We start from the raw sequence: 144,179 nt of genomic DNA, 5'->3' as shown, positions 1-144,179 counted from the left end.
GGATCGTGTCCATCTGATCCAGCCAGGAGAGGAAGCCTACAAAGCAAGGGGCCAGTCAGCGGCTGCTGTTGTCCTGCCTTGGGGGTTTGCCTAGTCTGCAGAACCTTCCAACTGCCTCCTAGCAGACTCAGGCTCCCAGCACAGAACCATCTCACACACACCCAGCTGCAACAACTTTTTGGGACTGGGAGCTTAAGAGGCAGGCTCTTTGGGTGTGTGTGTATTTTAAACTTTTTTTTTTTTTACATTTCTTTTCCTATGTTTTAAAATGTATGTTTTAAACTTTGTAATACCGCCTTGAGGCCCAGTATTGGGCAAAAGGCGGAATAATAATAATAATAATAATAATAATAATAATAATAATAATGATGATGATGATGATGATGTTTACCCTGGAGAAGAGAAGATTGAGGGGAGACATGATAGCATTCTTCAAATACTTAAAAGGTTGTCACACAGAGGAGGGCCAGGATCTCTTCTTGATCCTCCCAGAGTGCAGGACATGGAATAACGGGCTCAAGTTACAGGAAGCCAGATTTCAGCTGGACATCAGGAAAAACTTCCTGACTGTTAGAGCAGTATGACAGTGGAACCAGTGACCTAGGGAGGTTGTGGGCTCTCCCACACTAGAGGCCTTCAAGAGGCAGCTGGACAGCCATCTGTCGGGGATGCTTTAGGGTGGATTCCTGCATCGAGAAGGGGGTTGGACTCGATGGCCTTGTAGGCCCCTTCCAACTCTGCTATTCTATGATTCTATGATGCAATAGAATACCAGATGGTATTCATTCTCATTTTAGGGATAAAGGGCCAATCTACACTAGTTTTTTAATTGGCACTGCAACTTCTGGCTCAGTCGCACCCCACAAAGCCCACCCCACAACCTAATGGCCTGATGCTACTTCTCCCTCAATATTTCAAGTTCCTGAGGCAGATTTATCACCTAATTCCGAATATTTCCATATTGTTCATCTGTATTAAATTGAAAGCTTATATTATAGGATGCTTGTTCTTTTTTCCTATTTTTGCAACCACAATTGTAGATCTAATTGTAGAACAAGTTTCAGTTATGTGTGCGAGGGCAAAAAGGATTCTGGAGAAAGCAAAGACCAGGGAATGAAATAAGAACAAGTTGCTTTTATAGAAAAATTACACGTCGTGGTGTTCGGTTGTTATTTTCTTATTAACTCAGAAAACTGGGATGCCCCTTGGTGCCCATGCTAGGGGAAAAGGGCAAAGGAGATCAGGGGCTGAGTCATGGAGTGGATTGAGCACGAGGCCATGGGGGCTTTCTGGAGCCAGCCTGGGAGAAGGGGAATACAAGAGCTAAGGCCTGAAATGTTTCCCTGTTTAGGACACTATAGAACTACCTGTGAGTATGAAGACAGGAGTTTGAACAACAAGGGGGTGTGAATTGGAGAGCTGCATATAAGACTCCAAAGGAATAATAGAATCATAGAATCATAGAATAGTAGAGTTGGAAGGGGCCTACAAGGCCATCGAGTCCAACCCCCTGGGGGCTTAATGCAAGAATCCACCCTAAAGCATCCCTGACAGATGCTTGTCCAGCTTCCTCTTGAATGCCTCTAGTGTGGGAGAGCCCACAACCTCCCTTGGTAACTGATTCCATTGTCGCTCTAACAGTGAGGAAGTTTTTCCTGATGTCCAGCTGGAATCTGGCTTCCTGTAACTTGAGCCCGTTATTCCGTGTCCTGCACTCTGGGAGGATCGTGAAGAGATCCTGGCCCTCCTCTGTGTGACAACCTTTTAAGTATTTGAAGAGTGCTATCATGTCTCCCCTCAAACTTCTCTTCTCCAGGCTAAACATGCCCAGTTCTTTCAGTCTCTCTTCACAGGGCTTTGTTTCCAGACCCCTGATCATCCTGGTTGCTCTCCTCTGAACACGTTCCAGCTTGTCTGCATCCTTCTTGAAGTGTGGTTCCCAGAACTGGACACGATAGGAGGAAGGTTCACCTGTGCTTCTCTTGGAACCACCACAGGAGGCCTGGTAGAAAGTCAGAGAGGTGGGGTGGTCTGTTTTGGATGCAGGTTCAAATCCCCACTTGGCATAAAACTCACTCAGCCTAAGCTACTTCACAGTGTATAGGACTATAATATCTATTTGGTATATATGACCTGTTTCTCAACTCTGCCTTTAACAATCAAAATTAAAACTAATTTTTGTAAACAGCCCAGAGAGCTTCAGCCATGGGGCAGTATATAAATGAAATAAATAAATAAATAAATAAATAAATAAATAAATCTATGCAAGTATATACCCCAGATTCTACTTTGAGGGTAATAGGTCCGGCTCACTTTGAGCCACTAATACAGTACATGACTGGATAGGTTCAAAGTGCTGAGAGTATGCAAAAAACCAAGTAATTAGTAAATTGGCTTAACTCATATAAAATATTGAATAATCACATTAATTATTTTGCAAATATTTTTGCAATATCACTGAACAATAGTCAACAGCATGTCCAGTAAACCTGATTTAAAGAGTTACGAGGGCATTTGATAGTGATCCCTTAACCATATATGGTATATGATTTATTATGATTTGAGTCGTGGAATCCATTTAGGAATTGCTTTAGGCTTTTAATAGGAGCAGAGAGAGATTAAATTAAAAACAAAGCTGCAAAGATCCAGAGCAATTCTTTTAGCCTGGGTAATTTGATGCATCTGAATTGCAGCAAGGCTCTCTAATCATAGCTGTATTTGTAAATTTGTTCATTTACATCATGGCTTTTGATGTGATTATATTTATTGGCTTTCTGGTAAATTGATATTTTAGCAAGCCTGAAAAGAGATGCTAGATGATTACTTTAGGGTGGGTGTGGGGGGTGTGGGGCTTTCATGTATTAGCTGAATACTGGTCAGATTGTTTTAAAATGTATTCCTTCCACAGTACTGTGTGCAGCAACATATGCCCAGAAAGGAAAAGGCAGACAATTACAGAAAGGGTAATGTCAAATAAATCAAAGAGGGTTTCTATTCTTTGCTGAAGCAACCTTGTACAGGTGTTCTCCTGGGACACCCCTCCACAAGGCCTGGCTCTGGAGAAGGTCCTTGTGGGCCTGGCCAGCTCTCTGGAGAGTTGTGCTGGTGGCTTTTTCCAGCAGATACAATGCTTCAGGGAGCTTGCCTGCCTGTCCTCTTGATGGTCCTAAGAGTACTGATTCTATTGGTGGCGGGAAGACAGAGGAGGAACAGGAAGGACATAGGAGGGGGTGACACATAACTTGGGCAGGCAGATGGGTGAGTGCAGGTGGGTTGGGTTGATGGGCCACACAGTGGCAGCAGCAATGGGTGGTGTGGTGGCGAGTTTGTGCTCTCCTACTGGTTGCTTCTCATTTATTATTATTATTATTATTATTATTATTATTATTATTATTATTATTATCATTTATATACCGTCCCATAGCTGAAGCTCTCTGGGTGGTTTACAAAAGTTAAAAACAGTGAACATGAAGAAGAAATATACAAAATTTAAAACCATAAAAAGCATAAAATACAAACAAAAACAGACAATATCCATTTAAAAACAACTATTCTGGGGTCAGTTGAAAAAACTCAGCATATGCTATTAAATGCTGTTAAATGCCTGGGAGAAGAAACAAGTCTTGACCTTCTCTTAAGCCTCAGGCTTAACAACCCAGCCCTTGTTTCTCTGAAGGAATGTTGGCATTTCAAGATCCATCGGTTGGGGCAAAGCCTTGAGGGACAGGTTCCTTCCTGACAGCTTTTTGTTTTCTTCTCCTAACCCCGCTTCATGCGCATCACAGAATTTTAGAGGCATGGAATAACTATGTGCAGATGAAAACTTAGGACCGAATCATCACCCTGCTACTGTAGTGGTGAAATCTAACAGCAGAGTTGCCATAGAGATGAGTTTTCCTGGCCTCTGATCCGGCACGTTAAAGCCATTTAGTTCAACAATATGCAATCCACAGTTGATGCCATGCAGCTGTCAAGTACTTTGCCTCTGTTAATGGGAAAATAACTTAAAAATTAACAGCATGCTTAACTTTAAATCAGAGATAGGGAAAGCACTTTGAAATAGTTCAAATAGCTGGTGACCTGTAGGTTTAGTGCTTTTATGGAGAGACTGCAAATTAGAACAGTGTTAAACAACCACATCTCTTCAATAACACTTTCAGTGAACTCCTTAGTTTTAATTTGTAAAGAGGCCGAAAGTGATTTTTTTAACATGTAAAGTAGGGTGACCATATTTGGGAAACCAAAAAAGAGGACACCTAGTGTGTGTGTGGGGAAGCAGCTTTCTGAGTCCTGCAGAAAGTACGTTATTCCCCCGCCACCTTAAAGAACCCGATTGGAGTGGAGGAGGGGAAAGGATTTCATTCTGCACCACCACCATCCACTCCAATTGGGGCCTTTTCTATAATGTCCATGCATGACCCACTTTCCCCTTTAAGACCTCAATTGGAGCTCGGGGTGGGGGAATGACGTGCCTCAAGAAAGCATGTCATTCCCTCCTGCCATGCTAATAGCAGCCTTAAAGGGGAAGGTGTGTCATTCCAGGACATTATTGAAAATTATAGAAAATCCCCCCTGATACCATGGAAAGAACAAAAACCAGGACAAATCCGGGGAAATCCTGACAGTTGGTCACCCTTATGTAAAGCGGCTAAATGTTGTGATGACATTTTCGGATGATATTTTCACATGTGACAAATTTGGCCGTTGAAGATCTGGTCGCCACAAGGTTGTCAGGGATCAGCTTCATTAGGTAAAGACAAAGGTGGGTGACTGATGGGTGAAATGTTATGTTCGCTTTGGTTACGCTTGAACTGGGAATGATAAGAACAGTATGATTTGATAGTATTAGTAAAAAAACATTAACTATGGTCCACTTGTCACAATGGACATCTAGTTACATATAAAGATGGGTGGACCCAGATGTGGATACAGCTCCCTCTTCACATAAAAAGATGCATCTTGCCAGCTCAATGGAGTATCGATGGACAAGCAGGGCCAGGAAGCTTAATCAAAACAAAACAGAGGTGCTATGGGTAGGGAAACCGGCAGATCTAGATGAAGGCTTGCAAACAGACTTGGGCTGGGTTGCATGATCCCTGAAGGGTCAAATTCACAACTTGCGGGTCCCCAGTGCTCACATTAACTGTGGAATCACAGGTGCTGGCGCTGGCTAGGAGTGCTTTTATCAGCTTTGGCTGATATGCCAGTTAATGCTATCTGGAAAGAGTGGACCTAACCTCAGTTACTCATTGTACTAGTGACATCCAGATTAGACAATTGTAATGTGCTCTATATGGAGATGCCTTTGAATACATTCCAGAACCTTCATCTGGTGCAGAATTTCATCATCATCATCATCATCATCATCATCATCATCAAAATAATCAGTGGCTTGCCACTGCATATTGGTGGCAAACTGCAATAGTTGTCTAAAAGGGCAAAACGGCTTTCAAATTAAATTTATTTATTATTTGTTGCATTTATCCCGCCTATTTTTCCTCCAAGGAACCCAAGGCAGTGTATATAATTCCTCCTCCTCTCCATTTTTATCCTCACAACAACAACCGTGTGAGGTAGGTTGGGCTGAGAGTCTGTGACTGGCCCAAAGTCACCCAGTGGGTTTCCGAGTGGGGACCAGAACACAGAACTCTCGACTCCCAGTCCAACACTTTAACCACTACACCACACTGGCTCTTTAGCCACTACACCACACCATGATTTAAATAAATTTGGCCTAAAATTGTTTTGTTGCTGCTGCCACCACAACAGCACATTCAGCAGTGACCAGGGTAGTGGGAAGTCAGATAGTGAGGGCCGCACATAAGATCAGGGGTGCACATTTGGCCATGGGCTGCCTGTTGCTTATTCCTCCCCTAAACACTTTTGGGCACATGTTCCCCTGAAGGACCATTGGCAGCCATATCAGCTGGCCTGCATTTTGATCTTATCTTCAGAGGGCCTTGTTCATGTGCCAGCCAGAGAGCTAAGCCCTCCTTCCAGCAATCCTGAAGCTGCTGATATAGAAACATAGAATAGCAGAGTTGGAAGGGGCCTACAAGGCCATCGAGTCCAACCCCCTGCTCAATGCAGGAATCCACCCTAAAGCAGCACTGACAGATGTTTGTCCAGCTGCCTCTTGAAGACCTCTAGTGTGGGAGAGCCCACCACCTCCCTAGGTAACTGATTCCATTGTCGTACTGCTCTAATAGTCAACAAGTTTTTTCCTGATGTCCAGCTGAAATCTGGCTTCCTTTAACTTGAGCCCGTTATTCCGTGTCATGCACTCTGGGAGGATCGAGAAGAGATCCTGGCCCTCCTCTGTGTGACAAACTTTCAAGTATTTGAAGAGTGCTGTCACGTCTCCCCTCAATCTTCTCTTCTCCAGGCTAAACATGCCCAGTTGTTTCAGTCTCTCTTCATAGGGCTTTGCTTCAAGACCCCTGAAAACAAAGAAAGCAGCACTTCCGATTGGGGATGCTGGGCCCCAGTGACCTCAAAGCAGCCTATCCCCTGTGTGTACATGTGCCCTCAGGAATGAAAATGGATATGGCCCTAAGGACTAATAGATATGCATTCTTTGGGAGACCCAGATAATTCCTTAGGTGATAAATCTATATATTCCATTCTGGTCAGGTGCTCAAAAGGGAGCCTTTGAGGGCAAGATGGGGGAAAATACATTTAATTGATTTAAAATGACAATTCCTAGAGCTTTTGCACTTTAGCATATATTGTCTTTGATAAGCTGCTTTATAATTTCACAGTGACAGTTAAATTAAGGCACGGTGTTACCTTAGTTACGCAGTTTACTTCAAACAATAACAGCTTAAATCTCAGCATGATTATATGACAGTAGGCGAGGAACCATAAAGTGACCTTCTGGATGTAAATGCAGATCAGATAGGTGTGTGTGAGATGTGTGCAGAAAGGAATTACCAGCATACTGAAGCACATTTATTTTCTCTGGAATTCACAGTGAACATAATATAGGCACTAACATTTAAATATGTTTCAATCCAAAGAATCATGAGCTGAAGAAAAATGGCCACTAATGCTGTTTTGCAAATGTAGAAGATCTTGGACAAGAGTTCACACAGGGCAAGAACAGGTTGGTTGAATCTAGGTTATATTGTACTTAACAGCTAGTGTAAGCTCTTCTCTAACTGAAAGAACATCTTTGGCTTTAGTTCCTTCGGATCATACAACCTTGGAGCACACAGTGACTGTAAACAGTCCTTCTGTGAACAGACAAATACCTTTGGATCCAATCCAATCTCTTTTATTTTCAGCCAGTGTTTTGGCTCTTAATTTCTTGTCTCTGACCTTGCTGCTGTTAAATTAAAAGTTGGTAAATAATAAAAGAGCTGTCAGTCATGATTTTCTCTTGGAGGAACAAGCCACACTGATGGCTGTTATCGAGGCCTGGCTGGATTGGTGAAATGGTCCAGTAATGGTCCAGTGGGTTCTTGCGAGGTGCTCAATTCAGTATCAACCTGAGTTGAGGTGAGGATGGTGGTGACACAATGGCCATCCGTTTCTCCTTATGCAGGTACTCAGTGTGGTAGCCAGGCTTTATTGAACCCTGAATATATATTGGGAACCAGGAATTCCCGGGATTCCACTGGTGTACTGGCTACCCATTTGTCCAGCAGTCTCTCTGGCTGAGCTGGCACAGCAGTCTTTGATCCGGTGCTGGAGATGCCCAGCATAAGAAATCTGGGGTATATCAACATGTCTGCAGAGGCTGCTTTAACTGGGGTGTACTGTAGCTTGGGTCACCATGGCCCCATGACAATTTGGAGAAAATATTGGGCACTGTGCATGTTAGTGGTCATACTTTGGACTTATCTCTCTGCACTGGGCAGGATTCTGGTGATCCAGTGATTGATATTAGACCATTGTTCTCATTGGAACACTACCTGATCAAGGTATGGATGGCTTCTCCTACCTACATTAGCAGAAGCAACATGACAGAACTGACTGCTCCCAACTATTGCTAGAAGCAGAGCACTCACAGCTGAGGCCTCGAGGTTATGGAACAATTTCCCTTTTGGAATGGAGGAATTGTACTCCTTTGCCTTCCTTGTCTGGCTCTTGGATGTTAATGACAGTCAAACATCTAGTTATTTTATTTTTATCACATATTTAAAAATGAGAAATAACTAGATATCTGACTGTCACTATCATTAATTTTTATTGTGGTAAGCCATTTTAAACATATGTTCAGAAAACGGCACATATTTGTGCAAATAAATAAATTAGTCACTGAGCCATTCACTTGGTTAAATGTGATGGTTGGTTCTAACAAATAACTTTCTTTTTTGAATGAGCATGCGTTGGTTTATTATTTTTCCCTGAAAAAAGGCATTCATTTTGCTTTGCTTTGTCAGAACCATGAGATCGCCAGTTCGTGACATGTTTCACATGATTGCTGCAGCCTGCCATGGCTTATTTAAGCTATGATGGCTTGTGGCATGGCCCATGGCCTATTTTAGAGTTGTGAGTGTTTGCTAACCACTCTATCTTCACCAGGTTCAGGCAACCCAGGGCCTTGCTAGACGAGGCCTTAGCATGCTGTGAGGCCCGGTTTCCCTGCTGTGCATCCAGATGATGCACAGGGGAATCCGGGGTCAGGCCACGCTGAAGCCTCCCCAAACGTGCCATAAGCGAAGTCGCTTATGGTGCATCTTTTCCGCAGCCCCGGCCTGAGGCCGGGGCTGCGGAACATCTAGCAAGGTCTGTGGCTTTTTGTGGCTACTCGCTTACTCGCGAGTAGCCGGGAAAAGCCACAGACTGGGCACAGCGCTCAAACGAGCGCTGTGCCCATCGGGCCAGGGGGGGATCTGGGGGGGGAAGGCCCGACCCGGCAGGAGAGGGGGGGAGAAGGCCGGGCACTGGGATGGCATCAGGGAGAGGGAGGACGGGCGGCACGGGCATTGGGGAGAGGGAGGACAGGCGGCACGGGCATCAGGGAGACGGAGGACGGGTGGCACGGGCATCAGGGAGAGGGAGGACGGGCAGCACGGGCATCGGGGAGAGGGAGGACGGGCAGCACGGGCATCAGGGAGAGGGATGACGGGCGGCACGGGCATCGGGGAGAGGGAGGACGGGCGGCACGGACATTGGGGAGAGGGAGGACGGGCGGCACGGACATCGGGGAGAGGGAGGACTGGTGGCACGGGCATCGGGGAGAGAGAGGACGGGCGGCATGGGCATCGGGGAGAGGGAGGACGGGTGGCACGGGTATCAGGGAGAGGGAGGATGGGCAGGGAAAGAGTGGGCAGGGAGGCATCGGGGATGGCAGGGGGGATCAGGAGCGGGGGGGGTGTTAATTTTTTTAAAAAGGCACTTACCTTGTCCGGCGGCTTCGGGGCGCACATGGCCCCTTTAAATTAAAACCAAAAATGGCCGACGCTACAGGGCTTCCGGAGTCCCTGCGCGTCGTGCGTGTAGAAGCTGAGGTGGCACGTGCTAAAGTTAGCACGCCATCACCCCGCCTCCCTGCTGGCTTATCCGGCATGGTCTAGCAAGGCCCACAATAACCCATGGTGACCACCCGCCATAGCTTGAATGTTAAAAATGGCCACCAGCATGCACCGCAACCCACTGTGATTTAAATTAATTAATTAATTAATTAATTGCATTTCTATATCGCCCAATAGCCAGAGCTCTCTGGGCGGTTCACAAAAATTAAAACCATTCAAGGTATAAAACAACAGCGGGGGAGGAGCCTGACGGTTCAATGGAGTGGTAGGCTTTTTCCCAGCTCCGGAAAAGAAAGCCTAGAAGCGCAATTATCTCCACTAATTGGCAAGATATGTGAGTTCTGTTTATAATAATAATGAATGGTGAAATATCTCTGCAAACGGAGAAGTTTGAAATATCTCTCAGAGAGCTGTAAAGTGTTAAAGCCTTTTTACTTTTGGTTTTGGGAAGCTACGCAGCTCCAAGGGAGACTTTCATGCTGCAAATTACAGCGTTATCGGAATGCAGAGATAGTAACTCATCATTACCTAGAAGAATTAACTGAGGCAAAGGAAGGATCAAAGTTGTGATTTATTGATGTGATCGACTTCCGCCCAGTAATTAGAAGCGTCGGAAGATTAAATGCCAAAAAGGAAGAATAAAGCTAAAAATCCCACCTGGGTGAGAGAAAAATCACACCCCTCAGACCACTCCGCAGCAAGATTGACTAAAATTGACACCGCTGGTGATAGCAACGGGAAAGAAAACGGTCTGGAAAATAAACAAAACAGTGAACAGCAACAAAGCAAAAAGATGGTGGCAGAAGCTGGCATTGGGCCAAAATCAGCACTTGACGAACTGCAGACCAATTTGATGGAGTTTATTAAAGGTAACAGCGAAGCAATGCTTCAAGAAATGAAATGGATCAAGGAAGAAGTTTTCAAAAAACTGGAAAATTTACATACTTCAGTTGTAAAAGTTGAGAAAGATGTAAAAGAGATTAAAACAGAAGTTAATCAAATATCAAAACAAGTGGATTTGAATGAACAACAGTTAATTCAGCATAACATTAAATTTGATCTGCATGAGAAGAGGCTGATTCAATTGGAAGTTCAAGAAAAACGGGGGAATCTTCGAATAAAAAATCTCCCTGAAATACAAGATGAAAATTTGAGAATGAGTATTTTAGGATGGTTCAAAGAGCTGGTTCCTGACATTGATATAACGCATGCAAAAGCAAGGAAAACCCCGTGGGGGAGTAAAAAGAAAAGCCAAAGGCAAAGGTACATTGATGGTGCTATATAAATAACTAATAAAAAATAATAATAAGGTAGAAACAGGCACTCTTCAAAACGGAATATTTACAAAAGTTTATTTACAGTGCCAAGGTACCGCCTATGCGTTTCGAACGCAACTGCGCTCTTCCTCAGGGCTGTTATTTAAAAAGTCCTTTGAATCATAATATTTACAATTAGAGGTGTTTATTCTATATATTACCCAAGATACATAAAAATATTTATCCACCGCCTGGGAGACCTATCGTGTCGGGGAGTAATTCAGTAATGGAACCATTATCAAAATATGTTAGATTCTTTTTGGCTCCTTTTGTAACCAAGTTAAGATCATATGTAAAGGATTCAATGGACTTCATTAATAAGTTAAATACACTCAACAATATTGATTCAAATGATATTATGGTAACTCTAGACGTCTCTTCCCTATATACGAATATCCCACAGGAGGAGGCGTTGATATGTATAGAGGAAATAATGTACACAAGAGAGAATAAGGTACCACCTACTCATTACATTATGGATATAGCTGAAATTGTTCTATCCAGAAATTATTTCAAATTTCATTCTCAGTTTTATTGGCAAACCAATGGTATTTCTATGGGTTCCCCTATGGCACCTGAGTTGGCTTGTTTATATATGGGAAAATATGAAGATGAATATGTATATTCCTTAAATAATCCATTTTATGATAAGATCAAGTTTTGGTGTCGTTATATTGATGATGTATTTCTTATATGGCAAGGGAATAGAGAAGAGTTGATCCTATTTTGGAAATGGTTAAATAACAGAATAGATAATATTAAATTTGAAATGAACAGCAATGTACAACAAGTTAATTTCCTAGATATATCTGTAGAAAAATAAGGTCAGAAATTAATTACCAAATTATATAGAAAGCCCACAGATAAAAATAAGCTCTTAAAATATGACAGCTCACACCCCAAACATATTAGGGATAATATCCCATATGGACAATTGATTAGGATTTGAAGAAACTGCACTAAGGAATCGGATTATGAAAGGGAATCTTGGACTTTACAACCGCAGTGTTTACAGAGAGGTTATTCAGAAAAGTGCATATCAAGAGCAAAAGAAAAAGTAGACAATATAGATAGAAGTACCCTCTTGAGGTCTAAACCAAAAAAGATTAGTAACAGATTGATATGCAGTTTACCATTCAACAATGTTAGTATGTCTTTAAGACGCTCTATAAATAAATACTGGTTTTTAGTGAAGGATGTCATGGGTTGTCATGAGAAACTCTATATTGCATATAAAAGAACACAAAGCATAGGAGACCGTATAATCAGAAATAACACAATTAAAGCAATTACAAACTTGACTACGCAGTCCCTCCTACCAGGTTCAGGCCCACCTGTAGGACATTTTCCGTGTGGACATTGTAAATATTGCAGTCATTCTCTCAAATTAAAGCACTTTGTTAATCCAATAGATAACAGATAACAGATAACACCACTGGAAAGAGAAATCACATCAATTAAAAGATTTATCATTCTGGGTTATAGAAATAATCAAGAATAAATCTGATAGGATCCTTTTAGAAAGAGAGTCCAGATGGATTATCAGGCTCAATACTATCAGCCCATCTGGCCTCAATGAGTCTTTGGAATTATTGGCACTGTTATAAGAAACATTTGTTTCCAATTAGTTGTCAAGGTCTCTTTTCCCTCCCTATAAATCTCACCTCCTTTAGTATGTCAGTCTAGCAGCATTCTGCAGACAACTTGACAAACTCTGTAAGTAAACTCTGATGTTTGAATCTGTAACGTAGATAATTTATTCCTGGTTGGTATATTTTTGTTTATATACTTTAATTAGCTGAATGATGATGTATTACACCTTTTGATTACAATTTGTATGTATGGATATACATAAGTTTTTAAAAGTATTTTTAAGGTACATAAACTTGTAAAACACCTCTAATTGTAAATATTATGATTCAAAGGACTTTTTAAATAACAGCCCTGAGGAAGAGCACAGTTGTGTTTGAAACACGTAGGCGGTACCTTGGCACTGTAAATAAACTTTTGTAAATATTCCGTTTTGAAGATTGCCTGGTTCTACCTTTGCCTTTGGCTTTTCTATTGATATAACGCAGCAGGTCATCGACAGAATCCAGAGTAGCTGGAAATAGATCAAGAGCTATGCCAAGAGACATTTTGGTTAAATTTGGCAATTATTATAAGAAGGAGCAATTTATGAAAAAATTGAGATCAATAGCAACTTTGAAGTTTCAAAAATGCCAGTCCAAGTCTACAATGATCTCTGTCAGCAAACCATTGTCTGAAGAAGAAGTGTAAAACTGATTTTGGCAAAGCTTAAGTGGGTGGGCATTGCTTACTCATGGAGGTACCCGGTGTTCCTGAGATTTATGCAAGACGGAAAACAGCACAGAGTAATATTGCTGGAGCAGGGAATGGAGCTGCTGAGAAGTCTGGCGATGGATAGTGATTTGTCATCTCAGCAAGAAGGAGAGGAAGAAGGTCCAGGCCCAAGTGGGAAATAAAGCTTTGATATAAGGGAGATAATAAAAATAATTTAAAAAAAGGAGTGGGAGGCTTGCCATCTCAGAACTGTGGGCTTCATTTCCCCCCCCCTTAAGGTTGTTGGCCATGACCGGGGTGTTCCACCAACAGAGTAGTAGGGGGGGGAAGGGGGAAAAGGGGAGGGGGGAGTTAAAAGTGTTTATATGTTGTTATATGTTAAAATTTATGTTTTTGTTAATAATGTGGGGGTGCACAAGGGATCTAAAAGAAATTAAACAAAAATATTATGGATAAGAAGATACGAATTTCAACACTCAATATCAAAGGTTTGGGGGCAGTTGTGAAAAGGAAGAGAATTGAGCAATTGTTAAATAAAGAGGGGTCCGACTTTATCTTTCTGCAGGAAACACATCAAGTTAAGGAAAGCATGAATGAAATACGTTTAAAATGGTCAGGCTACTATGAAAAGTCCCTGGGGACCTAAAAAAAATATGGGGTGGCTATAATAATTTCGAAGAAAAGTGGATTTAATATAGAAAAGAGTAAAAAGGATGAGAAAGGGAGATATATTATGATACAAGGGCAATTGGAAGGTAATTATTATACCTTAATTAATGTATATGCCCCAAATGAGAGACAAAAAGAATTTTTTAAATAATTATTTAGGGAAACAGAGGAATTTAAAAGAGGGTATGTTATTTTGGCCTGGAGATTTTAATATGGTTATGAACAATAGAGTAGACAGGTCTAACCCTACTAGGTTTGAAATAAGAAATAATATTACAATTTTAAATAAAACGATAAAAGAGAAGGATTATGTTGATGGATGGCAATTTACTAGGATGGGGGAGCCTGGGTACACATATTATTCTCCAGTTCATAAAACTTTCTCTAGGATAGATTATATTTTTGTCTCAAAGGATTTAGCAACAAAGGTATGTAATAGGAAATTAGGGGTAATTAAAGTAACAGACCATGCATTGGTAAGCCTTGATTTTAAAGTAAAAAGAGATTATAGGGAGGCGAATAGATGGAAGATGAATACTAAGATCTTAAAATATGATAAGGTGGTAGAAAAAATGCAGAAAGAAATGTTGGAAATATGAGAAATTAACGAGAGTGGGGGAAGTTCACCATCAGTTGTGTGGGATACAATGAAGGCAGTGACTACAGGGATCTGTATTAGAGAAATGTGTAATTTAAGGAGGCAACAAGAGGAAATACAGAAAAATTTAGAGGAAGGAATTAAGAAGCTAGTAAAAGAGTATTTGCAAAGCAGAAATAAACAAATATTGATAGAATTACAAGCAAAAAAGAAAGAATTAGGTAACAAGAATTTAGAAGAAGTACAGAAGAATTTGATTTATATGAAAAGAGTATTTTGAGAATAGCAATAAAAATTCAAAGATGCTAGTGAGGCTCACACAAAAGGAAAAGTCAAAGAACTTGATAGGGATAGTGAAAGATAAACTAGGAAAACCATGTAGTATTATGAAAGGGAAAATAAAGATATTTCAGGAATTTTATCAAGAATTATATAAAGAGAAGGATACACTAAAGATGAAGATGGAGATATATATAGATAAATATATAAAGAAGGGTCTAATAGAAGATGATAAAGATTTAACGGAGAAGGATATATCTCAAAGGGAAATAGAGGAAGCTATTGAGAGATTGAAAGGGGGTAAATCCCCCAGGTTAGATGGGTTGGGATCGGAGTATTATAAAACATTCAAAAAAATGTTGGTACCAAAATTATTGAAACTATATAATGGAATAATAAAAGGAAAGAAGATACCACCATCGTGGGAACAATAATTAATTATATTAATTCCAAAGCTAGATAAGGACTTAACAGTCCCAGATTCCTATAGACCTATTTCATTAATAAATCAGGAAGCAATTTTCCCCCCAGCTATAATGGCAAGGAGGATGAATACTTTTATAGGTAATTATATTGGAGATGATCAGTGTGGTTTTATGGCGGGTAGACAAATGCATAACTTAGTTGGAAGAGTTTTAAACACAGTACAGGAGGTAAAAAAGTTAAAGACAAAAGCAGGAATAATAGCGTTGGATATATTTAAGGCATTTGATTGTGTGAGCTGGCAAGCACTAAAGAGAATAATAGAAAAAATGGGGTTTGGAAATAGATTCAAAGGTTTAATTGAACAATTATACTCACAAAATACAGCTTCAGTGGTGATAAATGATGGAATTACAGAAAAGATACAACTGGCCCGTGGAACTAGACAAGGATGCCCACTCTCACCGGTCCTATTTGTATTGGTTATAGAACTATTGGCAAATGTGATAAGAGAAGATGATAATATAGAGGGAGTAGGATGTAATAAAATAAATAAATAAATATGTTTGCAGATGATACATTGTTGACAATAAAGAATCCATTAGAGAAAATGGAAAGAATTAAGCAACATCTGAGGGATTTTGAAGAAGTTACGGGATTGAGAATAAACTGGACAAAATCAGAGATGATGTTACTTAATTATACCAAAAAGGAAGGGAAAGATTGGGAAAGTAAAGAGAAGAATATGAAAATTAAAGAAATGATTAAATATCTGGGAATTAAAATTACAAAAAATTTAGGGGATTTAGAAAAGGAGAACTTAAACAACTTGAAAAAAGAAGTTATAGATAAATTAGAAAAATATAAAGGATTAAATTTATCGTGGTTTGGAAGAATAGCTTTAGTAAAAATGAAGATATTACCAAAGGTAAATTTTGTATTTAGAATGTTAGCAATAAGAATATCTGAAAAAGAGATAAAAAGTTGGCAAAATATTTTTAAAAATTTTTGTAATGGGGATAGGAAAGCGAGATTAAATAAAAAAGGTGGTATTTAACACACAAAAAAGGAGGATTAGGACTCCCAAATATAAAATTATATTACGTAGCTAATAGACTAAGACATATAGTAGAAAGTATGTTAGGAGTAGGAGACTTAAGTTGGTTGGAGGATAGAAAAGGAATGGACAAAGATTGGAAATTGGAAAATATATTTTTTAGAGAATATAATAAAAAATGGGGGGGGGAAGAAATAGAGAACCCCCTTCTAAAAAATCACTGGGAAATATGCCGTGTATATAAAAAGGATTTACTTCCAAGTATTTCCTCAATAACACCAATGATAATGTTAGGAAACTTTTCAGGGAACCTAAAAGATAAATTGGGGAAAATTTTAATAGAGAGGGATATAATGAAGCTAACCCGGGGGATTTACCCCCTTTCAATTTCTCAATAGCTTCCTCTATTTCCCTTTGAGATATATCCTTCTCCATTAAATCTTTATCGTCTTCTATTAGACCCTTCTTTATATATTTATCTATATATATCTCCATCTTCATCTTTAGTGTATATATAATTTATATAATTCTTGATAAATTTCCTGAAATATCTTTATTTTCCCTTTCATGATACTACATGGTGTTCCTAGTTTATCTTTCACTATCCCTATCAAGTTCTTTGACTTTTCCTTTTGTGTGAGCCTCGCTAGCATCTTTGAATTTTTATTGCTATTCTCAAAATACTCTCTTTTCATATAATTCAAATTCTTCTGTACTTCTTCTAAATTCTTATTACCTAATTCTTTCTTTTTTGCTTGTAATTCTATCAATATTTGTTTATTTCTGCTTTGCAAATACTCTTTTTCTAGCTTCTTAATTCCTTCCACTAAATTTTTTCAATGAGGAGCAGTATATAAATATTCTAAATAAATAAATAATAATAAAATAAAGGAGAAGAATTTATCGTGGTTAAATTATTATCAATTAGAACAGTGGACGAAGAAATGGTTAAAGGACAACGGAGAATGTAGAGAAATGACGAAATTTGAAGAATTGATTTTAAGGAGAGAAGTTGAGAAGGGAGAAAATAAAATGATAAAAAGTTTAACGAGTGAAATATATATAATATTGGTTGGGAAGGGGGAGACAGAAAATATGGGCAAGATGGTGTGGGAAAATGATCTGAAGGTACAAATAGGGCAACAGAGTTGGGAGGGAATATGGAGACAAAGAGTGTTGAGAAACATGTCAGTGAGAATAAAAGAGAATTACTATAAGATTATATGGAGGTGGTATCTAACCCCAGTGAGATTAAATAAAATGAACAAGCTGAAGAGAGGATGTCAAAAAAAAAAAAAAAAAAAAGGAACGTATTTACATATGAGGTGGGAATGTGAATTTGTTCAAAAATTGTGGAAAATGGTGTTTAAAGAGATAAAAGACATTGTTGGAATGGAGATTGAAGAGACACCTATGGTGGCATTGCTATCATTATATGGAGAATTAAAGTGTAATAAAGAAACAAAAGAACTGATAACGAATTTGCTGACAGCAGCAAGGTTGATCATATCTAGGAACTGGAAGGTACAAGGAGATTATCATGTCGAAGATTGGTATGAAGAGATTTGGGATATTGCTATAAATGATAAATTGACATGTAATATAAAAGTAAGAAGAGGGATAACAAAAATGAATGATTTTGAGGGAATTTGGAATCAGTTCCTAGAATATGCATTATCTAAGGGGAGTGGAAAACCACCCCCAGAAGAAACAATGAGATTTTGGAAACAGGAATAGATCCCGGGGTGGGGGTGGGGTGCACTTTATGTTACGGGATGATGTCAAAATATTAAATTAGAAATGTTATAAAGTTATTCAATTCTATGTATTATGATTTTAATTTGTAATTTTTTTATTACTATATTGATGTATGTTTAAGTTTAATAAAAAATATTAAAAAAGGTATAAAACAACAGTATAAAATATAAAATATAAAATAACCCACCATTGGCCATGCTGTCTGGGGTTGATGGCAGCTGAAGTCTGAAGCATCTGGAAGGGATCAGGTTGGGGGAAGCTGTCGTAGGGACAACTAAGATCTATCTCAAGATTCTCTATATTTGGAACATCTGTCATACTAGAGAAACAAGAATATTGTACTTAAAAAAATATCAACGACATAAAATCCACAAGATATGGTCTTCCCTGAATTATGAAGGCAAACAACATTCTATGTACTCCAAGAACACCTTGGGATTCAGAGGGAGCCTCTAATGGTCTTTTTTTTTTTTTTTGCATGAAATAGGTCTCCATATGAAGATACCCAATGGCATTTTGTTTTGTCAAGGAACTTATGTTGATAGCTACAAGGAGAAGAAAACATACTTGTTAACAATGAGAATTAATCTGGTTGATTTGCATGTCAAATTCTATCATTTACAGTAAATTTATGTTACTGGCAACATATTTTTTAACTTTCAACTATAAGTGTCACCCTTTTTTTCTTGAGAGGAGAAGAAAACTGAGAATCTGGTCCACTTGATGTGCCATGCATGGGTGAAAGCCTGTAAACTGGGGAATCCTGGAAGGTACTGTAGAAATCACAGCAAAACCAGGAGGGAGATCGATTTGCCACAATTACAGTCAAAAACTGTGCTTTAAACACCCTCTGCTGTGTCTACATCAAAGCTCAGAGTAATTTGTGAACATGTATTTGTACAGCGGTGGCCAAAATTGTGGGCACTTTTTGAAATTTTCATGTTTTGCAACTTTGCATGCTTATAGAAAATGTTCTGTTTCCCGAAATTCAAATGTTTATATATCAATTGAAAGAGAATTTAATGCTGAATTCAATACAAAAAAACAGAATGCAAATATCTGCAGTACAAAAAAAGTTATGCTTACTTTAGCCTAAAAACAAACAGGTGTGATTGAGTGAAGAAGCGGATTGGAATTGCAAACCCTACTGGCCAATCACAGTCCTTGTTCTGGGGACCAATCACATGGCAGAAGCTGCAATACATCATGTTTCAAGTTGGGGAAAGTCAGTTTTGCTGTTTGTTCTGTAACTGAAGTGCAATTGGAGATTGTGTGAATATTTGAAGTATTTCTCAAATTAAAGGTGTACGTACGTCATAAATAGAGCAATGGCACCAAAGGAAAGAGTTGATTGGACACCCAGGAAAAGAAGCAGGATCGTTGTATTACGTGAATCAGGTCTTTCAATTGATATATAAACATTTGAATTTCATGAAACAGAACCTTTTCTATAAGCATGCAAAGTTGCAAAACATGAAAATTTTAAAAAGTGTCCACAATTTTGGCCACTACTGTACATTAGAAGTGTGATGTGCAACAAAACCCGAACATGCTGTTACCTCCCACTTCTTTCTCAGTGGCCCGGTCTTGGCCCAGTCCTGTGAGTACTCACTACCTGAGTTTACTATTAGGAGGAGTGATTTCCCCCATGCATAATTTCCACATCCAGCAACCTATCTGAGAAATCATTCAGGGCTAGAGAGCCTGAATATTCGCCTGATTTTGCATGTCCTGTCTTTCAGAGGACACCTCAGCTTTGCTTTCACTCAGAGGAAATGACAAACCCATAAAAGTATGAAGATGAATGCCAACAACACACAGAGGAAGCCCAATATGAGTTTGTCTTTCTTTTGTTTCTTCACACAAGTACTTTGATTTCAGCGTGTGCAACTCCAGACTTCAGTTTATTTCCCCAATTTTCCTAACATTAGTAGTAATAATTTTGAGCCTCTTCCAAGGAGAATTTTCTTCCTCCACAGATTTGTTTTGGTACTATTTATTGTGTCGGCAGATATGTTGTTCAGAGATATCCAAAGAAAATGCAATAGTTACACCACAACATGAGAAGTACAACATCCGTTCACATTCTGTTTCAAACCTCCTCCCATTTTACATTAAGCAAAAGTTTCAAGCAGTGAGGTGGTTTCTGTGAATCCTATGCTAATGCTTTTTCCAGAAAATGTTTTCTTTGCTTCCTAAATTATTGATTGGGCTATTAAAGGTTTGAAATAAAACTTTAATTAGTCAGTAGAGGCTTTGCAAAGTATGACCTGCTGGAATCATGTGAATGTAATAGTGGAGAGATACCCATCTGATTATTGTACTTACAGCCAGGAAAATGAAAAACACTCTTCCCAAGAGCAAGGAAACGAACATCTGTTGCATATTTTTATTGCTTTGGTAAAGATGTTTTTTAGTTGTCTGGGGATGATGCATTTATAAAGTGCAAGAAAAGATTATCTGCCCCATTTGCTTTGATGCATACTTGTGTTTTACATTTTGCATTTACTACTAGAGTACACTTCCCCGGTCTTACAATTCATGGCTATTATATTCAATGTATAAAAATGGGTACATTTATCATACCTTCAGACTTCCAAAGTCTGGCCTTCATATTCCTTTACTAGATTTATTTATTCATTCTCACCTTGCTTTATAGTTTTGCAAAAAATCAAAAACCTTTTTTGTTCCAGAGAAAGGACTGTAAGAAACTGAGGGCAATTTGCAAGAGAGAAAATTAGGGCAAGATCTACACTACTACTTTATAATGGTTTATAATGGTATGATAACTGTTGGGGACCATGACACATTCTATACTGTTTTCAATCCGCTTTTAAGGTGTTAAATCCTGCTTGGTGTAAATCTGGCCTAGGAGAACCAGAAAGAGAAATGGTTCCAATCTTATATCAAGCTGCGTTGTCAAAACAATAAACCGATCATGCAAGTGGTCTACATGTGTGAGGGACTGCAAACTCATGTGAAATTATCAAAGTCAGCCCAAGACATTTTGCTTCCTGAAGAAAAAGAGAAGATCCCCCCATCCCAATTCTATGCTCAGAATCCACTGAACTGGCAGTTGAATCTTTCCTCAGTGCTGGTGACAGAGCAGCTGCCATGGCTAACCCTACTGGCCCTATTTGGGGAGAAGGTGCTTCAGGTAGTCAATCAGAGTCAGATTCGGACCTAGAAGAGGCGGCGCCAGACACCAGCTGGACTGTACCAGTGGGGGAGGAAGCTCTCACGGGCGATTCCCCAGCTGGGAGTCAGCCCTCTCCAGAGCTTATCTCCTCAAGGCCAAATCCTACACACTCAGTGGGAAGTGAGCCTTCTTCCAAAGAAGAGCGCCCCGACGAGCTAGTTGATGCTAGGGTCCGCCGGAAGCTAAAATGCACAGAGTAGAAGGAAGGCATGAGAAAGTTGGTCCGACTAGGATTGCGCCAGAACCTGCCTCTGCACCAAGCTCTCTGAAGTTACGGGCGTTTGGAAAGGGGCTTCCTGTTCTCCTTGGTCGGACAATTGTCTCGCTTAGTTTGCATAATTTTGCCTAGGGGGAAGTTTCCGAGAGATTAGACTCTCTTCAGGTAGAAGAGATGTTTGCTGCTTAATAAAAGCTTTGTGGATTACCTAGCAGGCCTCGTCATTTGCCTCCCATCGAAAGCAAGAATTTTCTGAGAAACATGACAGCAGCGTCCTCCACTCGGTACACACAGCTCCAAAACCTTGTCACTGTTCTTTGTCTTTCACCTCTGAGGCAGCCACCTTACTCTGGCTCATATTTTTATTGATTCAATGAAAGTATTTTTATCCCACTCCTCAGCCAAAAAGCTTCCTGGGGCAGTGTGCGTGCAATCTATCAAACAAGAGAGTCTGCTCAGGCCTACTATCTAAAAAGATACAAGGAAAAAGGTTTTTGGCAGATGTGATGCTATGCAAGTCGTTTCCACCCAGGATTGAAGTGGGGATGGCTTTCGAAAGGTGCAGGGTCTGAAGCAAGCTTTCTTCGCACCCCCCTTGTCATTCACTGCTCCATACAAAGGATCCTTTGACTGGGTTCAGACAACACAATACCCAATGGTCAACGGATGGTTATATAAATAGTTGATGGTTGGTTATTTAACCCACCGCATGGTAAGAGTTTTTTAATCAATGTTGTTATTATTATTATTATTATTATTATTATTATTATTATTATTTATTTATTTATATAGCACCATCAATGTACATGGTGCTGTACAGAGTAAAACGGTCAATAGCAAGGCCCTGCCGCATAGGCTTACAATCTAATAAAATCATAGTAAAACAATAAGGAGGGGAAGAGAATGCCAACGGGCACAGGGTAGGGTAAGCAGGCACAGGGTAGGGTAAAACTAGCAGTATAAAGTCCGCACAACATCAAGTTTTAAAAGCTTTAGGAAAAAGAAAAGTTTTTAGTTGGTTATTTGGCTAAAATAACCACCGCAAATAACCAATGCTGTGCAGAGTTGGTTATTTGAATCACCCTTGGTTATCATGTAGTGTGGAGGGCACCATTGGTTATTTCTTCGGCTATTGTTGATTACTTGGTCAGCCACAGAGTTGCAAGACAAGAGTGGTCAAAGCGCTGGCTGCCACTCTAGTCCAGCCAGCAGAATAGATTTTTGATAGCAATGACTGATGGGATACTAGCGGGAGAACTGAAGGGGGGGGGGAGTAGTCCAGCATAGACTACTGATCAACTCAACACTGATCCTAATCCACACCACGGTTGATTATTATCATGTGTGCGAATCACCCCCTGGATAAACAGGTCCCTCTTTCCCTTTTATCGTATTTGTTTCTTCTTTATTCTCTTCCCTAACCATACCCTTTCCTTCCCAGATGGCCTTCTGCCATGCCTCCAGCTCCTGGTTGTTTCTCTAAGGTCTCAAAGTCCACCTGGTTCCCCATATTCCCTAGCAGCACCGCCATAAAGGCCAGCCTAAGACCTTTTGGTGCCTGAGGCAAAGGACAGGATGGCACCCTAGATTTCACATGCGGAAGCCAACCAGACAGGCAGTTGAATCATAGGTCAACACTAGCAATGGGGCAGTCTGCTCCCACCCCTATGGCCAGGCTAGCTTAGTGGGGTGGGGGTTGGGGGCAGGCCAGGCCACGCGGTGCACCCTGTTGTGTCTTCCAACACTTCACTAGTACCTGCTCACTGCTCTGTCTGATGCCTGCTTGAACAAATACTGCAATGCAGCGGAGACGCAAGGATACATCCAAGGCATGTGCATACGAGATGCTTGCTGGTCTATGTAGTTCAGGCTGTCTGCTCAGTAGAGCAAAGTCTTTGGTGGGGAGTTTAGGGAGAATGGAGGCAGCTGCCATGTTATGCCTGACGCTGCTGTGCTGGAGCCACAGAATGGACATGGTGTGCTTGCACATGCCGTGGCCTCCCTCTGAAGCACTGGCCACTGTTTTGATATGTCCTGATAAATTGAAACTGCCTGAGCTTTTGGCCTAGAAGAAGTAGCTGTTTCCACCCAAAAGAATACTTTTTGTGTGGATGTTTCTTCCTGGTTGCCATGGCAGCTGCTACTCCAGTTCGCCTTGACTCCCTGAAACACCTGTTAATCCTCTGACCTTTTCTACAGATCGGATCACCTGCAGTGAGGGCAGACAGTTTGCAGAAAGATGGTATCCTTCACTCTTTGGGGAACGGCAATTCCAGCTGGGCTCCTGCCCCTGTTTCTAATTATTTCTCTGGCATTACATCTTGAGGGGATTGCCAATTAATTTTCCCAGAAAGATTCTAGCTTTATAAGTCTAAGGCAAAGTGATTCAACTCCCCGCATCCTTAAGGGAAGTCTCCCCCTCCCTGGACTCTTCGACATCGTCTTCAATGCCATGTCCTTGAACAGGAAAGCATTGCTGGATAGGAATTTTTAGGACAAACCAACTGCTGAATGTGCTATGGGATTATTGAGATTTAATGAGGTATTGCTCTGAAACACTGGTTACGTTCATGTCCATATGCGGAGATCTTGTTCTGATACCTATGGCAAGATGGGTACCACGTTCTCTCTCTCTATATATATATATGGCCATAGCTAGACCTAAGGTTTATCCCTGGATCGTCCAGGGGTCAAACCTGTTCATCTAGGTGACACGCAGGGGATCCAGTGCTCAGGCAGGGGCGAACCCTGGATGATCCCAGGATAAACCTTAGGTCTAGCTGTGGCCTATATATATCTAAATCTATCTCTCCCAGATTCACTATAAAATGTTCTTTCTTCCTGTGTTAGATATTAACAATTATTTTATTTATTTATTTATTTATTAATTACACTTTTATACTGCTCCCATAGCCAGGGCTCTCTGGGTGGTTTACAGAAATTGGGCGGTTTACAGAAATTTACAGAAATTTTTATTTGTTAAATTTATATCCTGTCTTTCCACTAAAATGGTGTTCAAAGAGGCAAGCAATAATAAAATACTGATTAAAAAAAACAGAATTTTGATTAACATAAAAATGGATCAATTAAAAGCACACCAGTAAAAGAAATAAACAGCACCCAACCCGTTAAAATATTCTCCACACTATTTGTGGAATTGGAGGGACAATTTCTCTGAATTTCTCCAGGAGGAGAAGTTCTCAACAGTTTCCCAAAGGTATTGCTCACAGTGTGTGTGTGTGTGTGTGTGTGTGTGTGTGTGTGTGTGTGTGTGCAGTGCTTCCATAACTGGCAACAGCATTGACTGCATTGTCAGGCCAGCCCCATTTTGCATCCATTACAATGCAGCTGCAAAGAGGAAGAGGAGGAGCTACTGCTGCTCCAAAATCTATCCTCCAATTAACTGAAAGCCACTCTCGTGTGGCGCAGAGTGGTAAGCAGCAGTTATTGCAGCCGAAACTCTCCCCACGGCCTGAGTTTGATCCCAGCGGGAGCTGGTTCTCAGGCAGCCGGCTCAGGTCGACTCAGCCTTCCATCCTTCCGAGGTCAGTAAAACAAGTACCCAGCTAGCTGGGGGAAAGGTAACTGTGACTGGGGAAGGCAATGGCAAACCACCCCACTACAAAGTCTGCCAAGAAAACGTCAGCGAAAGCAGGCATCCCTCTAGGAGTCAGCAATGACTCAAGTGTTGGCATGAGAGGTTCCTTTCCTTTCCTTTCCTTTCCCTTTCTTCCCCCATGAAAGAGGCTTCTCATTTTATAATGTATTTTTGTGGTGCTTTGGGGCTTACCTAATCACCGTGAGGCAGCTGAGAGTGCATCTTTAGTCTGTTATGCATCCTGATCTGAAAGAACCTTCTAGGAGGCATTGCCTCATGATGTCTTCCCCTAAGCTTTATTTGAAATGTGGGAAGCAATGATGATGGAGGGATGATTGTACATTGAAAGAAAGAACACTTGCACACACTGCTCAACCACCTCACAAGTGAGGTGAGCAGAAGAACCCCAAACATTGGAATTTATCCAGAAAATTTCTTCTTTGAATTTGTTTTCAAAAGCAATTCTCTGTCTATTGAATTGAATGAGAATGGTTAAAAAAAAAGTATTAAATTCCTCTTCAGCAACAAACCACTTTATGTGCCAAAGGCCTACTTTAAATAAAATCATATTGGCTTGTTGGCACAAGGGCAGCCAAGGGAGAGCCAACCCAGCTTCCCTTGGAACGGGATTTAGGCCACAGCTCAACCTCAGGTTTATCCTGGGATCATCCAGGGTTCGGCCCTGCCTGAGCACTGGATCCCCTGTGTGTCACCTAGATGAACAGGTCTGACCCCTGGACAATCCAGGGATAAACCTTAGGTCTAGCTATGGCCTTAGATTCAGATTAGCTGAAAAAATCATGATTGGAGATAGCAGATTAGAAAGTAAAGTAAAATATTCTCTAGGGCCTTAGCTAGACCTAAGGTTTATCCCTGGATCATCCCGGGGTTGTCCCTGCCTGCTCCTGGGATCCCCTGTGTGTCATTTACATGAACAAGGATGACCCCGGGATAAACCTTAGGTCTAGCTATGGCCCCAGAGCCTGGGCATGGCCGAGAAGGCCCTCTCTGTGTCCCCACCAAATGTGCTTCTGTTTGTGGTGGGACCGAGAGAAGGTCACCCCCCAGGAAGGCTCATATGAGGGCATGCAGGCTTTCAAATAGCCCAGTCCCAAATTTATAGGTCAGAATCAGGAATCTGAATTGGGCCCAGATACAGTCCAGTGAAGCTCCCTATTTGCCCAGGGCAACAGACTGAGTCCAAAACAGGCTTAGGAATGAGGAATAACTTAAAATGTAACTTTATTTTAAGGAGTATCTAAGAATCTCTTGTACAATAACCTACAGGCCTCTGGTACGTACGAGCCATATGACTTTAAGGCAAGACTTCAAATTATCATCTCTTTAATACTAAGGGAATGTCAACAAAGTATACACCCCACCATTACAATGGCCACAGCATTCTGAACCAGCTGAAGTTTCTGAACAGTTTTTAAAGGCAGCTTCATATTCGGCATGTAACAGTAGCTGTTGTGAACCAGCCAGAGACCCTTGGCTGTTGGGCAGTATAGGAAATAAATAAATAAATAAATAAAAGTCCAAGCAGGATCTAATTGCAGCACTCATCACTGTGGCCAGACCCGACAGCTCGAGGATTGGGTGCAGTTGGTGCACATGCATTCCTGGCTCTTCAAATGTACAAATGCATTCCTGGCTATTGCCAAAACCTAGCATCAAGGTTCAGGCATGAAGAACAGCCAGACTGTGAACCTGAGTCTTCAAGGGGAGCGTAACCCCATCCGGCACAGGTGGAAACTCTATTCCGTGATCTGCCTTTCAGCAGGCTAAGAGCACCTCTGTCTTGTCTGGATTAAGCTTCAGTTTGTTCACCCTCAACCAGTCCATTACTGTCATCAAACCCTGATTTAGAACCAGTACAGCTTCCTTGGATTTAGATGGAAAAGAGAGGTAGAGTTGGATGTCATCAGCTTATCTTTTTCTCCCTCTCTGCTTATTGTATAGTGTAAATATCCATTGTTTAATGTTAACTGTTGTGATGAAGAGGGAATGTCACCAGGTGCTGCATGCATACAAATGACACCTGCTGAAATTCCCTTTTCTGTACAACTGTTAAAGATACAGGAGCCCTGTCCTCCCTTCCATATGGTCACCCTAGGTAAATTGCAGGCAGATATTAATGACTGTACTATTCCTACTAAGCAATTGTTTCCATATGTAGAATGAAGAGCTTATTGTCAGGGTGATTATGTGTTACAGTTACACGGGAGTGAGGAAAAGATGTAAGATGTCAGACTGGTGGCAGAATTCAGCCTTCTGAAAAACCTTAGTTTTCAATTTAAACAGCAATAACAACAACACACATGGTTGTGAGAAAATGCTTGAAAATGTGTGGGTAATGCCTGCTGAAATTTTGGAGGCCAGACGGATGGCTGAACAAGATTTCTAGTAGTTGAGGTGGGAATTCAGTGCCCTGTCTAGCCCCTTAGACCCCTCTAGTAGAAAAAACAGAAGAAATTATGCAAATGTGTTTAATTGTCATAATTTGTGTAGGTCACAGAGTTTAATTTTTGTGTGGAAGATTTGGATTAGTTTGTTGTAATACTTTTTCTTAATATAGAGACTATTTGTTTATTTATACCCCCCCAACGTATTGTCCCCCTCTGAAGAAGCTGCTGAAAGTGTCTGACAAAGTATAAAAACAAACCCAGAGACAACCCCCCCTCCCTGATCACACCATTAAAACTACCTCAAACTGCCAAGGGCTAAAAGCAAGATGAACAAAAAATGCCACAGAGAACCAGAGCTAACAACAAATAAATTTCACAGCAACAAAATTAATGGATTATTTAAAATGAAAACTCTCCAAACACAAATGTAGGGTAAGATGACCCAACACTTTTTGGGGTCCCAATCTAGCCATCTGGGGTTCCTTAGATGGCCATGCTCCCTCCATGTGGCCCCAGTCCCTTTTCCTTGACAACCAATCATTTGGTGGTTTCCCAGGTTTTGCACAGTATTTTCCCCATTCTAAAAGGTTGAAATCTCTCTCTTAAGACTTTTAAGGAAAAAAACCTCACCCTTACCAGGCTTTCACACCCCCTCCCTCGGATCTTTCCACATTTACTATGAGCACCCTTAGACGGCACCCAACAGTGGCCACATGATTTGTAATTGAAAACTTCCCCTCTGGGCAATGTTCCATGAAGTTAACTGAAACAGTGCCATCTAGTGGAGGAATTAATCCCACAATTATTTTAAATACTCTATTATCTCCATATTTATTTAACAGTGAAATTATAGTGGAAGGCGTGGGAGATGTCCTGGAGTTTGATGGCATCATGTAAAGGATCTGCAAACTTTCATAAGTGGCCATTCATGAGTGTGCAATAAATTGCTCACGTAGAGAAGCTGTTAGTTACTGGCATTAAAAAAGGCGCAAATATATGTTGGTATTTCGGCTCATTTTGCATTTGGCTCTTCCCACTACCTGAAAAATTCTCCCTAATTGAATTTGGTTCTTCAGTTGAAAGATCTAGAGTATTAGACCTAGAAAAAGGAAGGGGCAACTTGCTGTTTTGGCAACCAGCTCTTTTGGCTACACCTTCCATGATCCCTCAGCATCAGGTATGCTGGGTAGAGCTGATGGGAGTTGTAGGCCAAAACATCTGGGGGCCCACAAGTTGCCCACCCCTGCTTTTTATCATGCTTAGAGCAGCGTGATGTGAAGCATTTTTACACCAAAGTATGTCCCACTAAATCAAGGGGGCTTACAGCACAATTCTCTACAGGTCTACTCAGAAGCAAATCATACTGCATCCAAAGGCGCTTACGCCCAGGTAGTCACCCCTCCACAAGAGAAGTTAGGATTGCAGCTTGGCTTCTTGTGTTGTGTTGTGTGCTCTGTATTAACATTTCTGTTACGCAATTGCTCCCATCTGCCTGAAGACTTTCAGTTATCCAACATCTGCCCTTTCGTATTTCCTACCCTACTAGATAACCAGCTTATCAGCAAAATAACAGGAACAATATGTTTTCCGTGCACTTAATTAATTATGTTTTCATATTCGACATCAGATAAGTTAAACTGCAGTGAAAACAAAGAATTTTAAGTAGGATGTTTTACACAGTGTGGTGGGGAAGGAAACCCTCTAGCAGTTTATTTAATGGAGTTTCAAATTCCTAATTTTGTTAAAATCCCACAGGCAAACAGCATAAAAGGCTCTAATGTGAACCACCATGTAATTATGCCTAATAACTAGTCTCTGGTGTGGGGGAGGGGTATGTAGGCGGAGACGTGTGCATCCAGCCGCCCGCTTATACACCTGCAAGGTTCCTTTTGCTGGAAACTAACAGGGTAATGACAGCATGCTCTGAAGAGAAAACATTAATTAATTCCCTGTAACAAAACACAAGGAAGAAACACACCAATTAAGATACGCTATTGTGCACAGCCTAAATTACGTTTCATGCCATCTTACAGGCGAATGGCGCAGAGCCCTTAAACTTGCGAGCTACGGCATTGCTGTTGCAGCCACGTGGTGCGCCTTGCTGAGAGATTTACAGGGCTTTGGTGCTGCCATTTCTGATCAACCTTCTGTACGTGCATTTAGAGATATAGGTGAGGATGGCTTGATTTGATTTTAGAACAAAATCAAATCTTTATCCTGGGTTGTGGAATGTTTCTCTTCTGAGACGAGAAGAAGAATGTACTGTTGTTACTGTGAAGCCCTTTTCTGGCCCACATATGCTACAACTTTTCTATTCCTACAAGTGGGATCTGTGGCAACTCAACGAAATGTTGCATGGGAAGTCTCATCCCCTATCAGAAGTGCTCCTGTTCAGGGTAACAGCCAGCCAGCCATGCTGTCAGCCAGGGGCAGGTCTATACAGCTACTTTACCCCAACCTAAACACACATTTTCGCGCTTCCGGACACATGATGCAGCCATCCATTTGCCATAGCGCCGGCTTATAAATGTGATAATGTGCATATTCACAGCTCCAATTTAATGCAACTTTTGAGCAATGTTCGAGTGTGCACCATGTTAAACTTATGTGACGTTGAGGGGGTTAAATTGCCTTTTGACTTGTGGGTGTATCTTCTAGGGCAGGACACAGTGATTGGCCGAGTGTCCACCTTCCCACCTATCGCGTCCTCCTCTGCCTCCTTCGTCCCTTAGCATCCTTTCAGTTTGAATTATATGATTCTGCAGAGCTCCGCAGATAGAACTTATACTGAATTTGAAAACAAATGGGTAAACAGGTAGCCAGAGGCAGGAGACGTATTGTTTTCAATGCTCTTCTCCCCCCGCCCCCCCGTTCGTATCCTGCTCTGCTGCATCATTCCTTTTCCCTGCTCGTTCTTCTATTCCGTTCCCCCAGAGCTCCACAGATAAGAGTTAGAGCCTCGCTCGGCAATAATCCATCTCTGTGTGTGTGTGTGAATGTGTGCATGTGTGCAGTAATAACTGCAATATGAAAAAAAAATCAGGACATAAATCGCTATTATTCCTGAAGTGTGATGCTCTTGGACTGGGTTTGAATCAACGAAAATTCGGGATAATACTCAATGAGCTGCAATCCCGTTGTCATATAGATGAGCGCCAGGATACTGTAAGCTGCAGGGAGCTCAAAAAGACCAATTCACTCTCCCCCACCCCCACCCTGGCCCGGCCCAGCTCGGCCCGGCCTGGCCCAGCAGTTTTCTGTTTTTTTTTTTTTTTTTATGAGCTCACACTCATTAAGCTGTTATTTTTTTAATGTAGGTTTCTGTGGCCCCTTTTTTTAATTTATAAAAAAATACATTTTGTACTTTTGTATACCTGAGCATATTGATACCTCCTCATTATTTCACAGTGCCCCCCCCCCTTTAGCTGCAATTATGCTGGCACATAATGGATTGCCATTAGAGGGAATTACGATAAAGCATTTTTAAATGGAATGGCTAAAACCTTTTGTAAACGAACCTCTTCAGCTTGCATTGGAGAGAAGATTGTTCTTGGTTGCTTTCAAGTAGCTAATTGCCTGAAGCTGTTAGCACCTACCATGTGGAAGCACGAGTATACCAGTGCTTGTTGTGACAAATACATAAAGTGTGGAGGAGAGAGACAGATCCAAATATTTGGGGACATGTTTTGGAAAGCTGCAATTGAGTGCAAATGTTTGAGGGCACACTTCGGGGCACTTATTCAACAATTTAGTAATGATGACATCCTACTGAAACGATGACGTCCTATTGAAAGTAATGTAATGAGACTTGAGTTGGGTCTACATGTACAGCAGAATGAGATGGTAGAAAGGATGGTACTTCTGCGGGGGGGGGGGGGGGAAATACAACTTTGAATACTTCCCCAAGTAAAAATTCCTTGCTAGTAGAAAAACGGTGCATCATGCAGAAAGGTTTTGGGATAGCACTTTGCCTGTTCGTCTATTTCCAGAGAGCTTTTAACACAGGTGAGCATTCCAGATGGCTACAGTCCATTCTGCCAACATATTTTGGGTGCATATATAGACCAGATCTAAGTCATAACCCCCCACTGATTTTAATGCAACTAAGTAATGACTGACATATTCTGGACTCTGCTCCTATTTTTATAGTGAGAAATTATGATGTTCATCCTTTCCATGGGGCCATGTGAAGTGTGAAACTTCTAATGAACACCAATCCAGATTTTTTTTTTAATGCAAGGGGGGATCTACACTACTGCTTTTAAAGCGCTTTAAAGCACTTTGAAAACGTTTTGAAACCTGTATATGCAGTGTGTCCTGGGCCCCAACAGTTGTCAAAACTGTTATAACGCTCCTGCCTTTTATATACCGCTTTCATTGTGGAATATCCTGCTTGGTGTAGATGAACCCTCTATATCACTGCATACATTTCCTGTGGTCATTTCCTACTATAGTTCCTGTCTAGGATCAGTCTCTTTGGTTTCCCTAATTTTGCCATGTTAAACTTCAATGGTTTCCCACTGTAAAGCAGCTATTCCTTTGCCTAATTTTCAAGTTGCAGTTCTCACTCTTACCACAAGATAGCAGTGTTTTCCAGAAGCAGGGGGAGCCTGGAAAGGGGTGGGTAACACACCTTTCTCATGGATAATGTTGGTTCTGACCCCCACCCAGAAGCATGTTTTTCCCACCACTGAAAAACTAGGTTTTAGGGATGGCTGGCTCTGCTGTGTAACACTGACAGAGCAGACCTGATTTCAGAATACCGCCGAGAATAAGAGCAATCCTCCCATGCTTGTCAAGATGAGGTCACAGCTCCCATCATCCACAACCAGCATGGCCAATGTTCAAGGATTATGGGAGCTGTAGTCCAAAACATCTGGAGGGCGCCACACTAAATCCAGGAAGTGTGCTCCTAAATATACATACACAGGATTGAAGCCTATGCACTTAAATCCTATTACACTCTAATCCTGATTGATGTTTAAACTTTTGCCGCTTAACTATATTTTGCCACTGTGCTTATTTTACCCAATTTGTATTGCTAATTGTTATTGTTATCAATTGCTTTGAGTTTCAGAAAAGTGGCATAGCTATTTTAAAGCTCATTTATTGGTAATATCCAGTGGTGTTCCAGCGCTAGCACTAATGATGTTCTGTTAGTGAAAACCAACACTTGCACAGTGTAACTAGTGCAATGGGAAAAGGTGTTGATTTGCTGCCAAAATGCAGTACTTTATTATTCTAATAATTAAATTTGCCCATTCTCATTGACACAATTGCATTTCTGTCTTCCTTCCTTAGTTCTATGTGAAGTTTTGATTTAGCCATAACTGTATGTCTGTGTAATTAATTTTTCTTATTTCACAATTGTGGAAATTTCTCTTTTCAGTTCAGATCCTCTTCACTGGGGGGGACGGACCTCTTTGTACCCAGCACATAGAGTGACAGTGAGTAGGTACAATAGGATGGTTACACTCTATACAGTGGTGTGGTCCAGCTTGAATACCCAGAATATGGTGGGCTATTTCAGTAAATAACTCCTGGATCAAGTGGAATAGGACAAATAATATAATTAGGTTATCTTTAGTATCCCAGGATAAGGGGCAAAAAGGGAAAACTCTCTCTCACCTCAAAGCAAGTTCATTGAAAAAGGACCCCTTTTGGAGGGTCTGCTGGGAATAGAGTAAGGGCGGCCATTTCAGGATACATTCCATATTTACCATGATTGTGAAAGCTGCATGGATCCCTACTTAAACCTGCCTTAAATAGGGATCCATACCTTCAGTTAGGATCTGTGGGATAAGGGGGGGGATGAGGACTCTACGGTTCCCACTGAGCGGTTGGGTTTAGTAGGACACCTCCAAAGAAGGAGGGGCAGAACCCTCTCCATCTCCCAGTTGTAAAGTGGAATAGGTGATATGAGCCTGGACCACCTAAAGCTGCATCCGACGAGCACTTTATTGCGTGCTCGTGCAATAAATTTATCTATTCTTGTTATACTTTATGGTTTTTCATTATGCACTGCCCAGAGAGCTTCGGCTGATGGGCAGTATAAAAATGTAATAAATAAATAAATAACATGGGGGACAGAATGGTACCTTGTAGAAACCCATTGCCAAGGAGCTGAGGAATAACCGCCCAGAGTTACTCTCTGAAATCAGCCCCATCGGTAGGCCTGGAACCACCGTTGCACAGTGGCTCCAACACCCATCCCACAAAGTTGATCCATGAGGATACCATGGTCAACGGTATCAAAAGCCAATGAGAGATAGAGCAGAATTAGCAGAGTGTCACCCTCCCTGCCCTATCTTGATAAAGCTCATCCATTAGGGGGACCAAGGATGATTCTGTCCCATAACAAGTATGAAACCCAGAATGGGTCGAGATAATCAATATTCTTCAAGTGTGCCTGCAGTTGGTCTGCCACAACCCTCTCAAACACCTTCCCTAGAAAATGGGTGTTAATATCTATCAGCATTGGGTCTAGAGTGGGCTTCTTCCTGGGAGTACCATAACAAAGAGTTGTTAAAATTTTTGGTACCTGGATATTCCAAGTACATCACCAGTTTTCAAACCAGTTTTAAAAAACATGTTGTGTTTGTTTCACAATCCTTTGGAAAACACTGCTATCTTGTGGTAAGAGTGAGAACTGCAACTTGAAAATTAGGCAAAGGAATAGCTGCTTTACGGTGGGAAACCATTGAAGTTTAACATGGCAAAATTAGGGAAACCAAAGAGACTGATCCTAGACAGGAACTATAGTAGGAAATGACCACAGGAAATGTATGCAGTGACCAGTAGACTAGTATTTGTATTTTGGATCTTTGAGAGCATTTTAAAGATGATATTAGATTTTAGATAGCTCTGCGTGTCTGTAAACCAAGTCGTTTGCTAGACCTGATGGAAAATCCGGGGGAGAGGAGGGGAGACCTTGCGTTATGAATAATGCAAGATCTCGCCCTTATTCACATGGGAGCAGCGACGAGCGATGGAGGAGAGCCGTTGCGGCCGCCATTTTTGTTTTATTTTTAAAGTGGCAGCAGCAGCGCAGGAGCCAGGAAAGGTAAGTAGGGTTTTGTGTTTTTTTTAAAAAAATTCTCCTACCCCCCCCATCCACGATTTCCCCCCCGCCCGATGGGCACAGCGCTCCTATGGAACTGTGCCCAGTGCACGGCTTTTCCCGGCTACTCATGAGTAAGCCGCGTAGCCAGGGAAAGCCACGGAACCGGCTAGACTTTCCGCAGCCAGTTCCGTGGCTTTCCCTGGCTACGCGGCTTACTCACGAGTAGCTGGGCACAGTGCTCCATAGGAAAATGTCAGGCCACAAACGGTGCCGGTTATCCTGGGCCAAGGGAGGGTTTAGCCCGGGCTGACCCCGGGAACCCCTGTGCATCATCTGGACGCACATGGGTGAGCCCTTGTATTAGCCCGGACTAAACCCTCGTCTAGCAACGGCCCAAATGTAGTCAAGGGTTGTTATACCACCTTCTCAACCTCTAGTTCAGAGCCTCTCTAAATTAGAGCCTGGCTACACCTACTCTAGAGGGAGAAAAAAGATTCAGTTGCTAGATATGGATTTAAGGTGATGCCTATTTTGGCCCTCAGCCAGAATGGGGAAAGGGTGTGTGTAAACCTCCAATCTACAGCACTTTAGCACTCACGTTTGGTCCAGACCCAAATTCACAATTCTGCACCTTCCTCCTGCTGTCAGACAGAGCCAGCTCCTAGACCTCACACCTCTATAGCAGTGATGCAAGACCAGAGCGGCAGCACTCAGATGGTTGCCCGATCCCTGAAAACAGAAACATGACAAAATGAAATTGGTGGCCAGTTTGGATCCACCATGGCATCTGCACACTATTGCAGTATTCCTAGGCATGAAATGTTTTAAACTGGGGTAGTATGTAGCAGACAGAGGCCATCGCTAGATGGGGCTTTATCCCGGGGATCATCCCTGTGCGCCCACATGACGCAGAGGGGATCAGGGAGGGATGATCCCCTCCCTTGCCTTGGGATCTTGCCCTCCCCTTTGGCCCTAGTTTTTCTGCGGTCCCAGGCTGAGCCTGAGACTGTGGAACGTGTGGCTGGGCGCCGCGGGTTGACACGGCTCTGCGTGATTCCTTGCGAGGAGTCGGGAGCTGCGCATGGGGCGCAGCGCTCCTCAGAAGCGCTGCGCCCATCGAGGATAGGGTGGGGGGGAGCAGAGAAAGTACTTTAAATGTTTAAAAAACACTTACTGTTAGCGCACAAATGTTCATGCGCTGCTGCCCCTTTAATTTTTTTTTTTTAAATGGCGGGCGCGATGCTTCTCCTTCTGAGGTTGTTGCGCATCGCATGTAAACAGAGGAGGGATCTCACGATAAACACATCCCGGGATCTTCCCACCTGTGTTGCAGGCTAAACGGTCGGTCTAGCTGAGGCCATAGTCCGTTTGCTTTTTAAATCTTCTCCCAAATCATGATTAGTTGTAGCCTCCTTTTCTATCTCATTCTCAGTAAATACATGCTGCCATTTTGTTTTTCAGAGTGAAAGGGAAGAAATATAGCCTGGCATGCAGCAGATTTGGACGCGGCGTATCGAAAACGTATGTAAAAAATGTTTTTTTTTTTTTTTTTCTGGCGGCAGCGCTTTGGGGCTGAGAGGCCTCGGTGCCCGTGCTTGCGTTCCTTCCTGGCATCTGCATGGGACGGAGTGCAAGTGCAAACTTTCTGCCATGGCGCTGAGCACCGGGAGGGATTGGGGAGGAACAAAAGAGGATGAGGAGAGGAACGCAGGGCGCCCTAACCACCTCTCTTCCCTCTGACCCCCCTCCGGCTGCCTGTTCCTCCCCCCATTTTTTATTTTTATTATCTGTATCTGCGCAGCTTTGCAGATACAGATAATAAAAATAAAAAAGTTCCTGTCACCTGTTTTTATTCATTTTTTATGTTTTACAGAGGTGCAGGGCCTGTTCCTCTCCTCCCCCTTTTTTATTTACCACAGGGTAGGGGGCTCTCCTGAGCTCCTGGAGGTCTGCCCCCTTTCCTGTCACAGCCGATGGCGACCAATCAGGGCTTGCCATCGGCTGTGACACACCTCTGCAGCCAAAAATGTCGGGGTAAATGCCCGACTTTTTTTCAGCAGAGTTTCTGGGGTTTGCCCCTGAATGGCTTTGCAATGGCGGCTGCATCATGTACATGACCTGCCGCTACTGTGAATCCACCTGCGGCAAATCCTCTGATAAGACAAGCCCCTATTAAAAAATGCATCTAGAAGTCACCATTTCCAACCTGTCTATGAAACGTAGCACCAATTTCGGTTCAGAAATAAAAGTGCCTCAGCTGTCAGATGCTTGGGGAACCATGCCTTACAGCGCAACCCTCAGCATGTCTATCCTGAAGTCAGTCTGGTTCCATGAGATTTAGGGAATCTAACGCCTTGCTAGACCAGGCGTTAGCCCAGTGCGAGGACTGTGCTCGTCCCTGTGTGTACAAACGACGCACAGGGGATCCCGGCCTCAGGCAGGGGTCATGTCGCCCTGGCACTGTGCTAATGGGAACCGCTTGTAGCGTGGTTCTTCCCGTGGTCTCGGCCTCAGGTCGGGCTGAAGCTGGGACCGTAGGCGTGTAGCCAGGTCCGCCGCTTTTCCCGGCTACCAGATTTACTCCTGAGTAGCCGGGAAAAGCGGCGGATGGGCCACAGCACTCCACAGGAGTGCTGCGGCCATCAGGGCTATGGTGGGGACATCGGGGGGGATCGGACTTTGCGGGTGGGGGGGGTGGACGGGGAAAGAGAACCTGGCCTGGGGGGTGGACGAGGGATCGGACTTTGCGGGTGGGGGGGCGGACGGGGACGGAGAACGGGGCCTGGGGTGGGTGGGCAGGGATCGGACTTCGGGGGGGGCAGACAGGGACGGAGAATTAAAAACAAAAACCCCTCCTTACCTTTTGTGGCTCCTGCTGCTTTAAAAATAAATAAATGGCGGCCGCGACGGCTCTCCTCCAGAGCTCGTCGCAGCTCCCATCTGAATAAGGGCAAGATCTTGCATTATTCCTAACGCGAGAACTCCCCTCCTCTCCTCCGGATTATCACACAGGTCTAGCAAGGCCCTTACTTCTCAATAAGTGAGTTTAGCATTGCAGCCTTAAAGAATGGCAGGCCTGAATACGGGTGGACTCCTGTGAATGGGTAAGCACTTGCATGTGGTACAGTTAGGAATACCCTTTAATAAGCCATCTAAGCTACTGGCATTTGATGCGTTCCTTAACTTCATAGGTTTACTACAAGGAAGTGCTGAGTAACACATATCCATTTTTCAGATGATTCTTCTCACTGGACTGAATCCTGGCTGAGAGCCAGCAGCAAGTTTGATCTGTTTCTCTCATTTCCTCTGATCTCTTAATGTGTTTGTAATTTCATTTGACCATATGGTGTATGCTGATCCAATAGCTTTCTCCTGCTCTCACTTATTTCATCTAGCCCAGGGTGGGTGATGGTGGTGGAGAAGCAATCTCAGTTTTCATCTGGATTGTCTTTATGGTCTCGTTTCCCCCCAATTAAAGCAGTTCCGCTTCCAAAATGAAAGTAGGCGGCCCATGTTTACGAGGAGGGTGTACTGTGTGAGCATTTAGTGCAGTTTGGAAAGATCTCTGAGCAACAGTTACAGTATGAAGATCATTTTCACAGTTGGTGCATTTCTTGTAACTTCAGCATGAGTTATGCATAAACCAGATGGCAAGCGATTTGATGCTTCGGTTTGATTTCCAGCAAATTAGGATAGACAATCTCATGTCCAAGTATGCAAATCCTTAACCAGGAAGCAGAGCCCAGTTGGGCTACTGAATTATTTCATTTCAGCTGAAGTGGATTGATGCATAGCTCTGCTGAAAATCTATTGGGAGCAGAGAAGCTATGCCGACCTAATCAGCAATGTATGTTGCCAGAGATCAATGTGGGGGGGATTTATGCTACCCTTCTGAAATGGTCATCTTGGGATGTATTGAATACAGTTGCACAATGATGTTATGAAAAGTGGTAAAATCAATGTGTGGAAGAGAGATAGGTATTGTGCCTGCTGTCTTCATCCACGGTCTCCATGCATTGATCAGGTCTGTATACAGAGAGCCTATATATGCCCAGAGAACCTTCTCTTCTGCTGCTCCCAGACTGTGGAATGGCCAGCCGGAGAAGACTCATCAACTTAACAGTCTTTTAGCATTTAAGAAAGCTATAAAGACTGATCTATTCCAGCAGGCCTATCCAGTGGAATTTTAGGATGTTTTTAGGAAGTTTTTAGGATGTTTTAATAGTGTATACTATGTTTTTAATTCAGTTTTATGTATTTTATACTTATTGTTGTTCCCTGCCTCGATCCAAACTGAGAGGCAGGTAAGAAATAATAATAATAATAATAATAATAATAATAATAATAATAATAATAATGTGTGTGTGTGTAAAATGGATGTGCGCATAGGCTCTGTGAATGCTTTCTGGGAACCCGCATTTTGCTCTATGTTACTTGTATGTTTATGGGACAAACTCTCTCTCTCTCTCTCTCTCTCTCTCTCTCTCTCTCTCTCTCTCTCTCTCTCTCTCTCTCTCTCTCTGTGTTTGTGTGTGACTGGTTGAAACTGTACTGGAGGTGGGGGCAGTTGCTTCCCCAAGCTCCCCCCACTTTTTTAATGTGGGAGATCCTATTATGGATGCAGTCTCTTCCGATGGTGTAGTGGTAAATTCTGAAGTGCAGGTGCTCATTATGATAACCCTTGTAGCCATGCCATCAAGGAGAGGCCTGTGTCTTCACCCCCACCAGGAGCAGGTCTTCTGAAACCAATTCCCTAGGGAGGTCGTGGGCTCTCCCACACTAGACAGGTGTGTTTTAAGGTGGATTCCTGCACTGAGCAGGGGGTTGGACTCGAGGGCCTTATAGGCCCCTTCCAACTCTGCTATTCTATGATTCTGTAAAGCTAATGGGTCTTAAATTCCCATTAAAGACTAAGTAACCTCAAAACGCTTACATTGCAACAGAGTTAGCTGACAATAATGTATTTCTGCTGGGGAAATCTGCTTCCCCCTCGGCTCCTGTGAGGATTGCAGCTAAGCTCAGAGGGAACAGGGAAGTGGCGGATGATGTCATCACCCCTGCTAATCAGGAAGTCCTGGTGCTTCAACCCTACGGGACCTGGCCCCATTATGCCACTGGTCCCATATTGACAGACTGGGGGCCTTGCTAGACCTACCTTTGAATCTGGCCTTCAGGCGCAGCGAGCCCGTTCTACAATTAGCATGGGCCGTCACGCCTATCCAATGTCAGACACGACGGGGAAAGGAAAGCCCCGTCGCATCGCCCATTTAAAAAAAATCTTAAAGGGGCCACCAACGATAAGGTAAGTGGGTTTTTTAAAAAAAATAAAGGGTTCCCCGCTCCCCCTGTCTGATTTCCCTCCCCACAATGTTTGACACCCCCGCTTGCCAGTCCACCCCCCACTCACCAGTCCGCCCCCTGCTCACCCCCCCACTCTCCTCGCCCGCTTACTCGCCTGCTCGCCAGGTCCGATGCCCCCTCTGCCCCCCCAGCTGCGATCTCCCCACCCTGGCTCCACTCTTCCCCCCATCTCTCCTGCCAGGTCCGCTCTTTCCCCCCTGGCCCCCATCACTCCCCCCCCCGCGATTCCATTGTGCGCGGCTTCTCCTGGCTACTCACGAGTAAGCAAGCAGTCAGGAAAAGACGCGGAACCTGCTAGACTTTCCGCAGCCCTGTTCTCAGCCCAGGGCTGCGGAAAAACCAGCCCCAAAATGGATCCGGTTATCCTGGGCCAAGGGAGGGTTTAGCCCAGCCTGACCCCGGGATCCCCTGTGTGTCATCTGCACGCACAGCAGGGAGCCCGGGCCTTGCACCGGGCTAAACCCTAATTTAGGCAGGCCCTGGGTCTGGTGACATGTTTTAAAAGCAAAGAAGGCATTTCTTTTTAAAAGTGAAATATCGACTAGAAGAAAAATAGGATTGTCACATGTTATATTGTGAATATGAGTCCAGGAGCTCCATCACACGTAATTTCCCCCCCTGCTTTCCCTCCGCTTTTTCTTTTTAACCTCCAATGCATAAGCGCTTCAAGCTTATGGTTCCTTTCACCTGAATACGCTGCTCTTTCGATTGCTTGCTCCTCCACTCCACTCCACCCCACCCCTTTCTCCCTCCATTTCGTTGGTTGCTCCTCACCTCTTAACAAGACACACACAAACAGGTCCTGTCAGATGAGTACTTCCACCAGACCGCCTTTCTGCCCAGCAAAAATGGAACGACCCATTTGGGGGTATTGATGGAGTACCATCCTGTCTCTGCAGAAATTTGGGCATTGTACGATTTTTAAAAATGCTTTCGAGCCTTGGGTTTTCTATTGAGGCTTGGAGACAGCTTCTGGGAGAGATCGCTTTTCCCTGCCAGGACCTGATGCAATCCATTCAAGCCAACAGCAAGGCTCCCGTCACAGCACACACACCCTAACAAAGGAAAACGTGAGTGCAGCACTACACAGTGTCTTAAGGGCGCATTAAATGCACTTAGGGAAATAATCCAGACTTTAGGCATTCTAGAAAAGGCTGGGGAAGAGGTGGGGTGTCAGCAGGACAGGCACGGTGTCATGTGAGTACCGTGCTGCAAATCCGCACACCAGGCATGGCGAGAGGGCACTAAATTGCTGGTGTGATGGAGCTCCCACACTAGATGGCACATCAGTGTTCATGCAGTTGCACTTAGAATGCTATGTGCATTCATTCTCACCATTGAGAGATTTAGCATTTAGAAACTTAGGGGGCAAGTTTGGACTTTGAAGAATGACAGCAATACTGCATTTACTCATATGGTACGAAACCTTTCTTTCGTTCTTTTTCTTTTAAAAACAGCTCACCCCCAAATCATACCAAAAATGAGAGAAAGAGAGAGGTTTGCCAGGGGCAAGTACTAAAACAATTACCAGATACATAGGCCAATTCCATTGTTTGTAATGGCTTTCTCCAGCCTGGTTCCCTCCAAAAGTGTAGGATTAGTACCCCCATAATCCCCAACCATTGGCCATGCTTGCTTGCCTGGAATTATGGGAGTTCTAATGCAACACATCTGGAAGATACCAGGTTGGAAATGGCTTGTTCATAACAATTTAGTGTATTGAACCAGTGAAATGTAGGAGTTATTGAGGAATAATATGTCGTTAGGAACCCAGGAAGGTGGGAGGGTGAGCAGTGCCTGCATGTTCCCTGTCTAATTGGTGCCTCTGAAGATGACTAGACAAGATCATGTGATTTATTTTCTAGGAAATTTCATACCTAAATGAGACTTTTCTTTCTGTTCCCTTTTGAGGGCTGCCATGCGCATGCACATTAATGGGTACATATCGTGCTGTACTAAAAAAGTATGTGTAATGTACTCCCATGAATTCGCAGGAAGGCCTTAAGGCAGCCCCTCTCAAGCAGCCTTAGCCTTCCATCTGAAATATGGGAATAATACTGACCTACTTTACAGGGTTGTTGTAAGGATTATGACAAGGTAATGGCTAAAATCCAAGATAATTCCTACTTATAGTAAACCCATTGTAATGAATGGGAATTAAGTTAGCCATGATTAACTTAAGTCCCATTCATGCCAATGGTTCTACTATAAGTAGTACTTATTTTGGATTTTACTCATAGTATGTGAAGCACTTTGAGTTCTGTGAAATGCTGTATCAATTCTAAGTACAACAATAACAACAACAACAACAACAACAACAACGTTGCAACCTGGAATGTAGCTATTGCCACCGAATAGACTGGTACTATATGTTCACCCTAGACCTTTGTTCCCTTTCTTGGCAGAAAATCTAACCATCCCAGTACAATTGGGTCCTGTTCAGTACATCCATCTACATGACAAACCATTTGTCCTGGTGCTTCAACCCTACGGGACTTGGCCCCATTATGCCACTGGTCCCATATTGACAGACTCTCCCAGTACCATTGGGTCCTGTTCAGTACATCCATCTACATGACAAACCATTTGTGAAACTATCCAAGCTTTAGAGGTGTACAGAGGAAAAGAGCAGGAACATAAAAGGAAGGCGAGAAAAATGGCAGACAGCTGTTTTTGCTCAGATGTCAGCTAGAGCGTGTTCAGGAAAATGAAAGAAAGTGAAAGACGAATATATTAATGATCTAATTTTTCTTAAAGGGTCTGTAAAATTGGTAGGATCTGTGCTTTATTCCTTAACGTTATTTCCCTTGACTTCAATGCAATGTTGTTAGCTTTATTGTTTTTCTCCCTTGGGACTAATTTGTCCTGGTTTATTGTACGTGTGGTTTTTTTACTGCAAATGCCAACATTAATTCAGGAGTGTTTCCATCTTACACAGACCTAACATTCATTCTTGCAGGGTGAAACAAATGATACTACAGTAAATATTACAGACACCATCAGGCACCAGTAATGCATCTCACAGAACCAGTATTATTATTTTTATTTATTTATTTATTTTCATTAATAGTTTTATTAATTTCCACAAAAACAAAACACATAAGAAAAGGTAAAAAAAATACAAACTATACAAACTACATTACAACGTAAAGTACTACTAAAATGATCACAAATACATAAGGCTATATTCCATTTGAAGCGATCTTCGTGTCAGATGGCAAGTGTCAATTATTTATAATTTACCAGGTCTGAATTTCATAGAAGCAAGCAAGTATATATAACAGAGGCAAAAATACAAGATATATATAAATTTATTTTTTAAAAAAATGTTCAGAACCCTTCAAAATCAGGTGGTTATATTATTTATTTATTTATTTATTTATTTATTTATATCTTGCCTTTTTCCTCCAAGGAACCCAATGCAGCATACATAATCCTCCTTGTCCTCTGCATTTTATCCTCACAACAACAACCCTTTGAGGTAGGTTGGGCTGAGAGTCTGCAGCTGGTCCAAAGTCACCCTGTGGGTTTCCATGGCCAAGTGGGGACTAGAACCCAGATCCCAGTCCAACACTCTAGCCACTATACCATACTGGCTATCCAGTGTTATATTGATTCAACATTAAAAAAAATGTCAGTACTGTAATCTTTTTCATTAGAATGAACCAACATGCATCATAAAAGCTTTAGAGTTACACAGAATTTGTCACCAAGCCCGATGTGCAAAGAAAAAAGAAAAGAGGAATATATATGAGATAATAATAATAATAATAATAATAATAATAATAATAATAATAATAATAATTTACTTCTTACCCGCTTCTCCAGTTGGATCAAGGCAGGGAACAATAGTGAATATAAAACACATTAAAAACTGATTAAAAACATAGCATACATGATTCAAACATCCTTAAAACATCCTAAAAACATTCTAAAATTTCATTGGATAGGCCTGCCATAATAGACCAGTCTTTATTGCTTTTTTAAATGCTAAAAGACCGTCAAGTTGACGAATCTCCTCCGGTAGGCCATTACACAGTCTGGGAGCAGCAGAAGAGAAGGTCCTCTGGGTAATGGTTGTCAGCCTAGTTTTGACTGACTGAAGTAGATTCTTCCCAGAGGACCTGAGTGTGTGGAGTGGATTGTACGGGAGAAGGCGATCCCGCAGGTAGCCTGGACCCAAACCATGTAGGCCTTTAAAGATAATAACCAACACTTTATATTTCACCTGGAAACTAATTGGCAGCCAGTGAAGTGATTTTAAAACTGGTGTAATGTGGTCACCCCTAGGTGTACCAGTGACCAGCCTGGCTGCCATATTTTGGACTAATTGAAGTTTCCGGACTAGGCACAAAGGTAGCCCTATGTATTGCAGAAGTTGAGCCTTGAGGTTACTAGTGCATGCACTACCGTCTTTAGGTAGTGGACTGTATGGCCTTGTAGGCCCCTTCCAACTCTACTATTCTATGATTCTATGAAGGGGCGCAGCTGGCGTATCAGCTGAAACTGATAGTAGGCACTCCTGACCATCGCATCTATCTGAGCTGTCATTAGGAGTGATGGATCCAGAAGCACCCCCAAGCTGCGAACACAGCCTTTCAGGGGGAGTGTAACCCCATCCAGAACCAGTTGACACACCTCCAAACCCAGGTTGCGGCCTTTGACAGTGAGCACCTCCGTCTTGTTTGGATTCAGCTTCAGTTTGTTTTGGACTTTCTTAGCTATAAAGTCTCTTCTCTGAGAGCTTCTTTTGATGACAGCCAATTAATTGCTTGTCTTAAATTTAAACTGTCCTTCTGACTTGGTTCTTTTCAACTAGTGAAATGCACTCCCTACCACAGTTAGTACTTCACAAGAGTATGTCAGGTAGTACTTTTCCAGTGATTATCTTGGACCACTGTCTTCTGAGGGCATCTAAGGAGAAATGATTAATTCACTTTTGATTAAATGATTAAATGATTAATTCATTTAATTAATTTAATTAAATGATTAATTCACTTTGGAAAGAAGACAGAAGAGAATATCCTGGAGTAGGAAATAAAGTTGTAGTTGCTCTAACCCTATTCAGAGCAACCTACCTATCTGGAAGCACATTCTCTGCTACGGTAGTTATAAAAAAGTAAATATAAGAACATTCTGTGGCTAGAACCAAATGTAGCGCTTTCACAATTACTTCCATACTGGACAAGATCGTCTCTGAAAAGTAAGTGTGAATCTCTCATTAAAGTATAAATTTCCACCTGTGTTTGAATTATAATTGTTATCTATATTTTGCTTTCTACTAAAAAGTGAAAATGAAATTACTTACATGTAGGTGTAAGGAGGTCACCAGGAAGGGGAATATTATTGGTGTTGTTGTCTATAGACTCCATAAGAGGCGGGACTCAAGAAGCTACTTCAAACTTAAACTTTATTTATAGGATTGATCCTAGTTACAGTACTGGCAATCCACTAACAGATAATTCACACACACAAAATGGGGAATCAACTCTTCAAAGAGTGAGGTCAATCTGGTGCCATGTGTGCCAAGGCACAGGCCATCTATGCCCTTTTCCACATGAAGCATTTATCACGGGATCATCATTCTCTACTCACAATTGTTTATGGGTTCTTTAAAGAATGTCTTTACCCTCCAGTTTCACTTCTGTGTCTAAACAGCACTTTCGGCGAGATTTTAGAGCAGGGAAAATGTGGCATTTAATTGTGAAAGTGAAAGAAAGCGCAATTTCCTCCTTATATTTGCACTATTCTGCTATGCCACAATGCCACCTAGAGGTGATGTAGCAGAAAAGCAAGAAAGGAAACTCTCTTTGTGTAGTGCTCAGGTCTCAATTCTGTGAATAATGAAGGTAGAGGCAGTGGATTAACAGCCGATTAACAGCCTCATGTTGAAACACTTTTTGTCTAGGTAAGTAATCTATCCAGTGATCATTGGAGGAGTTGGGTGGAAAAGGATTAAATCTCAATATGGCTAACTCTTTCTCCTGCATTTTCCCCTGGTGTTTCTCATCTAACAGGGGCTCTTGACCAACCTGCCTGCATCACCACCTTGGAGATACTGGTCCTAGAGCACCCTCTTGTGGCTCTTCCCAGGTAAGGGCTAAGGGATTAGTGTAATACTTCTCCCTTGCACTCTGGTATTTAAAAGTACTGGCCCAAAGTGGTCTGAGAACAGAATTGGAGGTTTCCTACCCTGCCTGTGAGCATTCTGATCTTTCCCAGGTAAGTAACCCCTTCTTTGCCTCTTTCCTTCCCTCCTTGTCTGCTACTCTCTCCCTACGAGTACGAAAAAATGAAAATTCCCAGGTCCAGACGGGTTCCCAATTGAGTGGTATAAAACCTTTTCTACTTTCCTAGCTCCAAAACTTTATCAACTTTACAAATATATATTTGACACGGGTTCGCTTTCCGCATCATTAAATGATGCTTATATTACAGTCATCCCTAAGCCTGACAAGGACCACACTAACTGTGGAAATTAATGACCCATTTCACTGATAAACGTTGATATTACAATATTAACGGCAACTTTAGCTGATAGATTGCAACAGGTTATTACAACATTGGTTGGTCCAGGTCAAGTGGGATTGATTAAAAACAGACAGGGGGCTGATAACTTGAGATTAGTTGTGGATTTGATAGCTTTAAGTTGAGATAGAATGGACCAGGTGGCCATTGTCTCTTTGGATGCTGAGAAGGCCTTCGACAAAATACATTGGAAGTTTATGCTTGCTACACTGAGTCATTTTGGCTTTCCAGCTCCCCACCGCTGCCTTGGAGCAACCCCCGCCCCCTTTGACTACCTCCTGCCGGCCTTTAAATTCCTCCTGACAGGTATGGCAGGGAGTGCTCCCTTGTGAGTTATACAGGGTTTGGCTGACAGGGAAATTTCCCACCATTGCCTTCGCAGTGGCACCGCCTTTTCTGCTCTCTTGGGTCAGCCCGCATTGATGTTGTTGCAGCAATGACCATGACTGGATATGGTAGGCAGCCCCTATGTGGCGAGGCCTTGCAGTCAGGAATGGCTCATGGATATAAATCTTTGAAATAAGTAAGCAAATGGCACTCTGACTGCTAATTCTTCAGCCCAGCCCCTCCCTATTTTCTTGAATTCTGTCCCATTGCTAGGCGAGACAGATAGGAGCAGTGGAACAGAGGCTGGCTTAGTGGAGACTGGGAAATTCCGTTGCCTTGACCATGGATATCTTCTCCAATGTGTCCCCTAAACTCCATGCCAACAAAGTTACCTCGGGCCTAAGGGAAAAGGGCTGTATGGTGGTGGTAGCACTAGCCAGGTGCACATGTGCCTGGATGCGTGAGACCCTGGGTTAAGGTGAGTCCAAATACATGGCTCAAATATCTTGTATTGCCTAAGCCTGGTTCTTAATAACACACTTCTGAGAAAATGTTTTCTCATAACACCGGCAGTCTCAGGGTCACCCAATTAGGCCCAACCAAGTCAAAAGAAAGCAGTTCTTTGCACAACTCGTAGGAATTTGCCACCAAAAATCTTTCATGGCTTTTTTAAAAAAAGCAAATTCATTAAAAAAATGCCCAGTAGTCATGATAGTTTAATGGAACTCCTGAGTTAAAAAGGTGATATATCCTCTGAGCTGCTGGACTGACAGCTGGGCTTGGCTTTCACCATTGTGTCTTTCTGAGATGGCTTCTCGGGGTCTTGCTAGACCGACCTGTTAATCCGGTGGGGAGTAGGGGTGAGGGCGCGCTGCAGCTAGTGCGGGCTGTCGCCCCAGTCTACACGTGAGATGCGACGGGGGAAGGGAAAGCCCCGTCGCGTCAGCCAATTTTTTAACACTTTAAGGGGCCGTGTGCGCAGGAGTGCACCAACGATAAGGTAAGTCTTTTTTTTAAAAAAGGGTTCCCTGCTCCCCCCCACAATGTCTGATGCCCCCCACCCGCTCGCCCGTCTGCCCCCCCACTCGCCCACCTGCTTGCCCGCTTGCCTGTCCGCCCCCGCTTGCCATGTCCGCCCCCTGCTTGCTCGCCCGCTTGCCCGTCTGCCCCCCACTCACCATGTCTGCCCTTGCTCACTTGCCCCCCTCCCCCCACTCTCCATGTTCGCTTGCCCAGCCGCCCGGTCGCTCGCCATGTCCAATGCCCCCTCTGCCCTCCCGGCCGCAATCTCCCCACCCTGGCTCTGCTCTTCCCCCCATCCCTCCTGCCGGGTCTGCTCCTCCCCCCTGGCCCCCATCTCTCCCCCCCATGATTTCCCCCCCAGCCCGATGGGCAGAGCGCTCCTACGGAGCGCTGTGGCCTGTCCGCCGCTTTTCCCAGCTACTCGCACATAAGTGTGGTAGCCAGGAAAAGCGGCGGAACAGTCCACATGCCCGTGGTCCCGGCCTCAGCCCGACCTGGGCCGGGACCGTGGGAAAAACCGGGCTAAATGGGGTTTCACTTACCCCACGCCCAGGGAGGTTTCACCCCTGCCTTCCCTGGGATCCCCTGGGGAAGGGGATGGACGCACAGGGGTGAGCCCGGGCTAAACCTCCGTCTAGCAAGGCCCTCAGTCTGATCAGGCAAGTTGCCATTACATTCTTACATTGTTGTGTCTGCCTGCCTGTTGCCTCCTCTGCTCCAGGTCCTTGCTATGTCTCCAGTGCTTGGAGGGGGGCATTAGTAGTACTTTGACCAGGTGCCTGACATTCTGAATTATGAAATCTTTTGGAAAACTTCCTGAGAAACAAGTAAGAAGACATTTAATATGGAAGAAAATCAATCAAACAAAACCCTAAACACTGCCTCCACTCTTACCTATCTAATAACACTCCATGGAGACGTGAATTGGATGAAAGGGCACAGCCTCTCACTTTGTAGGAAAGAAATGGTCACAATCGCCAGTTTAAAAATCTGCATTTCCCCAATGGGCATATTAACGCACAGGGAAAATAATAAAGACAGCCTTTGGTTCCCCCCTTCCTTCCTTACTTAGCCCATACAAGAAGTGCCACACGAAATTAGGAAAACAGAAGTCACAGAGGAAGCAATATGGAGACTCAAAGGTACCCTGGGACTTGTTAGCATTAGATGTTCATATAGGCTCCGCTGAAAAGCGGAGGGAGGGGAGGAATCAGTGCTGCTAATTATAACTGTGGTCGTTAAAGTGAGCATAACTGTTGTCCTCATTAAGGCAGCAACTGGATGGAGGGGCTGCACAGTGAATTCATGCTTTAGACCAGTGCAAAGGCTCCCCATAGGACACCAAAGGTCTGCCAGAAGTAGTTTGTTTGCCGTTGTCAGAGATGTCAGGTGGCAATTTGCAGAATGCTAGAATTTGCAGAATGGTCTCAAAATTCCTTAGATAACAACAACAACAACAACAACAACAACAACAACAACAACAACAATTTATTTGTTACCCGCCTCTCCCTCTGGATTGAGGCGGGGTACAACACAAATAAAAACACCATAAAATACATACAACTAATTCAAACGTTTAAAACCAGTGCATCATTAAAAGCGGCACAACATTAAAAAAAGGCATCTTAAAATTCAACTGGGTGGGCCTGTCACCTTTGGCTCCCAGTCTGCAATGCAGTGATAAAAAATACAGGTCATTTTGCAGGATTCTTGTAAGGTTCACTGAGGCCGTAGCTAGACCTAAGGTTTATCCCAGGATCATCCCGGGTTCGTCCATATAACGTTGCTAGTGTCCCTTTCTAAGGTGGTTCTCTGTATCGGTTCTCTGAATCACGGGGCATACTAGCATGACTTACGTTTAGCTGTAACGTTACTGCAAGGCACATGGTTAAATCCTTTCCGTTGTTCTGGGTTGCTCTGAGCTGCTGGGTTTGGTCTGCCCACTGCCTGCCTCATTCCTAGCCAGCAGTGCAGGGCAATAGTCATAAGCACACACACAAACCTCTTCCCAAAACATCTTGTTGCAGGTTCCAGGGAATAGCCTGAGTGCATAGAAGCCAGCCACTTTGCTGAAGCTAAACAGGGTTGGGTCTGGTCAAGGTTTGGATGGGAGACCAAATTGAAATGTTTTAGCAGCAGCTCTATTTAAGCCCCCCTGGTCATGAGTTTTGGACTGGGAGAAAGAGACCCTTGTTAATTTTCCTGCAGGGAGCTACAGCGCTCCTTTGAGCGCTCCTCAGCTCCTTTGCAAAGAGGGGGGAAATGTTAAAAAAAAAATCATAAAAATTCAACTGATGACCCAATTTGATTCAAATTTTAAGGCAGGATGCATGGGAGTACTTCACAATAAAAGCAGATTCTAAGGTGGAAAACTTCTGAGTCCTTTGTATGCAATTGTCAGTGATTGCACAGTATAAGGCTGGTGTGATTTATCTGCTGTAGCAGATAAGATATCAAACGGGGCGAAGGAAGGAGAACAGGAATGGGCGGAGCAAACCCAGCAGCTCTGAGAAAGGGAGAGGAGATTTACCGGTACGATGAGGCACATGAATCTGTAGCCACGCTGGAACTAAGAAATAGACCCGGTAAGTAGAACTCATTTACAACGTTGGAGACCCAGGGTCACGTGACGCTCTGCGTCACAGTAACCCATTCAAAATGTTACAATAACACCAGTGTAGATTCCCACCCTGCCTGAGCGCTGGATGCCCTGTGTGGCACTTAGATGAACAGCTTTGACCCCAGGACAATCCTGGGATAAACCTTAGGTCTAGCTACGGTCTGAGAAAATGTCTGGGAAGTGGTGCGTTGAACACTCAAAGTGCTACATAGATTTGGGGGCTGAGAATGATCAAGATGATGATCAGTAGTGTCATCATATCTGCCTAAGCACAGTGTTGGGTGGGGGAAAGGAAAGAGCTTACACCCAAAGAGCCCACCACCCGTAGTAAAGAAAGTAAAGCAGAAGCAACGTCATTGTAATGTAATGCTGATGTGGTGCTTGCAGAAGAAGGATTTCTACAAGCTTAGCAAGGTGCTTCAGGAGTGTTTTATGCACGTATGACAGTGTAGGCAGGGCTGTGTATATTCTGAAATTGTGCAAGAGATCAGAAAAACTGCAGGCTCTAGTACTGGACACAATTCAGTTTCTTGAGAATCTTAGTTTGTTTTTTTAAGAGCAAGTTTATAGTCCTTATGATTGACAGAATATGTTTGAAGGTAGGTAGCTCTGTCTGCTGAAATGTCCATAGGATAGATTAATAAAGCTGCAATCCTATGCACACTTATCTTGAAGCCCACTGAACTCAACAGGGCCTAGTTCTGTAATCATAGGATTACACAGAAAGATTTCTAGTGGTTAGGAATGGGCCGTCAGTAACCGGAAGCGTTTTTCCCATCTCCATGATTGCATAATTTCTGCAAAATAAGAAAATTGCATAATCTTATTTAGTTTGTGTAATTTATATAGATTACAGAATTCATCTTTCCTTTGGGCCCAAAATATATGTATTACTTTGGCACAGATTTTTTTTTAAAAAAAAAATCATAGAGGACAATCAGCCCTGAGTATGGTTGTATTTCTCAATTGTCTCACGAGAAAACAGGAAAATTAGAATTCTTTCTTTTGTGGCTTGCCATTACCAGCTGCAGGTACCATAAATACGATAGGTAATAAATAATAATATAAATAATTCAACTGACAATTATGATTATGTATGGACTGGGTGGATGATAAACAGAGACAAGCCATTGGCTGCTTTCGACTTGTTTTTGTGAACCGCCCAGAGAGGTTCGGCTATTGGGCAGTATAAAAATGTAATAATAAATAAATAAATAAATAAATTATTACCTATTTAGTTAAAACAACTGTAAAAATGTAGTAGCTTGCTGAAGAAGAAGAACCCTTAAGGTAACCTGGTTCTAAGCCATTTAGGGCTTTGTAGCTTAATACCCGTACTTTGAACTGGGCACAGAAACAGACTCGCAACCCATGCAGATTATAAAGTGTAATACGATGAAATCGGCGAGTCCCTATTTACAATCTCAGTGTCCTCTTTTGGACCAGTTGAAGTTTCCAGACCATTTTCAAAGGCAGCCCCACATACTGTAAAATGCATTGCTGTAATCCAGATGAGAGGTTATCAGAGCATGGATAACTGTAGCTAGGCTATCTCTGTCAAGATAAGGAAGTAGTGGGTATATCAGCCTAAGCTGATAAAAGGTGTTCCATATCACCAAGTCCACCTGTGCTGGATGTGCTAGTGACATGCTGGATCCATGAGCACACCAAAACTATGACCTGATACTTTATGGGGAGTGCAACCCCCTCCAGAACAGGCTGAACATTGCTTAGCTGGGCAGATGAACCATGTTCTAAGAGTAGCTCCATCCTTTCTGGGTTGATTCTCAATTTATTGGCCCTTATCCAGTCCATTGCCTCATTCAGGCACTGATGCAGAACACCCATCGCCTCTTCTGGGTTTTATGAAAAGGAGAGATAGAGTTGGGTGTCGTCCACTATTGGTGACATTTTAGTCCATATCTCTGGGTGACTACCTCCAGCAGGTTCATGTAGCTGTTGTACAGTGGGGGGGGGGGAAATAAATCAGAGACTGTGGCACCCCATGGCATAAGTGCCAAGGGCTAGAGGAGTAATCCCTCAGCACCACCTTCTGGAATCGTCGCCATCAGATTAGGAGCAGAACCCCCTCATCCAGAAGGATACAAGCTTGATGGTATTGAAAGCCACAGAGAGGTCCAAGAGAATCAACAGGGTTGCACTCCCCGTGTCCCTCTATTGCCAAAGGTCATGCTGCAGGGTGACCAAGACAGTTTCCATGCTGAAACCAGCCCAAAAGACCAATCAAAATGGATCTAGATAACTGGTTTCATTGAAGAGTGTCTGGAGTTGGCCAGCAATCACCTGCTCAAGAACCTTCCCAAGGAAGGGGATGCTGGCAAATGACTTAGAGTTGTTAACATCTTCTGGGTCCAGGTTAGGCTTTTTCTGGAGTGGGCTAATAACAACCATTTTTAAAGCAGCCAGCACCACCCCCTGGACCCAATTGGACATCCCTTCCCTATTAGATGTTATAAGCTAAGAGAGGCAGGAGTCAAGCGCACACGCGGTCAACCAAGCAGCTTGTCCAAGTGTTCTGCCCAAGACACAGAGCTTTTGCCTACCATTTTGTTATTTCTTTCAGAAATCTAGTATGTGGGACAAAGCTCATTTGCCCTTTGCCCTTCTGTGCTCTCTAGTGTATTTTTTCTTGGCCCACCCCTGCCTTTCATCAGATCAGGCCAAGAACCAAGATGGTGGAACTAAATCCTGTTGGGTGGCCCCCTTAACCTGCCTGGGGCCATATCAGGTGCCTCTGGCCTTGGGAACCATCCATGCTCGGCTTTCTGATCATGTTCAGAAGCATGTAAAGGTAGGGCAGTACAAAGGAGTGGTTTTGCAAATCGTTCCATAGATATCAGGGTAAGTTATTATTTGGTAAACGGTCATCCCATGGTGGGATAAAATTAGACATAGGTCACAGTATATTACATTGCATCATTGCACCTTGAGATCTCATTGGAATGATTCCGTTTTGCTCTGTTAGTAACTTTCCGTATCATTTTACCAGTGAGGTTGGAATTAGATTTAGACATTTGTTTTAGCAAGATGACAAACTTCAGGGAAACAAATTTCTTCTTTGGTTACAATTAACATGTGAGCCAAAATTAAAAATAAAGTCACAACAGAAAGAGCATATTCGAAGCAGAGGGAGTTGGAGACATGTTTATACCTTTACCAGGAATATGAAGAGACTAGAACTCAGCAAGAGAATGAGCTCCAGGAAATGTTCCTGCTGGTGACCATGTGGGTGAAACCAATAAAAAATAATAATGAGTAACAGGGGGAATTAGTGAGCTAATAAAATACAGGACCACCACATGCTGGAATTAGATAGACACACACAGGGTTTATTGGAAAGCCACCTCTGTTTTTACCATTACCTATACAATAGGTTAAGGGGTTCTAATGAAAGATGCAGGGCTCCCAGTCTTGCAGAGAGTATGTAATCTGATGCAATAAGATCTCCACTGTAGACACGACCAAATATTGTAGCAACTAAATAACAGTTTTACCCCCTCGCCCATTCATTTAGGGCAGCTTTCCCCAACCTCGGGTTTTCCAGATGTTTTGGACTACAACTTCCAGAATTCCTGACCATTGGCCATGACATGTTGAGTGGGACTGATTGGAGTTGAAACCCAAAACTTCTGGAATGCGCAACAGGTTGGGAAAGGCTGATTTATAACACGTAGTGGCTAAGGGCACAATCTTACACATGTTTAGGCAGAAAAAAGGCCTACAATTCCCAGCATGCCATCCTGGGAGTTGTAGGATTTTCTCCTGTTAAAATATACCTAGGATTGCACCCTAAGAGACTAAGGGCCTTGCTAGACCAGGGGTTAGCACGGTGCAAGGCCCGTGCTTGTCCCTGTGCATCCAGATGACACACAGGGGATCCTGGCCTCAGCCAGGCCTCGAGCCGCCCTCGCACCTCGCTAACGGGAACCGCTTGTAGCACGGTTCTTCCTGCAGTCCCGGCCTCAGGTCAGGCTGAGGCCGGGACCGCGGGCATGTAGCCAGGTCTTCCGCTTTTCCCGGCTACCGGATTTACCCCCGAGTAGCCGGGAAAAGCGGCGGATGGGCCGCAGCGCTCCACAAGAGTGCTGCGGCCATCAGGGCTATGGTGGGGACATGGGGGGGGGGGGGAAATGGAGGCCAGGGAGATCAGGGGGAATTGCGGCCCAGGGGACATGGGGGGGAATTGCGGGCAGGGGGGACATCGGGCGGGGATTGGACATCACGGGTGGGTGGGTGGGGAAGGAGAACAGGGCTGGGGGCGGGCGGGCAGGGGATTGGACATCGTGGGTGGGGGCGGGCGGGCAGGGATCGGACATTGTGGGTGGAGGGGTGGGCGGGGAAGGAGAACGGGGCTGGGGGGCAGCGGCGGGGGATCAGACATCGCGGCCGGGGAAGGAGAATAGGGCCAGGGGGAGATCGTGGATGGGGAAAGGAGATTTTTTTTTAAAAAAAACACCCTACTTACCTTTACTGCCTCCTGCTGCTTTAAAAATAAAAAAAATTGGCAGCTGCGACGGCTCTCCTCCAGAGCTCGTCGCGTCTGGCGTCTGAATAAGGGTGAGATCTCGCATTATTCATAATGCGAGGTCTCCCCTCCTCTGCCCTGGATTCTCACTTAGGTCTAGCAAGGCCCTAAGGTCTGGCTCAGGAAGCTCCCAGTTCAAATCTGACCTCTGCTGTGAAGTCAATAGGCAGAACGTTTTTGCTTAACCTCAGTCATGCATCTGCAATATGGATATAATATTATTGACATCTTACAGGGTTGTTGTAAGGATTACAAGAAGATAAGGTATGTGAAGATCTTTAAGCACTATATGAATGCTAAGTAGTACATATACCCCACACTCGTAATTCCTTTCCCCTCCTTTATTCTTCTGCTTAATGGCATTTCTGGGGCTTATTGTTCATTAGTGAGGTGTTTATTTGGCAAAGGCTTATGAGTAATTGTTTCCTCAGCCAGAAGAAAATGCCAGACAGACCGCAAAAAGTGCTTATAACTGAAGCCTTATTCAGAAGCATGGCTCATTCACTCTCTCAAGACCATCCCACCCAGCTTGGCAGCCTTCCCCCACCTGGTGTCCTACAGCTATTTTGGATTTCAGCTCCCATTAACCCCAGCCGACATGGCCAATGGTTAGGAATTGTGGGAAATGAAAAGTTGTGGAAGGGAAACTGACATGAAAGTGGTAGAATCCAGATGGTGTTGTTATGAAGTATGCTGTTATTCAATGTCTCCCTTGAAATTTGTCAATCCAAAGGAAACCCCTGCCCCCGTCCTCCTGTGGCTGTCCACCTACTGGAAGATCAGTGCTGATGACCTCTTCAGGAAGGAGAGGAGGGTGTCTGCGAGAACACCAAATGAGCCTTGCCAGGCATTCAAGAAGGGTTAACAGGGATACGGGAGGAGAAAGACTGCTCCAGCCCTGCCCTCCTCCTCTACTGCATTTGTCGCTCTGTACTTGTCTGAAGAGGAGAACCTCCTGTATCCGTGGAAGCTCTCCACCTGGACCAGGATGCTGGAAAATCTGTGTTCTGGCTCACATGGAAAGCTCTCACCAATGTAGGAGGCTCCCGGCTGTAGACAGTCATCCTCTAGGTGCAAAGAGTGACAAATGGGTCACTCTTCCGGGTGCCTACTCTGAGAGAGGCTCGGAGTGTGGCAATGAGGGACAGGGCCTTTTTGGTGGTGGCCCCCAGACTGTGGAACGATCTCCCTGTCGAGGCTTGTCTGGCGCCAACGCTGCTATCTTTCCGGTGCCAGGTTAAGACTTTCCTCGTTGCCCAGGCATATGGCAGCACATCTTAATCACCCACATGTTTATTTTTAACTGTTTTTAATGCTTTATGTATGTATGTTCTGCATTTTAGAATTTTTAATATTTTATACTTGTTTTTATCTCAATTTTAGAATTTCTGTAAACCGCCCAGAGAGCTCTGGCTATGGGGGTGGTGTATCAGTGCAATGAATAAATGAATAAATAAATGCGATGGAGGAGAGGGGCAGAGCTGGAGTACTCCTTTGCTTCATGAGCTGTTATCCCTTTTTTAAAATGCCAGAACAGTGCTATGGTCTCCCTGGATTGCAGTGACAGGCTGAGAGGTTCTCCACATTTGGCTAAAATCCTGCACCCTTATTGGGACTTCTGCTTCTGGATTCCTGGCAGTATTGAAATCAGCTGCAGTAGATGCAAACCCCCAAATCGGTTTCCTTTGTTAGCAAGTTCTGTGTTTCATTATACAGGCACTATATTGGAACTTCACCCGAAATATATCCTGCTACTATATCTCTTACGGCATTTTTGAGGTGTAAATAAAGCTGTTATAATAGCCAGAAAAAATGGGAGGGGACCTGGAGATTGATGATGTCGTGTAAAGGAACTGCAAAAAAGTGAGTACGATAAAAGCCTCATGTAGAAATGCTCTGAGTGCTAAATATATTCAGTCACAGCTACATCTAGTATTGCATCATGCACTAGAAGAAGTGTGAGTGATTTTGTCCTTCCCATTTTCATGCTTTCTTTGCATAGTCTAGGACAGTGGTTCCCAAACTTTTTCAGGTCACCGCCCCCTTGGTTCCACAAACTCATGCCCAGCGCCCCCCTACCCTACACTATAAAAATCATTATTCAGAATAGCGGTTTTCAACAACCCACTAAGAAAGATAATAACAATAAAATTCAAAACAGTAACAATTAATTGAATACTTTATTCAAAATCCAATTGGTGTGCCCTGCCACGCTGGCTGCAAACAGAGGCGTTCGCTCTCGTTTCCCTCCCTCCCTCAGCAAGCCTGGGGCTGGTGCTTCCCATTTAGAGGGGATTCTAGGAGTTGAAGGACTTTTTTCTGTCTGAACATCCATAAAATTGTGCCTTTAACTTATCATGTCACACTAGCATGAATACAGGAATCAAATAGGATTTCCTTCTTCAGTGGAACACACTTACTTAGGAGTAAGCACCATTTTGTTATAAGAAAGGATAATGTATTTTAATTAAAATTTAAAAATAATTATCTGCCACCTGGTACAGAGTCTTCCTATGGAAAACCTGGCTGGGACTGAAGTAGAGGGGCACTAATTTTACTGTACTTATTGTCTTTAAATATGGTTAAATATCCCACAGTTACCTTGCTATTCTATTTCTACAATTCATTTTCTGCTGTCTTTTCTTCACCCTTTCTTCGTTTTCAGGCTGAATCCTATGCACATTTACCTCAGAGTAAGTTCTCTTGATCTCAGTGGGGCTTACTTCTGAGTAGACATACTTAGGATTGTGCTGCAGCTCTGTTTTTATGGTGACACAAGATACACGCATACCATGTTTACCAAAAGAATGCATGAAAAAAGGGGGTTGGACACCCTGAAATAAACAAGGTCAGATAGGAATTGTTTCAGCAAGCATTCTGGAAAAAGGTGCTGCTGAATCTTCTTTAGCCAGGAAGGACCTGGGGAATTGCAATTCTCTCTCCCTTTCCCTTTTCTTTTCTCTTCCAATCCTGTTGAAGTCCAGATTTGTTGGGGGGTGGGAGCACACACACAGACACACAGCATCTCTCTCTCTCTCTCTCTCCCTCTCTCTCCAACCCCCTCTCCCCCCAAGCCTCACAATAGCTGCCGGGCTGATTACAACAGGAGGGCAGCAGCTCAGAGGGGAGATGGCCCCAATCTGCAACTCCTGACAGGGGAAGGGAGCCTGGTGATACCTTGCAGCAGCACAAGCAGTCCTGCTCCCCACCCAGCCTGCCGGCTGACTGCTGTTCTTGGCAGCTGCTCTGCCGGCCTCCACGTGCCCCTTCCTCTCTGCCGCAGGGCTGCTGCTCCCGCCTTGTGCAGCAACTATCACGAGAGGTCTGCCGGGGCAGCTTGTAGGAGGGAGCAGCTCTGACCGAGGGAGCGAGCAAGCGAGCAGGCGGCGGTGGCTCCAGCAGGAAAGAAGCCCTGGGCCCTCCTAGGCAGGAGAAGAGTGGACAGAGCAGCTGAATTCGCTGCTGTTTCCTGCTCTGCTGCCTCCTGTGGGCGCTTCCCCCACCCCCTACTTCTGGTGGGGCCGCTGTGGGCTTGAGATAGGAGGAGAGAGCGGCTGCGTGAGTGAGAAAGTCCTTCCTGAGCAGGAGCGGTGTGGGGAGAGCAGCTGAATTTGCTGCTCTATCCTGCTCAGTCCCTGGGTTTTAGGCCCTTCTGGAGAGACCACCTCGAGGGCCCCCCTGCCGCCCCTTTGCCTGTTAGCGCCCCCTGCCAGTGCCCCCCTGCTGCCCCTTTGCCTCTTAACGCCCCCCATGCAATCCCACTGCCCCCAAGGGGGCAGTACCGCCCACTTTGGGAACCACTGGTCTAGGAACTTCTCTCTGTGGTGATTAACCTGTGATGGCTTTTTTGCACTTGCAAGTTACCACTGGATTCTCCTGTCACCATCATGGGACAACAATTTGAATGAATTGGCCTTTACAAATGGATTGACAAAATAATGACCACTGCTCCAAATCATTAGAGTTATTATCATCGAAGTTGCCAAAGACTCTGACTTCTCTTGAAAGTTTCCACAAGAAAGGCAGAAGAGTGGGCACTAGCTTTGATGTTTATTTGTTACCTGGCAAGTCCTTTGGAAAACAAAGATACATTTTTTGTGGTATTTGCAAACTTTGAAGGGCAAGACCACAAAGATGGCAAGAATTATTTCATTTAACAATGATTAAGGATAGTTCATTGCTGAACACAGATGTATATTTAAATATCTAAACTTCCTCTCTTGATTTATTGCTAAAACATAGACCATTTAGTAATGGTCTTTCTTTGTTTCTTTGTTTCTTTGTTTCCACCTACCTACCTACCGTAGGAACTATTTCCACAACTGCATCTTATTTCTCGTTATGTGAATACACCTTCATCAGTTGAACATGATTGTATTTCACCCTCTTTGTAATGTTATGAAACACATCATTATATTCACGATGAATATCAAAACTGTATTAGTTCATATCTCCCCTGTGTGTGAAAACGGTGTCTAAGTCAAACCAAAGGAAAGCTTCCGCTCTTTGTTCTGTATATGTGGAGAACAAACAATGTTATTCTGTTCTCCTCACTTATTTCTGCCCTCACCTGTGGACAGAATGCCACATTTGGTTTTCCTGCGTATCTATCTTCCGGGATTTTTTTTATTTTTCTAACACAATCCTTCCTTCCAGTATCTACTGGTTTTCTGCATTCATTTGCTCAATATGTCCTTGAGCCCTAGACAGTAGCTCCTTAGGTTGCCTCTCAGGTGATGGACAATGGAAGAGGACAATCACCGGAAGACCATGGCCTGTTCTTGGATTGTCCCCGAAGTATACCACACTATCAAAAGCCTTCACCATCATATCCTATATCACACTTGAGATAGGCCAGTATTTCTACCTCTGTCCAGAATGGTGTCTTCTTTTCTGTACTTCCAGTAAAATTCCAATAAACTAGGCACTCAAGGAAGTGGCTTCTGATAGGTGAGAGGTTTGATAACTTAATTGGCAAGCCAGCAGCTCAGCTGTGGTTCCTGCTCTGTGGTGAAAATTACCGCTTCAAATGCCTCCACGTTGTGGGTGCAGCCACAGAGCTTTTGGGGAGGGGGTGCAGTGTATCCCTGGAGGAGAAACCAAGCGCCTTGCTAGACCTACCTGGGAATCTGTGCTGGAGGAGGGGTAAAAGTGGGCTATCCCACAGAGGCCCCACCGCTCACGGTCCACATGTCCTGCGGCCCATCCTGGCTCTGGAGCGGGGTCGGTGCAGAGGTTGTTGCGGGTGTGGTGCTGTCGGCACGAGCATGGGACGCGGCACAACACCGGGCACATTTCCGGGATTTTTTCTTCTTCCGCAAGTGTGAAAGACCGCAATCTGCGGTGGGGTGGCGGCGGCCACACACTTTTCCATTTGTCCATTCATGCGCAAAGCGATGTGGTTGGTTTTTTAAATAAAGAGCCGGCGCCACGCCACTCTCACAGCTGCAGACGGGACGCTAATGGCGGAGTAGCTCTGGCCGAAACCGCTGGCCACTCCCCTTATTTATTTATTTATTTATTTATTACATTTTTATACCGCCCAATAGCCGAAGCTCTCTGGGCGGTTCACAAAAATTAAAATCATCATAAAACAACCAACAAGTTAAAAATACAAATACAAAATACAATATAAAAAGCACAACCAGGATAAAACCATGCAGCAAAATTGATATAAGGTTAAAATACAGAGTTAAAACAGTATAATTTAAATTTAAGTTAAAATTAAGTGTTAAAATACTGAGTGAATAAAAAGGTCTTCAGCTGGCGACGAAAGGAGTACAGTGTAGGCGCCAGGCGGACCTCTCTGGGGAGCTCATTCCACAACCGGGGTGCCACAGCGGAGAAAGCCCTCCTCCTAGTAGCCACCTGCCTCACTTCCTTTGGCAGGGGCTCACGGAGAAGGGCCCCTGTAGATGATCTTAAGGTCCGGGTAGGTACATATGGGAGGAGGCGTTCCTTCAAATAACCTGGCCCCAAACCGTTTAGGGCTTTAAATGTCAATACCAGCACTTTGAATCGGGCCCGGACCTGGACTGGCAGCCAATGAAGTTGTAAAAGGACTGGCGTAATGTGATCTCGCCAGCCAGTCCCTGTTAGTAAACGGGCTGCCCTGTTTTGTACCAGCTGAAGCTTCCGGACCGTTTTCAAAGGCAGCCCCACGTATAACGCATTGCAGTAATCCAAACGAGAGGTTATCAGAGCATGGATAACTGTAGCTAGGCTATCACTGTCCAGATAAGGGCGCAGTTGGTATATCAGCCTAAGCTGATAAAAGGTGCCCTTAGCATGCCTTCTGCTTGACCGCTGACCTCACGGGGAACTGCGCTGACCTCATATCTCGCCACACCTCCTCCGCCTGCATCAACATTAGCGTGCGCTGGCAGGAAATACCAGGCTTAAAGGGGTTTCGGAAAAAACGCCACAACAGAGGTTTCAGCTCACAATGAGCACGGCTGGTGGTGAACGTCATGTGGCCCTCTAACGCCACCGGCAGTATGTATCACACGATAAAGCCCCGTCTACCAAGGCCCTAAGAGGCAGTAACTGCTGCTGCTGTACATCCATCAGTGCTCTGCAGCAAGCACCCTGTTTTTCATTCTACTGTGGCCAGCAGCACAAAACTAGATGAAACCTTTGTCCAGGCAGTAGAGGAGACAGTGAAAGATCAGTTGAGGGAGGGAGCATAGCTCCTTGGCAGAGGCTAAAGTTCACAGGCTTGTAGGGATCAGAATGATCTAGTCTGGATCTCTGTCTCAGAACAGGCTGCTCCAAGTAATAATACTGACTGGGCTGGGTTGGAGAGGATGGTGGCTTCCCACTTCTTTTCAGGTGTACATCATTGAGTCTGGCCTCACCATCCAGGGCTGTTTGAATGTGAAATCGTTTTGTGCCTATTTTTCTTAATAAGCAATGAGAATTAGTCCAGGTGTGACTGAGCTGTGATTTGCATTACAGCAGATCTTTCAGCAAGTTTTCTATTATAACCTGGATTGTCTGTCATCAGTTTGAAAGAGAAGTAACATTTCTCCACTCCTCTTCCTTATTCAGGAGTGGTTTATGGAGTTTGCGTGCCTTTAGAAATGCAGTTGTGTGCAGGAGGACCTTGGCATTTCAGTTAAGTGCTAAAAGCCTGTAAACAATGTCAGGGACAGATTGAAATGACCCATTGCATTGAGCTTCTGAATAAGCAGCTGAGAACAAATGTGGATCAGCTGAGGATTACAACAGCTCTGCATGCTTTTGTTTAATGATGAATATTCATTTTGCAAAAGGAGAGAGTGGGAAGGAAAACATGCCATCTATACAAGCAAAAATACTCATGCGGTTCCAGCAAAGAGACCAGAAAGTCATTTTCTTGCTCCATTAGAATTTTGCAGTGATAATTACAACAACAACAACAACAACAATACTGTTTAGCATTTATATAGTGCTTCACAATATTTTTGTTGTTTCAGAACTGGTTTAGATGTTATATTACCCACCTTGTCTTCTCTGCTCCAGTATATTATTTCATGCTTTATGAATTGAGGCCATATGCCATGGATTTCCTCACCCCTGATCCAGGACAGCATTGTTTGCTGGTAGAAAAGTCAGAGCATTACGGCCCTGTCTCACCTTTAACCTGTACTAGATGTTACAGCTAGGAGGAGTGGGGAGTGAACCACGGAGATGCTAAATGCTGGTCTACATGGCAAAGTCATGTGTTAGATGATGATGATTTACAACCCCCATAAGATAGATCCATATTTTCATCCCTGTAGTGCCAGTTTCAGAGATGTGGGGGTTCCATACAATGTCCCCTTAATCTAGAAGAGCGGGAACCTATAAAGTTGAGCTGAGTGAAAATGGCCTCCCAAAGAAAATGGCCTCCCACCCTATTTCCAGGCAGCAAAATTGGGGGCACTATTTTGCTGAATATTCTCTGATGGGAGAGAAATCTCATACTGTTCCTTGGGAGGGGATGCCCAAAAATGTTGGAGGCTTCACAGCTTCTTCCTTTCTTTCTTTCTTTCTTTCTTTCTTTCTTTCTTTCTTTCCTTCCTTCCTTCCTTCCTTCCTTCCTTCCTAACATTCTTTTCTGCCATCAGAAGCAGCAGCAGCAATTGTATTGGCCGCCATTTCCCATGCCTCCAATAAGTGGTCAGTTGACTAAGGCCATAGCTAGACCTAAGGTTTATCCCTGGATCGTCCAGGGGTCAAACCTGTTCATCTAGGTGACACACAGGGGATCCAGTGCTCAGGCAGGGGCGAACCCTGGATGACCCCAGGATAAACCTGAGGTCTAGCTGTGGCCCAAGAACCACTATTGAGCTCATGAATGTGAGTTATGGATTGATTGGGGACTTCTAATTCCAAACCCAAAGCTCACATTTGTAGCCTCTACACTGCTACTCTTACCATCTCATTACAGACAGTGAGCTCATTTCCAAATGATTTGTTTGTTTGATCCAGATTTAGGCATGTGCATCTGGGCTGGCAGAAATGGACTCCTGACATCTCTTCACCACGACAATCCCTCCAGCTCCCTGAAAATGCCACAGAGAGGGTTGGGGGACCCTCCTGAGTGAGATGATCTGTGGTGCGAGAGGGAAGAGGGATCCTGAAAATTGGGTAGCAGCATCTTCCATGAGCAGAAACCCACCCCCACCCCTATCAATGGAAGGCAAATGCTGGATCCAACCCAATAGATTCTAATTGCTGGCTCAATAAATACTGGATTTGAAATTGCTAAAAAGAAAAGAAAAGAGAAATGCATATCACTCATTGACTCTGCATTTTTATATTATGCAATTCCACTCACAATTCATTCTTGTGTCCACAAAGCTCAGAAAGGAAAGACCTATATGCTACAACACACATATTCTAATTAATTCAGGAATGGAGCTAATATATAAACCCCACCCCACACAAGGCAGACATATGCATGCATGGTCAATAGACAAATCAGGAAGCTGGGCCTAGCAGACACGGTGAAGCACAGAAGATGTGGAGTAAACTGTGTTGGTAGAAGATTTAATATAGAAACCATAAACTGTAAGTAGACTGCCATGAGAAATGGGTTCTTCTCCACTGAAAGTGACAGAGTTTTGATGGTGCCATAAAGTCTGCTCTCCTTTTGCTCCCTTGAGGTTTGACAAGGCTTGGATGATAATTAATGGGCAATTAGCATAGCAGATCATTTGGATGAGCAGCTGATACCCAACTGTAGGACAAAAGAGGTAGTGGAATTACTTCATCGTCTGAGCGTGGGGTGGAAGGGCAAGAAGAAAAGTAAGGAACAATGTTTGAGTTTGGAACTGCCTGGCAGAGCCGCTAAGAAATTTAGCAAAAAACTGGTTGGTGGAGCCAGGAGAGGGCGGCCTTCGGTGAAACCCTGGAGGGCCAAATTGGGACCACCCCCCACTCCCCCAAGAGCTGGATTTAGCCTCCAGAGCCATGGTTCTGCACCACTGCGCTACAATGATGTAAAAATGAATTCAGCAGTAGAACTGGAACTTTTAGCAAACAGGAACATGATCATGAAACTGAAGTGAAACTTTTGTTTGTCTCAAGTTCACTCTTAGCTGAAAAACCCTCTCCAACAGAATACATTTTATTTAATCTTTTGGAAGCAAAAGACAGCAAGAGTAAAAAAGAGTAAAGAAAAAAAGATAAATGACCCATGCTGAGGTTTATGAAACTGCAGCCTTAAGCTGGGCTTCTAAATCATTATTTAGAAGGCTGCATAAGTTGCGTGGCTGTCAAAAATGCTAAACACCTCTTTGTTTATAGAGGTGCTACAGCTTGCTCAGCACTTCTCAAAATTAGGCTGTTGGCTTCCACACACCCTGTTCCGTCCCTCCGCCCTGAATAGTGAAACTGCCAATAACCTAAATCACATGAATCACATTTGTCGGTAGATAGATGTAATTTTTTTTGGTTACTTAGGGAATTGCTTGTGGGTGGTAGAGATGGACAAATCTGTCTGTTTTAGTTTCTATGACTTTATTGTGCACAATTTCATTCCATTCTGTTTCTGCACCAGTTTGTGATTTTTAAAAAAAGAAAGCCGGCATGGAAATGCATGTGCATTTTCAAGTGCGTGGAAATTTGTACATGTTTTTGCAAGCACTTTCCCCTAATAAATGCCTTTTTGTATACAATTTACCCTTTTGTAAGACTTTTTTGTCCAGGCAATTTATGCATTTTTGAAAGCACTTGTCCCTAATGTGCATTTTTGTACCAATTTTTTATTTGGAAACTGCATCACAAAATTCGGAGGCATGCAAAGATGGAAGGATAATTGCATTCCAGTTTGCATATTAGTTGAGGAAGTGGAAATTCATGGGGATGTAATTTCAGAAAAATGAGCGGGGAGAAATTTTAATCCTTCCTTCCTGGAGCACACGGATCCTGCTCTGAACTGGGACCACAGACAGTTTGCTGGAGTAAAGAAAAATATCACTCTCATATACAGAATTAGCAGAATGTTTAGTTTGGCCCGCAGTTACATTCCAAGGGCATGTCTACACCACAAGGGTGAAGGGCGAGGATCACGGATTTACCGTCTGCCACAATCCTCCCTGGGTGTCCAGACGGCTGCGTGATGTCCCAGAAGGACGGCTCAGCCACCACTTTTTAAAGAAAACCCAGGGGAGGAGCGCACGGGCGCTCCTCCGCCAAAGGTAGGGGGAAAAACCTGATCCCGCTCCCCCACCCCATCCCCGATGGGCACAGAGTGCCTGAAGAGCTCCGTGCCCCATGCTCAGTTCCCAGATCTTCGCGTTTACTCACAAGGAGCCAGGATGAAACTGGGATGGCTGCCCACACCTCCCGTGGTCTGTGGGAAAAATCGGGCTAAAAGCCATCCCAGTTATCCCAGGGAAATGGAGAGATCTTCCTTCCCTGCCCCCAGGGTCCCCTGTGCATCATGTGGACACACAGGGATGATCCTGGGATGATCTCCGGCATAAGGCATGGTGTAGACATGCCTCAAGTAAGCAGATTGTCTGAAAATTCATACGAGCCATCCTCTTACTGATTTACACCAGTATCTGTTTGTTTGTTTGTTTGTTTGTTTGTTACTTGAATTTGTATCCCAGCAATCCAGCAGATGCTGCTCCAGAAAGCCACAGGTAGGTCAAGGCAACAATACAAGTAAAATGCAGGACAATAGTCAAAGTGGCCATTGGTCCATACAGACCAGTATTATTTTTTCCCAAGTCCTACAGGAGGACGTCCTCAGCCCTGATGCTTGATCTCCTTTAACTTCAGAATGCCAAGTGTGTGCTCTACCTTTGAGCTATAGATCCTCTCTTATGGCACAGTCATTCCAGCATCAGTGGCAGGAGTGCATGACCTATTCACCTATCAAAACACATCCTGGTTGGGTTGGTAGTTCCAGTTAGGGCTCTGTTACACCTATTCCTCAATTTAGTGTTGGTATTAACATTCAAAGCCCTAAACAGCTTGGGGCCAGGTTATTTGAAGGAACGCCTCCTCCCATATGTACCTGCCCGGACATTAAGATCATCCACAGGGGTCCTTCTCTGTGAGCCCCTGCCAAGGGAAGTGAGGCAGATGGCTACTAGGAGGAGGGCTTTCTCCGCTGTGGCACCCCGGCTGTGGAATGAGCTCCCCAGAGAGGTTCACCTGGCACCTACACTGTACTCCTTTCGTCACCAGCTGAAGACCTTTATATTTTCTCAGTATTTTAACACTTCATTTAACTTAAATTTAAACTTTGCTGTTTTAATTCCATATTTTAACCTATATCAATTTTTGCTGTGTGGTTTTAATCCTGGTTGTGCTTTTTATATTGTATTTTGTATTCGTGTTTTTAAATTGTTATTTGTTTTTATGCTCTTCATGGTTTTAATTTTTGTGAACCGCCCAGAGAGCTTCGGCTATTGGGCGGTATAAAAATGAAACAAACAAATAAATTAATAAATAGTATAAAGTGAAAGTCTTCAAACTTCAACTTCAAATGACAAATCATTCATTTATTGGCCCTTGGTTTGTTTGTTTTTGGGCTTACTTCATCATGTCTAGTAGGACGTACTGCATTTAATTCCGATATAGAAATTATTATTATTATTATTTTGAAGAATGATACATATGTACTTGTACATGTATTGTAATAGATATAATAGTATTATTGATTTCCTATGAGGGGAGGAGGGTGGGATAATTATGACTGTTTGTATTTTTATTTCTATTTCTGTTTATTATTTCTGTATGTTATAAAAATATAAAAATAGTTATGCACTGAAAATATTTATACTGGCTCTATTCCACACTCTCTCACTCGGGCTGGGCGAGTCGTCAGTTTGATTAATAGGATAAATTTAGGCTCTTGTGAGCTGGTGATGACCACTGCCCTGCTTCCATTCAGTGTGGGGATAACAACAGAGCAACCCAATGGCCGTATTATTTCTGCTGACCTCATTTTTGCATGATGTCCTGTCAATAAAAATGGGGCCCATTTAAAATCCAATGACGATGTTCTGGTTTTTCATCCACTTCCTCCCTCACCCCAGTTTTCAAAAATCTTGGCATAGATCAGGCAACTTTTTAAGTAGTGTAACCTTTTTGAGAGGGTTGCAAATCTCAAATAGCAAGCACACACCAGTCTCCAAAAATCATGAAGCAGCTTTGTCAGATTTTTTTCTACAGCCTTTTAGGACTGGATCCTGTGTTCACAAGACAATGGGGGTTGACATACTTTGTCAAGGAACACTTAAAGAGACCAACAAGAGATACAGGCCACAGCTAGACCTAAGGTTTATCCTGGGATCATCACCCCTGCCTGAGCACTGGATCCCCTGTGTGTCACCTAGATGAACAGGTTTGACCCCTGGACGATCCAGGGATAAACCTTGGGTCTAGCTATGGCCATAGATAGTATATCAGAGATGTGGGTATCCCTGCCTCACCCCATTTTCATACTCTTCTTCTGTTACATGATTCACAGACAAGGTTATAAGGAGGGAAATAGTAATGGTCTTTCACTACTGAGAAGGCCCGTTAATTTCAGCGGAGCTTACAAAAAAGGATGTCCTGGTAGATTGTGCCCACTGTAAGACACCAAGAAGAATATTTGGATTCTTTCAAACTTCATCCCTAGTGCCCTGCATTCGATTGATCTAGGAGCTCATTAATTACCATGATGATCTTTGCAATTCCCTGCTACAGATAGTGATGAACACAGTCATTCTTGAAAGCAATCCATTTGAAATCTAATTTGTTGGCGAAATGAACCATATAAACAAAACGCCACTTGCAGTTTGACTCAAATGAGATGTGCTTAACGAGCCTATCATTGTCTGAAATACTCATCACTCTCGGGTCACAGCTACATAAAACGTTATAAATCTGAACCAAATGCGCACAAAGTGGAAGGATAATATTGTATTCTGAATAGGGTGAAACATAAAACAGACAGCCACCCTGTGGAAAGATCCCTAAATCTCACATTTTCTCCTTCACTGATGTTTGGGCAGCTGCATGTAGAAAAGCAAGTGAGAGTGCTGAAAATGAGTAAGAGAAAAATATTCATGTGTCTGTTCTGCAGTACATCTTACATTATAATCTCAGTTGAAATCGTGGACCTTGGACGCTGACTACTGCAGAGAGACATGTTGTCATGAAAACGTGAAATTACATTTTGACTTCCCATTAAAGCCATGTGAAAATGATTGTTCTCTGAGGGGCTGAAAATTCCCAGGTGTGACCAAAGAGATCCCCAGAGAAAAGCCACCGCAAGCCAGTATGAAACCAATGTAATTTCTGCACGAGTGTTCAAGATTTGGAGGCCAAGCAAGCACAGAGCAGGCAAATGGCCGAAGTCAACATGGTCTTCACTCAAACAACAAGTTGCTCAGACAAGGAGACTCACGTGAATCCCCTGACAAATGATGAAGGAAAAGCTGTGCTGCTGCCCCCTGGTGACCTGTATTTGTAGTGCCCACCTATATGGATCAAAGAGCAGGCTTGCCTCTTCTGCATCTGGTCCCTTTAAATTGCTTAGTACAGATGTATATTTAATACAGATGTATATTTAAATACTACAGCCACATGGGTAGTTTGTAAGTTGTTCACCTCCTGTTCATGGTAAGGTCATTAAACAATATAAAGCCACACAAGTGGTCACTTTTTTCAATGGGAGTTTTGTAGCACCAATACCTTTGGGTGTTGGGTTGGCTAGCCTCTAAATATGGCCTGTATTCTGCCACACATTCTACAGTCAATTTCAAGCCAGTGTGCCGGGTTCTCTTACAGATACGATTCCTCCTTTTGGAGACGAGCTCCTGGGAACGCGCCTGACTGCAAGGACCGGCCAGCCTATTGTGCCTGTCACAATTCAGCAGCCACCCAGCAATCTTTTAACAGAGCGGCAAATCCGATCCCTCCTTCAGATTAGGTAGAAAAAGAGGCATTTGTAGATGGGGGTTAAAGTGCTGGGAGCCGAGGGACTCATACAAATGGTTCCATATGATGAGCTGGAAGTGATGAGTAAAAGTGATAGGAAGGTGTTAGTGAGACTGATGACAGTAGTGAGCGCAATAAAAGACACTTAAGGGGCCAGGGGAATGCAGTGACTGATAGCGGAAAGCCCCGTTGCAATCTCTCCCATCTTCCATACTTAGATCACGAGACAGCGTGTCTCCTAGCTTCTGACTCGTGATGACCTTGTCTTTCTTTTTGCTTCCAGCAAAACAGCTCCACTTTGCAGCTTTCCCCTTGCGTCGGAAACACCTCTGCATACTTCCCAACAAAGCTTTTCACTGAAAATAGTTGATGAATATTAAGAATACTACTATATTTTAGATTCTCACGGTTCTTTTTTTTTTAAAAAAAAGTATGATGACCACAAAATATGAATGACTTGTATGTAATTGGAAAGGTTTTTTCCCCCCCTGAGTGGTATGTTCCCATTCACAGACATTAATGATCTCAAACAATATCCCTGCCAAGCCCACCTACCTAATCCCTCCGTGGGACAACATAAAATCATTATAATTCCAGTGTTTGTGCAGGCAGCTGAGCCCCAGCAGGCCCCAAGTAGACCTTGGCTTCAAGCAATTTTATGGCCCAGGTAGCCATATTGTTTGCTTTGAGGTTGCTGTAATTCAGAGGTGAGCAGCTACAAGTCTAGAGCAATGGAGACACGGAGACCACTGGACCTTCGGCATCTGACTAGCATCTGTTGCAGGTGTTCTGTCCAGTCGCAAGGAGTTCTGAGGCGAGGTACTCCAGTATCCCAGAAGGAGGCTTACTGGGAGGTGCTGGTGCTGGTGCTAGAAGAGGGAAGAACCAGGACATTGCAGTGAACATGTATTTTCCAGTTTTTTAAAATATTAAATCAGGCTGGCATCAAGGGTAACTGGAACAAGGAGGTTTGAACATATAACACCGATTCTGGCCCGCTTGCATTGGCTGCCTATAAGTTTCCGAGCCCAATTCAAGGTGCTGGTCTTAACCTATAAAGCTCTACATGGCTTGGGACCACAATACCTGATGGAACACCTCTCCCGACATGAACCTACCCGTACACTGCGCTCAACATCTAAGGTCCTCTTCCGAGTGCCTACTCCGAGGGAAGCTCGGAGGATGACAAGAGAGAAGGCCTTTTCGGTGGTGGCCCCCAGACTGTGGAATCATCTCCCCGATGAGGCTCAGCTGGCGCCAACACTGTTATCTCTCAGGCACCAGGTCAAGACTTTTCTCTTCTCCCAGGCATTGAACACCATTTAACAACGCTAAGTTTGTTTTTTAACGGACCCCCAGAACTGTTCTTTTCAAATGGATACTGTTGTTTTTATGTTTTTAAATTTTGAATACTTTTTAATGTTGACTGGTTTTAACTTTTGTAAACCGCCCAGAGAGCTTTGGCTATGGGGCGGTATATAAATGTAACAAATAAATAAATAAAATAAGGGTAGGCCTGGGTTGGGCACGTGCTGCGGGACACCAGCCCCATGGACTCGCTTCTCCTCTTCACCATGACAGCCTCCTTGTTCCCCTGCATCTCGCTGCTCTTGCTCCTCCTCCTTTCCTTCTCATTGCTACCGCTTGCTTGCTAGGCAGGCAGAGAGCCAGGGAGCAAGGAGGCCGGGGCGTCTGCTGCTCCTCCTTCTTGCCACAACTGTTGTCTGAGACGAGTGAGAGGCATGATTTATTATTCATTTATTACGTTTATATCCTGTCTTTTTTCCTCCGAGGAACCCAAGGCGGCGTACAAAATTCTCCTCTCCATCTGTCTCCTCCTCACACCAACAACCCTGAGAGGTAGGTTGGGCTGAGACTCTGTGACTGGCCCCAAGTCACCCAGTGGGTTTCCGAGTGGGGACTAGAACACAGATCTCCCAACTCCCAGTCCAACACTTTAACCACTACACCACACTTATTCAGAGTCTGAATGCTCTGACATCTAGTAGGATGTTATTGTTGTTTTACTAGTACTTGTTTTATTAATACTGTAACTGCTTTGTGCTTCTTTGGAGGAATGGTGGAGTATAGGGACGTGCATATATATCTATATATCACAGTTGCATCCCTCTGGGATCCACAGTTTGTCTGATTGCAACACTATTTGGTTGCTTCCTATGGAAATGAATAATAATTGATTGCTTTGGAATGTGGTCTGAACATATATGAGAAATAATATGTAATAATCATAAGCCGAGGGGTGAAATAAACCAATGATCCAGTGTATTTATGCAAACACCTGAAACTGCAAAAACTTCACATAGCAAATCCTGTTAGCTAAAATGCAGAAAGTATTTTGGAAACTAAATCTCTCACATCATTCTAACTTTACCTAGGATGAACAAGCTATGAATACACTAGAAACAATTTTCTCATAATCCTATATTGTTAAAGAAGAATTGGATTGAGGAAGGAAACAAAATAAATTGTAGAGAAGGCAAGATTTTGCTTACAAATAGTATTAAATGGGGGACTTCAATTACCCTGATATCTGTTGGGAGACCAAGGGCGTTACTAGACGAGGCTCTAGCGCGCGTTACCTTCCGCAGTCACGTCGAGGCTTCCAGATGACGTTCACGAGGATCTGCCATTATCCTGCGGTGAAGTCTCTTTCTCCCGACTTTTTTTTTATTTTTTTATTTATTTATTTAAGTATTTTTATGCCGCCATTCAGCCAAAAAAGGCTCTCATGGCGGCTTACAAAAGTATTTCTTGACAGTCCCTGCCCACAGGCTTACAATCTAAAAGACATGACACAAAAGGAAAGGGGATTGGGAGGGAGGAGGAGGAGGGGGAAAAGGAAAGCAAATTCAGGCACTACAATCTTAGTTGGAAAGTTCAGCAGTTACAGGTGACAGCAGAAGGGAGGGGGCTCTCAGCTGGAGCTGGACCCAGGCACGGTGGAAAGATGCCTGGCTGCTGCTTCCTCCCTCATGGTGGCCTCTGCAGTGACAGTTGGTAGCAGGAGGGAGGGGGCTCTCAGCTGGAGCTGGACCCAGGCACGGTGGAAAGATGCCTGGCTGCTGCTTCCTCCCTCATGGTGGCCTCTGCAGTGACAGCTGGTAGCAGGAGGGAGGGGGCTCTCAGCTGGAGCTGGACCCAGGCACGGTGGAAAGATGCCTGGCTGCTGCTTCCTCCCTCATGGTGGCCTCTGCAGTGACAGTTGGTAGCAGAAGGGAGGGGGCTCTCAGCTGGAGCTGGACCCAGGCACGGTGGAAAGATGCCTGGCTGCTGCTTCCTCCCTCATGGTGGCCTCTGCAGTGACAGTTGGTAGCAGGAGGGAGGGGGCTCTCAGCTGGAGCTGGACCCAGGCACGGTGGAAAGATGCCTGGCTGCTGCTTCCTCCCTCATGGTGGCCTCTGCAGTGACAGTTGGTAGCAGGAGGGAGGGGGCTCTCAGCTGGAGCTGGACCCAGGCACGGTGGAAAGATGCCTGGCTGCTGCTTCCTCCCTCATGGTGGCCTCTGCAGTGACAGTTGGTAGCAGGAGGGAGGGGGCTCTCAGCTGGAGCTGGACCCAGGCACGGTGGAAAGATGCCTGGCTGCTGCTTCCTCCCTCATGGTGGCCTCTGCAGTGACAGTTGGTAGCAGGAGGGAGGGGGCTCTCAGCTGGAGCTGGACCCAGGCACGGTGGAAAGATGCCTTTAAAAAAGTGAGTTCTAGTGCGCCTTTTCCTGGCGGCCCGCGGTAATTCGGAGTACGTGTGGGAGGGTGTGAGGTCACTGCGGTCCGCACTGGGCAGGAAAAGGCGTGCTAAGGGGGAGTGGTCAGCGGCTTCGGTCAAGCCGCCTCCGCCATTTGCGCGCAGTCCGCCAGCTGGGGCAGCGCGGCGGAGCGGCTTTTTTTTTTTACTCCCCCAGTGACAGTTTGCGCAGGAACGGAGGAACGGAAAAGTGGCTAGTGTGCTGCTGGGGTGTGTGGGGGATGGGTGGGGGATGTGCGCCTGTTCTAGTGGTTTTTTTTTATTCCCCCAGTGACAGTTTGCGCAGGAACGGAGGAACGGAAAAGTGGCTGGTGACTCCTTGCGGTGGGCAGCTACCGTGGCCGCATAATGGCGGTGCTGTACGCTGCCTGTTAGTGTGGGTACCAGGCTGGCAGAGGGCAGAGCTGTTTGTGGGCTGCTGCCATGGCTACGGCCAGATGTGGGTTGGCTCCTTGGGATGGGGCACAGGGCACAGAGGCGGTCATCGCCGCCGACACCTCAGAGGCATGATGGGAGATGTAGGCACAGAGTGCCCATGCAGACGATTGACCTCGGGTCATATGACACCCGCCACGACCCCCATCAGGAAGTGAGCGCATCAATGTTGACCCTCAACAGCACCAGCAGCACTTCAGCTGGCACTGTCACTACCGCCGCCGCCGCCGCCGCCGGGGCCGGCGGCAGCATCGCTGACGGCTGCGCAAGTTTGTGGTCTTTTGGACTTGCGCAAACCGTGCGGCGAGCGAAAAAAAGCTTCGGCAATCAAGCTGGTGTGGCTGCGCAACCGTGCTCGCGGCGGCAGCAGCACAACCGGCGCAAACTTCCGCCACAAATCGAAGGCAGGTGTGGAGCATGAGGCATCACGGCTGAATGGGAAAATCCGCTTTCACCGCTCCTCAACGACGGAACACCTGGTAGGTCTAGCAAAGCCCCAATACTGCCAAAAGCGGCCCTTCCAAGAAATTCATGACATGCATGGGTGATAACTTTCTCCTACAGAAAGTGGAGGAAGGAACTAGAGGATCGGCAATTCTTGACTTGATACTGACCAATAGGGATGACAGTGGATAAAGTGGCTGTTACGGGAACTCTGGGGGAAAGTGACCACTTCATACTTGAATTCTTGATTATGAAGGAGACAAAAGTTGAGTGTAGCCATACACGTACTCTGGATTTTAGGAAAGCTGATTTTAATAAACTCAGAACTATGATAAGTAAGGTCCCATGGCAAGTGAGCCTAATGAGAAAAGGAGTGCAGGATGGGTGGGAGTATTTAAAAAAGGAAATTTTGAAGGCACAGTTACAAACAATTCCAACCAGGAGAAAAGATAGAAGACAACAGAGGAAACCAATGTGGCTCCACAAATAGCTTAGAGATGACCTGAAAACAAAAAGGGATACGTATAGGAAGTGGAAGGAAGGCCAGGCTACAAAAGAAGAGTACAGACAGGTGGCGCAGAAGTGCCGAAATGGCGTCAGGAAAGCTAAAGCTCAGAATGAGCTGAGATTAGCGAGGGATGCTAAAAGCAATAAAAAGGCTTTCTTCAGATATGTGAGTAGTAAAAGACAGAGGAAAGAAATGGTGGTTCAACTGCTTAATGAGGATGGCAAATTGATAACAGATGACAAAGAAAAGGCTGAAGTGTTCAATTCCTGCTTTGCCTCAGTCTTCTCCCAAAAGCGGGTCTATGACCCCCCTAGAAAAAGTGAAGCAGAAGTTGAGGGGGCAGGATTGCAGTTTGAGATTGATAAACAAATGGTCAAAGAACACCTAATTTCCTTGAATGAGTTTAAATCTCCAGGGCCCGATGAACTGCATCCTAGAGTAATGAAGGAGCTAGCGGAAGAACTCTTAGAACTTTTGTCTATTATCTTTGCAAAATCATGGAAGATGGGTGAGGTGCCGGACAACTGGAGGAGGGCTAACGTTGTCCCTATCTTCAAAAAGGGCAAAAAGGAGGAACCTGGGAACTACAGACCAGTCAGTCTGACATCCATCCCTGGGAAAATTCTGGAGCAGATTATAAAGAAGCCAACATGGATTTGTCAAGAACAAGTCCTGTCAGACTAATTTGATCTCATTTTTTGATAGGATAACCTCCCTTGTGGACCATGGGAATGCTGTTTACGTCATATATCTTGACTTCAGCAAAGCTTTTGACAAAGTACCACATGACATTCTGATTAACAAACTAGCTAAAAGTGGGCTAGATGGAACAACTATTAGGTGGATTCACAGTTGGCTACAGAATCGGACTCAAAGAGTACTTATCAATGGAACCTTCTCAAACTGGGGAGAGGCAACGAGTGGGGTACCGCAGGGCTCAGTCCTGGGCCCAGTGCTCTTCAACATTTTTATTAATGATTTGGATGAGGAGGTGCAGGGAACACTGATCAAATTTGAGGATGACACCAAATTGGGTGGGATAGCTAATACCCTGGAAGACAGAAACAAACTTCAAAGTGATCTTGATAGGCTGGAGTGCTGGGCTGAAAACAACAGAATGAAATTTAATAGGGATAAATGCCAAGTTCTACATTTAGGAAATAGAAACCAAATGCACAGTTACAAGATGGGGGATACTTGGCTCAGCAATACTACAAACGAGAAGGATCTTGGAACTGTTGTAGATTGCAAGCTGAATATGAGCCAACAGTGCGATATGGCTGCAAGAAAGGCAAATGCTATTTTGGGCTGCATTAATAGAAGTATAGCTTCCAAATCACGTGAGGTACTGGTTCCTCTCTATTCGGCCCTGGTTAGGCCTCATCTAGAGTATTGCGTCCAGTTCTGGGCTCCACAATTCAAGAAGGATGCAGACAAGCTGGAGCGTGTTCAGAGGAGGGCAACCAGGATGATCAGGGGTCTGGAAACAAAGCCCTATGAAGAGAGACTGAAAGAACTGGGCATGTTTAGCCTGGAGAAGAGAAGATTGAGGGGAGACATGATAGCACTCTTCAAATACTTAAAAGGTTGTCACACAGAGGAGGGCCAGAATCTCTTCTCGATCCACCCAGAGTGCAGGACACGGAATAACGGGCTCAAGTTAAAGGAAACCAGATTCCAGCTGGATATCAGGAAAGACTTCCTGACTGTTAGAGCAGTACGACAATGGAATCAGTTGCCTGGTGAGGTTGTGGCCTCTCCCACACTAGAGGCCTTCAAGAGGCAGCTGGACTACCATCTGTCAGGGATGCTTTAAGGTGGATTCCTGCATTGAGCAGGGGGTTGGACTCGATGGCCTTGTAGGCCCCTTCCAACTCTGCTATTCTATGATTCTATGATAAATATGCACACCCTTTAAGCTTTTTAGTTAACAAAACACTTTCTAGCTGTTGGAAAGTAATTAGACTCACGGATGTACTCCCCAATCTCAGGAAAATGGATGGTGAGTCTTAATTTCCAAGCATTAAATATGTTAAAATGATGTCTTGCATGGATTACTTCATAATTGTGATGACTGCATGAATAAATAGCTCTATTGAGCTTGGCTAGATGCAAGGATATCAAAGGAGGATAGGTCTGGGTCACAGTTATTACCACTTATTCCAATAAAAGCGATTAACACCTTTCTAAACTACACAAAATCAAGTTATTTGCATTAGGCCAACTTTTCTTAATTTAAAGTTTATGATGCTTGTAATATGGAAATATATACGAAACTTCATTGCTTATGGGTGTCCTTGGGTCAGGCTTCACAATGCCCACTGAAGCGTGACAATTGATTGTAATAAATGAAGCTCAGTGAACAGAACCTGGGCAAAATTAACAAAGCAGCTCCTAACTAATTTGCAACTCTCCATTTAGATCACATGCCCCATTGTCATGGTGTTCCACGTTCTCTCTTGGAGAAGCAAACTCCAGGGGGAAAATCATCCTTACGTCTAACATTGGAGGTACAACTCAGAGCCCACCTTCGAAAAGACAGGTTGATAACTCTAGTTAGTTGTTCTTCATGTAGGAGTTTGCAGGTAGGGATTTCCATCCATGTAGAAGGAAACAAAAGAACTTCACTAAAAGAAACAAAGAAGCATAATTCAGCTGAGTATATTTTAAATAATGAGGCAAAATAATTTTAGGACAGCTGAAAGACCTGATGATATCATAGGAGCCTGTTTTATATGTTTATATCTAGCTCTGTGTTTTGTCAGTTCTCAATATACTCATTCCACATGTTCTAGCATCACAAAAATAAAAGAACTCGAGGAAAAGTGATGAGAATGTGGTTTGATTCTCAGTAGGGTTTTCTCAAGCCGAGTCCCTGAAACCGAGGCAAGGTGGGCTGATTTCGCCTGCCTCGCCTCAGTTCTGAGTCAGTCCTGGGTCAGCCCGAGGCACTGCGAAGCTGAAGCCAATTGGCACCAAAGCTTCAGGGTGCCTTGGGCCGCTTCAGAGTGGCACTGGGCCGCTCTCCCTGCTCACCTGCTGCCATTGCCCTCGCCTCCTCCTCGCTGCTGCTGCTGCATCACTCCTACCACCATCACCATCACCGCTGCCGCAACTGAGAACCAGGCCGCGATTTTAAGATATGGCGGGGGGCTCTGAGTAGTACCGCTGTGGCTATCGTAGTTTGTGGCCATTGAGGTACTAAATGCTGGAAGAGGCACTGATTTGCAGAAGGGAAGAGTTGCGTGAGGCGGGGGCTTATATCTACCTGGAAGTAAGTCATTGCCGTGGGGATGGGAGTCAATTCTGCTGCTTTGAAAGGGCGCTGCTTCAACCCTGCGCTCATTCGCTGCCTATCCCTTTAAATATTCACTGAGTGTAGGAGTGGAGGGGGGGGGAGCCTAACAAGCTGTTAGGTATGGTAGTGCAAATTTTATGCAGAGCTAACCCGATTTCATGAAAACCTATATTTAAACAGAACTGCCTCAGAACCTGTTTCCTTGTAGATTGACTCCAGGGGCACGTCTACACGAAGGGTTTCCCCCAAAGTGGCTTTGCAGTAGCAGCATGGCATAGAATCATAGAACAGCAGAGTTGGAAGGGGCCTATAGGGCCATCGAGTCCGAACCTCGCTCGATGCAGGAATCCACCCTAAAGCATACCTGACAGATGGTTGTCCAGCTGCCTCTTGAAGGCCTCTAGTGTGGGAGAGCCCACAACCTCCCTAGGTAACTGGCTCCATTGTCGTACTGCTCTAACAGTGAGGAAGTTTTTCCTGATGTCCAGCTGGAATCTGGCTTCCTTTAACTTGAGCCCGTTATTCCGTGTCCTGCACTCTGGGAGGATCGAGAAGAGATCCTGGCCCTCCTCTGTGTGACAACCTTTTAAGTATTTGAAGAGTGCTATCCTGTCTCCCCTCAATCTTCTCTTCTCCAGGTGAAACATGCCCAGTTCTTTCAGTCTCTCTTCATAGGGCTTTGTTTCCAGACCCCTGATCATCCTGGTTGCGCTCCTCTGAACACGCTCCACCATCTACATGGTGCAGCCGCCATTGTGAAGCCACCCGGGGGTCAACCCTGGAAACTCCGCTCCCAAAAAGTCGGGCACTTAGCCCAACTTTTTTAGCAGTGGAGCCCATGGCACCCCCTGATGGGTCGCCATGGGCAGCCCACGCCTCTGGAAAAGTAAAAAAATAAAAATAAAAATGTGGGGGAGGAGAGAAACGGGGCCATTCCTCCTCCTTTTTTTGTTTTTTTCATTATATGTTCTCTATCTGCAGAGCTCTGCCGATACAGATAAGGAAAATAAAAATGTGGGGGGAGGATCAGGCAGCCAGAGGGAGGAGATGTGGTTCACCAAGTCCCTCTGCTCGCATCCTTCTCTGGCTGCCTCATTCCTTCCCCTCCCATTTTTGATTTTCCTTATTTGTATCTGCGGAGCTCCGCAGATATAGATCATATAACAAAAACACACACTAAAGGGGGGAGGAATGCCCCCATTTCTCTCCTCCCCCCCCATTTTGTTTGTTTTTACCTTTCCAGAGGTGCGAGGCTGGAGAATCCACACTTGCCTTCCTTCCCGTGCAGATGTCAGGAAGGAACGCATGTGTGGGTGCAAGGTGGCCTGCAGCACCAAAGCGCTGTCGTAAAGATGGGGCCCAGGTAATTCCCTGAATCAGGCATTACGTTTAACTGGCTGAGAGCCCAGTTAATCATCCTCATTTCTTGGAGTTGGGCAGGAGAGTTAAACCTCCCTGTCCTATTTTTAGAATGGAAATCGCCCGACTCATTCTACAAGAAATATGCAACGGGGTTGTATTCTCAGGTTAATAATAAGTAGCGTGTAATGGCAAATAATTTCTCTGGTATGTCCTTTTGCCTGGCATTATCCATCCTTTATTTGTATACCCTGTTTATGTACATAATGGCTTTTAAAGCTGGCATCACTTTAGGAATGTTTGAAATATAGAAGGGATATGCAGAAAATAAAACATGGGAGCGCTTTTTTTGGACAGATATGGGCCTTCTGGGACTAATATTCCTGGCTTCCTCCACAAAACTGCAGTCTGTCAGCCTCAGATCCACTCCGTACACCTGATCATTCTGTTGCCAAAGCACAACCACTCATTTGTTTTATTTATGAAGGAAGGGGAAAAAAAGAAGAAAAGAAAAGCACCTTTCCCCAAAAAGAAATGTTGTTTCCTATGCAGATTTGATGAATTTTCAAAGGTAGGCTAGAACCTTGTCATGGTATTTGTTTCCTGTTGAAAGGAAATAAAAAAAAGGACAGAAACCCTTTTTGATCCTAATGCATACCATAGCTTGTGGCACATGAGATATATTTAAAAAGATGGCTACGATTGGGTGTAACCCAACCAAAGTTAAACACTTTCTGTTTGAATTGATTCATTGGGACCGAGCCCATTGGTCCTCAGTTGTAAAACCGGCATCTACGTTCGAGCCCTAACTCATTATAACCACAGGGCTTAGGGCCAGTTTGCATGTAGCAGCCTCCATCTGGAGGTCATTTTAAATCGCTTCCATGGCAGCTGTTAGCGCATGGTGAGCTGTTAATGTGCAGCAATTCATCATATCCATAAGGTGGTTTTTACTCTTTCTAAAACAGTTAAAGGCTTTCATGGGATGACTTAGCTGTAGCTCAGTTATTTTGCAGTCTTTTTGTTCTATGCCTAAGCATCTCGAAGGCATTTACACGAACAAATTGTAAGCAAACACCAGGATCAACAAGGTGCCCTTAAGTAGATAATATTGGAGTGAATTATTTCAACCACATATGATCTCATAAGACACAGCTGGAATACTGGCGGTTTTAATCACAGTAGGTTCAGCACCTTGGACAGATCCTTCAGAATTCTGGCTGGTTCTGACTGAAACCCAGAATGGATTCACAGCCCCACCGAAATTGGAGCTGCCAGCCTGCATTGGTAACGATCCTGTTCAGGGTTCCTGCCTGGCCAGCCCTTATTTCAGAATACTCCATTCCATTTCCCCTCATCATGATTTTTCCATCCCCCAACAGAGGCACAGCATTTTGTGATCTTGCTCAGTCTTCATTGGGCAACTGGGATTCCACCAGGCATGCTAGTACTGCCTCTTGTGAATGGGTGGTGCCATTGTGGATACTAGGGCTCTGCACCCCCTACCCAAACCGCTTCGGGTAGGGGGTGCCATTTCGGATCCCTTTCCAGACCTTCAGACTCCCGATCTGGAGTCCTGATCCGGGACTGCGGTGGTGGCGGAGCCAGGTAAGTTCCCTTCTCCACTTACCTGGCTCCTAAGCTATGGAACGGTCCAAATCGCTTCAGACTGTTCCGAACCACTTCGAGCTGTTCCGGACCTCCCCCACTGCACTCTGGAACTGGGCTTCGGAGGAGGTCTGGATCAGCCCGCTCCGCTTTGGATCCAGGGATCCGTAATGGAGCGGAGCACACCCCTAGTGGATACAGAAGGATTGACAGACAGAGAAGAGGTGGCAGAATGTAGCAAAATTCTGGATTGTACCCAATCATACTACGGGTCAGGGAGGTCAACTTTTTGACTGCTCCCCCATGTAAAAAGCACCCTAGCATAGGATGACCATATGAAAAGGAGGACAGGGCTCCTGTATCTCTAACAGTTGTAGAGAAAATGGTATTTAAGCAGGTGTCCTTTGTATGCAGGCAGCACCTGGTGAAATTCCCTCTTCATCACAACAGTGAAAGCTGCAGGAGCTATACCAGAGTGACCAGATACAAAAGAGGGCAGGGCTCCTGCAGCTTTCACTGTTGTGATGAAGAGGGAATTTCACCAGGCGCTGCCTGCATACAAAGGACACCTATTGAAATTCCATTTTCTGTACAACTGTCAAAGATACAGGAGCCCTGTCCTCCTTTTCATATTTCCCCCCATCCTTTAGGCATGCCCTTACAGGATCCAGTGAGAAAAGTCATCCATCTCACAATTCCTATGGGTCTTATGGGCAGGGTCTGAATTAATGATTTATTTTCCTGCAGCTGAACACTTTTCTCCTCAGCTGACTGCGTATACAGCCCTTGCAGAGACCAATTTGAGAGAGTTCAGTGGTAGACACACAGAGAGAACGCTATCCCTGCACTGTGGCTTTTGTAGGAGAACCCCTGACAGATGGTGCCTCAGGTACAAGATATATATATATATATATATATATATATCTCCAGCTGAGAGCCCCCTCCCTCCTGCTACCAACTGTCTCTGCAGAGGCCACCAGTGAGGGAGGAAGCAGCAGCCAGGCACCTCTCCACCGTGCCTGGGTCCAGCTGAGAGCCCCCTCCCTCCTGCTACCAACTGTCTCTGCAGAGGCCACCAGTGAGGGAGGAAGCAGCGGCCAGGCACCTCTCCACCGTGCCTGGGTCCAGCTCCAGCTGAGAGCCCCCTCCCTCCTGCTGTCAACTGTAACTGCTGAACTTTGCAACTAAGATTGTAGCGCCTGAATTTGCTTTCCTTTCCCCCCTCCTCCTCCCTCCCAATCCCGTTTCCTTTTGTGTCATGTCTTTTAGATTGTAAGCCTGTGGGCAGGGACTGTCAAGAAATACTTTTGTAAGCCACCGTGAGAGCCTTTTTTGGCTGAATGGCGGCATAAAAATCCATATATTATATCAGAATATATAGCATTATGTTTTCCAGAGCATACTGGGTATGATCCAGACAAAGTTAAGCATTTAAGACCTTTGAGAGTACTGGGAATGGAGCCCCCCCCCCCGCCCACAAGCTTTGAGATGTGTGAATGAGGTCCCATGCTGAGAGAAAACAGCACAGAGGTGGGGCTGATTTAAAGGGTGAATTAGGGAGAGAAACAGCCCATCCATGAAGATGTCCGGCAGCCTGGTCTTCCTGGCAGTTACCTGGGGAAAATACAATGCTACTAGTGTTGCATCCTGAAATACCCCACCAAGTCAGTAGGACTGGAGACCATAACCTGCTCAGAAAAGGGCCTGCGTTACAAATATAAAAGGGGATGGAACAGGCAATAGGGGAGCTGCCTATAAGATTCAGCAGAGGGAGAGGCTGAGGATGAAGGATTTCCTGAGTGTCTCTTGAGCCCAAAGGCAACACAACCATGAGAAGGGACTCAAAGGCCATAGCTGGACCTTAGGTTTATCCCCGGATCATCCCGGGTTCGTCCCTGCCTGAGCACTGGATGCCCTGTGTGGCACTTAGATGAAGAGGTTTGACCCCAGGACAATCCTGGGATAAACCTTAGGTCTAGCTACAGCCATAGATGCCCCACTAGGTGGATGCTACTGAGAGACAACACTCTCCCCTCAGTCTCTTTGGATTTGCTCAGAAAAAGACAAAGTCCTTCTCCCAAAATTCTGGAAATAGCCTGGGTTCCCCATCTCCAGCCCTCAAGGTATTGTTGGACTCTAACTACCATCACCCCTCACAATTGCCCATGCTGGTTGGGGCTGGTGGGAGTTGGAGTCCATCAAGATCTGGAGGCCACAGGTTCCCCACCAATCCGAGTCCACTTGGAAGCCCGTCATGTTTCCAATCAGGGTCATGACAGGTTCTGCTCCTTTTCCAACCACTGTGAAACTCCAAAGCCCCCTCCCTTAATTGCCTAATCATCTCCAAGCTTCATCCCACCCCACCCCACCCATCCCCTGCCTACCTTGAGACTGCTGTGGCTCCAGTAGTGGCAGCAGGTTGAAGGGAGATCTCCACCCCTGCTACCCCAGCCCCCTTCAATGCCTGGCACTGCCCCTGTTTGGTTGCAAGCAAGGTATCAGGAGTGCTTGGAAATATAGCATGTCCTCCTCAGTGGGGACATGCCAGTGGAAGGGTGAAACAAGATGATTTCTCTGACTCGGGATTAAAATCCAACCCAGAGAATCTTGAGGGTAAGTCTGAAATGCTTGCCGAATTCTTGAGTCAAGCAGTATGAGTTGTTGAGGTTCCTTCTTCAAGACAAGAAATTACAAAGCTCAAAATCAACCTTCTGGTTTCAAGCGGAGAGGAATAAGCCTGCGCTGAACTCTCCCATTCAAATCTGGGAGATTTAAGAGTCCTTATCTTTGCCACAACTTTCATTTGTTAATAAAATGAGAAACACTGTTATATTTATTACTGAACTTGTGGTGTGGTTGTCTTTAACATTCCATTCAGGGTTGCAATAGAACAATTCCTCTTTCCTCTTGACATCTTCCCTCCATGCTTTCTTCTTTCTTTACTCCTTCCAGCTCTAATCGTAAGTCTTATACTCATGTACTTGATCATTCCTTTTTGACATCCAAGACCCGTAGTTCTTGTTTCTGGCTTCACACTTCAAAGTTAACGTATCCCAGGGATTGTGGTGTTTTGCATTCAGAGAGAATGCAGGATGGCTTCACTGGAACATTAGTAGAAGGCAATAATATTGAACGGAATTTTTGAAAACCTGTAAAAGATCTGTGCTGGTGACATGGAGGCAGAACAGAGACCCAGAGCTAGTGGCTGATGTTGCTATAGCCCCAAAGGGCTACTCCACATCCCAAAGCAAACCCAGTTAGAGTTCCCAAGTGCTCTGAGAGCTTTGGCAGCATCACAGCCCAAGAATTTCAGGCAGAACAATCCGAGTCTGAAACTCCAGGCAAGCAGTCTGATGGGAAAAGGTCTGTTGAGTTCAGATTCTGTTTTCAAAGCAAACAAAAGCAAATGTGTATAAAATGTCAAATCAAGAATGCACAGAACAATTATGCAAGAATACACCAATGGGTATATTCTTACATAATTGGTAAAGGCCTGAAGCTGTCAGGATTCCTGAAGCTTGAACCAAAAATCTCACAGTCTGAGAGTGGTACTTAATCTACTAAATACTGCACACTGCTTTTCTTCTATGTCCTTTTAATGTTTGTTTGTTTTTGATGTCCACATACATGTTTACCTATTTATCTGTTCATTTGTTTGCTTGTTAATGAATAGGAAACTTTTTTTAAGGGTGAAAAAACTGCTCCAGGGATTGTGTGTGTGTGAGTCTTGGTGACATCACAGATGCTGGCCAATCAATACTGGCCACAGCCTGATTCTGCACCAATCCTGAATAACTATTTTACAGGGTTCAAACCTGGAGAAGACCAGTTGGTAATGCCAGTTCCAACCCAGTGCGGCGGTCTTCTCTCTTAAGTTGTATGTGTACCGTTCTCTCTGAGTTAAGTGTTGGAGAAAAAGTATGTCTGAACACTAGATGGCAGAATTCTCATTCAGTTGGACCTCCTCTTAGTGGCACACACAGAAAATGCATGCTATTTCTATGCTCAGGGAATTCAGGCCACTTGGAGACCATTCTAAATATTAGGAAGAAAGGTTTTGCTCCATTTTACCCTTCCCCTTGCTTTACTGACACATTCAACAACCAGCCAAGATTTCTTTGGACTGTACATACCACCTCGAGGTCTAGATGGGTAACCACATGTATGAGTGATCCCTGCGAGTATATAGCACTCCAGAAAGAAGGCTAGGGTGAACGCCTGAAAAATTTGTGGAGTTTTTCTCCCCATGGGAGAACATTCAAACATGCAGCTACCTAACTGTAGCCTGAAGAGGCACATTTGATGACATGCTTTGCCACTTGAGTCGGTCTCCTCTTTTTCTAGGAAGGATGGCTATGTAGGTCTAACAAAAGTAGTGTTATTGCACAGTCCCTGTTTGTTATATGGCTTATGCACGAGAATGCCCCACTGGATTTCACCCTGTTTATCTGGGAAATAATAATTAGTACTGATATTGCATTTCTGATTGTCCAAATTGCTTCATAGGTCTCAGTAGTCCTTTCAAGAACCCTGTAAAGTGTCCCGGGGGAGGGGGGGATCTACACGTTGTCATCGAGGCGCTTCCTCACACCTTGAGAGCACACCCAAGTCTATGGATTGACCAAGGTGTTCCAAAAATGTGCCCCTATCTGCTGCATAATTGTCGTATTTTTCCACATCTTATTTTGCCCTTCAGTCACCGCAGCTCACGAAGTGCGTATCACTGCAGTGCTGTTTCCTTCCTTCCCCCCGTTCTTTTTTCTGACCGTTTCTGATTATCGAATGACTGCTCAGTTCATTGGAGGTGGGAAGTGCAGTTTTCCCCCCCAAAGAATGGTTTCAATTGGAGGCGCACTAACGCACATGCGCAGAACAGCTTTGACATGCAACCCCCCCCAACAACCTAGGGGCCAATCAGGGCATCCTCCGCTAAGCCCGCCAATTTTAAACTAACAGTTAATACGAAAAAGAACCGGGAAAATGCAACGAAGCGCAGCAAAAGGAAAAAATGCCACACAAAGGAAATACGGATGTGGCACGCTGCATTAGGTATCATGTTAAAAACAACGACACGATGTGGCGCCTCGATGATGACGTGTAGACCCCCCCTGTATTATTCCCATAATGCAGATGTGGGAATTATTTATTAACAACATTTGTATGCTGCCTGATAACATTAAAGTGTTCTGGGAGGCTTACAAATAAGGGCTTTTCTGCAGGAGTCATTTATCCTGCGTTCGTCATTCCCAGCTCATGGATGTTTACAGGTTCTTTTAGATGATGTCATGAACCTCCAGTTTGCTTCTGTGTCTAACAAGCAGTGTTGGTGAGGGTTTTTTTAGAGCAAGGAAAATGCAGCATTTAATCGTGAGAGCAAAATAAACTGCTTTTTTCACTTCTGTGCTACTCCACAATATCACAGTGCCACCTACAGGTTATGTAATGGAAAAGCAGGAAGAAAAGACTCTTCATGTAGTGCTTGGATCTGTTCCGAAAGTAGATACAGGGGATTAACAGCTGATTAATAGCCTTGGGTAGAAAAGCGCTAAATAAGTATAAAAGCAATTTAAATACAAAATGAGACATAAAACCAAAAACAGCATGAATACAGCAAGAGAAAACAAAACTCACAGCAGTCCCAGAGTTAAAAACACACACCAGCTTTTTAGATGAGGTGGAGAGTGTGGCTTCCCTAAGAACACCTACTGCAGCCATCCCCAATGTGGTGCCAACCAGGTGTGTCAGAATCTAACTCCCATAATTCCTCAGTCATGCTGGGGTTGAGGAAGGCTGACTGAGGCCACAGCTAGACCTCAGGTTTATCCTGGGATCATCCAGGGTTCGCCCCTGCCTGAGCACTGGATCCCCTGTGTGTCACCTGGATGAGCAGGTTTGACCCCTGGACGATCCAGGGATAAACCTTAGGTCTAGCTATGGCCTGAGTGAGTTTGGGTCTACGATGAGATTTGAACCAGGAGCATCCCAGCTGACACTCTGCCACTGTGCTATGTAAATGGATTGGTTTTGACAAAACCGACATTAATCACAATTTCCCTCAAAATGATTCTATTCCCTTCTTACAGTGTGTATCCCTATGATATATTCAAGCAAATCTCCTCTACTTATGTTAGGTTCATTTATCCTATGCTGAGAAACACCTGAAACAATACAAGATCTGTGATTTACCAATTTATCATGTGATATCCGGTGAAGTCTGATAATGAGGACTTTGCTCCTGCCACAGTGATGGATCAAAATGTTCTGCTTCATTTTCTGTTCATTATGTAAATAAAATCATGTCTGCATGAACAAAGGTGCTATTCTCCTATCACTCAATTGATCTCCCTGCCTCCTGGCTACACCTGAGGCAGCCGTAACCACTACTCTCCAACAATAGCCTGGTGGTGCTTTTTATACTGTATTTTGTATTTGTGTTTTTAACCTGTTGGTTGTTTTATTATGGTTTTAATTTTTGTGAACCTCCCAGAGAGCTTTGGCTATTGGGCGGTATAAAAATGTAATAAAATAAATAAATAGCTAGCTAGCTATTAATAGCCATTCCATTTCCAATACCATCATTTCAACCTTCCAAAGGACTTCTGTATGACAAACTGGGAAAAATATACTCACCACCAATTCAGCAGACAGGGTAGCTGCTGGGAGCTCTGCAGAGGTCAGCTTTCACACATGGAATCCATTACTGGATCAATAACTGCAAACAAAAGTGGATCTTTCCAATATGGTAATTTATCTATGTTTGCATTGTTGCTTGCAACTATATCAGGATCAGGGTCAGAGTGTAGACATAACCGTCAAAGGCACAACGAACTTTGGAGAGGATTTGCTGATTTTTCAGCACTGCTGTTCTTGGGATGAACTGAAGGACATGTGGTATAGTTAAGACAAAAGTGCCCAGAGGATAATCGGAGAGGTTACATTTCATAATCCGTGAGGTAGGTTGGGTTACCCAGTGGGTTTCCATGGCCGAGTGGGGACTAGAACCCTGAACTCCAGACTCCCAGTCCAACACTTTAGCCACTACACCACACTGGCTTTCATATTGTAAAGCACTTGTGGTCCTGGAGCCTCTGACATCCTTCAGCTGAGGAGGTGTGATGGCATAGAATGTTCATGAACATTACAAATTCTCAGAGACCAAAACTATCAGAAGTTTATAGTGCTTAACCAGATGGCGAGAGAAGGGATAATAATTTGTGTGGCTGGGTTAAAACCTGACATAGGTCCAAGGAACTTTGTGAGGAAGGCTGAAGACTGAGAAGATGTGTCAGGAGAAAGAAAAGTCAAGGGAACTCAGAAACAAGATGGGTGAAGCAAAGGCACAGAGTAGGCTGTGGGCTGAGAAAGCCTGATAGGAAGGAAGGAGTAGGAGGCTTGAGGAAAAGGGCAGAGGAGATGAGGCAAGGAAGAGCTGATGGTATCTGGGGGCTCAAAAGGATCTTTGCAGCACTTAGGATGTAACATGGTAGCTAACACAGGAGAGCCAAGGCAGCTCCAGAAAGTGACAAAATAGGCTGTGAGATGAAAAGCAGGTGCCTAAGGAAACAATGACTGGTGCAGCAGCAGCTTGCAACTGGAGGATTATACCATATCTGTATGTGAGTCACCCTGCACCCTGCTCTTTGTGCATTCAGGATTGTGGCCTTTGGCTTTATTGCCTCCATTGTGCTATTTCATGGGGCCAATAAAATGTGGCGATATTTGGAGAGCGGCTCGCCATGCCATATGGCATGAAGATAGCAAAGTGCACTGGAGTGCCTAATCGCCTTTTCTTTTTGCCATCCGGGATTAATCCTGGCTGCAGTGATACTGCCAATGTGAACGAATGATTGTCAGCTGCTATGAATGCCAGCCCCATAATCTCCTAGGAAGGACTCATACATTTCCTGTGCAGAGAAACGGAGACTTTTAACCTTTATATATAGTGTTCTACCAGTGCTTCTCCAATATTTCACAATAATGTAGGGTTCCAGGTTTACCTTTCTCCCTGGTCCATGTAAGTATCTTTCTATCTATATAGAAATCAATTCCCGGCATTATATGACATTCTCTCACTATTCTATCATACTCTGATGTGCCCAAGTAACAAATTTACTTGGGCACAAGTAACAATCACCGGCGAGGTGATGTTTGCCCTGTCCTGGACGGGGTTGCACTCTCCCTAAAGGATCGGGTCCATAGTTTGGGGGTGCTCTTCGATCCAGAACTGTCACTTGAGGCACAGGTGAACTCAGTGGCAAAGAGCACCTTTTATCAGCTTAGGTTGATATACCAACTGCGCCCTTATCTGGACAGTGATAGCCTAGCTACAGTTATCCATGCTCTGATAACCTCTCGTTTGGATTACTGCAATGCGTTATACGTGGGGCTGCCTTTGAAAACGGTCCAGAAGCTTCAGCTGGTACAAAACACGGCAGCCCGTTTACTAACAGGGACTGGCCGACAAGACCACATCACGCCAGTCCTTTTCCAGCTTCATTGGCTGCCAGTCCAGGTCCGGGCCCGATTCAAAGTGCTGGTATTGACATTTAAAGCCCTAAACGGTTTGGGGCCAGGTTATTTGAAGGAACGCCTCCTCCCATATGTACCTGCCCGGACCTTAAGATCATCTACAGGGGCCCTTCTCTGTGAGCCCCTGCCAAAGGAAGTCAGGCAGGTGGCTACTAGGAGGAGGGCTTTCTCCGCTGTGGCACCCCGGTTGTGGAACGAGCTCCCCAGAGAGGTCCGCCTGGCTCCTACACTGTACTCCTTTTGTCGCCAGCTGAAGACCTTTTTATTCACTCAGTATTTTAACACTTAATTTTAACTTAAATTTAAATTATACTGTTTTAACTCTGTATTTTAACCTTATATCAATTTTGCTGCGTGGTTTTATCCTGGTTGTACTTTTTATATTGTATTTTGTATCTGTATTTTTAACTTGTTGGTTGTTTTATGATGGTTTTAATTTTTGTGAACCGCCCAGAGAGCTTCGGCTATTGGGCGGTATAAAAATGTAATAAATAAATAAATAAATAAAAAATAAAAAATAAATTTAGCACAGGGATAGGTGGGACCAGAATAGATCCTTAAACCATGGTGTTCATGAATATGCCCTTGAAGTGAATAGTTGCCATTTGCTCCCATGAGGAAAAGTCATATACTAAACTCAGGGGCACTATAAGAGTGAGGGCAAAGCCCTGGCACTGGGTGAATTGTTTGTCCAATAATATTCCATAATTATTTGAGCTTTTCCTTATACACATAACGCACCTCGCCAGGAATTTGCTAGTTATTTTATAGTGCAGAAAGTTACAATTACAGTGCACCACTACAACACACCTGAATAATAATACTAATAATAATAATAATAATAATAATAATAATAATAATGTATTTGTTACGCGCCTCTCCCTCTGGATCGAGGCGGGGTACAACACAAATAAAAACACCATAAAATACATAAAACAACTTAGCCATTGTTTTGTGTTTCCCCACGTCTCCCAGCATCAGGAAATTTTAGTACACTTGCGAGGAAGGAAACACTGGGGACTTTTTGCTTTTGTAATACATATTTATTTACCAGTTCCCACTGGAGAGATTTTCATTCCTGAGGTGGAAAAATTTGAATGACATAATATACCAGGGAGATTTTCTTCACAAGTCCCATTGAAATGAATGGAGGGGAACTGTACAGGAGAACTGCCGTGTCCTTGGGCCTCTCCTGTGTATTGCACAGGAGAAATTCCCAGTGGAGTGTGCTCTCGTGAGATGTATACGACTCAGGCCATAGCTCGACCTAAGGTTTATCCCTGGATCATCCAGGGGTCAAACCTGTTCATCTAGGTGACACACAGGGGATCCAGTGCTCAGGCAGGGGCGAACCCTGGATGATCCCAGGATAAACCTTAGGTCTAGCTGTGGCCTAGGAGACACACGGGGGATCCAGTGCTCAGGCCGGGGCGAACCTTGGATGATCCCAGGATAAACCATAGGTCTAGCTGTGGCCTAGGAGACACACGGGGGATCCAGTGCTCAGGCCGGGGCGAACCTTGGATGATCCCAGGATAAACCTTAGGACTAGCTGTGACCTCACTTTGCCACCTTTAATGGAATCCCAAATCCACCAGTTTACTTTCCCTTGGCTGCCTCTGAGGGCCATTCTACACCTATGTTTACCACTGGGTTCACACAATACGATAACCCACACTTGAGAGTTGAGTATTGGCTGAGTGTGGGTTGTCTTTGAATGGTGGGTTATTGTTGAAATGTGGTTATTGTGTTGTCTCAACTCAGGGCCTTGCTAGACCAGGCGTTAGCGCGGTGTGAGGCCCGGTTTCCCTCCTGTGCATCCAGATGACGCACAGGGGAATCCAGGGTCAGGCCGCGCTGAAGCCTGCCTTAAGCCGGCATAAGCGAATTCGCTTATGGCCCAGCTTTTCTGCAGCCCTGGCTTCAGGCCGGGGCTGCGTAACGTCTAGCAGGGTCCGTGGCTTTTTGCGGCTACTCGAGTAGCCGGGCTGGGTGGGGATCCTGGGGGGGAGAGAGGGGCAGGGGGAAGGCCGGACCCGCCAGGAGAGGGGGGGGGAAGCCAGACATCGGTGATGGCAAGGGGGTGGAAAGACGGGGATTGGCTATGGCAAGGGGGGGGGAAAGACGGGGATTGGCGATGGCAAGGGGGGAGGGGAAAGATGGGGATCGGGCCTGGCAAGGGGGGGGAAAGCTGGGGATTGGGCCTGGCAAGGGGGGGAGAAGATCGGGGATGGGATTGGGGATGGCGGATAGGGGGAGGATGAGCGAACAGGCAGGGGGGGAATCAGGGGCAGGGAGAGCGGGGGGGGGCCTTTATTTTTGTAAAAAAAACACTTACCTTCTCCAGTGGCTCCCCGGCGCACATGGTGCCTTTTTTTAAAAAAATGGCCGACGCTATGGGGATTCCTGTTGCCCCGTTGCGTCGTGTGTCTGGAAGCCGGTGACGGCGTGCGCTAGCTCTAGTGCGCCGTCGCCCCTCCTCCCTGCCGGCTTATCCGGCAGGTCTAGCAAGGCCCTCAGCCACACTAACCATGGGCAACCCACAGTTCACAACACAACAACAAACCATGGGTTCTCTTCATGGGTTGTTCATGGTTAACAAGTGTTTTGTAGTCCTGTCTGGCTTCCTTGAGAATGTTTGATAGCCTTGATGGAAATCCTTTAAAGATGTATTTTTATGTGTACAGATATTGCTCTTTGTAATGGCCGTTGCTACACAGAGACATTTTAATATTTTGTTCCATTTGCTGGTGTCTTTAGATTTATTATCATGAAAAAAATAACTCTGCCATAGACACATTCAATATTACTAAAACAACTACACATGAATGTTTTCCATGATTCTTTTCCCATCTGGAGTACAAATAAAATATGGAAGTGTAGGAAATCCTTGAACAATTGTGCTTGTGTGAAGTGGTAATCACACTAATATGTTGCTGTGAGGGCATCATGTGTGTCTTCTCTTGTATATAAAGTTGTATTTCAGGATCCACAAATACCAAGCGAGCTTCTAACCACGTTACTGGACTATACCACTTCAGGCTACAAACTGGGGATTTCATTGCTCAGTTTTCCACCATTAAAAAGAAAAGATGCAGCCTCTCCCACAAGCACTTTCCACATCTCTACACCAAGCAGCATATAACACTTTGAAAACGTTTTGAAAACGTTATATGGAATGTGCCCCAGGCCGGAACAGTTGTCAAAACCATTATAAAATGCCATAAAGCAGTAGCGTAGATCCTTCCCTAGGCTAGAAGAATCCTTCTCCTTAATGTCTAGTTTTCACTATGACCACAACGTAAGGTTTACAAAATATGTTTAGTTCATACATGCATGTTCATTAGTCATTCAATGCAAGACGAAATAATGACTTGTCTATGTGAATTGGCCATTACAGGTAGAACTTCCATATTGCTCCAAATCAGCACAGTGCTTGTGAGTGGAGTTGGTTTCGAGACTCATGAAGGGATAAGAAATCAAGAATGCACAAGTGTACCAGCCCCAACATCTGTATTTATTGAAAATGTATTAGCAAACTGAACTATTTTATTTATTTATTTATTTATTTATTTATTTATTTTAAATATTTATATCCCGCCCTATATCACTAAGATCTCAGGGCGGCATACAGATAAAAACATACATTATAAAACAATAAATATACACAGTTAAAAACAAATTAAACCATGATCCAAGTTAAAACAATATATAATTTAAAAGCAATAGATACAGTTAGAACAGTTAAAACAATGTGCCAGTGAGTTTAACCATCAAAAGCTTTGTTTAAAAGCCATGTTTTTACTTAGTGTCGAAATGCAATCAATGTTGGCGCCAGTCGGGCCTCCAAGGGGAGGGCATTCCAGAGTCGGGGTGCCACCACAGAGAAGGCCCTCTCCCTTGTCCCATCATAACATATATGTTGCATTGGTGGGATGCGGAGAAGGGCTCCTCCAACATATCTAAGGTCTCGGGCAGGCATATATAAGGAGAGGCGCTCTCTCAAGTATCGAGGTCCCAAGCCGTTTAGGGCTTTAAACGTCATTATCAGCACCTTGAATTCCAACTGGAAGCGTATAGGCAGCCAGTGCAGTTCCTTTAAGACCGGTGTTATGTGGTCTCTATAAGATGTACCTGCCAGCAGCAATATTTAATGATGCAAATAGCAATAGGTATGGGATGGGGTTGATCATATAAGTCTGAGAAGGAAGTGACAGAATGAGGTGATAAAAACTTGGCATGGTAGAGTGGGTTGTACCACTTCAGGCTTCTGGTTCAATATATAAACAACAACAAAAAGACTATTCACTGCAAGTTGAAACTGAGGCAGGATCTACACTACTGCCTTATAGTGGTATTGAAGTGCACTGACAACTGTTGGGGCCCATTTCACATCTACAACAAGCAGGATATAACACTATGAAAGTGTTATGAAAGCGGTATATGGTATGTGTCAATGGGCCCCAACAGTTGTCAGTGCACTTCAATACTGCTATAAAGCAGTAGTGTAGGTCCTTCCTCCCTATACCACTTTCATAACACTTTCATAGTGCTACTTGGTGTAGATCTGGACCTAGTGTCAGGATGAGGTCTGATCTCCCTGGTATGGATTCCAAATCAGACTCAGAGGCTGAAGAAGAAGACCAGTCAAGGAAGTGGGGGAGGAAATTCCCCAAGACTCTCCAGGAGTCAAGGAGGAATGTTCCCAGGAGCTTATCGGACAGGAGGCCTATGTTCAGAGATCGTCTCCCACGACAACCCAGGAATTCAGGCTTTGTCGGAGGGGGAGGGAGCAGCAGAATTGACAGATCCCAGAATATGCCACAGGATCAAGTGGGAAGAATTGAGAGGAGGTGGGAGGCAGCCTGCCAGACTAGCCACACAGCAGAGGTTACAGCTTGAAGACCCTCCCTGAAGGAGGGCTCTGATTAAAGCCGGTGGGGCACAATGGGAAAACATCCATTTAGTTAGTAGGCAGCTGCTTTGCTTTGTTAGGCTAATTAAGCTTAGAGGATAGTTTCTAGCATTCACACTCCCTTCAGGTGTGAAGAGGTGTTTATTTACTGAATAAAGGTTTTGCAGATTGTACAGTAGACCTCTTTATTATTTCACACCTTGATGGAAGTCCATGGAATCACAACATCTAGCCTATCAAGGGTGGGGTAGGGGTGAGAATCCAGTCAACTCTCTGCTCTGCTAGTTTTCTTCTTCGAGGCTGTATTTTTATGTTATTTTAGGGATATTACAAATACAATCCCTTTGCTTGCAGCCTGAAATGGCCCAGTTCATTTTACGCCCTCGTTCGCTTGCACGTAGAGCCCATTCTGTAGCACTGCACACACTCACGCGTGCATAAATAGCTGACCCAATTAATAGATTAGACTGCAATAAGTTTTAGCTTTCACAATTGTTCTGCTTTGCCTGCTTAGATTTCTTCGCATCTCACCTCCAATACTTCATCTGACATGGATAAATATTCACACTGATTTGCTTTGCTATCTTCTCATTGGAGCTGATGAGAGATTACATGACATGTAATTATTGCCTGTGCCATGCCGCTACTGTGTATTTATTATGAGCTTAGTGCCATTTGCAAATGTTTGCATTTTGAAATTATCTGTGTGCCCCAGCCTCACTCTACAGATTCTTAACAAGATAATGTCTCAACCTCAGACTAAATCAATAGATTAGGTTGTTGAATTTTGAGGCACTATGGATGTGTAAAGTAGAGCTGTACCAAATTTCTCCATTGTTCCATTTTGTCCAAAATTTGAATTTTTGATGGGAAAATCAAATAGGTATGTGTATTATGCAAAATTTGGAAATGTTTCGCTTGGACCACTAAGTGGGGCTGTTGTATTATGGTCCCTCATGGCTGTGACTTTAGGGTGTCCTCAGTATTTTTCAGGCAAGAGAAGTGTCTTGTCCTCAACTGATATGAGGTAAGAGGCTGTCCTGGAGGTGGCGGTGGCTCCGACATCTCTGTTTATAGGAATTGCTGCCATTAGGGTGCACAAAACCATCTGAAAGGAAATCAATATTTCAGGAAGGGGGCGCCGTTACTGAGCACGCAGTCCTCTCCTGAAATGGCGTTATTCAGCAACTGGATTGACCATCGCAAACAGTTGATGCGGCATGAATCTGTGGGTAGTTTCAGACAAGAAGTAGTGCATACCTTCCACATCCTCTGTTTGAATATCCAGTGTCACATCCTGTGAGTGGGAGGTCTGGGCAGCTCCTATTTTCAGGTCTGGCCCCAGTTTTGAGGGTGCCCTGGGCGAGTTGCCTACCCATCCCACCCCTGCACTCCCAAGGGGCGGAGTGGACAGTTGCAGCAGGCAGCAGTGAAGAGGGGCAACGCCAGTGAAAGCAGTGCAGCTGCAGCCACCACCATCTTCCTCATCCCCAACAATGTCTTTAGCACTGCTATGTGCTTGGGCTCAGTCTAAATTATCTTCTAGGGCCCCCTTATAACGCAGTGCCTCTGATTATAACTGTATTGAGGATTCTTCCCAATCTTGTAACTCTTAAACTGGTAACCTTTGTTCTGCTAGGCCAAGGGAACTAGCCGAGTGAGGCCTGTAGTACAGCAAGAAGTCACGCCAGTGGAGAGTGGATGTAAGATGGAGGAGGGAGCTGATTTTGGCTCTTTGCACTAAATCCCTAGAAGATAAGGGGGAGCAGAGATCTGTTGGACTGGTAATATAGTGGACCCTGCCCTTGAGCACAGCGTAAATAATTTTTTTATGAAAGAAATGCCACAAGTCCCCAGTGCCCTCCTTCTCAGAAATCTGAAGTGTGAGTAAGTACTGAAGCCCCTGAAACTTCTCACCTCTCAGAAATGGGGCGCAGGAGAGCAACAGTATGCAGAGATCCTGAGGATCCTGAAGATACTGCCTGGTCTAGCAGTCCTCTTCACAGCTGTGTTACCCCTCCCCCCTTTTAAGGGAGAGTAATATCACCTTCAGTGGGCCCTGCAGGTTCCATGGGGCCCAACTGCTCTTGCTAGGCCTACCTGTTCTCTACTTACCTTTATTTTATTTTTTTACTGAATACCCCTAGAGCCTGGCTGCAGTCGCTGCTTTCTCACCTCAGAAGGCACACCAGGATCACTGCCACTGGTGCCACTGGTGGAAAAAGCTGCAGAAGTGAGAGCCCAACCCCATACTGGGAAGGGGGAGATGAGGAAACCTGGCTGTATGGCAAACTGAAGTGGGTGGGAAAAGAAGGAAGCCAGTGCAAAAGCTGGTTCTGCAGGAGAAGAAAGGGAAGATACTGAGACAAGTATCTCTGCCCTAAAGAGATCTTAGGCTCTTGACCCCAAAGACGTGTAGGAATGTGGGGTTGAGCTCAGGCAATGGGCCCCTGGCCATATTTTGCTGCCACCACCTAATGATGCATTAGGAAACAATAAATTAGATATATTTTCCACGTCAGCATTGCTCTCCCCCAGGTTACTTTTTTCTCCATGGGGGGACTGGTCAACTTTGATTAGAAAATTGGCCCATAGGGAAAAGGATTAAATTCACCCTCCCACTAACACTCTGATCAAATCTGTGATACCCTCCCATGCTCAACTTCAGTTTTTTAAAAAGTTGGGAGACTATTCACAAGTCTCCCCCATCACTTCTGGTTTGGTCCCCTGACTCTTTGAGCCAATTCTACCAAAAATCATTACGTCTGAGGTTATTTAAGGACCTGGGCCTCCCTCCCCCACACCATCAGATGGAGCCCACCCTTAAAGGTTGTCCTCGTAAATATAATCTGATGGGGGTCGTTTTCTTTGTTGTTTTCTTTAGATTTTGTTCCTTTTCAACCCTCCAAATCCTCAATTTGTTTTCTTTTTTTGACCTTCTCTTTAACTACTGTGTCAGATTCAAAGAAAGAACAAGTAATTCTGAAGAGAAACGTTGTTAAGAAGCTGGCTGATCTTCAGTATGAAGTGAAAATGTGGTGTAAGCAAAAACCAGAGGGACACAAACGCTGCCCTTGCTTCACCTTTGCTTTCCTTCCTTCAGCTTAGTTAATGCAGTTCCTTTATTGAATTAGCCGCATGGCAAAGCACTGGTAATCGTGTGAGCGTGGACTTGCCGTTGCTATATATGTGGTGTTTGCCTATCTAGAAGGAGAAAGGATAGAAACAAAGAGAAGTATGTACTCTTCTAATTACAGAAGCAGAAAATCCAGAGAAATGGAGATGGCAGCATAAATATTATTGTGAGCAATAATGTCTTGAACGTCTGTAGAGCCCACCTGGAGCAGACTTCAGGCCTATCTGGAACAGTGCTTTATTTCCCATAGTGACCAACCAAATGCTTCCAGGGAGCCCACAATTAGGGCATGAAGGCAACAGCACTGTCCCGTTGTTGCTCAACGCAACTGGTACAGTTTTAACTTCCATGAATTTCTCTAATCCCCTTTTGGGATGGTGGCCATCAAGGCATTGCAGCAGCGACTTCCAGCGTTTAATTGTGTGCTATATGAAGAAGTAGTTCCTTGTGTCTGTCCTGAATCTCCCACCCTAATGTTTCATTGAATGATCCTGGGTTCTAGTACTATGAAGGAGGAAGAAAAACATTTTCCTGTCCGCTTTCTTCACACTATGCATAACATTATAAATCTACCATTGTATCCTCCCATGTGACCACCTTTTATCTAAACTAGAAAATGGTGGCTGCTATCGCAGCCTGAAACTGTGGCCTGATGAAGACCTAGGCCTAATCTGCACCAAGCAGGATATTCCACTATGAAAGTGGTATGAAAGTGGTATATAAAAGGCAGGAGCCACACTGCTGCTTTATAGCAGTATTGAAGTGCACTGACAACTGTTGGGGTCCATTGACACGGGCCATATACAGCTTTCAAACCACTATATCCTGCTCGGTGTGGCTCCTGCCTGTTATATACCACTTTCATACCTCTTTCATAGTGCAATATCCTGCTTGGTGTAGATTAGGGGCCTTGCTAGACCTACCTTTGAATCCGGCCTTCAAGCGAGGCGAGCCTGTGCTACAATTAGCTAGACCTAAGGTTTTTCCCAGGATCGTCCCGGGGTCATCCCTATTCATGTAAATGACACACAGGGGATCCCGGGAGCAGGCAGGGACGACCCCAGGACGATCCTGGGATAAACCTTAGGTCTAGCTAAGGCCTTGGTCTTATCCAGCACGGCTCTTCTTATGTTCTCCATCAGCTAAGAAACAGGAGCAGAATAAATTTGGTGAGGAAAGTGAGAAATAATGAATGTGCAAGTTGAATCTCCGTACTTGTTCTTTAGTCCTTCATTTATCCTTAGAACACATGGAGTATCTGTGTTTTCACTTCAGTCATGGAAATTGTATACCTTGGGTTCATTAACAGGAACCATTTTTTTTGCAAGCAATCCATTTTCTGATAAATGTAGTTTAATGTGCATTGATCTAAGGCATTCTCATAAACATCACCATATAATTTATGGAGGGTTCTACCCTGGTTTATTGTCCAATAATTTGCATCACTGATTTTGTCCTGATAAAGTTGCAGTCTGCTCTTCCTCAGATTTCCTCATCAGAATTTTCAACCTTCACCATTCGACCATTCAGTGTGTCACTACTAATGTTCATCATTATGAACCATGAATTGCTTGCCTTTGAAGTCATCCTGGCATGCAGAATATCGATCCTTCAATCTGGTGTCTTCTAATTCACTTGGACAGTTTCTTATTTTTGTTGTTCTTGCTGTCTGTAGCTGTTTGCAAAAAGTCATCTTGAATTTTTTAATGTATTAATTTCATTTATTACATTTCTGTACGGCCAATAGCCAAAGCTCTCTGGGGAATTTACAAAGATTAAAAACCTTACAAATATAATATAGTACATAATATAAAAATATTTGCATATAAACAGAGCGCGCACACACACACACACGCACACAGACACTCACACACACTTTCAACAATAAAAAAATAAGAAATCACAGGACCTGATTAAAACTTTATCATATACTGCCAAATGCCTGAGAGTAGAGAAAGGTCGTAACCCGGCACCAAAAAGATAACAATGTTGTCACCAGACCTTGCTGGAGAAATTGTTCCATAATCAGGGGTGGGGGCACCACAGAGAAGGTCCTCTCCCTAATTGCCACCTTCTGAGCCACGCTTGGTAGAGGCCACTGGGAGAGGACCTTAGATGCTGAGCATGGTATAAGGCTAGGTTGATTCTGGGAGAGACTCTCCATCAAGTATTGTGGTCCTGAGCTGTGTAAGGCTTTAGAGGTCAAAACTAGCACCTTGGATCAGGCTCAAAAACATACATCACCTTGGAATCAGGTATCTTGTATATAATATGCAAATAGATTGAATTTACCTATTTTTTTTCCTAAGAGAAAAGACAGAGAGAAAGAGAGAGAAAGAGCTATGGAGGCAGCGGCCCTCCATCCCAAACCATTAAGGATGTATTTAGCCACCCTAGTTTGCCCCTATTTTTTTTTTGAGTTTTACATTTTTATTATTTCAAACATCATTACATACTATACAAACAAAAATACAAACATCAAATACACACAGAAATACAATTAAAAATAATACTCTAAGGTTAGGGTGTACTTTATACTTTCTTCATGTCAGAAATGCGAACTATCTTCTAATCATTCCTTAATTACATTTAACACAATAATCGACCGGTGTGGGGATGCCTTAAGGCTGCAATCCTATGCACACTTTCCTGGGTGTAAAGCCCACTGAACACTGTGGTGTTACTGCACAAGTCCAAAACCATGAAATGAAATATTGGAAAACCCTTTTCATTTGCAGGGTTGAGTATTCCACAATATAGAAGATGGTTTGGGACATAGAATTCTGCTTCCTGACAACCTCCTCTATCTCCCCACCCTCTCTCTCTATTTCATATTTTTTTAAAAAAGCAAGTTGCTAATCCTTAAACTGGCTGCTGATAATATGCTTGAAAGTGTGTAGACAATGTCTGCTAAAATCTCGGGGCAAAAAAAAAAAAGAGAAATGATGTATTTGTCTGTGGATTCAATGTATGAGATATAGTTAAGATACTGTATTTCTTCGATTGTAAGATGCCATTGATTGTAAGACTCACACTAATTTCAGTACCACCAACAGAAAAAAACCCCCTAAGACACACCCGTGATTCTAAGACGCACCCCATTTTTAGAGATGTTTATATGGGAAAAAAGTGTGTCTTAGGCCGTAGACCTAAGGTTTATCCCAGGATTGTCCTGGGGTCAAACCTGTTCATCTAAATGCCACACAGGGCATCCAGCGCTCAGGCAGGGACAAACCCGGGATGATCCTGGGATAAACCTTAGGCCTAGCTACGGCCTTAGAATCGAAGAAATAGGGTAGAAGAAAGAAATGAATCTGATTATTATTTGCAGTTTTTTCTCTAGCCACAGAGTATGAGGATGCTATCCAGAGAGCACAGGGGCACCGCCCACCTTGTTTTTAGATGGCATATGATAATGTCTCAGTCATTCTATCAGGTGACTCTCTTTTGGGGCCATCTCACAGGTTGTATGAACTACCACTGCAGTCCTAAGCAGTAACCTGGAGGAAAGCTCCATTGAACACAGTGGGACTTCCAAGTAAAAATGTATAGAACTGCATAGCTAAAAACTTGAAGCCACTTAATAGGAACATTGAACACAGTGGGATTTTAATTCTGAGTAAATGTGTATGGGAAATGAAATTGGTCTGAAAATAAACAATTTGAAATGAAACTGGTTTGAAATGTCCTGACCCACTAAGGAGTTCATCTTCTGTTTCTGCCTCAGCTGTTAAAAATGGTTGCATTAAGTATCTGGAAGAACACAGTATGTGGCTGAATTTGGCTTGATGGGTCACACAAGTTGTTCAGTCCTGAGATCAGAGACAGAAGTACTTTTAGGATCTCCTGGGAGGCTAGTTATCATTCACATGAGATGCTAAACATGCTGTTAAAGGAACTGTATGGATGGAAGCCTTTGCCTGACTGATGTAGGAGCAACCATAGAGACTTAGCAATCTTGCCACACAGGGTACATGCAAAGAGCTCAAGCTCAGTTTCCACCTGTTAAACCACTTGAATTCTCTGCGGTGTTCATGCACTAATCTCACATGCACACTATTCACACACTCAGTAATGGTGTTCACATGAATCGATCCTCCCAGAGTGCAGGACACGGAATAACGGGCTTTTGTGAACCGCCCAGAGAGCTTCGGCTATTGGGCGGTATAAAAATGTAATAAATAAATAAATAAATAAATAAATAAATAAATAAATTAAAGGAAGCCAGATTCCAGCTGGACATCAGGAAAAACTTCCTGACTGTTAGAGCAGTACGACAATGGAATCAGTTACCTAGGGAGGTTGTGGGCTCTCCCACACTAGAGGCCTTCAAGAGGCAGCTGGACAACCATCTGTCAGGGATGCTTTAGGGTGGATTCCTGCATTGAGCAGGGGGCTGGACTCGATGGCCTTGTAAGCCCCTTCCAACTCTGCTATTCTATGATTCTATGATTCTATGATTCACTCGTTCAGTGAATGAGTAAGGAGGGAACAGGATTGTAGCCACTGGCCATGCCTCTCAACAGGAACATGCCCACTGGCCAAGGCTCTGAAGGATGTGTGTTCAGTTTTAGGTAGAAAACAGGGCCTATGCATGTATAGCTGTATGCAGGTAGGACCCCCTCCTCGTTTTCAGGTACCCTGATTGATACAGCCATATATGCACAGGACTTTTTCTCAACAAAGATGAATGTATGGCCACCAGAAGACATGGCCAAAGGGTGCATTGGTGTTGGGTGGCATGGCTAGTGGCCACAATCCTATTCCTCTTTACATGTTCACTGAATACATGGGTGCTGGGAAGTGTTGTTTGAATACACATCTGAATACACTATTATTATTAGGGCAGTCAACTAGAGCTAGTTTTGAAAAACAAAATGACTTAGGGTGCAATCCTATGGTGCCCAGAACTAGCATCCAGTTCTGGGCAGCACACTTCAAGAAGGATGCAGTCAGTCTAGAGCATGTTCAGAGGAGGGCAAGGATGATAATCAGGGGTCTGGAAACAAAACCGTATGAGGAGAGACTGAAAAAACTGGGCATGTTTAGCCCGGAGAAGAGAAGACTGAGGGGAGACATGATAGCACTCTTCAAATACTTGAAAGGTTGTCACACAGAGGAGGGCCAGGATCTCTTCTCAATCCTCCCAGAGTGCAGAACACGGAATAATGGACTCAAGTTACAGGAAGCCAGATTCCGGCTGGACATCAGGAAAAACTTCCTGGCAGTTAGAGCAGTACGACAATGGAACCAGTTACCTAGGGAGGTTGTGAGCTCTCCTACACTAGAGGGCTTCAAGAGGCAGCTGGACAATCACCTGTCAGGTATGCTTTAAGGTGGATTCCTGCATTGAGCAGGGGGTTGGACTTGATGGCCTTATAGGCCCCTTCCAAGGCCGTAGCTAGACCTTAGGTTTATCCCAGGATCATCCCGGGTTCATCCTTGCCTGAGCGCTGGATGCCCTGTGTAGCACTTAGATGAACAGGTTTGATCCCAGGACAATACTGGGATAAACCTTAGGTCTAGTTACGGCCCAACTCTACTATTCTATGATTCTATGATTCTATTAAAAAAGCCCTACAACTCCCAATTTTCCCCAGCCAAAAACATTCTAAACACCATATCAGCGTATTGACATGTTCTGCATAGGAACTGGATACCTCAATTCATTTATCTATGACCACAATAAGTGTACAATAAGATAACCCAAAGGGGATTTAAGGTTGCCAATAGAGCTAGAACTAGTGGCTTATAACCGCTAATATCTGCACAGAATTCTAACACTGTGCTAAATTGTAATTCTCTGTCAATAAACAATTAATTTTGTTCTTGTGCACAAGATGGAAGCTTGAATGCTTCCATATGTAAAGCGTCCACTAGATGTCACCACCTATGGAGTTTAGAATTCAATTTAGCAAGGAGCACACTTTGGCAAAGAATTGAGGGTGGTTTTTTTCTGGTCGAGCTGTAGCAGTGAGAACAGAATCCTGATTTTCTGCAGATCTCCTTTACTCTAAAAGAGACATTGATTTCAATTGATTACACTGGAGATTCATTTGGTAAATCAACCATGAGCAGTGCGAACCATGTATGGGGAATAAATCTCAGCGGGGAAATCATGATTTCTTAATTTGGAAAGACATAGAAAGATAATAGATGGACAGAATACCATTGTACATGAAAAATTCCATGTCTTTTTAAAAAACATTGATTAAACAGTTCATCCTCTACTACTTATTTTAAGTGGGTTGAACCAGAATGTGGGCTGAATGTGAAAGGGTTGGAGACTCCAAGGATCGACAATATGACTTAGCTGATTTATCAGCTTTGATCTGGACATGGATGACAACAGAATAATAATGAGTTTTAAGAAGGGCTTGAACAGAAGAAGCCTCACAAGGAAATGTAACGTGGTGGAAAATGTAGTCAGTGTAAAATTGAGGAATTGCTTCAGAATGTATGGTAATACATCTAATGAAGGAATTTCTATGAAATTTTAAAGCCATCCAGAAATCTCTGATTTATTTTTTAAAAAATGGTTCTGCCCTTCATTCCTGGAACTCTGTCCCAGAAGCTGCCCGTCTCTCCCTTCAATCCTGTCTGTTTTGTGAACTTTTTAGAGTTCATCCCCCACCAAAGCAAAGCCTAAGGGTGCAATCTATACATGTTTAGTATGGCTGGCTGGGGAATTCTGAGAGTGGTACAAGTTCTTCTGTCTAAACATGCATAGGATGGCACCTCAATGGTGTGTAACGGTATTTGCTCACATTCATTCCTTGTTACCCTTTATTCTCCTTTTGCTTCCTCTGCTTGTCCTTCTCATTTAGATTACAAGTTCCACAGGGCAGGGACCTATCATGTTTTGCTTGTGTTATTCTATGCATGCTAAGGAGAGTGAAGCCTTTATTTAACTGATATAAAATGGTCAAGGGGCTGGAGCAACTCCCTTAGGAAAGATGACAATATCTGGTACTGTTTAGCTTAGGCCTTAGCTAGACCTAAGGTTTATCCCGGGATCGTCCCGGGGTCATCCCTGTTCATGTAAATTACACACAGGATATCCCGGGAGCAGGCAGGGATGACCCCAGGATGATCCTGGGATAAACCTTAGGTCTAGCTAAGGCCTTAGAAAAAAGGTGAGTAAGAAGAGACATGATAGAGGTATACAAAATTATGTATGGGGTGGAGGGGGGGATGTTTTCCTCCCTCCCTCCCTCCCTCCCTCCCTCTCCCTCTCTCCCTCTCTCTCTCTCTCTCTCTCTCTCTCTCTCTCTCTCTCTCTCTCTCTCATAATACCAGAACCCGGAGTCATTCCATGAATTTGATTGGTGAGAAATTCAGGATAGATAAAAGGAAGTACTTCTTCATTCAGCAGATAGTTAAACTATGGAACTCACTCCCACAAGATGTAGTGATGACCACCAATTTGGATGGTTTTAAAAGGAGGTTAGACAAATTCATGGAAGGTAAGGCTATCACTGGTTACTAGTCCTAATGTCAGAGGTCCTAATTACTAGTCATAATTACCTCCAGTATCAGAGGCAACACACATATGAACACGAGTTGCTGGGGAACATGAGTGGGAGGGTGCCATTTTACTCTTCTCCTGCTTGTGGGTTTTCTGACAGCTGGTTGGCCACTGTATGAATAATGCTGGACTAGATAGACCCTTGGTCTGATCAAGCATGGCTTCTTATGTTCTTAAGACTTTATTTATTCTCCTTTGTACGTTGAGATTGCAGAAAGAAATGTTCAGGATATAAGCCTACATTTCAAGTTCCTCCACCAGCTCCAATCCTGCATGCATTTTCAAGTGGAGAGAAGAAAAATGCAAAATTACATTGCAATGTGATGTCTGCCTTGCAGACTTAACAGTGATGTGCATATTCAGGATACAATCTCATATTTCAAATTAAAATATCAGATTGACTGTCGTACCTCTTTTCAAGGAGGACAGAAAAGAAGTAAAACCCATTTGGTTGGATTCAATGGTGCCATTCTGCCAGTCGAAGGGAAATTGCTGGTGGAATGGATTTCCTTTCCTCCCTGCGGTCTTGTGCCCTTTAAATCTGCTCTGAGGAGTTACGGGACCTTCTGGAGCAAATTTAGGCCCCCGTGGGGGACTGCTGGGGGGAGAAGAGAACGAGAAAGTCCTGATGCGTTTGTGCAAGATTGGATCCAACCCATTGTGCTGTAACACAATGAAATTTATTATTTATGTTTATAACATACTTCTCTATGTGAAGTCTGAATACTATCTCAGCTCTTTGACAGAGAGGAGAGGAAAGATGCAACATGTATTGCAATATGCTAGTTGGTAAGGCCTTGAATAGTATGATTGCCTAATAAATAATAATAAACACTTTTTTAAAAAAAAGATATTGACAGCAGAAAAATGTTTAGAAAATATCATGAGAAGGCAATCATCTTGTATCAGCAACCAAGGAGGTTTTCACTTTCTTAATAAAGCATACAGAAATCTAGTAAACATCAGAATGCTCCAATACATCACCACTGGTGTATGACCAAGGATCTTAGAATTCTGAAGCATTCATGTGTGAAGAGAGAAAAGCAATTAACAGGGAGAAAGGTACATTAGGTGTAGCTCATTCAATGGGAAAAGAGGCAGGTCTTCATTGTAAACCTCAGCATAGATCAGGAGTGGCTGCAATACTTCAAGGACAATTCTAATTGCTCTTTAATTTCTTTATGCATTATCTCCTTTTGACATATTTCTTCCTCTCCGTATCTACCCATTTAATTTGATCTTTGCTAATGTTGCTGTTTTCTGTCTCATTATTGTCATTTTTCTCCTCCCTTCCAAACCCAGTTTTTATTTTAATTATAATTAATAAGTCCAGTTCATTGCTGGTACAAAGGCAGTTTTAGATAAAGAACTGAGTTTGGCATTTATTTAACACAGCTGAGGTGGCTGTGGTGACAGTGAAGCTTAAGTTCCCTGTAATGTCAGAGAAAGGGTTAGCTGCTATATTTTTATTTTTTTTGCAAACGAACCGAAAAGGGCTTGATACAGACACAACAAAAAACAGTCAATTTAATAAAAGTGTATTCAAAAGGTATAACTAAGTAGAAATGGTTTGTAATCCATAAAGCACTTAGAGCAGAAGAGCCCCACTGATGTCAAATGAGAGTGCTGTAGAGTGGTTTGAGGATTTCAGTCACTATCCTGGATTCCTGCATGCTCCCTTTCTTTTGTTTTACGGCTTGTCCAGACATCAAATTTGGAAGCGTTTCCTTACTACTGAAGGGAGTCGTCCTACTCCCCCCCACCAGCGCCCAAACTCAAGTGCCTAATTAGGCAAAAGTTCCCCTGCCTTTCACCCCTCCACTCGAGTGCTGGCGCTCTCTAGAGCACCATCTACAATGTAGGCATTTACAACTGGAGGGTTGAGCTGCAGGAAGCTGTATTCCGTTATTGTGTGATAAATGAAAACAACAGGCAGAAAATAGCCTCATTCAAGTAGTACACCTGCTTTGTGCCTCTTCTGATCCAGGCTGAATTCTACAACTGCTTTTTTGTTTTTGGAAGGATAAGCTGGAGAAAGATTGGGGGAAATTGTCGTTATTGCAGCCTCTGAACTGGGCCCTTCAGATAGGTTGCATAGTTTTTAGGTTATCCTTTCCCAATGGCCATAGACCTGCCACAATTGTTTCCATTTTCGAAATTGTCTAGTTACTGCATGAGCTATTTCATCTGGTGCTCAGAACGGGCGTGCTGTGCTTAGGGTGACCAGATGCAAAGGAAGACAGCCCGGCCACCCACCCATACCTTTAATAGCTGTGCAGAAGGAAGAATTTCTAGGGTTGAGTGGATTTCTCCCATTCAATTTATTTCTTGTTTCATGGGTTCACTCCTCCTGAGTTTTGCATTCCATTCCTTTTTTTTTTTGCTTTAGCTAGGAGAATTTTGGCTTTAGTTAGGAGAGTTTTGCTTTAGCTAGGAGAATTTATCAAATTAACCTCTGGAATTGAAGCCTGAGCAGTTTGCCTCAGATTCTAGTTTCTTCCGTTCATTTGGATACCCCCACAGGTTATTAATGCTGTGAGAGCAGGCCTAGGACATTGTGCTGCCTGAGGTGAGCAGCAAATTTATTTATTATAACTTCATTTATTTATTTATTATAACATTTCTATGCTGCTGATTAGCCAAAGCTCTCTGGATGGTTTACAAGGTGCCCCCTTCAAGATGCAGAGTATCTAAGGCCAGCCAAGTTATTTTAGCACCTGAAGCAGTAAACCCTACAAGCACCACTCTTTTAGCCTTTTAAAATACTCAAAGCTGCCTGAGGTGCCTGCCTCACAATGCCTAATGGTAGGGCCGGCCCATGGACAAACCACGGAGCCGTGAAACAACACTCCCCACCCCTTCCTCCTCACAGTCAGTGTGGTGTGAACCACAGCAGCTGCCTCTCTGCGCTCGGTAAACTGAGCATGGAGAGGGCAAAAAGAAGCATTCCCAGGGGTGGGGAGGGAAGGAGACCACAGAAGCTGCTTTAGACATCTTCCTATAAGAGATGCAGCCCCCTCCCACTCCAAAGCTTCCCAGGTAGATTCGCAGACTACTGCAGGGTGGACAGAGCAAAAAGGTCTAAATAGATGCGCCATGTGCCCTGCATTGAATACTCGTAAGTCCCCAAGTTTGGGGGCTTCCAAGTACACAGGCACATACCATAGGATTGTGCCCTAAATCACTTTGAATTCAAAACCTGATCTTGTTGCCAACTGTGTAATGTTCATTGACAGAAACAAACATAAATTACACCTTTATTCGCTGCATTCTCCAGAGAGAGAGAGAGAGAAAGTATAGAAGATAGATAGACACCAAACTGGGTGGGATAGCTAATACCCTGGAAGACAGAAACAAACTTCAAAGTGATCTTGATGGGCTGGAGTGCTGGGCTGAAAACAACAGAATGAAATTTAATAGGGATAAATGCCAAGTTCTACATTTAGGAAATAGAAACCAAAGGCACAGTTACAAGATGGGGGATACTTGGCTCAGCAATACTACAAACGAGAAGGATCTTGGAATTGTTGTAGATCACAAGCTGAATATGAGCCAACAGTTCAATATGGGTGCAAGAAAGGCAAATGCTATTTTGGGCTGCATTAATAGAAGTATAGCTTCCAAATTGCGTGAGGTACTGGTTCCTCTCTATTCGGCTCTGGTTAGGCCTCATCTAGAGTATGGCGTCCAGTTCTGGGTCCCACAATTCAAGAAGGACACAGACAAGCTGGAGCGTGTTCAGAGGAGGGCAACCAGGATGATCAGGGGTCTGGAAACAAAGCCCTATGAAGAGAGAGTGAAAGAACTGGGCATGTTTAGCCTGGAGAAGAGAAGATTGAGGGGAGACATGATAACACTCTTCAAATACTTAAAAGGTTGTCACACAGAGGAGGGCCAGGATCTCTTCTCGATCCTCCCAGAGTTCAGGACATGGAATAATGGGCTCAAGTTAAATGAAGCCAGATTCTAGCTGGACATCAGGAAAAACTTCCTGACTGTTAGAGCAGTACAACAATGGAATCAGTTACCTAGGGAGGTTGTGCGCGCTCCCACACTAGAGGCCTTCAAGAGGCAGCTGGACAACCATCTGTCAGGGATGCTTTAGGGTGGATTCCTGCACTGAGCAGGGGGTTGGACTCGATGGCCTTGTAGGCCCCTTCCAACTCTGCTATTCTATGGTTCTATGATTCTATGATAACAACATAGTACTTTCTAAACCTATTTAGAGCTAAACATTTTGGCTTTCGCCCTCATCAATAACTCTGGTTTTAAATGAATACCAAGAGTGGCAGCATGGAATTCTGGGAGATGAAAAATCCTAAGAAGGAAAAAATAAGTGTGAGAGTATGAAATTTATGAATTGCCCTCCAGGTTTGAGCCACGTGAACTGAGAGTTCTGAGTTTGTAGAGCCAGATATTTTCCTTTCTGTCAAGCATGTCAGTGTCTTTGGTTTGTTCTATTGGAAGTAATTGTAAGTCTGACAAATTTGCAGGTGAGTAGCAATGAGCTCCATCGCACCGGGGGTTAACACGCTCCCTACCGTCGCTTCTCCGCCGGTGTTTTCGTTCTTCAGTTACTTCCTTTTTTCAAAAGAGGAAGTACAGAACTAGCAAGAGGCCCATTGAGTCCGCTGTTCCAATGGCGCTGCTTCACCTGCACACAGCAGGAGAGAGCAGCGATTCCGAGTTAAAAAAACATCAGACTTCATGAGGGGTTTTTTTTGTCCCGTAAGCAAGGCCAGAAGGGGCAGAAGGTGCACAGGAGGCAGACGACGTCATGTGAGGGACCTGAGTAAACTCCGTGAGTGCCCAGGAATGAGCGTGCAATAAAACGCTCGTCAGATTAAACTTAGGGCCTTCCTAGATGAGGCCTTAGCGCGCCTTGGGACCCAGTTTCCCTGCTGTGCGTCCAGATGACGCACAGGGGAATCCGGGCCCAGGCCAGCGCTGTGCCCATCGTGCCAGGGGGTGGGTGACCTGGGGGGGGGGAGATGGCAGAGGGCGACGAAGGAGATGGTGAGGGGGGGCGGAGGGTGACGAAGGAGATGGTGAGGGGATGGCGGAGGGTGACGAAGGAGACTGCGAGGGGGGCGGATGGGGGGGGATTAAATAAATAAAAAACCTTACCTTCTCCGGTGGCTTTGGGCCCCACATGGCCCCTTTAAAAAAACTAAAAACATGGCCGACGCTGCGGGGCTTCCGTCGTCCCTGTGGGTCGGCCGTCTAGGAGGCTGGGCGGCGCGCGTTAAGCTTAGCGCGCCGTAGCCCCGCCTCCCTGCCAGCTTATCCCGGCAGGTCTAGCAAAGCCCTTAATGTGTTGCAACAAGCTGCTCCAGTTTTTTGTTTTGTAAAAATTGCAGATTTGTGGTTGCAAAATCTTTTTGTTAGGTCTGTTTAAGTTTAGGGAAATTCTAATCAGTCCATATCTGATCAATGTCAGTTTTGCAAGTAGTTTAAATCATACATTCATCCCATCCAATTCATGCATCATTCTGCAACTTTTTTTTTTTAAAAAAAAGAACTTCATGAAAAATCACACTTAATTTAATCCACCCCTTTCCCAAATATACATATTTTGTATGCATTTTGTATGCATCTTTCCATAATACACACATTTTTGTATACAATTAACAGCCAATAATTTCATCCCAAAATTTGGAGAAATGCAGAAAATGAAAGCTAGTAGTATTTCAATCTATGTGTTAGTCAAGGAGGTGCAAATTTGGTCAGTTCACTTAAAAACATGGACCAAACCTAATTTTCCATCAGCTCCTATGCCTGAGAGAGTTGGATTTATTTATTTGTTAAAGAAGCACTGTAATTCTGTACTAAAATATCCTTGCAACCTTTTGGTAGACATAATAAGATGGGCACCTTGGAAAATATGCATACTTTTACTTAGTTTGCATTAATGATATGGTGACTAAGGCCGTTGCTAGACGAGTGAGGCCCAGTCTCCCTCCTGTACATCCAGATGACGCACAGGGGATTCCGGGGTCAGGCCGGGCTAAGACCTCCCTTAACCCGGGATAAGCGGATTCGCTTATGGCCTGGCTTTTCCACAGCCCTGGCCTCAGGCCGGGGCTGCGGAAGGTCTAGCAGGGTCCGTGGCTTTTCCCGGCTGCTCGCTTACATCAGGCCGGGGTGGAGAATCACGGGGGGGGGGGAGGGTAGGGGCCGGGGGGAAGGCTGGACCCGGCAGGAGGGGGGGAAGAAGAACGGGCACGGGCATTAGGGACGGGGAACGGGGGAAGAAGGATGGGCACGGGCATCGGGCATGGTGGGCGGGGGGCGGGGGAAGAAGGACAGGCACGGGCATCGGGCATGGCGGACGGGGGGTGGGCGAAGGAGGGGAACAGGCATCAGGCATGGCAGACGGGGGGAAAGAAGGACGGGGGATGGCATCGGGGACGGGGGAAAAGAAGGACGGGGGACAAGGCATGGCGGATGGGGAGGACGGGCGAGCGAGTGGGCAGGGGGGCATCAGGCATTGTGTGTGCGTGGGGAATCAGGGACAGGGGGAGCAGGGACCCTATATTTATTTTTAAAAAGACTTACCTTCTCCAGCGGTGCGCTCCTGCGCACATGGCCCTTTAAGGCTAAAAAAAAATGGCGGACGCGCCGGGGCTTCCCCTTGCCCCGTCGCGTGTTACGTCTGGAAAAGGGTGACGGCGCACGCTAGCTGTAGCGTGCCGTCGCCCCGACTCCCAGACGGATTATCCAGTAGGTCTAGCAAGGCCCTGAGTTATGTGCCTCAAGTCTGTACAACATCTCCTTATCTCCAGTTGACACATTTTACTCCAAAAGTTAAAGTAGTAACTCACATTGAGTGTAGGGTTCCCCCCCATGTGGTTTAGCTTTCTCAAGCCAAATTCTATATTGGTATTTTATTTAAAGCGAAAGCTCCAATTCAGTCTTTCTATTCATAAAATCAATGTATGCTAGTTTGTACAAACTAATGTGTGACCATTATATCCTCTAGAAGCGATGGCCAACGTCAAAAATAGCTGAGAAAGCTGCACCCTCCACGCTGCCCTGTGTAAGATCTGTTGCGATATAAAGAGATTCTGGAATGCAGGAAGTGACGGAGAAAAAAATAGGCATCTAGAATCCCAGTGATCAAACAAACACAGGTTTCTGGAAACACAGGTTTCCCTCCAAGAACAGGGAGGGAGGGAATATTTGTGTTTGCATACAATTTCCCAGTTCTGAACTGCAAAAGCTCCAACTGTCAGTTTCCTGGGACTGCAATCCCATCAGCCACAGTAAGGTTCCTTCTAATTCTTTTACTATTACATTTTTAATCCCACCTTTGTTTCTCAAAGAAATTCCTCAAGGTGGCTTCTTAGCCTCTCCTTGTTTATTGTTGCAACAACCTTGTGGTGTAGGAGAGGCTGAGAGAAAAGGGGGTGCCCACGAGAATACCAAGAGTTGTGCTCCAGGCATCCTGTAGAGGGCTACACTTAGGGATCGTTACATAAAGGGGTGTTCTTGGGTTACACTGAACATGCATTCGAACAGCATGTGTGCAAGTTCAGGTGGTCGTGGGACTCTAGCCCTATTCAGGCATTCCTAAGTAGAGTTCAGTTAACACACAAGAGGAGGAGGGTGCTAGTCCTGCCACCTCCTGTGCCACCTCCTGTCACTGTCATCACACTGTATGTATGGAGGATGAACTTTGTACGAGCAGTACGACAATGGAACCAGTGACCTAAGGAGGTTGTGGGCTCTCCCACACTAGAGGCATTCAAGAGGCAGCTGGACAACCACCTGTCAGGGATGCTTTAGGGTGGATTCCTGCCTTGAGCCCCCAAGGGGTTGGACTCGACGGCCTTGTAGGCCCCTTCCAACTCTGCTATTCTATGGTTCTATGATTCTATGATAACAACATAGTACTTTCTAAACCTATGATTCTATGCCTATTCTAAACCTATTCTATGATTCTATGATTGTTAAAAGGAGAGGCTCCTCTCTGTGTGAGAGATCACCATGCAATCTGGAATGCTGGACAGCCCCCATGCAATGTATATTATTGCATACTGTATATTAAAGAAATACTTTTGTAAGCCGCTGTGAGAGCCTTTTTTGGCTGAATGGCAGCATAAATCCTTAAATAAATAAATAATAAATAAATATTACACTGTATATTATTGCATTATTGCATGGCAATTATCAAATGCTATTTAAAAGTCAACTACTGACATCAAAAATGACCTGACAGGTATAGATACCAAGTATTTCACAGGCATCTGAGTATTCAGAGAAGGTAAGAAAGATATTCAGAATCAGCACTCATGGAGAATTGTGGACAGCAAATTAAACTTTGACTAATTTTCTCACGTGTCATTTTGAAGAAAACAACAACCCAAAAAAGAACACACACACACACACACACACACACACACACACACACGGCCTCAAATAATAAGAATAACAATGATGATGATTTTCATTTCTATACCGCCCTAGAGCCGAAGCTCTGGGTGGTTAACAAAAATTACAAACCATAAAATATGAGATAATAAAACATGGCTCAACATTTTTAACATACAAATGATTTCAATCAAATATGAGGTTTGTTTGTCCAAAAATAAAGGGAAAATCATGGCATTGTGCACAACACTAAACTGGAAGCATGAATTTAAAAATATTGAATAGTTTTACAATTTTTAATACTCCTTTGGGCTACATGTGACCCCAAAGTATAGAAGAGCTGAAGTATGGATTCTTCCTTTTTATTCAAGCCTTGGTCATTTCTTTTGATCAAAGATAAATCATTTTTATTATTCTTTGCCACCTCTGTCAGTGCCGTTGTCTGCCTTGTGGCAGCTGATGTCAGATCTGATTTTTAGTCATTGCCTTGTCTTAATGTTTGCTGAGATGTGCTACCAGTAAGATTCTTTTTGACATTTCGATCTGGTCACAAAGGCAGTGGTTGCCTGTTTGTGGGTTTCACTCAACTTACCGCCTGCCATGTGAAATCACCCGCAATTCTCCAATAAACAAAACAAACATTTTCCTCCTCAGATAAAACATTTGAGGAAGACCAAGAGATGTTGAAAGGGCTTTAATGGGGTTAGAGTAGGTGTAGGGAATGTGGTCCATTGGTACTAATGTGCTCCTGGACACCTTTCTTGGCACAGCCCACCAAGGGGTCCTGCTCCTCTCATTTAACACATTTTCTTACTGGCAGCTGGGATTGGTGTGAAACACGGTCCTTGCATCAGCCAGGGAAAGAGGGGGTGGCTGCCTGCCTGCTGCTGTTGTGGCTGCCGCCACCATTATCATCTCCACGGTGCTGCACTCTTCATGTGGACTTTCTGCCTGGCAGACTACCACCACTCCTGCGGGACTAGGCCCCCAGTTCCTGCAAGGGGTATATAAGTACTACAGTGAGAGAGTAGGATAGCTGGTGTGGCTGACATCCAACCACCCCTTAGGTGAGAGTTGAGGGGTGGGGGCAATTGGCCAAGGTGAGAGACTGGCCATAGCCTGGATGGCAGCCTGTATAAATGTGGAATGTTGCTTGAGGAGGGAGGTCTATTAGGTCTGCTTTAATTTTTGTTGGTGCTGTACTCCCCCACTGGCCTAGCTTACCTGTCTGATTGTACTGGCTTTTGTTTTTTGTCTATGTGCCCAGGTGAATCCCAGGAGAAGGGGAAGGAACAGGGTGTCCCTATTAGTGTAGTCTTGAGCAGAGGGAGATATGGCGTTGGGGGTTGGACATTGTATGGCCTTGAAACAGCCTTGGTGGCTCTGACCAACGACCTACTCCAGGTGAAAGTCAGGGGAAAAGACCCTGTTGATCTTCCTGGATCTCTCAGTGGCTTTTGATACCATTGATCATGGTATCTTACTGGATCGGCTCTGCGAGATGGGAATAGGAGGCACTGTGTTACAGTGGTTCTGCTACTACTTACAGGACTAATTCCAGAGAGTGGTATTGGAGGATTCCTGTTCTATCTCATGGCTATTAAGCTGTGGGATGCCACAGGGCTCTATTCTACCCCCCATGCTGTTCAACAACTCTATGAAGCTGCTGGGTGAGGTCATTAGGGGTTTTGGGGTTGGGTGCCATCAAAATGCTGATGATACTCAGCTCTACTTCTCCTTGTTGTCGGAGTCAGCTGGGGTGGTGAAGATGTTGGACCAGTGCCTGGAGGCTGTAATGGGATGGATGAGGGCCAATAAACTGAAGCTGAATCCTGACAAGACGGAAACTTTGTGGATTGGTGGTTCCCAAGCCCTGGAATTGGGTAAGCAACCTGTTCTGGATGGGGTTGGACTCCCTCTGAAGGAGCAGGTGTGTAGCTTGGGAGTATTACTAAATCCATCATTCTCACTGGAGGCCCAGGTGGACTTCGTGGCCCAAAGTAATTGGGCCCAGCTTTGGCTGATCCGCCAGCTACGGCCTTTCCTGGACAGGGACAACCTAGCCACAGTAGTGCATGCACTGATAATATCCCAATTAGGTGGGGTTGCCCTTGAAGATGACTTGGAAGTTGCAGCTAGTGCAAAATGTAGCAGCTAGAGTGCTGATTGGGACATCTTACAGAGACCACATAACACCGGTCTTTAAGGAATTGCACTGGCTGCCTATATGCTTCCGGTTGGAATTCAAGGTGTTGGTAACGACATTTAAAGCCCTAAACGGCTTGGGACCGCGATACTTGAGGTAGCACCTTTCCTTATATCTGCCTGCCCAAGACTTGAGATCTGTTGGAGGAGCCCTTCTTTGCATCCCACCAATGCAACATATACACTATGTTGGGACAAGGGAGAGGGCTTTCTCTGTTGTGGCACCCCGACTGTGGAATGCCCTCCCTTTGGAGGCCCGACTGGCGCCAACGCTAACTTTATGCCAGTGCCAAGTAAAAACATGGCTTTTTAACAAAGTCTTTCATGGTTAAAATTCACCAAACTCAACACATTGTTTTAACTGTTTTAATTGTTTTTACTGCTTTTAAATTTTATACTGGTTTTAACTTGATTAATGGTTTAATTTGTTTTTAGCTGTGATTGTTTTATATTGTATAATTTTATCTGTTTTATCTATTTTTATAGTATAATTTTAATGACTCTCATGACTGGATTATACAATTGAAGGATATAACTTGTTCAAAAAGAACAAAAGAAATAGAAAGGGAGGTGGAGTTGCACTATATGTTAAAAATACCTATCCCTGCACAGAAATACAGGCGGATCAGACTGGGAGCCCCGTCGAGAGCATCTGGATTAAAATAAATGGGGCAAGGAATAAAAAGAACATGATAATCGGAGTCTACTAACGACCACCCAATCAAGGAGAAGACGAGGACGAAACTTTTGAGAAACAAATTGCCAGTGTTTCAAGGAAGTGTGATGTAGTAGTGATGGGGGACTTCAATTACCCTGATATCTGTTGGGAGACCAATACTGCCAAAAGTGGCCCTTCCAAGAAATTCCTGACATGTGTGGGTGATAACTTTCTCCTACAGAAAGTGGAGGAAGGAACTAGAGGATTGGCAATCCTTGACTTGATATTGACCAATAGTGATGACTTAGGGCCTTGCTAGACAATGCCGGATAAGCTGGCAGGGAGGCGGGGCGACGGCGCGCTAACTTTAGCACGCGCCGCCCCACCTCCTACATGCACGACGCGCAGGGACTCTGGAAGCCCTGCAGCGTCGGCCATTTTTTTTTGTTAAAGGGGCCACGTGCGCCCCGAAGACTCCAGAGAAGGTAAGTGGTTTTTTTTACTTAAGCCCCCCCCCCATCCGCTCCTGATTCACTCCCATGCCTCCTGCCCACTCTTTCCCCACCCTCCCTCCCCATCCCTGATCTGTGCCACCCTCCACCATCCCCCTCTCCTGCCGGTCCAGCCTTCCCCCCTATCTCCCCCCCCCCAGGATCCCCCCGGCCCAATGGGCACAGCGCTCGTATGAAAAGCCAGTCCGTGGCTTTTCCCGGCTACTCAAGTAAAAAGCCACGGACCTTGCTAGACGTTCGGGGCTGCGGAAAGGGCGCACCATAAGCGACTTCGCTTATGGCGCGTTAGGGGAGGCTTCAGCGCGGCCTGACCCCGGATTCCCCTGTGCGTCATCTGGATGCACAGCAGGGAAACCGGGCCTCACAGCGTGCTAAGGCCTCGTCTAGCAAGGCCCTTAGTGGATAAAGTGGCAGTTAGGGGAACTCTGGGAGAAAATGACCACGTCATACTTGAATTCTTGATTATGAAGGAGACAAAAGTTGAGTGTAGCCATACACTTACTCTGGATTTTAGGAAAGCTGATTTTAATGAACTCAGAACTATGATAAGTAAGGTCCCATGGCAAATGAGCCTAATGAGAAAAGGAGTGCAGGATGGGTGGGAGTATTTAAAAAAGGAAAATTTAAAGGCACAGTTACAAACAATCCCAACAAGGAGAAAAGATAGAAGACAACAGAGGAAACCAATGTGGCTCCACAAAAAGCGTAGAGATGACCTGAAAACAAAAAGGGATACGTATAGGAAGTGGAAGGAAGGCCAGGCTACAAAAGAAGAGTACAGACAAGTGGCGCAGAAGTGCCGAAATGGCGTCAGGAAGGCTAAAGCTCAGAATGAGCTGAGATTAGTGAGGGATGCTAAAAGCAATAAAAAGGCTTTCTTCAGATATGTGAGTAGTAAAAGACAGAGGAAAGAAATGGTGGTTCAACTGCTTAATGAGGATGGCAAATTGATAACAGATGACAAAGAAAAGGCTGAAGTGCTCAATTCCTACTTTGCCTCAGTCTTCTCCCAAAAGTGAGACTATGACCCCCCTGGAAAAAGTGAAGCAGAAGTTGAGGGGGCAGGATTACAGTTTGAGATTGGTAAACAAATGGTCAAAGAACACCTAATTTCCTTGAATGAGTTCAAATCTCCAGGGCCCAATGAACTGCATCCTAGAGTAATGAAGGAGCTAGCGGGAGAACTCTTAGAACGTTTGTCTATTATCTTTGCAAAATCATGGAAGACGGGTGAGGTGCCGGACGACTGGAGGAGGGCTAACGTTGTCCCTATCTTCAAAAAGGGCAAAAAGGAGGAACCTGGGAACTACAGACCAGTCAGTCTGACATCCATCCCTGGGAAAATTCTGGAGCAGATTATAAAGAAGTCAATCTTGAAATCAATGCGGTGATCACTAGAAGCCAACATGGATTTGTCAAGAACAAGTCCTGTCAGACAAATTTGATCTCATTTTTTGATAAGGTAACCTCCCTTGTGGACTGTGGGAATGCTGTGGACGTCATATATCTTGACTTCAGCAAAGCTTTTGACAAAGTACCACATGACATTCTGATTAACAAACTAGCTAAAAGTGGGCTAGATGGAACAACTATTAGGTGGATTCACAGTTGGCTACAGAATCGGACCCAAAGAGTACTTATCAATGGAACCTTCTCAAACTGGGGAGAGGCAACGAGTGGGGTACTGCAGGGCTCAGTCCTGGGCCCAGTGCTCTTCAACATTTTTATGAATGATTTGGACAAGGAGGTGCAGGGAACGCTTAACAAATTTGCAGATGACACCAAATTGGGTGGGATAGCTAATACCCTGGAAGACAGAAACAAACTTCAAAGTGATCTTGATAGGCTGGAGTGCTGGGCTGAAAACAACAGGATGAAATTGAATAGGGATAAATGCCAAGTTCTACATTTAGGAAATAGAAACCAAAGGCACAGTTACAAGATGGGGGATACTTGGCTCAGCAATACTATAAACGAGAAGGATCTTGGAATTGTTGTAGATCGCAAGTTGAATATGAGCCAACAGTGCGATATGGCTGCAAGAAAGGCAAATGCTATTTTGGGCTGCATTAATAGAAGTATAGCTTCCAAATCACGTGAGGTACTGGTTACTCTCTATTCGGCCCTGGTTAGGCCTCATCTAGAGTATTGTGTCCAGTTCTGGGCTCCACAATTCAAGAAGGACGCAGACAAGCTGGAGCGTGTTCAGAGGAGGGCAACCAGGATGATCAGGGGTCTGGAAACAAAGCCCTATGAAGAGAGACTGAAAGAACTGGGCATGTTTAGCCTGTGGAAGAGAAGATTGAGGGGAGAAATGATAGCACTCTTCAAATACTTAAAAGGTTGTCACACAGAGGAGGGCCAGGCTCTCTTCTCGATCCTCCCAGAGTGCAGGACACGGAATAATGGGCTCAAGTTAAATGAAGCCAGATTCCAGCTGGACATCAGGAAAAACTTCCTAACTGTTAGAGCAGTACGACAATGGAATCAGTTACCTAGGGAGGTTGTGGGCTCTCCCACACTAGAGGCCTTCAAGAGGCAGCTGGACAACCATCTGTCAGGGATGCTTTAGGGTGGATTCCTGCATTGAGCAGGGGGGTTGGACTCGATGGCCTTGTAGGCCCCTTCCAACTCTGCTATTCTATGATTCTATGATCTGTACGCCACCCTAAGATCCTAGTGACATAGGGCGGGATACAAATGTTTTAAATAAATAAATAGGTTACTGTTGATGCTGAAAACTGTGGATTCGATGGAGTTTAGTGTGTTGGGGCTCAGACCTCACCGCTGTCTTATACTCTTCTGGGCAGATTATTTTTCCTTTGGCATGCCTCCCATGGTAGCCATTTTGTGGTAGCACTCAGGACAGTTTCTCAAATTGCCAAATCTGTCCATGGCCAAAAAGGTTTGCCTAGTTTTATGTCAGTGAAATTGGGGAGGGGGGTCTTTCCACACACCCCTATTTCATTTATTTCATGGATTTCTACCCCATCCTTCACACAAGCACATATGATGTGTGCAAGAATGTCAAAATAAGGTGGAGAGCTGATTGAACATAGATGGGAGTAATGTGTGTAAATAGGACTTTCGAAGAATGTAGATTCTGAATACGCTGAACCTGATAAGCTTTAAGTAAATGATTTGAAGTTTGAGTTCATCAGAACTTAGGGCTGAACCTATGAATGTTCACACTTCACTAACTTAAGCAAATCTCCAGTCATATTCTGCCACATCCCCCTATCCTCTGTCCAGTCAAAGAACATCACAGAGCATTTGTGTCTGATGGATGGAATTGCTTATGGCATGTCATAACATGATATGAATTGACATGGTGTGTTAAAATATTGGTCAAAAATTCTCACTGTGGTAAAATGTGTCATGACACATAAAAATGTCTGGAAGCGTTCCATGCACTATCCTTGGCCTGAACAACGCCCAGACATAGCTTTATTTAATGCCCCCAGAACAATGAATAGATGTTATAAGATTGTAGGTGGGCCAGCAGGTAGACAAAGCTAGGACCCACAAGTGGTGGAAAAGCTGAAACTACAGGGGGAACAGGACATTCACTTGACTCACCCCAAGCTGTTGTGTCTGTGGCACAATTTTTCTACAAGTTGTTACTCATTTAAATGTACTTTTGAGTACTGCTGTTGCTAGTGTGTTGAATAACCATTAGACTAGAGCTGAACTGAAATTGCTCATTGCTTTTGGTCTCCTCCTTTGCAAACTGAAGAGAGTAGCAAACGTGCTACTGCTGATATTAATTTACGAAATGCTTCATTAAACCAGAGGTCAGCCCACAGAGCTAAATGCAGGCAGAACAAACCCACGGAAACCCCCCCCACTTCACGTAATCAGCTGCTTTAGGGTTGGGAACCTTTGCCATACAACGACACTACTTCGGTGTTACAGTGGGAGAAGAGCGGGACACATGGAACTGCTCTTTTCAGCAGTAACGTTCACATTTTTGGCCAGCGGTATGGGTTAGATCTACACTACTGCTTTATAGCGGCATTGAAGTGTCCCGATAACTGTTGGGACATGTCCCACATTCTGCTTTCATAGTGTTATTCCTGTTTTTTAGTCGACATTGCCAAAATACTGCAACAAATGTAATTGTGTGTCCTATTTATTTATTTAAAACATTTATATCCTGCCCTATATCATTAAGATCTCAGAGCAGCATACTGATAAAAGCATATGAGGTATAAATGTTACCATGATGGGATCATAATGATTTGACACAAGGGGCTTCTTTAGATTAAAGGGAAATCATGTTTGCTTACCGGTGCTTTGCTTCCTGCTTCTCTTCCACAATTGTAGTAAGCTGAATGACACAGGAGGAGAGGGATGACCATCTCGTCTGTAATTGAACATTTCATAGACTTGAATGGGACAGCACCCTTTAGTGGGTGTTTTGTTGCGCAACTTCAGCTGCACACAGCAGGAAATCCCAAGATATTTCAGAATAATTGGGATACCGAAGTTTTTGGTTTTTTTTTTTTTTTAAGAAATGGAATAATAATAAGGAGCAGGAGAAGTGCAAAAGGCTCACAATGTCGTCAAAATGGCCTGCAAGCTTTTGTAAGTAGCCAGTCATGAGTGTGCTATAAGTCTCTCAGTTAAAGAAGCCCAAGGTGTAGATCTGGCCTTTGTCAGTGTGAGACCTTCTCCTTCCCTTCCTTGACGTGGGGCCAAGCGTGTTTTTTCTAGTCTGTTTCTGCAAACCTCTCCTTCTCATTTCTGCTTGTGCCAGACCATTTTAGGAAGGCCTCTACAGAATATTCAAACAAGGAAAGGAGAGACCAAGGTGTGTGTCAGCTCTAAGTGTGATTTCTTTTTAAAAGCCTTTGAATGACTTGTGATTATCAACTTGTTGAATAATAAGGACAATTTTGGGAATTCTTCGTGCACACATATCTAGAATGAAGATATTATTATAGCCTCTTTGGATGCAGCCAAGATGTGGATTGAGAAAAAAGACTGGGGTGGAAAAGTATTATGTGCTACCTACAGCCCCCACCCCCAACATTGAATTGTATAATGCCAGGTTATTAATCAGTTCCAGGAACAGTAAAGTTTCTAATTTAGTGCCCTAGGGAGACATCTCTATTAATTGCTTGCCGAGTGGAAGAAACACAGTTGATTTTACTCTATTGCCTAGAGTCCATAGGAAAAGCTGTGACCCATTAAACCAGGCTGGAATGTATTCTATAACCTTTCAGGCTGTATCACAGAATGTCAAGTTATGTCAAATCCTTTATTTAGCCAACCATGACTAGTAGTCTTCTTATCCTTTCTGTTTCATATCACAGGGACGTTTTATGTCCAATTTTTCTGAGGACTCCAAACTGTGTTCTGGCCACACAGAGCTTGAATGATTTAGCGTAGGCTAGATTCAGCCTCAAAGACCATCTAACCATAAAATTTTCATCAAGGCACAGATTGTAAAGAGTTTATCCAGCTTCACTTGAAAAGAAAACTATTTTCAAGTTCTAAGAAACAGACATACACCACGCTTGAATATTAGAGCCATTGGGTTGTAGCAGTTAGAGTGTTGGATTCACTGTCCAGCTAGTGTTGGGTGATATTGTGTTTGCTGCACATGCTGCATTCGGCTGTATGTTTTGGACTACAACTGCCATCAGCCCCATCCTGCATGGAAAATGGTCAGGGAATATGTGAATTGTAGTCCAAAACATCTGGAGGGTACTGGGTCATGCTCCCATGCACCACAACCTACCCTTCAGATATGCTGCAGTGGGTTGGCCTGCTTTGAGATGCTACTCTGCAGAGGCCACCAGTGAGGGAGGAAGCACCAGCCAGGTACCTCTCCACCGTGCCTGGGTCCAGCTCCAGCTGAGAGCCCCCTCCCTCCTGCTACCAACTGTCTCTGCAGAGGCCACCAGTGAGGGAGGAAGCAGCAGCCAGGCACCTCTCCACCGTGCCTGGGTCCAGCTCCAGCTGAGAGCCCCCTCCCTCCTGCTGTCAACTGTCTCTGCAGAGGCCACCAGTGAGGGAGGAAGCAGCAGCCAGGCACCTCTCCACCGTGCCTGGGTCCAGCTCCAGCTGAGAGCCCCCTCCCTCCTGCTGTCAACTGTCTCTGCAGAGGCCACCAGTGAGGGAGGAAGCAGCAGCCAGGCACCTCTCCACCGTGCCTGGGTCCAGCTCCAGCTGAGAGCCCCCTCCCTCCTGCTGTCAACTGTAACTGCTGAACTTTGCAACTAAGATTGTAGTGCCTGAATTTCCTTTCCTTTCCCCCCTCCTCCTCCCTCCCAATCCCCTTTCCTTTTGTGTCATGTCTTTTAGATTGTAAGCCTGTGGGCAGGGACTGTCAAGAAATACTTTTGTAAGCCACCGTGAGAGCCTTTTTTGGCTGAATGGCGGCATAAAAATCCTTAAATAAATAAATAAATAAATATTTCATGGCTGTTCTCTGGTGAGTGTGCTGCGCATGTAATTGGAAGCCATTAATTTTATTTCCTAAAATTAAGCACAAAGAAAGGTTTATCGTTGAGTCTGGTAATGGTCTGTTTCTAAATGGTGCCAGTATTCCCAGAAGAGCTGTACTAGATGTGACTAATAACTTCTTTTAAAAAATAAATAAAATACTGGAGATCATGAGTGTGTGAAATGTTCTATTAGAAAAAAAAAAGTCTGACAAGCATGAATGATTGACTGACTATCAAAATTATCAACATTTATAATCATTACAATGTGAAAAAAGTAATTATGAATAGGGCATATCCGTTACATTAATTAGCTATAATGGATGCTCACAGCCAGTGAAATGAACAGGAACAATTTAAGGTAACAATATACAATTAGCATTTTGGACTATTTCACATTATCTTTCCATTAGGAATGCTGTTCCACCCCACCCCCCATTAAGCTTGTTGCAAGGTTTGCAAGTTTCCCTTCAAAAACCTGGTTTTCTGGCATGGCTTTCTTTACAAATATTTGCTGTTATTTATTTATTTATTTATTTTCAAACTGCTGCTACAGTTGAACATTTGGGTCCTTTCCTCTCACCGCTATGGGATCTGTCGTGGTGTGCTTGCCTTTTTGGCACCACTCCTGTGCTGAGGTTAGTTTAGCACGGATCTGCACCTACCAGGCCAAACACAGCCCATTGGCCACGTGGGGTGGCAGACCAATCACTGATAGCGCAGGCCCCGGAATGTAGTAATGGGCAACGTCTCTTCTAGACAATGTGGAACTGCTCCAGTATTTATGAAGCTTCTCAGAGAAGTCTCTCTCTCTCTCTCTCTCTCTCTCTCTCTCTCTCTCTCTCTCTCTCTCTCTCTCTCTCTCTCTCTCCCTCCCCCCCCCCCAAACAAAACAAACACCTTGCTGTTCCAAGACTTCTCTCCTGGCTCTCCACCAGCAGGCACTGTGCAGGATCTGGATTGGGACAGCAGTGGGGGTGGGGGTGTTAAAGGGTTGAAGTACCTCTCCCCCCCCACCTCATATCAAGTCCTGATCCAGATTTGAGGGTTTTTTTTACTGCCTATTCATAAAAGAAAAAACCTGGGGTGGGGGTGGGGAATAAGCTCTGATGGGGGGGGGGGGCTGTACAGCCCTCCCCAAAACCTGAGGCCTATCAGCCAAAGAGTCTCCAAGCTCTTTGCCGCCGATGCTGCGTCCTCCTTGCTGCGCACGCCGGCTGCTCGGACAACAGTTTCCAACAGCTGTGCAGCAAAGGGGGGAGGGAGGTAGAGCCCTCTATTTAAAGGTTCTATAACTCCTCCCCCTCATGTGGCACCATACCAGCGCCAGCCAAACGCTGGCAAGGCACGTCTCTACTCTCCCCCGCCCATAAACACCTCCCCACGCCCAGGCCATGCCGGGTGTGGCAGTATGGCTATTTGCTTTGCCCTTAAACGCAGGTAGGTACGGGTATCCAGAGGGGGAGTGGGAATGGTGAGCATTCACATGGCATTGTTCACAGTGACTGGTAAGTTCGAGGCTCTCAGCTTTGAGCCTTACGGCCTACCTGGGAGATAAGACTTACTTTTGGGGCCGACCCTACTCACCCACTCAGAGCTTGATGGCGTGAGTTAGGGCGTGACAAAGGAAGGTCCCCCGACCCCACAAGGGGCAGGCCCGGGGGAAGGCGAAAGAGGCAACGCCTAACCTTGGGACACGAATGGCTCGCCCAACTTCAGGGGCCTGGCAACAGGCCATGCTGGATGCCCGGTAGGATTCACCCGCTTTCGCAGATCATTTAATGAAATGTGGCCCTGTTTAAATCCATCTGTAAAGTTGTCTCGTCTCTTGATTTATTGTTGCGTCTCCTTATTTATCGACCTCCGCACCACAGTGAGTAATGTCACATGAAGTTCGGCCCTAAGGCTCAGAAAAATCAGAACAGATTGGGTAGTTCTAACATAGGAGTGGCAACATCTGAATCACTGGAGCGTCCCTATTATTTCTTTACCTTATGGTGATACAAACCAACCCCCCCTCCCTGCCCCCAATGGTTGATCACATAACTACCCATTGAGACAAGTGACCAAACCGGCAGCATAAAACTTGCTTTTACATGTCATTTCTGATTCCCCCATCCCTGCGTGCCACTTTGAATTTCCCCCCAATAAACCTTAATCTAGGGTGACCATATGAAAAGGAGGACAGGGCTCCTGTATCTTTGTTGTATTGAAAAGGGAATTTCAGCAGGTGTCATTTGCCTAGATGGGGAACCTGGTGAAATTTCCTCTTCATTACCACAGTTACAGCTGCAGGTGCCCTGCCCTCTTTTAAATCTGGTCTCTCTAGTATAGCTCCTGCAGCTTTAACTATGGTGATGAAGAGGGAATTTCACCAGGTTCTCCATATATACAAATGAATTCCCTTTTCTATGCAACTGTTAAAGATACAGGAGCCCTGTCCTCTTTTTCATATGGTCACCCTACTTAATCCTAGATGCAAATTAGATGCGTTCATCACATTTAATAGCAGAAGGATGGCACCTACATCTAACATGAAGCTTTGGGAAGGAACGTTTTTGGCATCACCATAAGATAAAAAAATTCAAGAAAATAGTGGTGAGTTGGAGTGTTAAGAGACCGTATATAAAACAACTCTGTCTACCGGCCAAGCTACACATTACACTTAACACTGAGTGTGCAGCTTCAACTTCCATTATTCGTTAAGTAATGCCAGCTGCTGGGATATGTGATTGGGGCGGGTCACTGCATGAGAGGAGGGGAGCTTTATCTCTTCTTCCACAGTCATCCAATAACCACCCACCCACTGGACTGGGAACACTAATTTTGCTAACATTCCTAACTGTGTGTGTTGGGTGATTTTCCAGATTGTGTCTGGGAAGGGGAGGAATCAACCTCCTTTCCATGGTGTGACTCTCTCCTCCCACCCACCCCCCACAAATCTGCCCCCTCCTTTGACTTCTAAGAAAACTGGAAGGCAAAGCTGTATTAAGCTTAATGTGTAACCTGCCCCTAAACTACAGCTCATCAGTGTCAAGGAGTTTCTCATGTTTGGTCAGACAAGCTTAGGGATTGCACAGTTTTCTTACACCCAAGGCTTGGGGGCTTCCCTGGGCTTCTCCACTGGTCCTTGGAGCCTTAAGAACCATCCCTTGGGCTGGTGTCTGCACAGCTCTATCTGGGCTGTAATTAGTTTCCAGGATTTGGACAAAAAATGGACTTAAATTAAAAGCACAGAAATATGCCTGTCTTGCCCCCACTGGAGGAATCCTCCTCAGAAGAGGGGCTGGATCTCCCAGAAACCAAGGATACACCAGAGCAGTCACTGTCATCAGAGTAGGAGGAGGTTGGGTCCTTGGGGAAGATGGCTGCAGGCAGGGTCGGTGCCAGACTATTTTGCGCCCTAGGCAAGGTGAGCTACTTTCACCCCCACCCCAGAAATGCCAACTTTGATTTTTGAGAACATATGTTTCCTGGAAAAAATAAGAAGCACAAAACTTGAAACTGCTAAATTTATTTTAAAGTGCAAGAAATACATCATGCCAATTATAGCAAACAAATTGGAAAGGAACGTCTATGGGGTCTAAAATGCATTAATAGGACTATCACCTCCAAATCATCCCCATCAACTCACGCGCGCACGCGCGCGTACGCTCAGCATCACTCACTCCAAACAAACACATGCATTCACTCAAAGACCCCCTGCACCCCATTCACCCATACATTCTCTCTCTCTCTCCCTCTCTCTTCCGGGTGCGTTCCAGAAGTCCGAACGTGGAGCCACCCCACCCCCATCCCAGCGTCCCTGGCTTCGCTTCAGCTGGGCGGATGCGGTGCGCCATCTTGCCTGCCCAGGCCCAGCTGAATCCTCAGGCGGGGCTGGCTCACAGCCAATGCGCGTGAGTGCTGCGCTGTGCCCGGCGCCCCTCTTAGTTTGGGGCTCTAGGTGGCCTCCTGAGTGGTCTCTATGGTAGCACCGGCCCTGGCTGCAGGTCCATCCCCATCAAGGGGAGGGGACTCTGCCTCTGAGGGTGAGGCTGAGCAACCCCTTGGACTCCCAGGAGCGTTGTCGCCTCAAGTGACAGGCCAGTCACTTGAGGCGACAGTAAGAAGAAGTACTCACTTGCAAAATAGGACTCCTCTGAACAGAAAACTCAGATTACTGCAGCTGAGCTCTGGGTAGGACTCAGCAGGCTTTGAGGTTAAAAGCCTTCACCATAGACCTAGCCAATGTTGGAACAAGGATATTCATCAGCTCCTGTGCCTTGTACCCTGCTGTCTGGAGCTTGCCTTGTCAATGATCTTCTGTGCTGCTGACCCTTGGACTCCTGTTTGACTCTCCTTCTGGACTGTGTATGGTAACTCATTGCTTCCTCTGTGCTTTGACCTTTGCTTATATCTGGACCATTTCTGCATTTGCCTGATCCTATACTGGACTGCAACTTTTGTTCACGACAACTTGCCTGTTTTGTTGCCTTTCCTTTTGGATTCTCCAACTCAGTTTGCTGCAGCCCATGTTTGGTGTGATTTGTTAGCTTGTCAATGAACGTATTTTGATACATGTGCCTAAAAAAAAATGCAGTTTAGTCAGCCTGAAAGCAGATCACCCCTATGCAGCTCCCATTTTACATTTTGAATCATAGAAGAACTTAAAAGGGAAATTATGTTCAATGCATAATACACTTGAACATTAAAAGCCAGTTAAATCCGTATTCTGTACCAGCTAATTACTACCAGTCACAACAGCACTTGCAAAAAGTATTTTTTAAAAAACAAAATTGAGAAGGAGGGGGAGAAATTTGTAATACATCAGTACTGCTACTTTCCGCCTGAAAATTGATACTGGAAAATATTTGGTACAGGCTCCTGAAATATCTGTGATTGTGGATGGCTTTAGAAAACTCAGTTCTTCAAGCGAGTCAGCAGAATCGAACTCCTTTAACGCTGTTCAAAATGGGAGTTTTGTGTCATGGCCATGCAGCTTCATGAGAGGCTCTATGCTGTCAGTTGTGGGAGAGCGGAAGAAGGAACTGTTTTCCAGTTCTGTGTCCTTCAAATTCTATCCAGCAGGGATCTATGAATGCTTTTAGGATGATAAAGTTACAAGGGAATGACTCTCACGGCTGGAATAAAATAGTCACTCCTGGGTGGACTGTCATCACTATTGTTCAAGGTCATTTCTTTTTTATTACTACAGCCCTTTAAAAAGAGCTACAATTCATCATTACTTAGACATGTGATGCATCGTTTTCTGTGGTATGTTTCTGATGTATTTCACTCCAAAGATGACGACCCCTTGGCTTCTCTTGTACTTCCACTACATTAAAGGAAGAGTGCGTCTATCTGCTCACTGGGGTATTTCTCCCTTCCTGTCCATGCTTATGAACAGGAAACGCTTGATGTCTCTATCTCTCAAAATGGCTTTGATACCACTTTTTCATAGGTGTTGCTCTGGTACCCCTGCATCAGCCGGTTTCTGAAGCTTTATTTAGCATATTGTTTCAGGCTTCCCACTTCTCAGAGTGAAAGGAAATTCCAGTGGCTGGCTTTTATAGTGGGAGTTACCATGTGAAGAAAAAGTACCAGAGGTTTTTAGTTCCTTTCATCATGAATAGAGAGAGTACTTATGGCTTTGGTCGTTCAAGGAGAGAGCATTAAGAGTAAGTACTAGAGAGAGTACTGGTAACAAAAAGTGGCCTGGGAAGAGACTATTGCACTGGTAGAGAGCAGCAGCAGCAGCAGTAGTGCAGGCTGTCCATGAGTGTGGGCTCGTCTACACCAAGCAGATATTCCACTGTGAAAGTGGTATGAAAGTGGCATATAAAATGTAGGAGCCACACTGCTGCTTTATAGTGGTATTGAAGGGCACTGACAACTGTTGGGACCCATGACACATACCATATACTGGTTTCATACCGCTTTCAGAGTACTATATCCTGCTTGGTGTAGATGTGTCAATGGGCCCCACTAGTTGTCAGTGCAGTTCAATACCACTCTAAAGCAGTTGTGTGGCTCCTGCCTTTTATATACCGCTTTCATAGTGGAAGATCCTGCTTGGTGTAGATGAGGCCTGTGTGTGTGTGGAGGGGGATATTCTTATGGGGAAGAGAGAGTCTTATTACAAAATGGAATCCAGGATAAAAAGTCAGGGCATGGGGAAACCAGCTAAGAATCCCTAACCCAGTCTGATTGGCTCAGATACTGCCCAGGAGTGGGGACAGAGTGGGAGCAAAGTGTATTACAAATGCTCTTCATGGATGTTGTGGGATGAGACCTTCCCAACAGTGAACAGTAGAGTAATTGGCTACAATTAGATGAGTTGGTAACAGCAGATTCCTCTTGCACAGAATTCAGCAGGATGTATATTACTGCTTTTTAAAGTTTTTTAATAGTATTGACAACTGTTGGGACCCAGGACACATTCTATATACCATTTTCAAACTGCTTTCAAAGGGCTGATCTACACGAAGCAGGATATTCCACTATGAAAGTGGTATGAAAGTGGAATATAAAAGGCAGGAGCCACACAACTGCTTTATAGCGGAACTGAAGTGCACTGCAGGATCTACACTACTACTTTGTAGCGGTACTGAAGTGCACTGACACCAGTTGGCGCCCATGACACATCTACACCAAGCAAGATAGAACATTATGAAAGTGGTATGAAAGCGGTATATGGTATGTGTCAATGGGCCCCAACAGTTGTCAGTGCACTTCAATACCACTATAAAGCAGTCGTGTGGCTCCTGCCTTTTATATACCACTTTCATAGTGGAATATCCTGCTTGGTGTTGATGAGCCCAAAGTGTTATACCCTGCTTGGTATAGATCTGTCCTATGAATGCTGTGGAGTGGCTGAAATTTCCTGTTTTGACCAGGAAGAGTAGTTGTACATTATTTCCCTCACTTATGCTGGGGTCAGAGGGGTGGTGTTCTCTACATCCATTTTTGCAGGAAGGGTGGATAGCTCAGTTGTCAATCCATTATGTGGTTGCTGTGAAAAAAACAAGTCCAATTCCATGTTGGACATAATTAGAAAAGGAATTGAAAATAAACCTGCCAATAGCATACTGCCATTGTACAAATCCATAGTGTGACCACACTTGGAATATTATGTACTGTTCTGGTCACCACACCTCAAAAAGAATGGTGCAGAACTGGAAATGTGCAGAAAAAGGCAACCAAACTGATCAAGGGGCTGAAGCAACTTTCCTATGAGGGAAGGTGTCAACGTCTTGAATTTAGCTTAGAAAAAAGGTGAGTAAGGGGAAACTTTGGGCCTTGCTAGACGAGGCCTTAGCGCGCCTTGAGAGCTGGTTTCCTTGCTGTGCGTCCACATGACTCACAGGGGAATCCGGCCCCAGGCCTCACTGAAGCCTCCTCTAACGCGCCATAAGCGAAGTCGCTTATGGCGCGCCTTTTCCACAGCTCCGGCCTGAGGCCGGGGCTGCAGAACGTCTAGAAACTTCCGTGGCTTTTTGCGGCTACTCGCTCTCGCAAGTAGCCGCAAAAAGCCGCGGACTGGGCACAGCAGCGCTGTGCCCATCGGGGCGGGGGGGGGGGGTAAAGGCCGGACCCGGCAGGAGGGGGGAGAGCAGGCATCGGGGATGGCAAGGGGGGAGGGCAGGTGAGAGAGAGAGTGGCGGGCGCTGCTGCCCGGGCAAGGCCGGGGACAGGGAGGGCGGATGGCACAGGCATCAGGGCTGGGGAGGGCAGGGAGGGCTAGGGGGATGTCTTGGGGGGGGCTTAGTATTTTTCAAAACCGGACTTACCTGGTCCGGAGTCTTTAGGCCGCACGTGGCCCCTTTAAACTTTTTAAAAAATTGCGGACGCTGCAGGGATCCCGATGTCCCTGCGCGTCCCGCGTCTGGAAGCCGGGGCGGCGCGCGCTAACGTCAGCGCGTCGTCACCCCGCCTCCCTGCCGGCTTATCCCGGCAGGTCTAGCAAAGCCCCATATAGAGGTGTAAAACATTATCCATAGTGTGGAGAAAGTGGATAGGGAAAAGTTTTTCTACATCTTTATAATACTTGAACCTGGTGCATTTCCATAAAGCTGAATGGTGGGATATTCAGGACAGATGAAAGGAAGTACTTCTTTATACAGCCCATAGTTACAATATGGGATTCACTACCATAACATATGGTGATGGGCGCCAATTGGATGGTTTTAAAACAGGATTAGACAAATCATGGAGCATCAGACCAGACACCTCCAGTAACAGAGGCAATATACTTCAGTATACCAGGTCCTGGGGAATGCAAGCAGACAGGTGCTACTTCCAAAGGTAGCTGGTTGTACACTATGTGAATAGAACACTAGACTAGATGGTCACGCTATATTTTTAGCTTGGCTTAAGCCTTACCATCCATGCCCATCTGGCTTGCCCCCTGAGATACAAGACACTTCCTTATAACTTCCTTATAGGAAGTTATACTTCCTATAAGTATATAGGAAGTATATACTTCCTTATAGGCTAAACATGCCCAGACTGAAAGAACTGGGCATGTTTAGCCTGGAGAAGAGAAGATTGAGGGGAGACATGATAGCACTCTTCAAATACTTAAAAGGTTGTCACACAGAGGAGGGCCAGGATCTCTTCTCGATCCTCCCAGAGTGCAGGACACGGAATAATGGACTCAAGTTACAGGAAGCCAGATTCCGGCTGGACATCAGGAAAAACTTCCTGACTGTTAGAGCAGTACGACGATGGAATCAGTTACCTAGGGAGGTTGTGGGCTCTCCCACACTAGAGGCATTCAAGAGGCAGCTGGACAACCATCTGTCAAGTATGCTGTAGGGTGGATTCCTGCATTGAGCAGGGGGTTGGCCTCAATGGCCTTGTAGGTCCCTTCCAACTCTGCTGTTCTATGATTCTATGATCTTGGCTTTGTGTCTAATTCTCTTCCTACAAAATATCAAATCACCCAGTGTGATTGGTCATAAATGAGTAAATCAAAACAATTAAATGTGAATTACCCACTTAACCTGTTTTTATGGGATTTGGCAGTCATAATCCCCTCCTATGGGGCTACTATGCCTGCAAATTTCATTCAGCCCTGACAGAAAAAGAAGTATATCCAGTCTTTGATTTCCCTGATAGTCAGTGGGTGGCATGAATCCTTGGGATGTCTGAATCTCAACTTGGATACAGTACCGAATCAATCCAAGCAAAATTGGGCTGTTCTCCAAAGCACCGAATCGGAATCCGAGTAGAATCTTGTGGTTGATGCACATCTTTAATGGCACAGTACGGCATGGTATTTCTGCGATCCTATGCACAAATAGCTGGAAGTAAGTCCTATTGAATTTAGTGAAGCTGCTTTCCAGTAAACTTGTATAGAACTGAGGCCCCATCGAAAACCTCATCACTAAATACTTTTGCTTTCAGTTGGACTTTGTCATGACTAGGTTTTGCTGAATTGTGTTCAGTTCTTGATTGGCTTGAATAAAAGACAAAGGCAAGGAGATAGGAACCTTTATTTATTTATTTATTTATTTATTACATTTTTATACCGCCCAATAGCCAAAGCTCTCTGGGCGGTTCCTGGCTGGGGAAAGCTGGGAGTTGTACGACTTTTTTTCTGTGCAAACATGCGTAGGATTGCACCCTATGTTTTTCTTTTTATGTATTTGGACTCATAATAAATTGAAGAACATGTATCATTTTAATTAATTAATAGGTGACATTTCTATCACACCTCATCTTAAAGGATTTTGAATGATTAATAGACTTGCATTTTTAGGGAATCTCTCATTACCGTGTCCTTTGATAATATGCATTGATAAATAAAGGGGGGGATTAAGACTGTTGTCGCTGTTGCAGCATATTTAATCCCCCTTCATTTCATGCGGACAATCCCCCCATTGGCATGAAGGGGACTTGAGCAATGCTGACTTTGGCTGGATGATGTTCTATCCTTGCACATTGTCTCTCTGGCATATGGTGCATCAAGCAGCTAATGTGACTCACATCCTATCCTACGTTCTTGGCTTGCACAGTGCAATGACGACCAGCTCCTTAGCCTTTGTTGAGATGGCATGACTTCCAGCCTCAAACATGTACTTGGTAGAATAACAAAAACATGGCTGGAAAGCATTGCTAGTGGTATCATTGTACGAGACTATAAATATTTATAAATATTTTCTGTCCCATCTGCATGTGATGTGGAACCTTGCCCATAAGAGAACAGAAGGCTTGGAAAAAGGAACTACCTTTGAACATAATTCTCTCTGAGCCTTTTTCTCCCATCCCTCATTTTGAGTTCTAAAGCCCTAAGGGCTGTGGGAGGTCACGGAGTTGGCTCCAGCACCTGGCTGAGTTGTTGAGCGCCAACCTTGGCCAGACCTCAGATGCATTGTTTCTCAGATGCATGGGTACCTCCTACAAGAGAGCTGAAGGGGAGAGACAGCAAATGTTAGACCCCAGGAATTGATTTGGAACCAGACGTTGATGCTTTGCAGCTGCGCTTTTCCTTGCAGGCCACTAAGGTTTAAGAATCATTTCCCCCCCTTCAAAATTTCAGTTGGAAATTTGAAGATCAGCCACTTTGAGATCTAAAGAGGATTATTTAAATATCTCCCTCCCTCCTCCCCTTTCCCCATTTCTGGAACAAGCGGAATTAATCCACTTAGTGCTAATGCAGGGGCCTCTCTGCAGGCTTGTTTATCAAGAGAACGCTTACTACTTATGTGGGGGGCGGGGGGGGACTTTGATTCTTGGATGACTTTATGATGCAAATGTCAGACAAGAACTATATCCTTTTTGTTTCCAAGCCAACACCCGTTATTTTTCCAACATGGGAATTGATTTGCAGACACATTTGAGAGAATATTCATATTGTCTTCACGTAAACTTCAGCATGGGAATGGGAAGTTCCTTGTAAGTCACTAAAGCCGTTCTGCTACTCAATGTGCTATGAATTCGGTTAGTAAATCAGTACACATTTGTCGTACGCTTCCTTTATGGGAGCTTTCCTGGACGAGATCACTTGTGTCTATTAAAAACATATGGCAACCCTTCCAATGCTCTAAAAATGGCTTTCTACACTTTTATCTATAGGCAGCTTTTACACATACTGAAGATGTGGGTGAGAATCCGCAGTGGATGAGAATCAATACAAGAGCAAATGTAATACCTTCCAACAGAGCATCCAGAAGGACAAAGTAACCTCTTCAGATGGAACCATGAGAGGGAATAGAAGATGGCAGGAATTGGTGGTTGAGTGGTGCAGCCGGACCTCTAAAGCCGGATCTAGCATTTGGTGTGGGGAGATGTTATTTGGGTTCTGTTTCAGGCAGCCAAATGTCTTGGCCTAGCACTGGTTTCAAATCATGCAAGGAAGTACATTCTTTACTCAGTTGTCTGGTAATTTCCCTGTGGGAATACAGAACAAGAGTTCAAATTGTCAGATATACGGAGGAAGGCAGCCAGACGCCTAGAACGTTAATTGCAAGAGAAGGTGGAAAATGCATATTTCAAGGAAGACTATCCACCCTGTTGAACTCACTGAGAACTCATCTTCTAAGGCAGCCTTCTCTAACTGGAAGTTGTAGTTCAACTGGAAGTTTAAGTTCCATAACTTCATTATTGAAGTTATCATTTTTATTAATGATTTGGACGAGGAGGTGCAGGGAACGCTGATCAAATTTGCAGATGACACCAAATTGGGTGGGATAGCTAATACCCTGGAAGACAGAAACAAACTTCAAAGTGATCTTGATAGGCTGGAGTGCTGGGCTGAAAACAACAGGATGAAATTTAATAGGGATAAATGCCAAGTTCTACATTTAGGAAATAGAAACCAAAGGCACAGTTACAAGATGGGGGATACTTGGCTCAGCAATACTACAAACGAGAAGGGTCTTGGAATTGTTGTAGATTGCAAGCTGAATATGAGCCAACAGTGCGATATGGCTGCAAGAAAGGCAAATGCTATTTTGGGCTGCATTAATAGAAGTATAGCTTCCAAATCACGTGAGGTACTGGTTCCTCTCTATTCGGCCCTGGTTAGGCCTCATCTAGAGTATTGCGTCCAGTTCTGGGCTCCACAATTCAAGAAGGACACAGACAAGCTGGAGCGTGTTCAGAGGAGGGCAACCAGGATGATCAGGTGTCTGGAAACAAAGCCCTATGAAGAGAGACTGAAAGAACTGGGCATGTTTAGCCTGGAGAAGAGAAGATTGAGGGAAGACATGATAGCACTCTTCAAATACTTAAAAGGTTGTCACACAGAGGAGGGCCAGGATCTCTTCTCGATCCTCCCAGAGTGCAGGACACGGAATAATGGACTCAAGTTAAAGGAAGCCAGATTCCAGCTGGACATCAGGAAAAACTTCCTGACTGTTAGAGCAGTGTGACAATGGAATCAGTTACCTAGGGAGGTTGTGGGCTCTCCCACACTAGAGGCCTTCAAGAGGCAGCTGGACAAGCATCTGTCGGGGATGCTTTAGGGTGGATTCCTGCATTGAGCAGGGGGTTGGACTCAATGGCCTTGTAGGCCTCTTCCAACTCTGCTATTCTATGATTCTATGATTCTATTGTAGTTCAACACATCTGGAGGGCACTAGTTGAGGAAAGCTGTTCTAAGGGATCCTAAGATTTATAGGAAGTGGAATGCAGTTTGAAAACCATTGGTTCAAAGAGTCAATGAAGTCTTTTGTAAAGGGAAGGAGCAGGGCTATGGCACTATGCAAAAGGAATAATAATAATAATAGTAATAATAATAATAATAATAATAATAATAATAATAATAATAATAATAATTTCTTACCCGCCTCTCCATTTTGTGGAGATGCAATTTTTTTCACCATTATCCTTACCACAAAGTAGGCCTCCAAATGGGCTCTCGTCTGTGCTCAGTTGGTTTCATCCTGGGTTCCTCTCCATCTACATTCTAGTTGTCATCCCATCTACTTCATCAGCTCTAGGGTGATCCAGAGAGTTCATCTGGCTCTAGTACAAGGGTGGGCAATTTGTGGCCTTCCAGATGTTTTGGCCTACAGCTACCATGATCCCTTGCCATTGGCTATATTGGCTAAGGCCGATAGGAGTTGTAGCCCAAAATATCTGGAGGGACACAAGTTGCCCACCTTTGCTCTGGTCACTGGACCTGGATATTGAGAAGTGATCATGTCTACCTCCCAGATCATCTCTACAATCCCGAAACTAAACAAGGCATTAAAAGGAGTGCCAGCCATGTCTGTCAGGACTTTCCCTACAGCCATCTGGAAGCGCTGTAGGTTTATCTGATTTATTATCAGATAAATCTCCCCCAGAGATTTATCAAACTCTGGGGGAGACCAACTAAAGTGGTACTCAACCCTGCGAAGACTAAAAGTGACTGTAAGTCTAAACTTCACCAATAAGTGATCCGTCCATGACAAGAGTACCATTGATATCTCTACTTGCTCCTAGATCATTCTCATCCTGCTCTGTCCAGAACACCAACTCCAGTGAATGAACTGCAACATATGTAGGGCCCAGGATATTCTAGCTTAGCCCCATTTTTGTTCAGGTGGCCATAAAATCCTGCGCTGCACCAACCAGAGGGGCTTTGGCATGGATTTTAAGTCCTAGACTGGGAATTCTCAATACTGCGTGAGACCATCTCTGTTGGTGTAATTGGGGAGTATTTTATGCAGCAAGGTGGGTAGTGCACTCACAGAATCTGCACTCTGTTCTGGTTTCAAGACCACAAGTGACAGTCTGCAGGAAGTAAAACATTAGAGATGTGGTATTCTGATAGACCAACCTTTCCAATCTGGTGGCCTCAAGATGTTGTGGACTACAATACCCATCAACCCATCTAGAATGGCCTTCCCATGCTTCTGGGGATGATGGAAGTTGCAGATTGGGATAGACTACAGCGATGTCATCTCCACAATCATCAAGCATATGCTGTGCTGTTCAGAAAATCTGGCAAGCCTGAGAGACTAATGCCAGCCCCTTCACCCCACTGATATATGATTAAGGGCTTTGGGTGTTTGAAGAAAAAAAATCAAACGTGGAGAACATTTGTCTTGGCACTGTGTTAAGTCTCTACATAGACTGGCTACTTCACACATTGGTCAGGTCTGGATGTTCAACCCCACAGATGTGTGCTTTGGATGCTCAAAAACCAAAGCAATGCAAAGGAGAAAAACAAAACAAAACAGGATCTGATCCTGGCTTATTATCCTTGTTTATTAACCAACATTAAACTGGAGTTCTCCAACTCAGATGTAACAGGTAGCTCTGGTTTAACGCAAGACAGGAGCTCTTCAATGAAAGAGGTGAGAGTGGAACATGCAGCCACGGTGCTTATCCCTGGGTTCATAAACAGTGGTTTATTTAATTTTATTTATTTATTTATTACATTTTTATACCGCCCAATAGCCAAAGCTCTCTGGGCGGTTCACAAAAATTAAAACCATAATAAAACAACTAACAGGTTAAAAGCACAAATACAAAATACAGTATCAAAAGCACAACCAGGATAAAACCACACAGCAAAATTGATATAAGATTAAAATACAGAGTTAGAACAATAAAATTTAAATTTCAGTTAAAATTAAGTGTTAAAATACTGAGAGAATTAAAAGGTCTTCAGTTGGCGACGAAAAGAGTACAGTGAATAAAGCCAGGCGGACCTCTCTGGGGAGCTCATACCACAACCGGGGTGCCACAGCGGAGAAAGCCCTCCTCCTAGTAGCCACCTGCCTCACTTCCTTTGCCAGGGGCTCACGGAGAAGGGCCCCTGTAGATGATCTTAAGGTCCGGGCAGGTACATATGGGAGGAGGCGTTCCTTCAAATAACCTGGCCCCAAACCATTTAGGGCTTTAAATGTCAATACCAGCACTTTGAATCGGGCCCACACCTGGACTGGCAGCCAATGAAGTTGTAGAAGGACTGGAGTAATGTGGTCTTACTGGCCAGTCCCTGTTAGTAAATGGGCTGCCCTGTTTTGTACCAGCTGAAGCTTCCGGACCGTTTTCAAAGGCAGCCCCACGTATAACGCATTGCAGTAATCCAAACGAGAGGTTATCAGAGCACGGATCACTGTAGCTAGGCTATCTCTGTCCAGATTATGGAACTGGAGATGGATGTCGGAACCAAACCCTTGTGGCATGTTTGGCCTGGTAAATGCATTAAGGCCCAAATAACCATTTAAAGTATGTTCAAGGCTTTAGGTGTGTCTGGTGTTTACAGCTACATAAAAAGCTGCTCCTTTCAGCTTGAAAAGAGGTTTACCATACCCTGTAGAAATACAAGTTGAAATTCTCAAAATGTCTTGGATAGTTTTGATTGAATACAGCTTCTGTGACGTTTTCCTTTTAGAGGAAAGGGTCTATATATGTTAATCCAAATCAATATCATCTGAAATAATTCCACTTGAGTAAAAATAAAATATTCAAATTAAATAACTAATTGGGACATTTATTGCACATCCATTTCAACCTCTGGCTTTAAGTGCAAACTCAGGTGTTTGGGTGAAGTCAAATGTTGGGTTAAGGCTATAAGTCCAATAGACTAAAAGGAACAAACAGACAGCATGCTTCAAGACTGAAATACTGTTGTCTCCCTTTGAACTGAGGTCAGTTCAAAAGATGACCCAAGTCAAGGTTTCCAAATGAAAGTCATTTTTCTTCAGCCTGAAATCAATTTTTTAAATTTTATTTCCAAAGTCACCAAAATTAATTACAATTATAGCAAGTGCGGAATGCTGAAATAGAGATGGATGAACATGGAAACCTCCCCCCTCCCCCGACTCTTTAATATATTGTGTGCCGAGAGAGGAGTCAGCTGCTGTAATTTGTCACTTCTGTTGACAGACAAAGCAATATAAATTCTAATCTAGAGCTAGACATTCTTGGGCTCAGATTATCTTGCAAATGTTTGCGGTACATCTTTTACATGTCCTTTGTGGTGATCTGAAATAAAGACTGCTGGATGATCAGTACATCTTCTCTTGAAATGATAATGTCATTAGTCTTTTTGAGCATTGGGCTTGGAATTGATAGTAAGGAAGAAGTGAAGAAATGTTTGGATGTGTTAATTATTATCGTTAAGATGATTAAACTGGCACAAATGTTCCATGGTAGAGGGAATTAAGAAATACTTTCATCTGAAGAAGGAGTTCTCTATTACCTTGATGCTCCAAAACAACAGGAATAGAAAGAGCTTTATCACACCAGTGTTATACTGTGCACTCACTGCGAATTGCATGCAAAGGACTCAGAAGTTTTCCACCTTATAATCTGCTTTAGTTGTGAAGTACTCCCAGGCATCCTGCCTTAATTGTGCAATAAAGCAAAAAGATTCGCCATATTTAGCCCCTACTTTTTGAACGTATCTTCTGAGCCGCTGCTGGGGTGCAGGAGCAGGATTTTAAAGAAATGCTTACATCTGCGTAAGCTTTAAAGATAAAGACACCAAAATTGGCACAGTAATAGATATTAGGGAGAGCTTTAAGCATACCAAATTTGAATTGAATTGGGTCATCCAATGATTTTTAATGTTTTTTTTTACATTTCCCCCCTTAAACTCACTTCCTGGTATGCAAAGGACCGCTGTCGCCTGGTAGCAAAAACAACAACAACCGCGAAAGCTTAGCGCTACGGGGATAATCCGAGGGAAGCAGGTACGTGGGATGAAGCTCAAATACTACCTACGCTGGCTGACTATTCCTAAATACAGGAGAGCATTTTCATTAGCCAGACTTAATGTCCTTCCCTCCAAATTTCTGGAGGGCAGATTTAATAAAATTCCAGTGCTCAACAGATGCTGCCCCTGCAACAATAGTGAAGTGGAAACTGTATCTCATGTTTTACTGTTTTGTAGATTTTATCTAGGGGCTAGAAACGATCTTCTGAACCCTATTTTACAATCTTATCCTGGTCACCCAACTGAATTCTTAACGTCTCTTTTACTTTGTAATGTAGACAAATCAGTCACTGAGCAAGTGGCCAAGTTTTTGAACCTGGCCATCTCTTTTAGATCTTCTATGATCGCTTGATTTTTAATAGTTAATGGTATGTTCAGTTTGCTTGTATGTAAAATTTTTATTTGCTGGAATGGTCTATTGACTGCAATAAACTGTTGTTGTTGTACTGACAGTCAAAATTTTATTTCAGTGCAATTTTAATTAGAGATAAGAACATGAATTGGTCTCCACTTGGACTGAGTGCCACACTTGTTTCATTATTCAATCAGTAAAAGAGAGGATGTATGTCACTCAAACCACACAAAGAGGACGGCTAGTCTGGTAAACGTATGAACTCTCCCCATTAACATTCAACAAAATGTGTTGCTGCTTTAAAAGCAAAACCACGTGGTCTCTTCTCTGCATTGCAGTGTAATACAGCAAAATCAGTTTCAGAAACAGGTATTTTAGTTGTGGCTGTGTAGACTGAATCCTTCTTCTGTTGATTCTATCTGATTTACTTTTTTTATGGGGAAAAATATTGGCCAAGTGAGGGGCAAATTCTTGTGCATCTGAATGTGTGCCTTAGTGAGGAGACAGCATTGCCATTTGGACTTACATTCAAAAGTGCAACCAAATATGAGATTGATAAACAAATTGCGTCCAGTTCTGGGCTCCACAATTTAAGAAGGACGCAGACAAGCTGGAGTGTGTTCAGAGGAGGGCAACCAGGATGATCAGGGGTCTGGAAACAAAGCCCTATGAAGAGAGACTGAAAGAACTGGGCATGTTTAGCCTGGAGAAGAGAAGATTGAGGGGAGACATGATAGCACTCTTCAAATATTTAAAAGGTTGTCAAACAGAGGAGGGCCAGGACAATAAATGTAGGACATGGAATAACGGGCTGAAGTTACAGGAAGTCAGATTCCAGCTGGACATCAGGAAAAACTTCCTGACTGTTAGAGCAGTACGACAATGGAATCAGTTACCTAGGGAGGTTGTGGGCTCCCACACTAGAAGCCTTCAAGAGGCAGCTGGACAACCATCTGTCAGGGATGCTTTAGGGTGGATTCCTGCATTGAGCAGGGGGTTGGACTCGACGGCCTTGTAGGCCCCTTCCAACTCTGCTATTCTATGAAACAAATCATGGCTATTGCTTTCAGAAGAAAGCATATTCAGTGCAACATCACATTGAACATAATAGATATCTGAGACCTGCAAGTGAAAACTCTGTGTTGAAATAAAGGGAATTTGTAGTTTTTAGAAGACATGCTTGATATTGTTCTTTGCTGCCTCCAGAATCACTTATCTTCTGTTCTCTTTTTCAACACGTGGTTTTGAAATTGAAGGCAGGACTGGCAGAAGCTGGTTTGGACAATCTGCCTTCATAAAAAAAATGAAATGGACAAACTCTGCTAATAGAAAGTTTTCTTCTTTTGATAGGCATAGCTCCTGAAACATAAAGAGTGCATTATTATTATTATTATTATTATTATTATTATTATTATTATTATTATTATTATTTTACTACAATTATGAAAATTTCCATAAAAATTATTAACCATAGCAGTCCTTTTAAAATGGACTCCTATTTAAAATGGAGAGAACTTCTGCATTATTACTATAATTTCTTTGAAATTATTTATATATTTCTCTTATTTAGCACTGATTTTTAATATCATCGTGTCTCCTTTTGGTTTCCCTAAATACTTTTTAAAAGTCCATCTTTTATATCTGTTTTCCTTTGAGAATTTTTTCCCCCTCACGAGCTGAATCATTTTCACTGTTGTTTTTGGAACCTTATTCCCACTCAGAAGTATATATAGCATATGAATATGCATCTACTCCTACAGATCTTTGGAGGGAGCAAGACTTATTTCTGCAAAGGCTGTGAATAAAGAATTCAGTGGCTAGGATGATAAAACAGTGGTACATTTATATTCCTTTATTTTACTATAAGGGTCACACATGGGGCTATGTTCTCTCTCTCACCCATGCTGTGGCAAAGCTAATGACACATCACCATGGTCTATAAAAGCCCGGAAGTCCTCTCTCCCCCACAGGGAAAGAAATGGCACTTTGTTGCCACTCAAACCATAAGTTGCTGTTTTGGGGGGAGGGGAGTAATTTCCCCAACAGCCAGCACTTCCATTGCACTTGTGAGTCCTGTATCAATCATGGGTACCTTTTGGTTGGTGTCCATTAGAGGTGTGCAGAGCGGATCTTCTGAAATTTGGGGTGGAGCTCTGTTAAGTGGGTTCTCCACTCCAATTTTTGGAGGGGGTCTGTCTCTCCACACTGCCGTATTACTCATCAGAAAACCACTCTGTTTTCGGAAAATCACATTATTGTTAATAGTAATTAACAAAAATGCATACATCTTCGTCATCTTTACAGATAAAGAGATTAATTTGTCACAATGATAGCTTTTAAGGAGGGCTTTAGACATGCCAAGTTTGAAGCAGATCCCTTCATCCCTTGAGTTTTTCAGAATTTTTAAAAGTTTGACAGCTCAGCTGTCAAAAGTATGACAGTCAGCTGTTCCATTAGCCTATGGCAATTAACAAAATGCTTACAACTCTATAATTTGTAAAGGGAGAACAACCTTCCCCCATTTCACCCCATTAGAGCAAACGCAGCAGAACTTTATTTTTATAAACTGGAGATGCACAACTGTACATCAAGGAAGTAAAGGATAAAACCTCCCTTCATATATGTGCAGGGGTGATATGCAGTACTGATATGCAGTATCAGGTGTGGGTGGGTGGGTTTGAGGGATTTTTTTTAAAAAAAAATCCTAAAAATCACAGGATGAAGGGATCTGCTTCAAACTTGGCTTACCTAAAGTCCTACTTAAGAGCTATCATGCTGCCAAATTTCATCTCTTTTTACCTTTAAAAACGACAGAGGTGAAAGCATTTTGGTTAATTGCTATAGCCTATATTATTATTATTATTATTATTATTATTATTATTATTATTATTATTATTATTGCTTATAATGAAGTGGTTATCCAAGAACAAGACAGAGCTCTGAACGACTTGTGTTCCACACTGCAGGTATCCAATGGTTTTAAAAACGTCCTCTAATCACACCGAAAGTTTGCAACTCTGTCGGAGCACCATCGGACCCTCAGAATTTTGGTGCGGTGTGCACACCCTTAGTGTTCATGACGTCACTGCTAACAGGAGTCAAGGCTAGTGCTATGGGAAGCAACTACATTCACTACCAACTGTTATTTGATTCCAATACACAAATGTTACTTGTGTGTCATAGAGCTCAACAATTGCAACAGCAACACTTTCATGAGTCCTTTGTTTACCTTAGTAATATGAAAGGTTTAAGCTCTGGTGGGGTGAAGCCTAGCTCACAAAGGTCAAAACAGCTAAAAGGAGATCAACAACAACAAAGCTTGAATCAAAAGTATTGGTGTAATTAGTTTACTGGTTAATCCATCCATGCTGCCTAGTCTTGACACCTCCATATGATATTTAAACATCTTGAACAAGCAATGACTAATCTGTCTTAATTGCATTTCTGAGTGTGCAACTATGGTTGCTGATCTATGGTCAAGTAATAGATTTAAGTCCTATTTAAGTCCTGAGTGCCATGATTTCAGCCTGTGCTTGCAATTCTTTGCACACATACTTTAGAGCATGTCCCATTAAACTCATTGAACCTTACTTTTGAGTAAACATGCAAAGGATCAGTCTGTATGATTTATGTTCATACAACCACAGCTACTATATTTTAATTTTCTGACATCAAAGTAGGTTCTTCCCCTATTATTGAAGATATACATCTACTGAATCTATTAGTACTTTTACTGCCCATATCAGTGGTGCCAGGACTGAATTCTTAAAAACAAAGACTGACTAAACTGTTCTAATTTCTAGTTTCTGTTGTTGCTTTTTTGCTTTAATCATATAAGATTGGGCGAAATTAAAACAAATTATGCCCTATCTGACAAGCTACAATTTTTAAAAGTCTTTAGAACTGATCTAAGCGGTGCTCAACCTATCCTGCCTATTGCAAATGGTTTTTAACTGCTCTCATTTTGCAAGGACGGATCTCTCCGTGGGCCCTAGTATTGACTGATGGGTGGGTCAAAAGTGACGATTATGACCAAAGCCTGATTCAGAATTTCAAAGACTATTTTTTCTAAGAACTGAGAGCAGGAAACAGCAGGATAACACTTCTCAGTGACCAAGGAGCAAAGGTCCTTTAAAAAACAGAAAGAAAGCAGAGGAAACAGACTAAGTAATATCAGAGCTCTCAGGACGCTTAGGAATCAAAATTCCACGTGTAAAAGGAAAAAGTTAAGTAACTGAACCTGGAAATATTTGTTGATTTGGTCATAAAAAAT

The sequence above is a fragment of the Elgaria multicarinata genome, chromosome 10, assembly GCF_023053635.1.
Source record: "Elgaria multicarinata webbii isolate HBS135686 ecotype San Diego chromosome 10, rElgMul1.1.pri, whole genome shotgun sequence".
Taxonomy (NCBI): domain Eukaryota; kingdom Metazoa; phylum Chordata; class Lepidosauria; order Squamata; family Anguidae; genus Elgaria; species Elgaria multicarinata.
The sequence above is the reverse complement of the archived record's forward strand: the minus strand, read 5'-3'. Positions refer to the sequence as shown.